The sequence below is a fragment of the Cydia amplana genome, chromosome 13 (assembly GCF_948474715.1).
Source record: "Cydia amplana chromosome 13, ilCydAmpl1.1, whole genome shotgun sequence".
NCBI classification, from domain to species: domain Eukaryota; kingdom Metazoa; phylum Arthropoda; class Insecta; order Lepidoptera; family Tortricidae; genus Cydia; species Cydia amplana.
In genome coordinates, this window is record NC_086081.1 from 2,352,315 (window position 1) to 2,496,493 (window position 144,179).

The 144,179-nt window shown below is 38.6% G+C and overlaps 6 protein-coding genes across 7 annotated transcripts; 3 read left to right on the top strand and 3 right to left on the bottom strand.

Annotated features, from left to right (window-relative positions):
- Nucleotides 1-9,741: 9,741 nt before the first annotated feature.
- LOC134653227 (ecdysteroid-regulated 16 kDa protein) lies at nt 9,742-19,841 on the top strand. The gene is made up of 4 exons (XM_063508554.1): nt 9,742-9,892; nt 15,155-15,268; nt 18,813-18,931; nt 19,516-19,841. The coding sequence occupies exons 1-4, from the start codon at nt 9,826-9,828 to the stop codon at nt 19,651-19,653; spliced, it is 438 nt and encodes a 145-aa protein (XP_063364624.1). The 5' UTR covers nt 9,742-9,825; the 3' UTR covers nt 19,654-19,841.
- An 8,891-nt stretch (nt 19,842-28,732) lies between these two features.
- LOC134653228 (uncharacterized) lies at nt 28,733-31,618 on the bottom strand. Its single transcript, XM_063508555.1, has 4 exons — nt 31,351-31,618; nt 30,923-31,198; nt 30,044-30,248; nt 28,733-29,584 (listed from the first exon to the last, which is right to left on the bottom strand). Exons 2-4 carry the CDS (start codon nt 31,194-31,196, stop codon nt 28,741-28,743), a joined length of 1,323 nt encoding a protein of 440 aa, XP_063364625.1. The 5' UTR covers nt 31,197-31,198; nt 31,351-31,618; the 3' UTR covers nt 28,733-28,740.
- A 1,406-nt stretch (nt 31,619-33,024) lies between these two features.
- LOC134653342 (mitochondrial 2-oxodicarboxylate carrier) lies at nt 33,025-45,511 on the bottom strand. The gene is made up of 4 exons (XM_063508675.1): nt 45,031-45,511; nt 44,069-44,341; nt 43,370-43,551; nt 33,025-33,183 (listed from the first exon to the last, which is right to left on the bottom strand). Exons 1-4 carry the CDS (start codon nt 45,370-45,372, stop codon nt 33,066-33,068), a joined length of 915 nt encoding a protein of 304 aa, XP_063364745.1. The 5' UTR covers nt 45,373-45,511; the 3' UTR covers nt 33,025-33,065.
- Nucleotides 45,512-45,628: 117 nt separating this feature from the next.
- On the top strand, nt 45,629-105,608 carry LOC134653690 (protein pecanex). Its single transcript, XM_063509082.1, has 27 exons — nt 45,629-46,137; nt 48,945-49,108; nt 49,867-49,973; nt 51,939-52,099; nt 55,721-59,938; nt 60,824-60,985; nt 61,228-61,372; nt 65,556-65,722; nt 66,957-67,113; nt 68,992-69,117; nt 69,578-69,694; nt 70,348-70,500; nt 79,129-79,331; nt 80,650-80,819; nt 82,804-82,977; nt 83,703-83,850; nt 83,934-84,085; nt 85,605-85,788; nt 88,010-88,179; nt 91,634-91,761; nt 93,422-93,535; nt 95,648-95,769; nt 97,814-97,906; nt 99,834-99,899; nt 101,584-101,714; nt 102,709-103,132; nt 105,461-105,608. Exons 1-27 carry the CDS (start codon nt 45,985-45,987, stop codon nt 105,599-105,601), a joined length of 8,250 nt encoding a protein of 2,749 aa, XP_063365152.1. The 5' UTR covers nt 45,629-45,984; the 3' UTR covers nt 105,602-105,608.
- Nucleotides 74,046-77,953, top strand: LOC134653624 (uncharacterized). Its single transcript, XM_063509019.1, has 4 exons — nt 74,046-74,631; nt 74,807-74,902; nt 75,725-76,048; nt 77,928-77,953. Exons 1-4 carry the CDS (start codon nt 74,046-74,048, stop codon nt 77,951-77,953), a joined length of 1,032 nt encoding a protein of 343 aa, XP_063365089.1.
- A 13,201-nt stretch (nt 105,609-118,809) lies between the features above and the next one.
- Nucleotides 118,810-125,139, bottom strand: LOC134653229 (thioredoxin, mitochondrial). Of its 2 annotated transcripts, none has more exons than XM_063508557.1 (4): nt 125,069-125,139; nt 122,589-122,719; nt 119,611-119,775; nt 118,810-118,978 (listed from the first exon to the last, which is right to left on the bottom strand). In XM_063508557.1, the coding sequence occupies exons 2-4, from the start codon at nt 122,712-122,714 to the stop codon at nt 118,847-118,849; spliced, it is 423 nt and encodes a 140-aa protein (XP_063364627.1). In that variant the 5' UTR covers nt 122,715-122,719; nt 125,069-125,139; the 3' UTR covers nt 118,810-118,846. The 2 variants fall into 2 exon arrangements, with proteins under 2 accessions (XP_063364627.1, XP_063364626.1); XM_063508556.1 differs by lacking the exon at nt 125,069-125,139 and adding an exon at nt 124,616-124,757.
- Nucleotides 125,140-144,179: the final 19,040 nt, after the last annotated feature.

Here is a 144,179-nt window from a genome sequence, read left to right on the forward strand (position 1 = left end):
CGTCGCCGACATATATATATATATATATATATGTAAGTAATTTTGTTATGTGAAACTTATATGTTGTGTTACGAGACTTACGAGTAGGTAACTTTAAACTTTAACAGCCTAACAGATCCCAATAAGGCCTAGTTTACCCTCTGGGTTGGAAGGTCAGATGGCAGTTGCTTTCGGAAAAACTAGTGCCTACGCCAATCCTTGAGATTAATTGTCAAGCGAACAATAGGTTCTCATGATCCGTGGCAAAATCGAGATAACGCGAGGAAGAATAACTTTGTCACAAGAATATTTGGCCAAATATAAATCCTTACTCTCGTGTATTTGACCTACCTACTCGTATTGAGTCGTATTTTGCCACCTAGTAGCCTCGAATTGGTTGTTATATGTGGCTTTCCATAAATTAAGGGTCCTTATGCTTCAATAAGGACGTTTTCATGGGGTCCCGTTGTTTCCCATAAAGTTTTCCTCCATGAACAGAAAGTTGAATTCTCATAATGTTGAATTATCGAAATGTTGGATTCTCAAAATGTTGAATAATATTTTCACGGATATCACTGATATCAGACTAAATCAATAGGTAGGTAGGTTAGATTCGTTAGGTAGCTTCAGATGCCCGAAGGGCAAATCGCCTAGAAATAGGAGCCACGCGAAGCGGGGCTCCCTAGTTAAGTTCAAGTCAAATTCAACATTTCAGGATTTCAACATTTTAGGAATTCAACTTTATGTTCCTGGACGAAAGTTTTAAGTCATAATGTATTGTTTGTCATATTATCATAACTCATAAAACTGAAACCGTTAACATTTCAAGATTTTAGTTAGGTTATCCTATAGATAGGTTAGGTTAGGTTAGATTTGTTTTATGGCAATCCTGAAAAGTGACGCGTTTCTGAACCAAATGAATTATGACTAACGAAAATTCGAGCAAACAATACATTATGGCTTAAAACTATCTGGGAAACAATAGAAACCCCGTTTTCATCTGAAGTTGCAATAGAAATTGAAAAAGCCACATTTTTTCAAGCTTTTACTTAGTTTCATCTGTCCCGTTGGTTGTCTGTCTGTTCCAATGTGGTTCCAATCAAATCATGCAAATTAAATCCCAACAAAAACATAAATGTGAAATGAGAGCCAAGTTCAATATTGAGAATACGTGTCGTTGTTGACTCGCCGACAAAAGAATTGAGATCTATATGGGTGCCAAGTTCTGTGCTGTGTAGAAAATCCTGAAAATATAAAGGATTTGTCTTGGCTAGTTTTTAACAACAAACCAAGTTTTTGAAAAACTAACAGAAAAATATATATTACCTATATGCCTATACGTAAAAACTAGCCAAGACAAATCCTTTATAATCTCAGGATTTTCTACACAGCACAGAACTTGGCACCCATATAGATCTCAATTCTTTTGTCGGCGAGTTAACAACGACACATATTCTCAATATTGAACTTGGCTCTCATTTCACATTTATGTTTTTGTTGGGATATCATTACTTTTTGTACAGAAATTACTATAGTATTCATCATGAAAGCAGTTTGCCTAAGCTGAAAAGGAGACCCTCGCTAACGCGCGGTTAATTGTCAAAAAGTTTCATTTTTTCTTTTGTATACGCCTTATAGTCTACTTTCATTCCAAATATCAAGTTTCTAAGTAATCTAGAAGTGGGCTAGGTTTTTGGTCTATAAGTATTTTTTTTTTCCATCGATATATCAATAATTTCCAGTTTTCAGATTTTTCCCTCTATATGCACCTAATAGTCTACCTTGATGCCAAATATCAAGTTTCTAAGTCATCTAGAAGTGGGTTAGGTTTTTGGTCTATAAGTATTAATTATTTTTTTTCCATCGAAATATCAATAATTTCCAGTTTTCACATTTTTCCTTCTATATGCACCTAATAGTCGACTTTGATGCCAAATATCAAGTTTCTAAGTGATCTAGAAGTGGGTTAGGTTTTTGGTCTATAAGTATTAATTATTTTTTTTTCCATCAAAATATCAATCATTTCCAATTTTCACATTTTTCCTTCTATATACACCTAATAGTCTACCTTGATGCCAAATTTCAAGTTTCTAGGTCACCTGGAAGTGGGTTAGGTTTTTGATCTATATGTCAGTCAGTCACAAAAATGCCGGTTTTTAAAGGTTAATTTATCAATAACTGTTTGAGCTATGTTTATGAAATAGTGTATTTTGAACAAGCTAAGGGACTTGAATACATGTGCCAAATTTCATGTGTGTAGGTTAAGTAGGTTTCAAGTTGTGAAGGGGTCAAAAGTAGCTCGAAATGGTTCGTGTAATATTACACACGGTTGCTGCGTCGCCAGTTCCTTTTTCTTTGAACTTGGCTGGACACGCTACCGCGTGTCTAGATTTGACCCACTTCTCGGGTGTTCAATGAAGCTGAAAATTTACATAAGTACATAATATGTAATATGGGTGACAATACAATATTTTTATGGTTACCATCGAGCTGATCTGATGGTGATGATACAGACAGTGGTCTTTTAAGTCTTTTTAACTTTGTGATAAAACAACGCAACTTAATTATATTTGAAAATATTTAAAGAAAAATACAGTCAGAAATTAGAAATTTTGTTATCTAACCTCTCTATCACTCTTGCATATTCGAGCGATAAAGAGGCAAATAGCTGAGTTTCGATTTTCGCACTTCCCGATAGGCCCCTTTGTAAACAAACCGCCTTGATGTGTCTATGTCAAATTTTTAATTGTCTGTGAAAACTTGTTAAAAAAAAGTTTAAAACAAAGGCGTAGGCAAAGAGTAGTATAATATGTATATAGCTGGTCAACCAAATCTTGTCAGTAAAAAAAGGCACGAAATTCAAATCTTCCATGGGACGATATCCCTTCGCGCCTACATTTTTCAAAATTGCCGCCTTTGTCTACTGTCAAGATCTGGTTGACCAAGTATACCTATATAGCGCTGGCGGTACACCGAGAAATTCAGTAAAATGCTGCAAATGATGTTAAAGGTATGAAAATCGATACGATTGATCTGTAGAACATTTGAAACAATTTGACCCGAAGCACCAACAAATAAAAAGAAAACGAGAGGAGTTATGACGTCATCTTTTTTTGTAAGGAATAAAAAAAATATTGTTTAAAAACCTATCGTGTTTGGTATTAAACGAAAGGGCTTTCTGAGCCGATTCCAAACATATATCACATCATTACATTTCAGTATTTTTTTTTTATTATAATATAAATAATTTTCAAAACATACCAATTAAGTTTGGGTTTCTCCAGATACAATACGGCAAATTTTTTTTTGTAAAATATACCTCTAATCTTATACCTAATATCCTCATATCTAACCCTAATAAAGCAATTTTGAAATTATATACATTTAGGTTTTTTTTTTATTTTTCAATTTTACATAGTGTGATCTATGAATCTCTCAATTAAATATTTAAAAAGAAAGCATAAAATTAATATATAACGGTTTTTTTCAGAAAGTCGCTTATATCTCGGAATCTATAAGTCGTAGTAAAAATTGTCTATGTAATAATTAAGAAAGAATTAACCGAAAAAACTCACCTTTAACGTCCCCCCTTTCCCGAGTTCTCCGCCCCCCACTCATCAGAACTTTTTCTTACTTAAAGCTTAGATATTACCAAAGGAACATGTAATAGTATTTTATGCAACTGTTGTTTAAGAGAGGTCAAAAAAGGCGAGTGGCGTGAGTAACAAAACAACAAACAACAACCGAAAATTGTTAATAAAGACGCCACTAGTATTTTTTGACTCAGTTAAACAACGTTGCATACAATACTTTTTCTACGATCAAGCACTTACTTTGAAATGCAATGAAATAATAATAAAAATGGATGATGATGATTGTTTCATGTCCTAATGTGATAGGTTGTTCAGTGCGTGGGATTCTTAAGGGGAACGAAAATTTTATTATTTTTGCGCTACGACGCACGGTTTAGGAGATACAGCCCTATAAATATTTTTCTTCCTCTTTTTCTTTTTTTTCTTTTTTTTTTCTTTTTTTGTGTTTTTTAAATCTTACTTAGGGGTTTCTTAAAGGGGAACGAAAATTTGATTATTTTTGCGCTACGACGCACGGTTTAGGAGATACAGCATTATAAAGTTTTTTTTTTGTGTTTTTTAATCTCTTTTTTGTGTTTTTTTTAAATATTAATTAGGGTTTCTTACAGAGGAATGAACATTTTAATATTTTTGCGCTACGACGCACGGTTTAGAAGATACAACCCTATAAAAAAAAATCTTTATTTTTTTGTTTTTTGTGTTTTCTAAATATTACTTAGGAGTTTCAAAGGGGAACGAAAATTTGATTATTTTTGTGCTACGACGCACGGTTTAGGAGATACAGCCCTATAAAGATGAAAATAATCGTACCATTAACCAAAACATGTATATGGTTTACTCATCTGTCAGAAATGACAATTAAAATTAGATTGGAAACAATGTATTCCATACAATATTTTTTAAGTGGTGATTACACGAAGTATCGTAAAAGTGCCAAAAAGATACTGCGTGTATGCACAAATATTTTTTTTGGGGAATAGACTAAAGACTTGTGTTGATAACTATAAGTTAGGGGTTTAAAGGTGTGTGCACGACCCTTTAAATGACAAATAAAAGTACGGGAGTAGAAAAAGCAAGTTTCAATACTCTTATTTTACCCGAATGACATTATTACTCGTATTGAGTAATTCGGCAGGGCTATTATTACACTTTGTAAAATTGAAAAATTAAAAAAAAAACCTAAATGTAAATAATTTCAAAATTGCTTTATTAGGGTTAGATATGAGGATATTAGGGATAATTTGAGGTATATTTTACAAAAAAAAAATTATGGTATTGTATCTGGAGAAGCCCAAACTTGGTATGTTTTGAAAACTATTTTTATTATAATTTAAACAAAATTACTGAAATGTAACTATGTGATATATTTTTAGCATTGGCTCAGAAAGCCCTTTCGTTTAATACCATACACGATAGGTTTCTAAACATTTTTTTTTATTTCATACAAAAAAACATGACGTCATAACTCCTCTCGTTTTTTTTATTTGTTGGCGCTTCGGGTCAAATTGTTTCAAATGTCCTAAAGATCAATCGTACCGATTTTCAGACCTTTAACACCATTTGCAGCATTTTACCGATTTTCGCGGTGTACCGCCAGCGCTAGAAGTGGGCAGCAAAGAGTAGTATAATATATAGAACAGTCGGCAGTCAACGTTTGTTCCTAATAAATATAACATTGATGAATCAAGGCGGTTTGTTTAAAGAGGGCCTGCCGCGATACCAATTTCGTTATCTGCCACCATTAAATTTCGCTCGTATATGCAAGAGTGATAGAGAGGCAGATAACGAAATTTCCCCCCACCCCCCTTTGGATGGTTCTTGTTTGAGTTATAATGTCACTGTATTGAGGACTCAACCTTTCCATTTTTAAAGTGTTTTTATATCGACATGACACTGGCTACTGTAGTAAATGCCAAAAAAGAAAAAAAAAACGCTGTCATAGTAATCGTCAATCGAAATAAACAACGTACAAATATCCAAGAAAAATTTGCAAAATAGTATATGATAAATATGTAAAACATCATTAATTATCGAATTAAGATTACATACAACTTTGTGTAAAAAAAATTGAGGCAATTATACAGCCCGATTATACGGGTTACATCTTGAAAAAGATGATTATCTTGGAAAGAAGAGTAAATATACATAGGTGAACATAATGGTGAACAAAGGTATAGTCAAATAGGTAGGGACATAATTCAGGGTTTGCTTGTCTGGTCCACGCATGCTGTACCTATCACGACCACGGCACGGCCGTCTCCTGCTAACTTTTCGCTATAATAGTAAAATCATAGGTCTAATACCTATGATTTTAATATTATAGCGAACAATATTTCATGTTCATGATCTCGAATTTAAGACTTTAGCTTAGATTTATGGCGTGCGGCCTAGCGCGCGTTGCCTCTATGAGGAGCTGTCAAAGCGCTTTATATCTGTATGCTTTTGATGATGCGGATCAGCATTCTTATCCAGCGGGGCAAGCGGGCAGCCTGCAGAAGGGCACCCTACCGCACTTGGTAGGTCACTACACTCACTACCAGGATTTAGGGCTAATAATTTATTTATAAGTTTTTAATACCTTTAAACGAGCAATTCTTGTAAATTTATTTAATTATTTATATGTATATATATTTCGGGGATCTCGGGAACGGCTCTAAACGGATTTAGATGAAATTTGCTATATGGAGGTTTACGGGGGCGCAAAATCGATCTAGCTAGGTTTTATCTCTGGGAAAACGCGCATTTTTGGGTTATTATATGTTTCCCGAGCAAAACTCGGTCTCCCAGACATTAAGTTTTTAATTTAAGTGTTTTTATCATGTTTCATATTTAAACTTACAGATGTGAATCACCAGCAGAGTTTTTGGAGAGGTGTGGTTTTCTTATTTCCTGTTACCAACCTGAAACACCATACCTACTTAAATATCAGAAAATAATAAAGTGAAGAAAATTAAATAAAGTTGAATGCTTAAAAACTTTAATGTTTTATTAAAATTAAACGAAAAAAAATGTGTAAACTGAAATAGATCTAATTTTTTTATTTGTAGTTGAATAACATATATGTATTTAATCTCCTTTAATTAAAAATCATCTCTGAGTAGATACATATTAAACAATAGGTACTTTTAGGTCTTGGTAGTAATGTTAGGTCTTATGACCTACTGTATTTGACTATATTACTTACCAAGACCGAAGCCTGACCTGTCAGTCACCAACTATTTTGATGCTCTTTGTAGGTAGCATCAAAATAGTTGGTGACTGACAAAGTTACCAAGTTACTAAGGTAGTAGGTACCTATATAGTAGGTAGCAGTAGCGCAATATTTAGTCAAAATATTTTGACTAATTTAGATTACTTTTATGCCAAAAAAGTAATACAAGCTATTCATGTTCCACTTAGTAATAAAATACGGACTTTTCTGAATATGTGGTTTACGAAATGTGTTAAGAGCCAACAGGAGTGGTCATTTCTCCATACAAACGTACTCGACTGTTTCCTCCGTGGGTTTTGAAGCTAGAGCAATGATTTTTTTAACACAGATTAATATTGTCAATAACGGTGTCGGACCGTTTTGCTTTTTTTGATATTTTTGTTTTTTAAGGCGCTAGAGCCCTTCAAAAATGGCCAAAATGGCCTAATTGACTATGCCGCAATGAGAGGCGTGGTATTCAAAACTGATATCAATTAGCCAAAAAAGCAAAACGGTCCGACACAGATAATTTCATAATCATTTAGATTTCCAAATTTGGTTACGATTGGTTAAGTTTTGGAGGAGGAAACAGTTAAAAGTAAACAGGAAACAGGAGGTTTCGTACTCGACCTCGATATTTGAGATTTTTACGCAGGATTTTTCACCTTGTCCTTATCGCATTAGTTTTAGGTGCCGCTTCCGTTAGCGAGACGGGTATATTTACCTAAAATATTTAAATCTCAGCTCCAACAGGAGGCTCTTAAGGTACAACTTGTGGTTTATTAACGTGGTTTAGAAATAGGCAGCTTGAGTTGAGAGAGGTGATGAGTAAATTGTTTCATTTTTTTACAATTTTGAGCGTTTATAGGAGAATGTGTGGAGCAAGCATTATTTGACGTGTAGGTGTGGGTTCAACAAAAAGATCGCTTGTCAATAAGGCATTCTTGCTGTTAAAATTCAATTATTAATAGCCTTTATCGACCATCAGCAATGTAGTCCCTTTTTGATTGATGGAAATTGTCACGTAAGTTCCACTACTCGCCGCCGCATCGCCTACAGCGCATTCGTTGGTCTATCGCTCACAAGATGTCATTAATTCATGTAAACTTACGTACTGAAAAAAAAAAGTTTTACTCTTTGCTATAAATTACCCTTTCGCACGTCAAAAACTCCAAGATGGTGCCGAAGGTCATAGAGAACCAAGTCTACCTTTGGAATCATTACTTGTCAAAATTTGACATTAGCAATCCACAGTTAGGTGACAACCAAACCAAACCATTATAAACCTTAAAGTAATAATAAAACAAAGTTGTTTTTTGTTAAATTATTGTTTGTACCAAATGAACTTCAGCACTTGATGAACTTCAAATGAACTTCAGCAGTTGAATTTCAAATGACGCGAAATCTGACAGTTGCACATGTCGAATAGGGGCCCAGTAGGTACATCAGACGCCATCAGATATATCGGAGCGGCCAAGGTGTTCAGAATATCTGCACACGCGCTCTAACGCCCTGACAATAGAGGCGAGTTCATGAAGATATTGTGAACACCTTGGTTGCTCCGTATATCTGACGGCGACTGCACCTACTCAGTCACGTACTCACCCAGTAAACCACTCATAAATCAATCATAATCGTAATTAAAAATGACTGTTATATACCCATCGCCATCAGAAAATGCGCATTTACATAATTTTGAGGTGACAAACGTTGTAATGAGTCAAGTTTGCTAATAAATGTCGCTCGTAAATATTTTCCCACATTTTTTTAAAACTTCGTTTTAAGAAGTAATAAATGGAATGCATAAAGATGACGACTAACGATGTCGCTAGCCCGATTTTTGACAATTGCGATAGTAATTAATGCAGCTGCGGTCGGAATCCGAACGGTCACCTTAATTACCGAATATTCTCTCAAGCGTGAGTCAAACAGCGTTTTTGGTCATTTAGATCTAAATGTCCCACTGATAGCCATCAACTACTATCAATGTACGATACAGACATGTACGTGATGTACGTGAGATGCGGTTCCGGTGGGGCAAAGAGTAAACGTAATAGACGCAGACTGGACATTTAGTACATGCTCCAAGAAAAACCCTCCACCCAACAACGGTTGAATGTACATGGGTAAAAATTTAGCAGTTAGATAATTTATAATTTGGAAAAGTCCTTAGGGATTAGCTAGTCTTAAGGATAACTCACGCTAGACCTGGCCGGGCCCGGGCTGAAGCGTCCGACATACTGTAATTTTCTATGACGGCTGATCGGTGATCTCGTGGTGCTTCCCATAGAAAATGAAGCGCCGGAAGCTTCGGCCCGACCCCGGCCCGGTCCAGCTTGAGTCATCCTTTACTCGTAGTTGTAGCATCTATCTATGTAAGTAGGTACATCATTTTATGTACCATGTTGCGCTCATAATTTAGGTCCTTTTTTAGACAATTTTATTTAGCACCACCATTATTTGTTTACACAATATTATTTAGCATCAATTTTATTTAGCGTATGTTTGTTTGTTTTCTGAGTAACTTTTACTATGGGACCATCGCCGAAATTGCGAATTAAAAATTAACTTTCCCATAGGAAATATCAACATTAGACCAGTCAAATATGAAACAAACAATGCCTCAAGGGCCTATTTTAGATTTAAGCTAGTTTTTAATTTCTTTTAGTAATACACTGTATATATCTTCTTTGTAAATAAATGATTATTCTTTAAACAAACAATTTTTTTCGGTATTTCGGGGTTGGTCCTATATCTAGTAAAAGTTACTCAGTATGGACTATATTCAAATCGTAAAATATTGCAGAATATTAAAAATCACTCTGCAATAAAATCTAAAACGCGGTTTAGACAAAAAAACAATCTAGAATTAACACGCAAAACAAAACATCCGATAAAGGGTCCATGAACCCTCTATCGGCTACTCTTTGACCTGCGTCTGAGCATTGTTATAAGCTGCATAAAGGTCGCACACACGGCACGCCAGCCAGTCCGTAACGACGCGCGAGTCGACCGCACGCTAGCGCGCGATTAAAAAACAAAATTAAAAATACAACCCCAGCCATGTTGTTTGTTGTATCTGTTGCGGTCTTGCTGGCCAGTGCTCAAGCCAAATTTTACTCGGATTGTGGTGAGTTTTGAAACAGTGTTTACTGTACAGTAATTGTCTGGAAGGAAATTAACGTTTAATGTGAGCGTGAATCCGATTGTGCCTTATGAGTTATGAGAAAGATGATCTCTATAGATGCATGTAAAAACTGCGTTTCTACAGCAGTTCAAAGAAGAATTAATAGCTCTACCTAATAAGTTACTAGAAAATTATGAAAAACCACAAAGAACACCATGTAACTCCATACGTAGTGTAGAAACGTTACTTGAATCATGCAGCTTTGTAATTCATAGTGCGAAGTCTAATACCTACATTTACAATTTGTAAATTGCGAACTCTACTAGTTTCATACCTCAAATAATTATTATTCTCGCTGCTGAGGTCAAAACTTGTAGGCCACCTAGATTCCTTCTTTTCCATCTCGTTTTACATTTGAATGCCTCACTACACTCTTATTTCCAAATTGGAATCACTCAGTACGCTCGTGATTCTTTTGCTTACTCGGCACTTCAAGTCAGCACTAGCAGTAAAAATCAACTGATTATGTTATTAACTGATGATGGAGACAGGAGGTGGCCGGTAGGTAACTCTGTGATAAAACAACGCAAACTTATTGTGTCTAGAATTGTCTCCAAGAGTATTACTTGCCTGTAGAAAGAAAAGTACAGTCAGCGATAAAAGATTGTACCAAAAAACTGTTTTTTTCCAAAAACTTCAGAGTTTAATTTATTAGAATTAGAGTATGGATGTAAATATTAAGTAACATAAATTTCCTTATCGCATTAGCTTTATCCTTGATAATGTACTTCCATTCAGTAGTAGGTGATGTAGTTTCAAATTTTCAACACATCCTTATTCCGGCAGCAATGTGTTCATGTACCTACATGTATAGGTACGTACATACCTCCTACTCTGTCAGAGTTTTGTGTCCATTTGTTACGGCTAACGTCCCAATGCTCGACATGATAATATAAAATAAATATTATATTACATATAGCTGGTCAACCAAATCTTGACAGTAAAAAAGGCGCGAAATTCAAATTTTCTATGGGACCATATCCCTTCGCGCCTACAATTTTCAAATTTGCTGCCTTTTTCTACTGTCAAGATCTGGTTGACCAAGTATAATTACACAAATTGACTAAGTCCTACAGTAAGCTCAATAAGGCTTATAAGTACATATATAATATAATTATCCTACGGCGCATGTGACTGAACTAAAACAAACAGCCAAAAAAATGCTAATCTTTTTTTATGTTTTTAAGCTTGAGTTTTTGGATAAAAATGTAGATCATTAAATAATGATCATGACTGCAGATAACATAACGAGCGCCGGAAAAGCTAAACTTGTTTGGCTATCTCATATGTTTATCTAAAAAAATACAATAACATCGTTATATCGCGATTACGGTACATTTTACAAAATATATTAAATCTATAAATGATGATGTAATGATATTATATTTACAGGATTAGATGTAAATACAGATGTAGTGAACAATTCTATGCCATCGTATTTTCTCGGAATTCGTATTTGACATGTCATGCTACTTCAGTCGACCTCCAAGGGATCGGTTTTAATATTAATGTAACACAGTAGAGACCTTGATTTTTCTCAAATATAATTTATTCATCATAAATAAGATATCTGCTTTTTTCTAACGTTGCTTCGGCTGTTTGCCACGGCTCGTAGAAGCCTGGGGACCGCTTGGCAACAAATCCCAAAGAATTAGTGTTTGCTCTAGTTGTTACAAAAGCGACCGCCATATTCTGTCTTCCAAGTCTTCCAACCAAAGGGGAAAACTAGGCCTAAGTAATTGAGATTAGTCCGGTTTCCTTACGATGTTTTTCTACACCGAACAGCGACTGGTAATATCAATTGATATTGATACCTACTCACTACTACAAATTTAATGATAATTGTGATACTTGTATGTTTTATATCACAATAAGAAAATTAGAATCTACGGCGTACAGGTGCCATCAGATATATTAGAGCGGCTAAGAAATCTCTCACAAATATCTGAACACGCCTCCATTGTCAGGGCGTGTACATATATTGTGAACACCTTGGCCGCTCCGATATATCTGATAGCGACTGCACAAAAACGACCTAGAGTTGGGCCATGCTAACTCTGCATGGCATTTACAATGACAAAGTGTGCGAATGTCACAATCAATGTCAGAATTTCAATGAAACTATGACGTATAATGACATCCCTCACTTTGTTCCGTTTAATTTTCTGCCCTTAATCCCAACTTCATTTGGGGTCGGGCCTTCTTGTGCGTTTGCGCCAAGCCGATCTGTCCTGGCGGCCTAGTCAAGGTGACAATCGCTATCGCTTCGCTTCGCTTCCATATTAGTGTGACATGACAGTGACAGTTGCGTTTCGTTCGCTACGGAGCGTTAGCGATTGGCATGTTGTCTACGGGGCCTGGGTTGTCAACAATGGGATATTTTGAGTTTTTAGGTCTCTTTCGACAGTGTAACCAAGTAGCGTGCCCTCCTCTAGCTCCGACCCTAGTTTGCGGTTAAAATAACCCTTTCTCGTTAGGTACTACCTATTTACAATCGGGCGGGTTCGACAGGATACCCATTGTCCAGTTAAATTCGATCACAATGAACGACGATCCATTCACTACGCACACGGTTTTACTTATACGGCGTAATGTGAATTCGATACAGCATGAACTAGGTACAGTCAAGTGTAAAAATATGGGTGCATATACTTAACTTACTCAAAAATATGTCCCATAGTTCTTAATTCGCTGACATTAAGAGCTATATGGGACATGTTTTTGAGTATGATGTGTGTATACCCATATTTTTACACTTGACTGTATCTGTAAGTTATAAGCAGAGATTGGACAAATTTGCGACATTGCTCGCAATAATGTGGACATGACTCCAAAATTGATTAAATAATTAATCATTTAATTATTTTTTTACCTGAGGTTTAATTTTGATTCCTAATCAATAAATAACACTAAATTTCTTATAATGTAAATTTATTTAAAAAAATAATAAGTATGTTTTCCAAATTTTCTGAAGGTACTCATTTTTTTTATATCAAAAATATATTTAAGTGCTATTTATTGACTAGGGAACAAAATTAAATCTCAGGTAAAAAATTAATTAAAATAATTTTATGATTAATTATTTAATCAAATTTGGAGTCATGTCCACATTATTGCGAGCAATAACGCCAATCTGTCCGATCTATGGTTATAAGTACAACACGGGACATCTGTAGTTTGTATAAGCTCAAGGATGACTCACGCTAGGCCCAGGTAGGCAAGGCAACCAACACTTAATTTTTTAGGGTTCCGTACCCAAAGGGTAAAAACGGGACCCTATTACTAAGACTCCGCTGTCCGTCCGTCCGTCCGTCCGTCCGTCTGTCACCAGGCTGTATCTCACGAACCGTGATAGCTAGACAGTTGAAATTTTCACATATGATGTATTTCTGTTGCGCTATAACAACAAATACTAAAAACAGAATAAAATAAAGATTTAAGTGGGGCTCCCATACAACAAACGTGATTTTTGACCGAAGTTAAGCAACGTCGGGCGCGGTCAGTACTTGGATGGGTGACCGTTTTTTTGCTTGTTTTTTTGCTTGTTTTGCTTTATTTTTTGTTGATGGTTCGGAACCCTCCGTGCGCGAGTCCGACTCGCACTTGGCCGGTTTTATGAGTGGCGACTGGAATTCTCGTGATGCTTTCTATAGAAAACGAAGTGCCGGATGCCTCGGCCCGGACCCGGGTCGTTCAAACGTGATTCATCCATAACTCTTCACCGACTTTGACGTCCGTGACGTGACAAAGTGTGAAGTCCACAATAAACGTCATTTTTTCATAGAAATTTGATGTATAAGGTGACATTTCCACACTTGGTCAAATGGTTAAGTCTGTGTAGACTGTAGAGCTATAGTTTGTACCGCATATACATTTTTAACCGTTTAAGTAGATGAACAATACATTTTTAATTCCGATTCTGTCCCTAGACGCAATATCTCACAAACATGACATATTTGGGACTTATTCAATGAATAAATAACATGTTTCAAACATGTCTGACCTTTCTCTGCTAACATTGAGCTGTCAATGGTCCCATAATCCCGCAGTGACCTTTGACAGTGCCCGGAATAGTAGGATATCTACACTGTCATAGGCTTTGTCGATAAGTGGCTTAGGCGTCCTAGTTTTCCTGACGGTAACTGAAGGCTATAGTGATATTTCTGCATCTTTTAACACATTCTAAGTATCGGGTAATATTTTATGATTTCGTTCCCAGACCGGACGACCCGATAGTCGGGATCGTGGTACTACAGCTTTATATAACGAACTTTTTGTGGTTTGGCGCGGAAATCTTGTTTGGCTGGGTGGCAATGAATGTGTTAATTGGGTCAAGTACCTACTTGTGGTTTCCCCTTTATTTAAGACTTACATATTTCTACGTTTGTCAGTGGCAGGGAGTTCATAGAACCACGATAGAACACAGCTCTCAGCATCTTGCCTAATTTGCACAGAATTGACATTTCTTACATCTCAAAAAAAAAAGAAAACCCTTCCGTCCTCTTGTAACTTGTGTTTTTAATGCCCGCCCCGTCATTGCGTATTGGACCGAGCACCACCGGCCTGTCTATTTTGAGATAGTTAAGGATAAGGAATTAAGGATATCATATAGATCTAGGAGAAAAGATGAGCCAAAAAATCTACGTACTGAGTAGGTAGGTACCTATACCTATTCTTATTCTATTATGTAGAGATTGTAGAGGGAAGGCTCGCGGTTTGGCTGAGCATATATAAATGCAGTATCCAGTACATAATCTTTGAAATTATAAAGCAGTAGGTACGAGTATGTGGCAGTATTTATGTAGGCACATTGAACAAACTACTAAGACGATGGTACGTTGTAAATAACTGTGGTTTGATAATGCCACATATTTGATAATACTTATTATTAAAACTACTGTCTATGTATACTGCCCATATATTAAGGTAGTGTGTACCTACATATGTTTGATACTTTGTCGGTATAGAATAGCGGTAGTATTCATACCTTAACTGTAAATTCGCCTACATTCTGTCAAAAATTATAATGTGTAAAACTGTCCAGTTTACCAAGAACACTCTAAAGGGTTCGAAACGTCGGGATCTGTATTTTGAATTCATTAACATCATATTTGTTTTACAAGTGTCCTACCTTACTTGCCGTAAGTTGTAAGTGTTGTAACTATATTTAGCAGGGAATTAACGAAATAATCGCTTTGTTTCCAGGATCGACGTTGGGGTCCGTGGCGAATGTTGGCGTGAGCGGGTGCGAAGACTCGGCGAAGGAGTGCGTCCTCAAACGAAACACCAACGCCACCATCTCTATAGATTTCACACCTTGTAAGTAGACAGCAGAGTGTTGTTGTTGTTTGTCCTAGGGATCCTTCCACGCCTTGATCTTGAGCAACCGTCTTGCGTTCCAGCTCAGTTCTAACGGCTCAAGCTCATTCTCTACGCTCCGCCTCCGGGTGTGTACGGTCCGGAAATTATTTGACAGTACCTTAATAGTTACTGTTACTAAGTTACGTAGCCCTTGGAGCTTGGAGGATATACGAGGGGCGGCTGAAAAGTTCGCGACCTTAAATTTTTTTTAAAGAGTATTACCGAAAGTAAATGTTAGTTATTCATCGTTAATAATCGTTAGTAACCTAGAATAGAAGATCGTTCGCAGACTGGTTATTGCAAAATGAAGTGAAAGCCACGCATGCGTAAAATGCGCGCCTATCACTAAGCTAAGACGATCGTCAGGATCGTATCAAAACCATAACAACTTGTAAAATCTGAATCGGGCTGAAGGACAAGAAAGGACTTATTTTGTCGCTCCTCACTTTATTCTATTCAAGGTGCAGTTAGCGTAGTAAGATGGATTCTAAAACATGGTCATTTTAGCGCAAACAAAGTATTGAACACTACACAACTGCCGGCTGAGTAGGTAATGCGCGGCGATGTTATATTACAGCTATTAGCATGAGCGGATGCCGTAATAAGACTAATAAGTAACCACGTAACGTCGCTCCACAGTGCGTGTGGCTCAATTTGAAGACAAGAACATTGCCAGTTCTCGTGAAACTGGAGTTTTCTTAGCCGAATGGAACTTATTTGTGTCATTTACTTTTTTCTAGTTGTGCTCTCACGTTCAATGTCAAACGTTAACGTTTTGTTACTCATACACAAGTTACACAACGGATATTTGTTTACGCATAACTATGACTAAAGTCAGAATTTAAAGTAGGTAAACATATAGTAGAAGAATTAAGGAAAACATCAACAACTGACATACCTATTTTCCTCCAACTAAATTTAAATGTAAATAAGTACTGAATTATGACAACACACGAAAGCAGACATTAAAAGTCACAAAGTACCCGTACCCGCCGCCAAAACGCCGCTTCCATAATATTTAGGTTGTAACGCTATCATTTAAAAAAATACCTGAAATTACATGGACATTTAATTAGGTAACATTATAATTTATAAGCATATTATATGTTTGGTATTAAACCAGAGATTAAATAACAAAATAAATAAATAAATCATAAATCTAACCCTAAAATAGCCTGAGGCATTGTTCCCATTGTTTGGTATTAGTTATTGTTGCTAAAAATTGCAATACAAATAAAATAAAACTTGTATAGTAACGGCACCAGTCATGGGACATTTAAGAGGAAATTTTGAGTATTTGTGATATTTCCGTGATACATGTAAAAGTTCTACCGCTTAGCTTGTTAAAAGATGAATATCCTATCCTTCTTTCATGTTTCAGGCGTGTTGTATCAAAGATACTGCAGTCAGTTTCCACATAATTAATAAATTAAAAGTATGTGTTTTTTCTCCAGTCATGGACACCAAAGCTCCAGTAATGGAACCCCGGTAATGGACGTGGATCCAGTAATGGGCCCCCTATAATGGGCATACCCTATCAGTATAAGATATTGGAATAGGGAATAAGTTTTTGGCAAAAAACGAGTTATTAGTCATTTTTGTCACCCGATTGCATTGTCATCCGATTTGCATACGTATCCAAAATTTCAACTCAATCGGAAATCCGAAAGTGGCTCAAATGCCATTTCCAAGATTTGAACCACACTAACTAATACAGGATGGATTTTCTTTTTGGGTCAGTGAGGGCAGCTACCACATCCCGTGCTGCTACGAGAAAACGGTCTTAGAAGACCTTCCCTCGATTTCAAATTAATGAAGATTGGCTTTTACAGATTTTGGAAAAAACATACAGGGTGCGAGGAAAAGGTAATTTTTGACAAACTTTTTTTTTTATGCCAATCGATCCCATTCCTATTGAGGATCAAAAGCTTGTATGGAACAAAAAATAATTTCCGGCTAGAAAAGCCACAAATCGAGGAAAACATTTCCCATACAATTTGTATGAAAATGAAAACTTATTTTTCACATGCTATTTTTGTATGCCAATCGATTCCATTCCTATCCAGTCTCAATAGTTTTTTTGGGGTCAAAATTAAATTTCTCATTTTCTCCATAGTAAATGTATGGAAAAAGTTTTTATTAATTTGTGGCTTTTTAGTACATTACCGTAAGTTGACCCCAAAGAAACTATTGATACTAGATAGGAATGGAATCAATTGGCATAGAAAAATAGCATGTGAAAAATAAAAGTTTTCATTTTCATACAAATTGTATGGGAAAAGTTTTCCTCGATTTGTGGCTTTTCTAGCCGGAATTTTTTTTTTAGTTCCATACAAGCTTTCGATCCTCAATAGGAATGGGATCGATTGGCATCAAAAAAAAGTTTGTCAAAAATTACCTTTTTCTCGCACCCTGTATGTTTTTTCCAAAATCTGTAAAAGCCAATCTTCATTAATTTGAAATCGAGGGAAGGTTTTCTAAGACCGTTTTCTCGTCGCAGCACAGGATCTGTTGGCTGCCCTCACTGACCCAAAAAGAAAATCCATCCTGTATAGAAACTAACAGGGCAAGTTAAATAAAATTTTGTAAAAACGATATTAATTTATCCGAAGTCCGAGGAGACCTCCTGACATAGTTCGTACGAGTAACTACATTATACTTCTGTATTGTTTAAACATGAAATTACGCCATGGCAAGCATCATTATGTAAATTATCCCATCATAGGAGGTATGCAGTTTTACAGCTCCTATAATGGGATTGGGCAAAATACCACTATTTTTTATACATCTCTAGAGTCATAACATAATGTGTTGTATACCTTATCTCATGGTAGATGCAATTAACAAAACACATTCTAGTTTACACCAAGTAATAATTAACTACAATTTAATATATGAACTCACCTCTCTTAGCGAAGTTGTTAAGAATTCTTACTGGTTATTTTTTCCAGTGACACGACAACTTTTGGGTTGGCGCCAATTTCTTAAAAAGTAACCGAAATTAATAAAAAGTCAAACTTAAACAGCTCTATGACTCTTATTTATGGTAAAATATTGCCAGTGTTTATAAACTACTTTTACATACTTATTTTAGAGGATTTGTGGTTTTATGTCCCATTACCGGTTCCACGTCCATTATAGGGTCCATTACGTTACTCATCTTTTCTTTGTTTCGTAACACGTAAATGCGTAATAAATACAAAGGTAGGTATGCGTATAGTCATTCAGTGATCACGCACGCCGCTGCGTGATGCAGTCGTGTGATTGATTCATTAACTATGTAACAATAATGTGTCTCGTCTGACCTTTGCTCTACATAAGGGTATAATTGGCAATAAGTATTTTTGTTTTAAAATCGCTTATAATTCATTACATTCGATTCGATTCCAAACGGCGAAATATGCGCAACATGTCGAAGGTCAGATGAAATCTTGTCAGTGTATGTCATTGATAATTAATTAATTATCATTCACGTAAGTGTGTACCTAATTTTCAATTCCAGCGGTAGCAGCGAAAGAGATAACCACAGAAGTTCACGGGGTCATCATGAACCTTCCCGTGCCGTTCCCACTGCCTCAGCCCGACGCCTGCAAGGGCAGCGGACTGATCTGCCCACTCAAGGTAACTAACACGTACCAGTGGGGAGACACTCCTGACTTCGTGCAAACTCGGCTCCGTTCGGCTCAGCATTGCTCCGAGCAATTGTTAGGGTTGACACAACTTGACGTCCCTTTGCGTGCACGACCACAGATAAGATAATCACTTGAATTTTGACAACCCTAAATAGCCGAAAGGGATTGTGCCATAAGTTAGAAAGGGATATCATGATTCGACCCTGAATCGCTGTCAAACTTTGGTTTTGTAGGAAGTGTCCTTTCTGTACGGTAATACTATTACTTATTCTGTGCTAACACAGTCACTGGATGGAAGAAATACCACAGAAGTGCACGGAGTCATCATGAACCTTACCGTGCCGTTCTCGACCGCAGCTAAATAAGGACGCTACGCACGAAAAATTTTGACCCACCTGTTCCTATCTCTGTCGCACGCGTGTAATTGTAAAATTGTCCCGCCTATGATGCCGGCGGTCAATGACACTGTGCGAGCAGTACAGCAATATACCTAATTATGCGCGTGCGATAGAGATAGGAACAGGCGGTTCAATGAACACAATTCGTCTTAACGTTAAGGACGTTTTTTTGCAGGCCGGTGAACTGGCCAAGTACGTGACGTCACTGCCAGTCCTCAAGTCATACCCGAAGGTCAAGGTCGACGTCAAGTGGGAGCTCAAGACGGACAGCGGAGACCTGGTCTGCATCATGATTCCCGCCAAGATCAATTAAATACGATAAAACGTCTTAAGCATGTGCCAGACGGCAGACAACCACAGTTTCTGCAAGATGACCTTGGTAGAAAAACAGTGGTTTTAAGCCATGTAGCAAGTGGTTGAAACCAAATTCTGCATGACCTTTAAACGCCCTTGGTAGACAGGCGTGCTCTGCCAACCATTGGCAGAAGCAGTGGTTGTAAACCATGTAGACAGCCGCGCTTCTACCAAGGTCATCTTGCAGAAACTGTGGTTGTCTGCCGTGTGGCACATGCTTTACTACGAAAGGAAGTTCTTTTGATTATATTATTCGTAAACAAAACGCGGGGTCATAGTTACTATGTCTTTCACTCATGCTACGACCAGTATAAAAAGTAACAGTGGCCCGACGCCTTTGATGTTTGCGTAAATGCCGACGCACAAGAACACAGTAGGGTTGTCACAGACTTTTACACAACTGCCCAAAAACGGACTGTCCAGTGTAATAAAAGAAATATTCCTATTTCTAACGAGGGAAATATTACAATTCGCGGAACTTCACTATTTGTTAGTAAGATGTAAAAGCAATTTAAGTCATTTAAAATAAGGGCTATATTTGATTGGCAGAGATAAATAATATCGTTTTAGAGAAAATATAAATTTGTTAAAACTCTTTTCGTATCGAACTACGTTTCGAATCCGAATACGAATTACGAGTCGAGTCGACATTTACGAAACTGTGAAAAATCTACTATTTTCCAAATTATACCTTGCTTTTATATCACAGACACCGAAATCACAGTTCAATTGTCAAAATTTGTCATTTTAGTAGGTAGGTACCAGTGAAAGCATATAACTGGAAACCGCCTTTGGGAACATTACCGTTCAAATTCTCGGGCCAAATTAGCACACATACACAATTACGCCTACATTTAAATAAGACGATACGTTTACAGAGCCTGTCTCTATTACACTAACGTACACAGCTAAGTGTAGATGAAATGCATATAATGTCAATAACTACCAATCAGCGACATTAATCCGCTAATAACCTTCTTGCTGTACGTACTGGCCGCTGAGAGTTCGCGGTTCATATTTGATTAGAATATGACTCGGACAGGGATAGGTTTATGCCATACATTGAAGAACCAGTCCAATAATTCACGTATAATAATTTAATGCAGATTAAAAGACAACTAGTTAAAATGTTGTTATGAAATTAAATGACAGACTAACTCAACCTAATTAAATTCATTGTTGTAGGTATAAATGTATTCCGCTATAATAAGTATTTTGTATATTTTATTATCAATCTGTATGGCAGTGCGAAGTCACGTTCAGAGCCTGTACCATGAGTCACTGACAGTGTCAAAACTGACATTTACGCTATCGAGAACGTAATTTACTGTCTATACATCTCGTTTGCACTAATATGCGAGTACGAGCGAGATGTATAGAAAGTAAATTACGTTCTCGACGGCGTTTATGTCAGTGCCAAACTGATGGTAGCCGTACTATGACCAACCGCTTATTATGACGCAATTACTGTGCGAAGTTTGGTTTTCATATGAAATTCTTTGTGACTAAGTCGGATAAGATGACTTCGCTTATAATAGTGATAAACCGCTTACTATGACCTATAAATACTATTTTTATGGAATTATGTCCGGTTATACTGACAAATTCGCTGGTTTTCGTGGCCGGCCCCACATATTTCCCTGCGAGGACGTCTGTGGCGTTTAAATTGTTTTAGTTTTTACTCTCAGTGAAAGTTGATAATTGGTATAAGGTTAATAAAACTCATCTCTCACAAAATAGTTTGAGATTAATTTGGAAAAAATAAAATAAAAAGCTTATCAACTATGCTTTATATGACATCCGCTTAGTATGACATGTTTGTTACTTCCCTTTAATGTCATTATAAGCGGATTCTACTGTATATAGAACATACCTAAACCAATCATAAGTTAATAAAATAGTCTACTTCATTTGTAGTGTCCGACCGAAACATGTTTTTTTGCCGAAACCGAAACCGAAACCGAATGTTCGGCTTTCGCTCTAGTTTCGGCCGAAACCGAAACCGAAACTTTTGTAGACTTGTTAAAATCGTTGAATAAATGTCATAAAACCGCTTCTACACACATATTATGGGGCTGTCAACACCCAATGTCCTTGAAATTGATGTTACTTAAGCAGTTTTTTATGAAAATTACTAGACCTAGATGTTAGACCAAGATAATTCTGCAACGATTTTGATAAGTTGATAACACACGCAGTGCAAGTATTATTTTAAACGTCAAAACTTTTATGAAATTATGACGTATAAATAACATTTGCACTAGTTGCACTGCATATGCTATCAAAATCATTGCAGAATTTTCTTGGTCTAACTCTATTCATTCACCAGTCAAGTTAACATGTAGACACAGGGTCAACCAAAAACGAAATTTTTTGTTAACAATATCGCAAGGCCGGGTACCGATCTTCACCTGGGCCGAAAAGTCCGAAGTGCCCCATTGAGGCGAACTTTCATGCGAAGTCAAAGCCGTGCTTAAGGCTTCAGGATAAGTAGTTGAGCACAGACTCCAACCAATGTCCATTGTATTCAAAAGCGAGACCGCAGGCCGAGCATGGCGCAGCGAGGCCAAAGGCTAAGCTGAAGTAGAGGACATGTGGAACACAAACCAATGGTAAATTGAGGTAAAAAGTGAGGCTAGTTTTCTTATTATTATCTTGCCCAGGGCCCAGTAACATGCGACAGTGCTATCTCATTCACTTATAGGTATTGACAGCCTCTTAAGACTGCGTCAACCGTCCAGTGGCGCCCTCATTAGTGGAATTGTGTTTTATAATAAACCAATTAATGTCTGTACCAGGGATGTTGCGGATGCAGATTTTTTGACATCCGCGGATGCGGATGCGGATGCAGATATTTAAAGGCTCACATCCGCGGATGCGGATGCGGATGCGGATGTCAATATTAGGTACTTAGAAAATGTCAAATATTACATTTTTAGTATTTTTTTATTTAAAAAAAACGAAACGTTTAGTATTTGAGAAATAATATAGGTGCGTTATATTTAATAAACAGTAACTTGGCCGACTTTTCTGGATCTAGACGATTTCGTTATAGTTAATGACGAAATCACCTAGCACTTACGCCGCCGCTAAGACGTTCATGTACCCACTTGTTCGACATCCGCATCCGCATAAGCTCCGCATCGATTTTATGCGGATGCGGATGCGGATGCGGATGTTGAAAATAATGCGGAAGTTCCGCGGTTGCGGATGCGGATGCGGATGTTCGCAACATCCCTGGTCTGTACCTAATATACATGAATCAGTATATGTAGGTATTAATATTGTTGTCCTACTTATTCCCCAACTTTTGGTCTTTGTCCGAAGTACCATTTCGTAAGTTTCGGCCCGGCCGAAAGGTTCGGCCGTTTTTTGGCCGAAACCGAAACTACAGCCGAAACATGATTTTTTGGCCGAAACTGGCCGAAACCGAAACCGAAACCGAACCTTCAGTCGGACACTATTCATTTGGCATAAAACCATCCCTATTATCCTCGCAATTTAAAAAGTCGTATGTTGTTATGAAAGTCGTATGCAGTTGTTACGTTTTAGCTTAGCACGGTAGTATTGAAAAAATGTCGTCATGTTTATTCCAAATTTTACTTAAGGCTCCGTTAACGATTTTAGAGCCAAAATGTATAATTGATAGATTTAGTCGTTGAAATTGTACTCCTTTTGTTACGTAATATCTAAATAACAAGTATTGGTTTCTATTAAAACGTCTTCTCATCTTGCCTTTTAATAATAAGGTCCCGAGCGTACGTCACCGGCAATATATGACGAGAAGGGGCAGTTTTTAAAAATTCATCAAAAAATTATAGTTATAAATTATAACAAATGATGTATAAGAACAGTTTCAGGAAATGTTGTAGATTGTTTAAGTATCAAAATTACGTTGAAATTAAGTCGATTTTCACGAAAAATGTTTACTTGTTTTGAAGTCATTTCTGGTGAAAATTGATTTCGTCTAACTTTCATTTACTCTTGTTCAATATAATATAACAAAAATGTAGTCTATGCAAGTTGGAGTACAGGATATGTGTAATAAAAAGTTACCATTTTTAGCAGTCCAAACTTTACGAAATTTACAAATAAGATCGACTAAATCAGTGCTTTACGCGCGTTTACCTAAACGTCCATCAGAAAAAAAATCATTACTAATTTAGTGAGCCAGTTTTCAAAAAAATGATCTGTACAAATGCAAGATAAGAAGACGTGCTAATAGATACCAGTACTTGTTATTTCTATTACGTAACAAAAGGTGTACAATTTCATCGACTAAATCTATCAATTTTACATTTTTGCGTCTAAAATCGATACCGGCCTCTTAAGTTATCTGTTTACTACAAGTGAAAAGTGATTCCACTGTCCTTGATATGAACTAAAACAACTTCTGCACCACTTCACGACACATGAAGACATTTTTAATTACAAAAAAACTTAGTTTTTATAAACCAATTTAGCTATCCGTCACTGACTGTCATCTCGGCCGAACTGAAGTTGCCAATCGAACAGTCTGTAAGCACCGCCCACAATCGAATACTTTACGTTGGGTCATAATTGAGCGGACAGAATACTTCCATGGTTTATATGCGTTCACTGGTAGGTACTAAAGTGTCATTCTATGGAACTTGCTAACTATGTAAACAAAAGTCAAGTGGTATCCAGCCAGCCTATTATGGATAGCTTTATCCGTATACTGTACGGATATGATGGTGGTTCTTGTCTACGTGACAGCGTGATAAAACGGTGTCCGTCACTTTCTATCCCACGGTGTTAAACAGTGACAGTTATTTTATCACGTGGATAAAGATGGATAAAGCTATCCATAATACGCCGGCAGATGAGACAATTTTTCGCCAATCTGATGAAATTCTCCGATCGAATCAGCAGGTGCGGACACATAAATGCCAATTTTCATAGTAGGTAATTATCTATGGAATGAATTTTCCTGATCAAATCAACTGATTTGATCAGTCATGTCTGGATACCACTTTACTTGTAATTTGACATTCAGTCAGAGACAATTTTAATATGGCGGTTTGTTTACATAGTAAGCAAGTTCCATAGAATGACACTTTAAATCAAGATGATTGTAGAAAATTACCAATTTAACTGTCATTTTAGGGGATATAGGGCATCCGCTAGCGTGGGCGGTTCAAGCACGCGGGTGCCATTATATGTTCTGTGATTGTAGGTAAAATCCGTCGCACGCGTCCGCGCCAGTTAGCAACGCTCATACTATTTTTCGACCGTTTCGGTGCGGATGGCACGACAGGCGTGTCATCAATGTCGTTTACGTGTGGTGTATATGACACGATAGGCGTGCCATCATATTCTACGACGTAAGGCACGCCTGTCGTGTCATTAAATAATTGTTCGCCGCCACAGCTAAAAAATATACTTGGTCAAGCAGATCTTGTCAGTAGAAAAAGGCAGCAAATTTGAAAAATGTAGGCGCGAAGCTTGCGCGAAGGGATATCGTCCCATAGAAAATTTGAATTTCGCGCCTTTTTCTACTGACAAGATTTGCTTCATCTATAAGTTAATAATATTTCAATCCAATGAAATCCCTTTTATTTGTCTGTATATTACCCTTTGCCCTCTGAGTAAGTTTTATTTATTTTTTAATACGTGGTTAATTTTATACGATAACTATTTTTTTTTATAATTTGCTTTTCAGTTGGTCACGAGTTATGTTAACTAACATAATTACATATGTGCTTTCAGATCTTGCCTGACATAGTTTAGGAAATGAATTTAAAGTAAAATAACTAACTATTCTTGTATACTTCATGCATTAACCAAAGTTTTTGTGATAATTATAATTACCTATGTACTAACATGTAGTTTCAATAATAGAATTTAACATTAGAATAGAAAAGCAACATCACAATTACTTTACTATTGAAACTACATAGTTAATGTGTAAAAGAACGAATAAAACTGATGATAATAAAATTGCGTTTTATTTAAAGCACTGACATATAAAAATAATTATCAAATCACTTCACAAATTAACATGTATTATGTTTTATATGGGGCATTATCTATGAAAAGGGACCTTATTGTCGATGGCGCTTACGCCGCACAGCGTCGCGCGGCATTGTATTTATATCGGAGCATCGTTAGTAATGGCGTGAGCGCCATCGACAATAAGGTCCCTTTTCATAGATAACGTCACAATTATCAAATCACTTCACAAATTAACATAATATATATTATGTTTTATATACTTAAAGACTTCGTCCATGCCAAGTCCCGCCAAGTATGGCGAAGCTAAAGTAAGGACCCTAAGCACGAATAATTTGGTACATTGACTGTCTGTTCCTATCTCTATCGCACGCGTGTAATATTGCTCTCCCGCCCTTTAATACCGTCGATGCCACTGTGCGAGCGGGACAGCAATATTATTACGCGCGTGCGATAGAGATAGGAACAGGCGGGTCAATGAACGAAATTCTTTGTGCTTAGCGTCCTTAGTTTATATGTAGGTACGTACTCACTACCAAGAGTACGAAGTCGGTAGTAACATACCGTGGCGGGGTCTATTTACCTACTATTGGCCGTGTAAGGCCTGAGTGGACGCTCGGGTTGGGCGTGCAGCGGGGCGGGGCGTGCGGCGTGCATGTCAAACAAATGCGCACGTATAGGTGCGGCCTTAGTGCACGCTGCTCACATCACGCGTGAGCCCACAGCCACGCTGCACGCCCCGCCGAACGCTCCGCTCCGAGCGTCCACTCAGGCCTTACACTTATTCATAAACGGTTGCTAACTTAATCAGTTGATGATCGTCGTTTGTCCCTATCTGTCGTTATGCCATAGAGAGGGACAAACGATGATCATCAACTGATTAACTTAGCAGACGTTTATGAATAAGGGAGTATATTTTTTTAGATTTTAAGGTGGATCCACCATTGAAATCACAACATTGATACAAACATGACTAAAATCTCGATTTAATCCTAACTAGCGACCCGCCCCGGCTTCGCACGGGTTACAGAAAACCTGAAAAAATTATACTCCTAAACCTTCCTCAAAAATTATTCTATTGATAGGAGAAAACCACATGAAAATCCGCTTAGTAATTAATCTTTGAGTTAACCGCAAACATACATACATGCATACAGACATGCAGACGCAGCGGGGGACTTTGTTTTATAAGGTGTAGTGATAAGGTGTTAATTTAGAACGCTACAAAATAAGGCCTCATTTAGACGACGCGAGATCGCATGCGAGTTTCATTACATTGCGGGTTTTGATCGGTCAGTTGAATTAGACGTAACCAAACAGTCCGCAATGTAACTAAAATCGCCGTCTAAATCAGCCCTAATGGTGGCGGCGGCATCACAACAACTGGAATGTATGAATTTTACTATTACGCACTTAGAGGATAAGTATAACCACGGAGTAGCCATTAACCTTTTGGACGCCAATGACCGATATATCCGCACCGTAGGTTCAACGCCAAAGACCGATTAATCGGTCACAGACCACAGAGCAACATAGACCTACGTGCATATGCATAAAGTTCAATTTCAGTATTGACACTTCGGTGACGTGGCGTCAGCGTGACAGCTTTTGTGTTTGACACGGCGTCGAAAAGGTTAACAGGCGTTCGCCTCTGTCGAAAATAGGTGGCCAATGGTCATACACAATGTAAGGACAGACGTTTATCTGACATGGCTATTTTTACGTTACGCATACATTTGACGTGCCCCTCCCCCGCAAAAATCGGCAGACTGTTTTGTACAGAAAATTACAGACAAGGCGACTCCGGTTGGTTATATCCTCTAAGATTATGCAGAGTTTGGTTGGTGAATATAATTTCATTCTGTATAAAAAAAAAATATCTGGGTGACCGAGCTTCGCTCGGAAAACTTATAAAAACTTGAAAATGCGCGTTTTCCCAGAGATAAGACCTAGCTAGATCGATTTTTCGCCCCCGAAAACCCCCATATAGCAAATTACATCGAAATCGTTAGAGCCGTTTCCGAGATCCCCGAAATATATATAAATAAATAAATAAATATATAAATAAACAAGAATTGCTCGTTTAAAGATATTAAAAAAAAATATAACGCGAAAGTATAGTTGTATCAATGTTGCAATTTAACAATATCTTTAACATTCCATCTTACATTATATTCAGTCATAATTTTGTTTTCGGTACGGTCACTACTACCGTAAAAATACATTAAAATTTATGCGCTTACAAATACATATAAAACTGGCAATCGTGGCGTGCTCTTCACACGATTCTAAAGTAACTTGCCAAATTGAACTTTATTGTAATACCTTTAGGTTTACTTTACAAAATCTGACAAAGGTGGTAAGAGTTAAATGCAAATATACCTTTAGTTTACATCTAGTATTTACAAAATTCTAGGTAGAAATTATCACATAGGAAGGACTCTATGAAACTAAATCTTGATCCGTAAGATTGCACCTGTCCAACTTCTTTGTCCAATGTGTATTTGTGTCTCACTTTTGGTTTATTGCGAGAGCGAGACGCAATGCACATTGGACCAAGAAATTGGACAGGTGGAATGAATACCAACCTAACCAACCTTAGAAGCTTGGCTTTCCTATATCCAAGATATACCCCGCACCAAACAGTTACTGATGTAGAAAAAGTGTAAGAAAAATTCTGGCATCGATTTTGACAACTAAAACAGATGGCAATGTATGGTCCCATACATTTATTGAAAACTCTTGATTCAGTTACCAAATTAACACATTCATTGCCACCCAGCCAAACAAGACATCCGCGCCAGGCCTCAAAAATTTCTTTATATAAAGGTGTAGTACCACAATCCCGACTATCGGGTCGGCTGGCCTGGGAACAAAATTATAAAATACCCGATAGTCGGGTTTTCTGCACTGAATGTGTTAAATACATGCGCAGCAAAGCGCCATCTACTTCAGCTGTCAAATTCGGAGCTCAATTTTTTCTTACCTAAAGAAGCCTTTGCCCAGCAGCAGGGTTCATGATGATGTTCATGACACCTCTTCTACAATGAATAACTCTTTGCCCTTACTATATCTAAGATTTCTTTTTCACCGGCCCTTTGCATCTACAACACAGCTGACCGTCTTTCGTCTTCTTAAAATGCAAATTGAACTCCTGTTTAAATATCTTCCTATACATAGACTCTTTCACAAACATCGCATTCCCTTTGCTACACTCATTAAAATACATTGTATACATCTGCTTTATACTCAAACTGGGATCTAGATACTGTTTTTTTCTAGAAAACTGCTTAATTTGCTTCCCGTCTAATGTGTTGAAAGATAAGATGTGGTTTCTTACCTTATCTTTTACTTCTTGAGGCACAGCATGCGCGCTGGCCTGGTTCAGGCCTCTACCGTCCGGCTTTGGAATGTTCATCTCAGATTTAGTTAAATGCACGTTGTAGACTGGCTTTTGGGATATAGCTAATGTTCCTAAATAGAAATTCTTACATACTGTGTATCTCACAGCTCTAACTAGGAAGAAATATTTAAAGGAATACTTTCTCTTGCGATCAGCGTCTAGTTTACTATGTTTCACATAGTTTCTTTCAGTCGTGTTAAGCAAAAAGTGTTTCTTTTCGTTAGCGTTTAAGGAATAGAATGCTTTGAAGATATGTTCTCTGTCTGTGTCGTCGATTCTCTCGTTGCATTTGTATTTGCACGTTTTGAGGCAGTCTTTGGTGTTTCTGACCCGTCTCTCGGGGACATATTTGCCCCGGCGACTGATGTAGGCTTCGCCTCGTTGGTGCTTCAGTTTTCTGACGTTGCAGGCCCATTGGTTCGGGTTGGGGACCAAACTTCTTGACTTTTTGGTTATGTTTTCAATCTCGATTTGTATTGAGTGATGTGTTATTTCCACTTGTTCTGGTTTGCATCTGGAAAGTTAGTATGACAAGGTTTTTGAAAAAATACTGAATATATGTAGCCAGAAGTACTTATTTTTTACATGTATTCCAAGATATTTATTTATTTAAACTTTATTTCACAAAATATAACATTTACAACGATGTATTAATGTATTAATGCCAAATGGCATTCTTTACCAGTCAACCATAGGGCCAGAGATACCTACAATTGGTGCAGTGCGATATGCTGGAAAACCTCTATTACTAATTAAGATTTATAGGAGAACCTACTCTATTTATCATTGATAGATTTGATAGCCGGCAAGCCTGGCTCAACTTTCGCCATATCCTTCTGAAACTCATCCTTCTGACAATCCTCGTAGCTATAATATTGCTGCTGAACGCTGTTCACCAGCATATACTGCTTAAACATGGCTCCTTGCAGCAGGATTACTTGAAAACTCTATTAAAAATAAAATTAAAACTTACTCTATCTGCTTATCATTCATAGCCGGCAAGCCTGGTTCAACTTTAGCCACACAATCGTCCTTCTGATAGGCCTCATAACTGTAATACTGCTGCTGCACGCTGTTCACCAGCATATGTTGTTTAAACATGGCCGCTTGTGGTAGGATCACGTGGGAAGTTATTTGTAACGGTGCCGATGGTTGCAGGACTTGTGAAGACATTTGTGCTGTAAGTGCAACATATACATTTTTTAATTTTATTTTTATTTTTGTTGGTCCGAAAGTGGAATATTGTGCGGATTTTAAGGCATGAGAGTTAAACAAAGAAACAAAATAATTTTCAAAATATTAACAACATTTTTATCGTAATTAATAAGCCCTTTGCATAAAGGGCCATCTACCAAGTGTCTTCTAAAAACTTAATTGCCCCTGGCTGATGGGGCAGACTAACAACAAGAAATTGTTGTACCACCCACTTCACAGTCGCCATCAGATATATCGGAGAGGTCAAGGTGTTCACAAATATCTGAACAAAGCCTCTATCAAGATGTTATACTAAATGTTCAGATATTTTTGAGTAGCTTACCAACTCCGATATATCTTATGGTGACTGTATTATACAGTCGCCATAAGATATATCGGAGTATTTGGATTACCAAATACTAAAATAACAGTTCAATTTTCCAATTTACTATACAATCAATTTTGCCCCAATTTTGTACTACATTACAGGTCCAAACGACAAATTGAGGCAGACATACTTTTCAAGTACTGGTTCCTGTTGACTGATTAATAGCACTTTAACATCCTATTCAGTATTAAGTATATTCATACAAAATAAAAGAACATCTTGTAATACCATAGTTGCAATAAACAATTATGATTATGATTGACTGCTTACCTTGCAACGGCAGGCTTTGCAAATGAGTCTGCTGACACGACATCACCAAGTTCTGTGTTGTCTGTATCTGACTAATCTCATGCGCAATATGCTGCGGAGGAATATGCAGGGGCTCCGACATGGGTTGCTGGTAAACATTGTTCTGTGAGGTGAGTGGCAGGTGAGACAGGTGTATTATCTGCCGGCTCTGTATCTTGGTGTCCGTTATAGTCGGTTGGTATACTTGCACGATGTGCGGAAGCACTTGACCGGTGGAAGTTTGCATTTGTTCCATTTCTGAAATTTGAATCCATTCCGAAACGGAAACTTTTACTGAGGACACTTATTAGAAGCTAGGGTAAATTACATCGCTACGTTAAATTGTTCAGTTATGTAGCAGTTTACGGCAAATTCACATGTTTTGTAAACGTTTATTAGGAAAAACTTACTTTTTGAAATGGTGATGTGGATCGAGTTTGTTTCAATATATTCCAAGAATGAAGTTACAATCCATGAATATCGATACCCATTGCTGTAGTTTATAATTTCGTTAAAAAAACAAGAATTGAAATAAAGTGCAAAACTAAAGTAATAGTTATTTTGCCACAGTTCTATCTGTTGTTAGGAAACAAAACAACAATGGATGATAATTTCTGTCTAGTTTACCTTGGCCTGAAATAATGTCTTTAGAACCATTTGATATCGTATAGTAAAAATCTACTTCAGTGCTCTATAAATAATTACTAAAATCGTATGAACAAGTTTAATAAAAGTTCGTTGTATTCGCACATTGACATTATCAAATTTGCATCATACCAAACGTAACAAGCATTCAGAAACCCGAAAAAAGTAGACGTACATAAACGACTTCATACATAAATTATTCAACACTGAACTTCATTTATCGGAATAAAAATATTATGTTCAATATAAATAAACATTTCAAAAATAACAGGAAAGTAATTACAGATGTTTTAAATAAAATGGATGAAAAGTTTTTAGATTATAATTAAAAAATTAATATTTTGAACGGATAGTCATTTCTAGTGTTGTACTTAAACCGATAAAATATTAACGATTAATTTTAATATGTTCAAGGAAGTCAAACAGGATCAAAGAACAAGATTCAATTTTCTTAATAATATGTACAGTCGACGTCAAAGAGATCTTTACGACTAACGTTACAAAAAATTATTTACACGACTTTATTGTCATAGCATTTAGGTCGTGTAAACATTTTTTTGTTACTTTGGCTGTAAATTTCTCTTTGACGTCGACTGTACATAAAGTTAAGGAATAAAATGTATATTCATAAAATTCATAAATATTTAATAAAATTAAGATCTTGTTCTAAAGATAGAGAGAGCATGCGTGAGAAAAAAAGAAATAGCCAGTGAGAGTGAGAGAGTTTACTTTAATTTATACCTATACTTGGTCAACCAGATCTTGACAGTAGAAAAAGGCGGCAAATTCGCTCCTTTTTCTACTGACAAGATTTGGTTGACCAGCTATATTTAACAGTTTGGCCAAAAAAAAGGTTTTTAATTTAAGTGGTATCCAGACATGACTGATCAAATCAGTTGATTTGATCTGGAAAATTCATTCCATAGATAATTACTATGAAAATTGGCATTTATGTGTCCGCACCTGCTGATTCGATCAAAGAATTTCATCAGATTGGCGAAAAATTGTCTCATCTGGATACCACTTTATGCTAAAACAGACGCTGTGGATACTTAATTTACTTTGGCATTATTTTATTTTATTTTATTTAAAACAATCATATTATATACATACCTACATGCCGTATTTCCGCATACACCAGTGTTTACATTATCGCTTTAACGATTGGCCAACCTCCGTCGCATTAAAAGGTGTGAAATTTTACAACTTTAGGTGTGAAAGGTTAACCCTTCATACTTTTTCTCAATTTGCTGCTTTTTTGTAGTAAGTACTTAATGGAATATGTTGGCCAACTTTTTACTAAGGATTATATTAAAAACACCATGAGCTTTAGCATTTTTATTTAACAATTAGGTATGTACAGTTATTCCAGTTGAAATGCTTAATAACGTATAACATTGTATATGCACAAATTTACGTTTTCATACAATAAAATGGTCACACAACGCGTCATATCATATACCTAAGCTACCTGTTACTGTTACTTAAACCTATTGTCTAAGTAATGATATACATAGTCGTAAACAACAAGCATGATAGCGCCACCAGGGCCTAGACGCATCACCTTCGGCAGCAGTCCTTTGTACAGGGCTCTGAATCTGTAACAAAACACAATATTTGAATGTATATTCACAGTGACGGATGTGCCCTGGCTCTAGTAGGCCCGGGCCTAGGGCGTCGGATATACGAGTATATAGAAAGATGCTAAGAAACGGGCGGCTAGTACTTAACAAAGGGCCTAGGGCGGCCGAGGCTGCAAATCCGCTATTAGCGCTAGCGGTTCGCCAAAAAATGCTGCAAATAGTGTTAAAGGTATGAGAATCGGTACGATTTATCTTTAGGACATTTGAAACAATTTGACCCGAAGCGCCAACAAATAAAAAAAAAAACGAGAGGAGTTATGGCGTCATCTTTTTTTTGTACCTATGGAATTTAAAAAAATATTGTTTAGTAACCTATCGTGTGTGGTATTAAACGAAAGGGCTTTCTGAGCCGATTCCAGAAATATATCATATCATTACATTACAGTCAATTTTTTTTTAATTATAATAAAAATAATTTTTAAACATACCATGTTTGGGCATCTTCAGATACAATAACGTAAATTTTTTTTTGTAAAATATACCTCAAATTAGTTAAAGGAGAGTATTTTCAGTTAATTCTTACATAGACAATTTTTACTACGACTTATAGATTCCGAGATATAAGCGACTTTCTGAAAAAACCGTACTTGCTTTGTGAAATGCTTTCTTTTTAAATATTTAATTGAGAGATTAGGTAGGATAGGTCACACTTTGTAAAATTGAAAATTAAAAAAACAATACTTAATGTAAATATTTTCAAAAAAGCTTTATTAGGGTTAGATATGAGGATATTAGGTATAATTTGAGGTATATTTTAGAAATAAATATTGAACGGTATTGTATCTGGAGAAGCTCAAACTTATTATGTTTTGAAAATTATTATTATTATTATTTAAAAAAAATACTGAAATGTAATAATGTGATATATTTTTGGAATCAGCTCAGAAAGCGCTTTCGTTTAATACCACACACGATAGGTTTCTAAACATTTTTTTTTATTCCATACAAAAAAAGATGACGTCATAACTCCTCTCGTTTTTTTTTATTTGTTGGTGCTTCGGGTCAAATTGTTTCAAATGTCCTAAAGATCAATCGTACCGATTTCCATAGGTACCTTTAACATCATTTGCAGCATTTTACTGAATTTTTCGGTGTACCGCCAGCGCTATATTGTTTTATTTCCATTCACTGGCTACTGTATTATTCATTACAAAAATATGATTAGGACACCGTCGACGATATAAATACATATAAGATAAAATTAGAGAATTTTATTACCTATGATTAATTTTTGAATAAACCTCAATCATGGTCATGGTATTATTAAGTAAAATAGATAATTCACCTCAACTCTCCTGCCAGATACCTATACTTACTTGCATGACTGCATGCAATGTAAAACTCTGTTGTTCACCTCTGACTTTATGTATTGTGTGTTACCTTGTAAATTTTATTTATTATTATCTATAAAGCAGGCAGGCAGTTGAAATAACTGATAATGCTTGTATCCAGAGTCATCAACAGAGTTTTCCGTGTTGAGTAGAATTTGCGTTGTGCTTATCTAATTTGTTCTTGAACTCATTGAAACTTTGGGCCGATACTACGTCTTCTGGGAGTTCGTTCCAAGCTTTGACCACTCTGTTGCTAAAGAAGTGTCTATGAGGATTATTGTAGAACCTGCGAGACACCAGCTTATACTGATGACCTCTCAGACGGTTGTTATTATTGCGTTCTAGCATCTTATGGAAGTCTTTGAGATCATAGTGTTGGGTTAGTATTTTATATGTATGTCTCGATCAGATCTCCACGCTCTCTACGCCTCTACGCTCCTTCAAGGTTGTGAGCTTTAGGAAGTGTAGTCTTTCTTCATAGGACATGTTTTTGACTTTCGTCGGTTTTTTGGTGAAACTACGTTGAACCTTCTCCACCATGTCAATATCCTTGATAAAATAAGGGATCCACACTTGAAATGCGTACTCCAAATTTATTTTGAGATTGTGCAAAACAGACAGTTTTTATCTATTTGTATAACGAATCTTGAATCCAAGCTATTTAGCTGTCGCTATTTAATGAACTATCTCCGTTCACTGCCTAGTTGAGCTATATTTAAATTGAAACCTATTTATCAGCGCACTAATTGGGTAATTAGAAGGCATATTAAATAGTTGTATGCAATAAGTAACCAACAATTATAATGTTTTTAAAATGTGAATATGCAAAAATAACAATAGGGTCATTAAACACTTGTTTAACTTCCACTTACATCAAAAGAAGTTCATGATTTTAAGTAGGTAAGTATATATTTTAATAAAAAATAGTGATATATACACTTTAGTAAAGTGTTTAAAAATAAAAGTGCCATAATTATGACGGCAGCTGCAATTGTTAAATTATTTACTGAGATGATATTATATTTATACATTGGTGTTTACTTCAGTCTGTGTTGCACATCTTTGTTACTATTTTGCGTAAATAACAGGCCACTTGGATGCAGTCCAAGAACATATGCACGGTGCGACTTCGGGCAATGCACTGAATCCGCTGAACTTTACGTGGACAATACATATTACGAAACTGCATGTGCAATTCTAGAAACCACATGCTGCTGTGCAATAACCTTTCTCATATTTCAGGACAATACGTAGGTATACTTACTTACTGTTAAATAACCTAAGTAACTCATATCTATGTTATTTATCATACTTATTATGTTATTATGATTCGCGTTGCTACAGGTTCGTAATTTACTAATAGATTGGTCATAATTAAACATCCGGTATAGATATGAGCGCCGCGCCGGCGCGCCGCCGCCGCCGACAAAATTTTCGCGCCGCCGCCGCCGACGCTGCGCTATCGGCGTGGCATCGGCGTGACCTTGGTAGTTACTACTACTTTCGGAATCAGATAATATATTTTTAATCGAGTTTAGATCATTAACGGCGCCACTTCGAATAGTTTATAGGCATTCAAAAGGTATTATAGGCCCATATAATTAAAAAATATCGAAGGCAAATGCAAACTTATATGTCTAGTAACCGCGCTAGTAGTCTTGGGGAAACGAAATTATTTAATATCAATTTTAACATCAATATGGTTGTAATAAACATACTGATTTCCTTCAATTTTTATTGTGGAACGTTCCACATTACAATTTATATTGTATATATACGAGTACACTAGACATATGTCAATCACAATGAAAAAAATAACTGTGATCAACTCTGGCTAACGTGAGACTCGAACCCACATCTTTGGATTACCGATCCAATGCATAACTAATTTTGCCAGCTAACCATCCGTCATTTACCGCGAATTTAACCATTGCAAGCATGGTTAAACGTCTTTAAAAGGTATTAAATGGGGTTAATTTTGAGATATTAAGCGTTTCCACGTCCAAATGTCCGGCCGTTGGCTTCGCACGGAAAGGCGTCGGAATCGGGTCTCAAATATACTTGGCCACTGTTCAAATTTCAAGCTTTGCTCTCTCGTAGCTCAATCTTTGGCCTTGCATCGTTCGCATGGAATTAAGCCACTATCTGAACCTGCAAGTTTTTGGCCCTGTTTGGAGCTCAACTTTCGGCCTGTTTTAAAACGCTTGAGCATTGGTCCTTATGCGATCTTAGCTCCATTGTAGCTCGGCCTTTGGCGTCGCACGAATGCGCCCGCAGGAAAGCTCCAGATCTTTAACACTATGGCTTCAGTCTTTATCGGCCTGCGCCCTCGCTCTGCTCTCTTGCAGCTCGGCCTCGCACAGAAGCGCGCCGCAATCAGCGCTCTAGGCGTTCGGCCGTCAGCCAAGCTTACACTTGGCGTTCGATTCTTAGCTGTATGCTTACCTGCAGCTCATCCTCTGGCCTCGCATTGGGAGGCGTCGAAATCAAGTCTTCGGTGTTACATGGAGCTCGGCGTTGGGCCTCACTTTTTGACATAAATTGGTTTTGATGAATCGATATTGGTTAATGACGGAGCTCGATTTTCTTTGGACTGTCGACAAGACGTTTCCCTGATACAGTCAATCTGCAATTTTTAACTTAGCACAAAAGATAAGGGCCTCGCTAAGATCTTCCGGCCAGAGCCTCGCCAAGATTAAGACCGCCTCTGATGCCGCGCGATACCGCTTATCCACAGTTTATACGATATCAATTTTTTTCGTACCATTATTCAATAAATTATCCTTGAAAATAAAAAATGCATTTATTTCATAACTTTCTTACAGCAAATACATGTTTTTTCGGTAAAATTTTGGTTTGAATTCTTTTTTCATTAATCGAAGGTGTTTCAAGGCCACGCCGCCGATTCGCCGCCGCCGCCGACCAATTTTGACCGGCGCGCCGCCGCCGGCTATATGCCTATCGGCGCTCATATCTAATCCGGTATAGTATAGTCTTCTTGAAATAAACCAGTTTTAATGAAGAACGGCATTTGCAAAACATTTGCCAACAACAAAACAAGATAATTTCAATACACCTAATTTTTTGACTAATTTTGGCATATTGCCAAATATAAGTAAGAAAATGTTGAACGCTAGCCTAGTTCTGTAGATTTGAATAATAAACATATTTATCTACTTTTTAAAACATTAAGTTTATCAACAAAGGAGGAGTATAGTGTCAATCAATATCACTCGATAATATCGAAACGTGACAGTATTTTTAGATCACTGAACTATGTACTAAGTAAACATCGCAACAGTCCAGTGATATCAAACGTGTTCATCAGACTTATCTGATACCTATGGTAAATAAAATGATAAAAGCCAACTACTCTACCTGGCATATTTAAAACATAGAAAAACCATAATACTCGTATAGTCTGGCAAAAGTGGCAAACCAATTTATATATATATATATAAATCATTTATTCCAGACAACAACGATCCATAGGTATGTGTACATTTGAGATAATATTAAAAATAAATAAAATTAGGTATAGGTATAACATAAAAATTCATGACTAGACATTAAAATTAAATTAAACATAGCATTTGATAACTGATAGGTAATAATTAAAATTCATTGATTATTAAAAGATTAAAATTTTAAAACTATAAAATAGAAATTAAAAATTAAGGTTAAACACTGTAAATATATGCGCAGTCCAATTCAATTAAAATGTCAAAACTTAAAACTAAAATCAGTAAAAATAGGTATATAATATAAAGATCCATGACTAGACATTAAAATAAACTAACTGAGCATTTGATAATTGATAAAAAATAAAATTGATAAGTAATAATAAGATAAAATAATAACATTTATTGATAAGATTTACTTTAAAAAACTATAAGCTAAAGTTTAAACGCTCTAAAGTTATGCGCAGTCAAGTTTAGTTAAATGTCAAGACCTAGAACTATTCTTAAGTTAGGATAATGTGGGAACATGGAGACTATCCCAGTGCCTTGCTATAGGACAATCTAGCCTATTAGCCACCAGACTTAGGATGCTGTTGGAGCTCTCACGTACGCGGCGCATAAGGGAGGCGGCTCTTTTTCGCATTATGGCATGAAAACCATCTACTCGCGTATCCGCAAACATACCCGAAGCGCTACAGAACTTAGGAAGACCCAACAGCATCCTAAATATGTTATTGTACTGAACGCACAAGGCGCTGACTGCCCTCTGAGTATAGTTGACCCACAGGCTGCAAGTGTAAAAGGATTGGCAATATGCCTTAAACAGAGTTATCTTAACTTCCCTTGTACACCGAGCAAACCTGCGAGCCACCATGTTACCCCGGACAGCCAACGCCCTGCGCTCCCTCTCAACGTCTAGATCATCCGAGAGGTCCTCCGTGACCCAATGACCCAGGTATTTGAACTTCTTGGTCCTATCCAGAGGTATTCCGTACAGCGAGATTTCCGGTACCCTATCCACCTTATGCTCACGCGGCTGGAAAACAACAACCTCACTTTTAGCCACATTGTACCTAAGTCCGTGAGTCACAGCATACTCCTCGCACTTAGTCAAAAGTTTTCTGATTGCACATACAGAGGGCCCCAGCAGCACCATGTCATCCGCGTAACTAATATTGTTAACCATTTCCCCGGCAATTGCACAACCAACTCTGGTACTGCTGAGATCCTCTATGAGCGCATTGATGTACAAGTTGAAGAGACGGGGCGAGGTTAACCCCCCCTGCCTCACCCCGCACCTCAACCTGTACTCATCAGAAAAGGCATTGCCCCACTTGACTACATTTGTTTGGTTGTTATACCAATAATCAAAAACCCCTATTACCTCATCCGGTACGTCTGTCTCTGTACGAAGCTTATGCCAAAGAAGGTCGTAAGACACCATATCAAAAGCTTTTGATAGGTCAAGAAAACAAGCGTAAACTGGTGTTTTCCTATCGGTGTAGTATCGGACAGTATGCTTGAGACAAAGAATTGCTGTTTCAGTCGATAGCCCTGCTCGGAAACCAAACTGGGCATCGTGCAGCTTAAGGTATTTACACAATTGTCGATCAAGCAAACTGTCCAACACCTTAGCTACCGTGGTCGCTAATGATATGGGTCTATAATTAGCCTTGTCAGACGGATCCCCTGTTTTGTTCTTGATTATTGGTACAACCACCGTTTTCATACACTCATCAGGCAAATACGAGTGACGCAGAGACAGGGTGTAAAACATCGCCAACACGCGCGGCAGGTGCACCCCGGCATGCTTAAAATGCTCCACACTAATACCGTCATGGCCAGGAGATTTACCTCTAGTCATATTTCGTATGACCGAAGCGACCTCCGACGCGTCAAACTTCATGGGTGCCCCTGCCCTACCAGCGACACTTGCCCTAGCCTGAGGAACATTAGAAACACAATTTAGAGGCTTAACTAAAAAACTGTCCCTAAACATATTAGCCACGTCAGTGGGCTCACTAAGACCATCGACATTGAGAGGGATACACGTTCTGGGGTTAAGTTTGTTGGTCTGTTTCCAAAAGTTTCGAAAGTCTTGCTTAGCATGGTGAGAGGCTAGAACATCCATCTTTATCCGATCAGCGTTGTCCTGGCACCACTTCAACCTGGACTTAAAAATGCGCTTGGTTTCCGCCATCCGCTCATATAAGTGCCCATTCGACGGCTTACCATGCGCGACCCATAGCTGAAAATGGAGCCTGGCCTCTTTGTGATAAGGATAAACATATTTGTTCCAACCTACTACGCACTTTCTTCTTCTTTTGTTGTTACTACCAGACCCACATACACTCTCTTCAGCCGCATACTTCAGCGCGTTAATAATGTCGTTATATAAACGATCTATAATTGCCCTATGATTACTTTTGCTACACAAACCATCACAACATTCAGTCAGTTCCTTCGGAAAGTCTATGTGTCTAAGTCTCTCATTACACAAATAATGGTACTGTTCAATTTGTGTAGCATCTCTATGTCTCCACAATACCCTATCATACACATAGTTAGACTGAGTATACACAGGTTTCAACACATTGATATCACAGCTAATTTCCAAGGCTAAATGATCAGACCAATTAGACCCGTAATGTACCTTTACATTTGCAACTGATTGCATCGCTGCCTCGGTAACCAAACAATGGTCGAGCCAGCGCGTGCAACCGTGTGCGTCACTCACGAACGTAAAGGTATCGGATGTTACGCCCAACTTAACGATATCCGCGCATAACCAAAACTGGTCCTCACAAAACTTTAATAGTTCCCTACCAAATAAACTGTCGGGATGCGCATTGAAATCCCCTAGAATATAAACTGAGGATATCTCGACACTTTCCACGATAGCACATACTTCACTCAGGCACTCTGTAAAATCGCTCAAGTTATCAGCATGGTTAACGGGCATGTAAACCGAAAACACCAAAAACGAACGATCACAAACTTGTATTTTAATTGCCGCGAGCCGATCACTAGCACAGTCAATCACGGACACTGAGTCGAACGCACTTTTCTTCCATAATAACGCTACACCACCATATGGCCTACCGCGTATTATACCTACAGTGTCATCGATACTAGACTTGCCCGTAAAACCAAAGCTATCATCAATGCTACCTAAGTATGCCAAGCTATGATTAAAAAGCCAATGCTCCTGCAAAGCTATTATGTGAGCATGTTTACATAAAGATCTAACATAGTCAACAGAGCGCGTAACTGATTTACAATTATAACTAACAATATTACATTTACTGATATTATTATTCATTTAAAAATATTATATATGATTTATTTAGCTAACCGAGTCTATCTGCCTGTTTTTAAAATGGATAAAACGCCTAAACGAAATATTCTCGGGCCAAAGCGCTTTATTCATAAAAATATCCAGACTTTGTCCGGGCACAAACATCTTGTAGGCATCATACTCCTTAACTTGCTTCATAGCTAATTTTACAAGTGTGACTTTAATGTTCGTTTTTTCCCGTATGTAATCAACAATATCCTCCGGCGACGTACTCCTGTCAACATTGTTTATAAACAACGGAATCCTCGACTCCGCTGCTCTAAACTTGCAATTAGTGCTTGTTGTTGCCGTTCCCTTATCGCCAATAAACCGGTTCTTGTAACGCTTGTTCTGCATAGTAACCCACTCAGAGTTCGTTTCCTCTCGCTTCCACTCCCCCGGGGCTTGAACTACATCTGCAAAAGACTTATCCTGCGCCTGAGAAACGTTGTTTGCCGATGATTCCCTACTCGGCTCGACTCGACTCGGCAACTCCCCGCTGGATTTTCGACCTAAGTGACTCGCGACAGTAGCATGGTGCGCAACGTTATTCGACTGCACAGGTGCTGCCGATGCAGAAAGCTCAGTATTGGCTGCGCGCTGCTCACGCTCCTCGGCCGATGAAGTAGATGCTACGGAGCTTGTACGTACGCGAGAGCGAGACGGCAACTTGTCGCAGCCGGAATCGCCCGCTCGGTGACTCACCTCGTCGTTATCTGTAACCGACCGAAATGACAAGTGCGGCGGTAGGCCAATCGGTCCGCTATTCAAATTTAAATGTACGTTATGCGCACCACGACGGTTATTTATATTGGATTTCTGCGAAAAGTTAAAATCCACTTCTTGGTGACTATCGTTTACCACAGTGTCGTTTCTGTTACACAATAACTCTTGTTTCATCTGATGTACGAGTATTTTGGTAGCATACGTATCCTTTATGCTTTCCAAATCATGTTTAAGAACCGTGATGTCCTTAAGAAGTCTTGATACGTCCAGGTGATCCCATGTTATCGGAGGAAGCTTGTTTAGGTCACAGGCCACGAACACGGGTAACTTTTCACTGTCCGTTACTTTGAAGACATTGATGATGTCAAACAAATCCTTGCTACTTTTCCCCTCCTTGCTCTTGGCCTTGCGTTTTATGTTGCGCAGGTCTGTCGAAATAGAGTGAAAAAGCAAAGATTTAGCCTTCTCAATGTCTTCTACACTGAAAGCTGAAGAGCAGATTTTCACTAAACTGTCGCTTTCCATAATCATGTGTTTATTTTGGATAAAACACAGCGTCTCGTTCACAACTAAATTGCAGTTAATGCACTTCACTAAATTAACAGTCGACATTTTTAAAACACGTAACAGGCAGAGCGCCTACCGACCGTTGCATGCGCGCATACACATCAAGCGCACGGCGCAGACTGTGAATTTAGTCCACTGCATAGTAATGCAGCGCGGAACCGCTATAACGTTATAAGCACCATACGGAAACATTTGCACCGGGAACGGCAAGGAGCGGTTGTTAGTACCTATACATTTTTACTTTTATTTTAACTTTTTACTATAATATCTCTAGAAAAACTGTAATTTAAATTTTAATAAATGACTACAATTAGGGATTAAAAGTCTTTCAATGTAACAAGCCTTTGATCATCGTTTGCCTGCATCTGTCAATCAATCAATATATTTTATTTGTTAAACATAGGTACATAGGTGTTACAATTAATTACTTAGTAGAGTCGGACCAAGAAAAGTCTGCAGCGGATTTGATAGCCCACGCAGTGCAAGTGTCATTTATGCGTCATAATTTCATAGAAGTTTGACGTTTAAAATAACACGTGCACTGCGTGGGCTATCAAATCCGCTGCAGACTTTTCATGGACTGACTCTATCACTATGTCTTACCAGCATCGCTCTGCCACTTTGATATTTAAGAATAATTTTATCAGAGGTATAAGTTATGGCCAAATTTTACGAATAAGAGCGTAACACGCAGAACCATAGTCATAATGATGACTTACCCTTCTTCTCGATACACCATTACAATTGCCCCTGTAGTAGACCTGTACTTGACGACCCCTGGGACCGGCTGCGGGCCCTGGATCCGACTCTTGGCCACGTCGAAGGGAATGTTCACACAAGACCCGAGCACGCCAGACGTGAACCCGATGGCAATCTTGCGACCGAATTCCAGAACAGGGTCCTGTGAAAAAGTTGATTAAGATAATAGCATGATTGAAAGTCCATTGTGATTAAAATTAAATAAATCTCACTTGATTGGCCTATGAACCCTTTATTATTATTTCCTTTATTCATTTTTCTTCTTAGGTTAGGATTTTTACATTATGCGTATCAAATTAAAATATTTCAAAAATATTACTATGATTATTATTTATTATATAAGTGTTATATCATTCTGCGTTCATCTAATTATCACTATCATAAGATTCACAAGTAATAATACGGTCAACAACAGATAAGAGTACCATCGCCCACACTTATATGTCCATTGTTGGACCTTATGCCTTTTGTAATAAGGTCCACCCACCGATGTACAGTTAAGACTGTTGCTGTTTGTACCAGTGGAATACATTATTAAATGAATATGTGAATACATTAACTGCCTAAGAACCATACAATATCGGACGATAATAAACCTTAAACTATAAAGACAAAGCACAATGTAGCTTAATCCACTCTGTGTGAATTTAAATACTCACTTCGTATTCAGGGACATAACCTTTGACGCTATGGTAGAATCCGAAATAAACCATATTGAATACGCCGTTTCTCATAATAGTTGCTGTTATGCCTTTGTTTAGTCCTTTGAATCCGAGCCCATTTTCTCGGACTATTTGCCTCGTTACAGACCAAGTGCTTGGGATTTGTGTGGCAAGAGACTTGTTAGATTGAAGGGTGACCTTGACAACTTCGAATGGGTTCACTAATATTCCTTCTGTGACGCCAGCGCTGAGGCCAGCTAAAGCAAAGGTCTGAAAAAAGACATTTTTTGAAATTAAATATTAAATAGAATAAGAATTACTTTTACAGATACGAATAAAGAGCTTATTGAGTAGTTAACTAAGGTATAATATTATTCTGATCATGAATTTAAAAAAATATATATATAATCTTTAACGGCTGTACTTAACTGTTTAATGTAAACTTTACGACATTTAGTAAGTAGATACCTAACTTTTTTCCCAGCGATTCTTTATCTGTTTTATCTGTATATGGTTACCAAAATAGAAGTGGTTATAATAACAAGTATTTCGCATGATATTATCTTATCAAAAACAAAGCAACTGTTTTAAAGCAAACATAATCTATACCTACTATAAGGAGAGCAATTATGTTAAAATATAGACACAGGTGACTCTAAATGATAATCTGTACAAAATATGTATGGTAATTAATAATAAAAATATCAAAAGCACAACAAGCACAAAAAAAAAGTGTAATATAATCACCATAAAATAGTCACCCTGTATAAAACATTGCTAGGATATTGGTTAAAACTAAATTTTAAAAGAATTATATGAATGCCTGCTTCTCCGTGAATAAACAAACAAAAAATATATGAGGAGAATCTAATATTATGATGAGACTTATAATTATTTTATTTTAAATGGTTCAAATACTAAAATCTAATTAAAACAATGTAACATAAAATAAATCTCACTAAAGGTGTAGGTGTGCTGGAACCAAACATGAAAAACCTTTTGGTTTGCTCAAATGTCACAAACTTTGTTGCACGCTTAGGAGTTTCAGCCAGGATTGGGGGCAGGATACCTTTCCAGAAAGAAGTCACTCCCTCATATTTGTACATCTTCTTTAAACAGTCGAATACACCTCTGTAGTAGTGAGGATCAGAGCTCTTTATAGCTGTAGTTGTTGCCTGTAGTTGCAGTCTCGTCTTAACAAGATCCAAAGGATGCATTATACAAACTTCTACAAATCCTGCACTTCCACCAGCCCCAATTTGCATTGCAGCTTGTTTTAAAAGTTTCTCTATATCTCCCATTATGAAAATAATTCAACACCACAGTATAAATCAGTGAATAACTATAGTGCACTGGTAATAAGTGTAAATAATTTTTACACTTAGTTTAAACAAAATAAACATTAGCGGCACCACTGCCTGTCACCGCACAGCTGACGGCATACACAATAATGGTGTTGCCACTTGCTTAGTTATAGTATCCCATAAATATTAACCGTAATTGTACCGATTCGTGGTTACGTCCTTAACTATGAGCTAAACATGGCAACACTGGTACTGTACTGTCACTCAGATGAAAAGTGTTGTTTCGCTCCTCCCAGCAGTTTTTAGTGTATTTGGCGTATTCCCTTTACTTTTTTGTTTACTATTCAATTAAGTCCTCTTCTTGCTATGAGTTATGTTAAGTTAATTTGACTAGACACGCGATATAATTATAAACAGCTCTGTAATTCATGTTCGCTCGATGTCAATAGGGACGATATTTGTTTGCTGTGTGTCATCCAAAATGGCAGGAAAGACGAATAATTTGCATTTAGACATTAGCTGATGTGAAATAATGATATTAAGTGCGTGTAGAAGAGTGTCGTGTGGGTGGACTGTGAATTAACGCGGGAATGTGGACATAGAAGTGAGATGGGGTCCCAGACTTTGGAAATTTTGCGGCAGGGTGTTTGGGCATCTCTGACTGGAGGCTGGTTTTACGATCCGCATCAGAATTTATTTTGCAACACTGTGCACCTGTACGTGTGGCTGTTCCTTCTATGCCTTCCGTTCTCCGTGTACCTGGTAAGGATTTAAGTACTAGTAAGTACTTGAGAGGTTAGAGATGATGATTTGAAAAAAGTGGGTCAGCTGTATTGAAGATGATTGTTGCCATTGTCCATTTAAGTGGCCAGTTGCTATGCTGTAGCCTTATAACTGGTGAGAACTGGGTGCAACATCTTGTATGAACTAAGTTAGTAAGTAAAATAGGTTTGTTTATTTTAACACATGGCTGCTTTTCCATTCATAACCACTTTGATTAACATTTTAGGTCATATGGTTATTATCATAGTGATTATGAAACAATGGTTAGGTATTATGCGTTGAAAGTTGTTTGTTGTTATTGTAACTTGAAACTGTTGTTATGACTTTTTAGACATTTATTACCTTTTAAACAAAATAAATCTCACTATTCATACTTTGTAAAGATTATTTTTAGAAATTTTTGTTAGTTCCAATGTAATAAAATGTCTTCTGTATATATTGATACCCTAGTTTCACTTATACTAAATTAAGCTGAAAATTTGGTTGTAATATGAACCTTTTGTTTGTGTACTATGGTACTAATTTACAACATAATTTTTGCCTACATAGTTATATAACTTTTTCTTTTCATACAAATGTCAAAAACTGTAATATTGTTATATTTATTATGTTTATATTTTAGTTTACTTTCACCTCTTTCTCTCTCATTTTCTCAAAGGTTAGCTGGAAGAGATCTCTATTAGAGATAAGTTTGCCTTTGTACATATACTTACATCATTTACTTTGTTATGTATATTTTATGTAAACTTTTTTATGTGCCATAAAGTGACATACATACATACATTATATACTAGAAACTTAAAGTGCAAAGAAAGTTATAGATTGATGGTAACTGGTAACTATTATTTATTTAAGGCTTTGTCACACAGGCGCGTTTTCCGGGCGGGATGTGAGTGGGACGCGCCGCTTTTACATATAAAACGCTCACGCCCCATCACGCCGCGCCCGGATAACGCGCTTTGTGACGAAGCCTTTATTGTATGGCTTGGTTACATGTCACTGGATGCAGAACTTAACTAACAAGTTAAAATTAAACTTAACTATGTACGAAGGAATTTACTTTACATTATCTAACTATGATTATAGTTGAGTTGTGCCGTTCGCGAGAACATTCCCCATACAAAAGAGAATGTCCTAGATAACGGCACAACTATAACTATGTTAAACATTGCCTTTTCAGTCTACATTTGGAGTTTCCTGGTGACTCATATACCTATCACATTTAAATGATATTTATGCTTGCTGATTTCTTATTTCCTTAATGACTCACTCCCCAATACTAGTTGTAATTGACATTTAATTAACAGTTATGTGCAAATAATCTGTCTGTGGATACAATAAACAGGGCAAAGTCCAATACTTTAGTATTGAATAATGATGAGCCGTAGGAATGTTACCAAAATAACAACATTTCCACACAGAAAAAAATTGGGATTTAGTACATTAGAGCAGGGATCGGAACCGGTTTTTGAAGTGAAAACTTCTTTAGCGGCACTGTGTACTTTTTGTGATGGGGAAAAAATGTTAAACTCGCGAGAGGTGTCACGTGACCGTAAGACGTAAGACGGGCACGTGACCTGATCGAAAAACTACCAATACCAAACGACCAATCGCGCGCGTGATGCGAACTCATCAACCAATCGCGTTGTAGTGGTGTTACACCGGTATACTGGCCCCATTCATGCCCCATTCTTATCCTGAAATATACCGCAATGGGCCAATTACTATGTAGTGGCCAATAGCAGTCACCCTACTATAGTCAATTTTAGGTATACTATTATTGTTAAAAAATAGAAGAGAATATAAGTCTAAAGCTCATTTAGAATTGATCTGTCACGTATGTGCTATCACAGCATGCATTATCAATTTACTATTTAAGTGTAGTATTAATAGGGTATTTGACTGTATTTAATAGTAGTTTATGCAACAGTGATATAATAAGGGTTCTTAAAATTCAAGGGTCGAAGTTACAAAACGAGACGTAGTCGAGTTTTGTAAAAAAAGACCCGAGAATTTTAAGAACCAATTATGAGCTGTTGCATACATTACTTTTTCTATGACAGCTGCAGCAAAAAAAAAAAAAAAGTTATTATTAAAAAAAAGTTATTATTTAAAAAAAATTGAGTTATTATTTAAAAAAAAAAAGAGTTATTATTGTAAATGAAAACATACCTCTTTCAATCAAGATGATCGGAACTTGTATCTTTAAAAAAAATAAAGCAGTTGTATTATACTCATAAGATGACTGCTAGCACTGATCTTATGAGCCTATAGACAAATCATTCAAATGACATTGCTTTAGATATCACTGTCAGTCATTTAATTGACACATTTAAGTGCTGGAGTAGAAAAAATAAATTATTTTACATCATATGCATGAAATAAAGCACCAGAAGATTAATAGAGAAACGTAGACAGCAGTTATTTTTAAGGGGCCCACTGATTACCAGTCCGCCGGACGATATCGGCCTGTCAGTTGTTCGGAACTGTCAACTTTTTGTTCTAACTGACAGGCCGATATCGTCCGGCGGACTGTTAATCAGTGGGCCCCTTTAGACACAATTTCTATTTCAAAACCCGTATCAAACTATAAAGAGTATACTGTAATTTGATTGTGACGTCACATGCTAGTGTTTCATATAAATTCCATAGTAGCAATCGTTTTGACAGCTCGAAAAAGAAACTGATTTGACTAGTAGTCAAATACCCTATTCAATTTAATTAAACTATATTGCTACTTTGAGAATAATAATCCGCGTCAAAAAGTTATCCCTTCTCCTCCGCAGTATTTCCCCCCGGCAAGTCTCGGGTGGATCATCTACTGCACGCTGGTGGCCCTTCTCTTCATGAGCCTGAAGCTGCTCAACCATGGGCTCCACCACATGTATGACACCAGCGAGTGCATTGTGATCCCGCCAAGCACCGATGGGACTTCCAATGACAATACTGCGTGAGTATTCATTCCACCACCATCCATCCATGTTACAGAAATCAACGTATTAACAGTTCCACAGCTATACACGAGGCACGTCTACACTGTCCGTTTTGTGCGTGAGGAAACTGCCTCGCGCGTATGCTCACTTTGTCTGGACCCGACTAATCTATATCCGAAACATGATTTTTATGCCGGAACTTGCCGAAACCGAAATTCTGAAACCTTGGTAGGACACTCATTTCAACTGTTTAATCTGGGATCTGGGTAGTTGCAGCAGTTGTACTATTAGTTGAGGGGAGTCTTTTAAAAACGGGTTATTTCTCTATAAACACCATACAAAAATAAGCCCTTTTGAAAAGACACTCCTCATTTAGTAGTAGGAATGATTTTTAAATTTAAAATATCATATACTCTGTCTTTTAGCGCTGGTGGCCTAGCGGTAAGAGCTTGCGACTTTCAATCCGGAGGTCGCGGGTTCAAACCCGGGCTCGTACCAATGAGTTTTTCGGAACTTATGTACGAAGTATCATTTGATATTTGCCAGTTGCTTTTCGGTGAAGGAGAACATCGCGAGGAAACCGGACTTATCCCAATAAGGCCTAGTTTCCCCTCTGGGTTTGAAGTTCAGATGGCAGTCGCTTAAACTAGAGCCTACGTCAATTCTTGGGATTAGTTGTCAAGCGGACCCCAGGGTCCCATGAGCCGTGGCAAAATGCCGGGATAACGCGAGGAAGAAGATATACTCTGTATTTTAACTTGAGTTTCTGTTCCAGCCGCGATGAAGGCATGGAGATGCAGATGCTCCGTCCGGCGGCCGCCAGCAGCGACAACGAGTCCATGGCGGGCGCCGACTACAACAAACCCAACAACAGCACCATAGGTATATCAATGTTAAACTTCCTCGAATTTAAACTGTTGTGAGACATGCTAACATTGAATAATTTTACGGTTTAGACTCACTTGTTTTAAGTCGAGTGACATGTTTCGGAGAGCCTAGGTCTCCTTTCTCAAGCACTAACAGTGCGAGCAGCGTTCACGACGGCCGTGTATCGCGTACTGCGGCACGCCGCGTCGCACGCTAATTTCAATCGGGATAGCGGCTGGGCCGTGCCGCCAGCATGGAAGCCTGTGATTCCTCAGCAGAATACCAGTGAGTGTTGTGACAGTGTTGTGGACATAGTGAGTTCGTGCTGTGTATCGCTACAAGTGTTAGGTGACCAAAGCCCAAACACACCACTATGCCCGCCTACAATGACAGCGGAAGACCTCCCCCAACCGGTTTTCTCGGCGCGCGCGCAGCGTGCGACGCGGCGTGCCGCAGTACGCGATACACGGCCGTCGTGAACGCTGCTCGCACTGTTAGTGCTTGAGAAAGGAGACCTAGGCTCTCCGAAACATGTCGCGCGAGTGACTTAAAACAAGTGAGTCTAAACCGTAAAATTATTCAATGTTAAACTTCCTGTTTATACGACAACGGTTTCACTCACTTGAATTTTTAGTCTCTATTGGCGACATGTTTCGTGCCCTTCGGGGGTCCTTCCTCAGGCTCGAGTGCTCGCGGCTCGTGCAACTCGTGCACTGATCGCGCCGCCCGCCTCGTCGCTCGTTGCGCGCGCGCTGACAGGGCGGGGGCAGGGGGGGGCGGTGATGGTTAATTTTCCTCTTGGCGGTCTAGCATGAGTTGCGTTCTCGCGCGCGACTCTATACATCTTGCGCGACTGACTTCAAGTATGGAGTCGCGCGCTAGAACGCAACTCGTGCTAGATCGCCTGGTTTGACGACAATGATCAATATGATAGCAATTTTTAAGCTTTTAACGATACAGGAAATTTGACAATACATTTTCATTTTATGGTCCTCATCAGCAGTTCTACTTCGCTAAATGTTGCTTTTCCAGTGGCAAGCTAAAATTCAGTCGCCATCGGATATATCGGAGCGGCCAAGGTGTTCACAAAATCTGAACACGCACTCTAACGCCTTGACAATAGAGGCGTGTTCAGATATTTGTGAGCGCTTTGGCCGCTCCGATATATCTGATGGCGTCTGTTAAAAAAAAATACACCAATCACTAATATCACTATACCTACATATATTAGATGTGTGTGAAGAAGAATTTCTTCAATTTCCCTAGAATCCCATCATCACATTGTAATCTGATAACAAATCATATTATCAGTATCTCGAGTCGTCATAATCTAGCATTTTAAAGGTTAAAGTTTGAGGGGTGGAGTTTTTTTTGTACAGCAAATATATGCAAGCTAATTTTTACGGATTTTTCTTTCCGTGCGCTTATTCATAATTCTATAAAAAATATGATTGCCCTTTATTTAAATTTGAAGCTTGGAGTTCTGTTCTAACCCGAAGTTGGGACCTTATATCATTGTCATATTTTCTCAAAACTGTAAAACTCAAAGTGTAAGGCCTGAGTGGACGCTCGCTCGGCGACGCGTGCAGCGTGGCTGTGTGCTCACGCGTGATGTGAGCAGCGTGCACTAAGGCCGCTCCTATACGTGCGCATTTGTTTAACATGCACGCCGCACGCCCCGCCCCGCTACACGCCCAATTCGAGCGTCCACTCAGGCCACAGACAATCCAACCTCTAGACATAGCATAGTCGCGCTACCCCCTCTGCCACACATACGGTAGCGTTACTCCATCTTCGAGTCAATCCCGTGCCGTGATTGGTCCGTGTCTTTGAACGGACCAATCACGGCACGGGATTCGCTCACCTCGTCCCCCCGCACCCCCGTATTTTTGGCAGCATCGGTTTCATGAAAGAATTGGCCTAAGCTCAGTCTAGAGGTTGGATTGTCAGTGACTCAGGCCTTGCACTAACTCGTTCTAGATTTGAAAGTGGACGTGCACAGGAAGAACAGCTCGGAGTCTAGCAACGAGGACAGCACGCTGTCGGTGAAGCTGGCGGACGTGGCGGCCGGGGCCGAGCTCGCGCCGCCCGGGCCCGGGCCCGGGCCCTCCGGGGCCAAGAGGCCGCAGCCGAGGCGGAAGGTATCTACAGTTAGGAATATTTCTTTTTCTCAAAAATGGACGGCAAAGTCGACGTTGCCGGTTAAAACATAGGTCGCGAAGTGCGTAGTTTATGGTCATTCAAAAAATTAAAAAGTTAAAAACATTGCAGTCTCGATTTCGGGACTGCAATGTCGCATACAAATTCCATTATTTAACGAGTTCCAAACTTTAAATGGCCATATCAAATGAAGGCATAGGTCCCTTAAACAGCCAAACAGATGAACAGCACTTATTATTATAAAGCCAATAACAGACTATCGCACCGCACCGCGACCTTGGAGCGTCGCACCCATAAGTGAGAGCGAGAAAGAGATATAGATATCTGTTTCTCGCTCTCACTTATGGGTCTACATGGGGATAGTCTGTTACAGGCTTAATGTTGGTACCGCGACTATTTAGGTGTCTCAAATAGGTTTTTTTTAAAGGCGGCAAGCAAATTTTTTTAATAGTTGTATTTTTTTCTGTGAAAATTAGAACGTTGCTTCTGTAAGTTCTGTAAAATATTTCTATTTCTTGCACCATTTTTGAGAAAAGCACTATATATGACTCGGCTGGAAGGCTACTTGCTGGCTTCGGATTCAATTAAACGGACTCCCAAGGTCGTCCGTTTAAAACGAATCCTCAGCCTGTAAGTAGCTACTTCCGAACCTCGACAATAATGTACTATTTCATCACACTCGCTCAGTAAATGTGGTATTGCACGCAGGCTTAGCAGGAGTAATAGAAAAAACGTTTTCCCTAGGGAGTAATGAAGTTTCTAGTACCATAATAAACAGTTTTTGTCTTTATACTTCATTTTTGTATCGCAAGTGTGATGAACAGGCATCGGAGTTTTTGTCGCATGGTAAGACTAATAGCAAGCTATGGAGTCGACATTTGCCATAAATGTAAACTCTTATTCATACTCATACTCATGATTAATTTTATTTAATATGAGAACAGATTACGTTATTATTTCGTTTGATGAAGAATACTGTTGATATATTTTAAAATACATGTATGTTTCAATTGGGTGAGTTGTACTTCACAACTCAAGCACACTATAGCAGATTTTTCATAGTCATATTGTAAATCGTTGTATGGCTCTATCCATGCCAAATTTGCAGCTATTTCTGGGTTAGGCATAATAATGAATTATGGAATATTCCACAACGTATTTACCACTTACAGATATAAATAACTACTACGTTTTAATCACCAGTGATTGACAATGACATGACAAATACTAATCAATTTTATCAGCGGTCAATACCTACATGACATTAGGTCTTTCGCAGCGATGTAGTTTGTATAGTTGTATGTTAATTAAAATAGTTGAAGTTATGAATTCATAATGTAATAGAAAAATATTTTTTTATATAATTCGACTAAGATAATATACACGACCGACCGCTCGAAAGGCATTTTAAGATAAATTAAATAAATGAGTATGAGTATGAATAAGAGTTTACATTTGTGGCAAATGTCGTCTCCATAGCTTGCTATTAGTCTTACCATGCGACAAAAACTCCGATGCCTGGACTGATGAAAAACATTGTGTGTAACTCGGGGCGTAATAATATTGCAAACTCGAGTCTATAAATCACTCCGGCAAGCCGTCGCGATTTAACTTACTCTTGTTTGCAATATTTAACTTACGCCCCATGTTGCACAATGTACTATTATCTACGACAGCTCATCATTCGGAAACCTGTGTCAAGTCAGTTATAGTTGGTCAAACAGGGTCGGATTTACAGTATTTGCCGCCCTAGGCCCCAAGCCGTAGCCGTAGTAAGCACTAGCCGCCCCTTTCTCAGTACCCATCATGTAGACTGCCGCCCCAATATCTGGCCGCCCTATTACCGGGCCTACTAGGCCTTAGGGCCAATCCGCCACTGTGGTCAAACCTTTTCTTTTGGGTGCTAGTACTAGTGTAAGACAAAGATAGAATAATTCTCTCTGTCTATGTTTGAAATGAGACAGTCTATATTATAACAACTTTATTATAAAAATTTAATATAAATAAATATTGTAGGAAATGTTTACACAAATTTACTAAGCCACACAGTAAGCTTAAGAAGGCTAGTGTTGTGGGTATTCAGACAACGATTTATATAATATACAAAATACAAATATGTACTTGAATACAATAGAAAACACCCATGACTTAGGAACAAATATCGGTGTTCATTACACAGCCAAATGCCCTTACTGGGATTGGAACCTAGGACCACCGGCTTCATAGGTAGGGTCACTACCAACTAGCTAGGCCAAACCGGTCGCCACAATTAAACCCACTTTCAATTTTTAATAATAATCAGGTGCCCCTATAGTTCACCTGGGCTCATTAGAGGGACAGACTCAGAAAATGGGAAACATCAACATGACCTCTGAACATCTACCTTTCTGAACAAACAGCTCCTGTGCTGCCCCAAGTCCTTACACGTTCATTATAAAGGGTGTCCCAAAAAGGACGCAAGATTTGAAATTGATGAACAACACTTTTTTTTTTCGTTATAATATATTTGTATATATAAAATCTTGAAATACATAAAATAGGGTTATTTGTGGAATAATACGTCAGGCAAATGTCCTCCTAGGCTTTGCTGGCACATACGCACTCTTTTGTCAAAATTTTCTATGACCATTTTGCATAGATGTGGCTGAATTTCTCCAATGCAGCGTCGAATTTGCTCTTTTAAAGCATGAGTGGTTGTGGGACCAGTGGAATGATCATCATGAATTGATCCACTCTCCCTGAATTTTCCAACCACTCCGCTCACGGTTAATGAAGTCAAGTCAATATTCTGACCATATTTTGCACGGAATTTTCGAACCGTACCCGCCAAACTTTCATTACTTTTGAAATATTGTTCAATAACAAAAACGCGTTGATCTTTCGTATAACCCGCGATTTTTACAAACCCTAAATATTCAGCTATCAAATAGTTTTTTTTAGGGTTGCCAGCACTAAAATACAAAAATGGCGGCAAATTGAAATCTTGCATGCTTTTTGGGACACCCTTTACAAAGCGTACGTTCAAGGAACTTTATTTCAGCGTACCTTGTCACAGTGACAATAATTTGGGCCTTTGACATTGATACGACAACCTAGACACAGCGTAACATATTTTTTCTACTTCCGTACTTTTATTTGTCATTTAAAGGGCACACACCTTTAAACCCCTATCTTATAGTTGTCAAGACAAGTCTTTAGTCTATTCCCCAAAAAAGAATTTGTGCATACACGCAGTATCTTTTTGACGATTTTACGATACTTCGTGTAACACTTAAAAAATATTGAATGAAATACAGTGTTGCCAACCTTATTTTAAATGTCATCTCTGACAAATAAGTGAACCATAGACATGTCTTTCTTTAATTTCATTCATTCATTCATTCTTTTCCCGCCCGTACCCTCCATTTTTGCTACTTCTTGAATTCAAAGTAAGTGCTTGGTCGTAGAAAAAGTATTGTATGCAACGTTGTTTAACTGAGTCAAAAATACTCGTGGCGTCTTTGTTAACAATTTTCGGCTTCGCCTCAAATTGTTACTCACGCCACTCGCCTTTTTTGACCCCTCTTAAACAACGGTTGCATAAAATACTATTAATTTTCCAGCCCAAACGCGACCCCCGGGCCAAGCGGCGCGCCAACCGCATCGACGAGCTTATCGTGGAGGAGGTGTATCGCTCGGGCCGCGACGCCCCGCCCCACGACGGCGGGCCTTTCGCCAAGGTCTCCCGCCGCTACCACGACTGCTCCCATCGCCGCTCCAATAGAGACTTCTTCAAAGAGTGGCTGTACCTCGATGGCAACGAAGCCATCGGGGAACCTTACCAATCCAAATTCGCCCGACAACTCAGCTCCGACTCCAGGGACAACTCCGAACCGAGCGTCGGACCGCCTTCCCCGAAGAAAAGATCACACCGGAGAAGATACACTAACTACCCCGAAGAAAACTGCACTAAATCCGCTATAGCACTAACTACTCAAGAACTAAACAGGAACATGAGATGCAAATCGAACTCGACCATGTCCACTATACAGCTGCCGTTGCTGAATTCAACCGCTCAACTGGTTTCACATATGCGGAGACACTCGAATAATACAGATACGGGTTTTTTCGCGAGTGTTGAGCTCGGGGAGTATATGATGGTCAAAGCGGAGGCTCCGGCTGGTGACGCTGATAAAAATAAAGGCATAAGCCCGGGAGTTAGGAGGATTAAGAGTGCCGCGTTAGAGATAGGATGCCCGCCGCCCAGTGTATCGAATTTATCCCCACATCCTAATAGCGTAGAGACTATAGGCGGGCAAGTCTTGAAAAACCCTAAGAATGCCGTTATACCGCCGCCAAGCAAATGCTTGACTAGAGGGCCGCATTTCAATCTGTTTCCGCGCAGCGAACCGGACGAAGGCAGAGGCAGCTACCCCTACTTAACGTACGGTTCCGAAATAGTATACCCCATAGCTGAAATATCTGATGAAATGCAGACATCACAGAAAGAGACTGATTTAGATTCGAGCGGTGAAAGTTACAGTGATTACGAAGACGATAAGCAGTTCCGAGGCTTCGATTGGGACGCGGAGCAATCCCCAGTGGTGAGATCCAGTGATTCTGATTATGAGAACAACGGTTCAAGATCTCCTTTGCTAGACAGAGCGACTGATGTCCGAGTGGTAAGGACAAAGAACCAAGATTGCAAGAAACATTGCTGTGAACGACACTCGAAGCAGAATCTAGAGTGCGCTCATACCAAATCTAAACCTGTAAGACTGAAGAAGCTTACGAAACAAGATGAGGCGAAGTGTGTTGATCGACCGAGTGGTTCGTGTGAGTGTAAATATCCCGCTGACTATTATGATAAAGCCAGCGCTAGTTCTAAAGACTTGCTAATAGAGAAGTCGAGCTTAGAATCCAATGAGAATGAGAAGAAAGACGATAAGCCAGTTGAGAAGAAACTGTGGGACCATGATATTTCTAACTCTAGCAGTAGTAGTGAAACCAATTTTGATAGACCACCGGAGAAAGCGAAAGATGATGAAAAAGTCTTCCAAGAGACTGAGGAATCACAGGTCACTGATAGTAAAAGCGCGGATGAGAGAAGTGTTTATAGTATAGATTGGTTATTTGAAGAATCGGCTATAGAAGAATCCCCACCCTCCTGTCCGGTTGTCTGTCACGAAAATTGTGCTACAGAAGAAATTATATGCCAAAAACTTGCCAACGCCTTAGGCGAATCCTCGTTCAATGTCCCAAAAAATTTAGGAGCCATTCCGAAGCAGATTAAAAACTTGGCGCGTTCGAGAGCCTCATCTCAGAAGGAAAATCAGAAAAAAGATTCAAAAAAAGAGAATGAGACTGAAGATAGAACGCTTATGGATGCTGTGGAAGCTCAGGCTGCTTTAGTACAGGGCCTAGAATGTCTGTTTGCAGCTACGAATGCAAATACGGTTGTTATGCCACCTCAGAGAGAGGAACGACCGAGAAGTCACAGGCAAAGCATTAGAGGTGAAAGGGAAAACTCACACAAAACCAGGAAAAGATCAATAGAAGAGGTCGCACAAACATCCACAAACACACTACTCCCAACTTCCATGCCTCTACTAGCGGCTTTCCTAAACTCCAGAGTAGATTTAATGCCCTGCTGCTTACCCGAAAATGCCCCTCCTGAGCTAGTCCAATACGCCGAAGAAGGCCAAAGACTTAGACCTCTAATGGACAGAAACCACAGGAACAGAGTGCGGAAAATAAAACGATCTACCAGACAAAGAAATAATCCGTCCAATCCGAACACAGATAAAAAAGACAAAACCCCTAACCCGGATAACCCTAACACTTCCAACAGTGTTCATTTCGCGACGTCTTTCGATGACACGACAGACGGAGCGATACATTGCTTCATGGATGAATACGGCAATTGGATGTCATATACGTTTGATAAGAACAGTTCGGGAAGGGCTCAGGCTCAACCCATTCCTCTCCCAGACAAAGAGGAAAGATGTAATAGAGTAAAGCCATTAGAAGCTCCAGATTCACAGGAAACCGGTGAAGGTAGCTGCGGATCGTTGGAATCAGAAGCGGGGAATAGCGAAAGCATAGCGAAACCTAAAAGGGAAAACAGCATCGACCAAACCTCTTCTAATCAGGGCAGCAACAACCCATTATTGTCGAGTAACAACAATGTCTCCGCTGTTGTTCCGATCAATACAAACAATGCGAATAAAAGGTTTTATGTTTTTGATGGAGGAACCGGATCGCGCACGGATCAACCACGGTCCCCTGTGGCGTATGCCACCGATAGCTTATTAGAGCAAATCGAGGCTGAAAGACAGTCTAGAATGGGCTTCCCAAGCATGCATATAAACTTCCTAATGAGCCAGCAAAGAGCGCAACGGGAACAGGCTCAGCAATCCGTTGAAACTGTCTCTAACAATATACCTAGTCTAATGCCTTCGTCTATTGGCGATGCGAGCCTAGAAATCAACATAAGGAGTAAATTATCAAAGTTCATGGACGAAATAGAGAAAGCCAATCAGCCGAAACCAAAGAGCTACTACAAGTTTAATCTATGGAAGTGTTTCGAAGTGAAAGTGACGATGGACAGATTGAAATTGATGGCGTTGTTTGACAGGAATTTAACGTTCAAAGAGACTTTCATATCGATCTTACTAGCGATCTCGGTGGCGGTTTTAGGCTCAATGGTGTTAAATCTAGGATTCTACAGGGATATATACGCGTTCTGGTTCTGTTTCATTATGGCTGGAAGCCAGTATTCTTTATTGAAAAGCGTCCAACCAGATTCGGCGTCACCCGTTCACGGTTTCAACAAAATGGTCGTGTTTTCTCGACCGGTATACTTCTGTTTATGTACGGCAATACTATGCCTAGTACATGGGCAGTTACAGCAGATGCCTGAAGAACATTCTAGAAGTAAACGAAGCCTGGACGAGAAACCTCTAACCATATACGGATTCGAAATGAACGAGAGAGATTTTTTACTAGTAATCCAAGAAGTACTAGCGAAATTCCTTCTCTTCTTCCCTTTAGCGTTCAGCTTAGGATTATTCCCTCAAGTAAATACATTTCTCATGTATCTTCTAGAACAAATCGACATGCATATATTTGGTGGTAACGCTACCAGCAGTTTGAGCGCGGCGGTATATTGCGTAGTAAGATCTTTAGCTGCTATAGGAGTCCTATACGGCTTCGCTTACAGCGGACTCGTTGAAGGAAAGAAATCGCAGCATCAAAAACACAATATACTCTTTTCCATCTTCTGTGCTTTGCTAGTACCTATAGCATATCACTTAAGTAGAAGCGCAAGCGATTACACATTAATATGGAATTTAATTAAAAAGCATTTACTACCACCCGAGTTATACGTGATACAGACTCTGCCGGAAGCTACACCGGAAGCGGAAAAAGCTGAAAACACACTGACAGACGACAAGAAAAACAATTCAGAAAGCAACATCTCGAAACAGAACTCCATAGGTTCATCGGCATCTAAAATCAACTTCAGCTCTGAGACTAACATAGCTAAAACTCAAAAGCGATCGCAGACATCAAGCGTTAGCTCTTTAAAAATGGATCCCAGGGGTGATACTATGTCTACTTCGTCTTTGAAGGAACCGAATGAGACGGATGATAAAGGTCAGAAAGAGCCAGAGAAGGTGGATGAGGATATGGAAGACCCTTTGCCCAAGAAATTGCAGGCAACGGTGAATGCCAGGTTGAAGAACGATGTGATTGTGTGCACGTTTCTGGGCCTGTTCGTGTTTGGCCTGCATTGTACTACGGTGTTTACGTCGCTTACTAAACTTCAGTTGAACAAGGTTAGTATATCGCCTTTTTTGTGCAAATTAAATTATATTACGAATACGACTTTGTATGATTCCATGTACATATGTATATTTTCTAAATCAAATTTCTATTACACCTTATGTGTATAATTGCATGAATTCTATAGTAATTTAAATTGTATTTTTTTTCCCTTATTTTCTCGTAATGCATGTTAATTATAAGATGTAATTATTTTTGAAAAGATGTGTCCCGCCGAGTTTGTTGCCGGTCCCATAATGGGATACCCTCCTCCAATTGAGGGGGGATTTAAATCTTCTCGGGGCAGAGGTGTAGGGTTGGAGCCGGTTAGCTTTATTTGACGTTCATAAGCGCATTGTAATTATGCCTACTTGAATAAACTATCTTTTATCTTTATCTTTATTCAATTTAGCGTCTTATGTTACAAAAATAAGACGTTTTCAACCGAAAGGTGCCGTATTTTATACGGACGATTCTTAAGTGTGCATTAGTAGCCATTAGGGCATGATATTAGCTAAGTTATTTCAGACAATATGTCTTAAAATTGTGTATGTATAAATACATGACAGCTAAATGTCTAAAATTATTTCGGAGATACTTAAAATATTGACAAACGGCAATATGTTAATTACCTTTTGTTTGAGAACTGCGCATATTTTAGCGAAAATCTGCTATACAAATACGAGATACAAGTAGAGTTAAGGCGGGATTCCACCAGTGCGCGGCACAAGCATTTTTGTACTAAATATGCCGCATACTGGTGGAATCCCGCCTTTAGATTAGGATCGATTGAAGTAATTTTGAACTTCTCGTCCGCTTAGCAACTTCTGCTGCTGACTGTACATAGTAGATACTGAAAATTAGGTTATAGCTTATTCTAACTTTATGGCATTTCGCAGGTGGTATGGATAATCTGCGCAGTGGGCTGGGTCCTACACTACGTAACCCCTCAACTGCGCAAACAGCAACCTTGGCTCTGTTTAGCAGGGCCAGTGTTAAAACCACACGAACACGCGCAGTTCGAGGTCACTGAACCGGCGAAACTTATGTATTTCGAAAAGGTAAGTCGTGCTAAACGCGACCATAATATTATTATCTATATAAGGTTCTGTATATAACTTAAATTTGGCACTTAATCCTCAGCAGTACAACCAACCTGGATACTTTAATACGAGTTTTTTTTTATAGTAAATAAGGGTTCCAAGTTCAAAACCAAACTGCTTCTGGGTCTCGGGAGGGTTCAAACGATTAAAAAGTATCTGTTGTTTTTTTGTAGATGTCATAACAGAAGCTTCTTCCGCAGATATTCGTATACCTCTGTTTTCTGGAGCGCAACGTGCTGTACCCGGGCGTGGTGGTGGCCGCTACGACACAAGACGCGCCGCTAATAGCCGCTAAATACGGAGACGCGCTGGCGGCGCTGTTTGTGTGCGTGGCCGCGCTCAAGTGTGAGTATAATAGTGTATATATTCGTGTACCTCTGTTTTCTGGAGCGCAATGTTCTCTACCCGGGCGTGGTGGTGGCCGCTACAACACAAGACGCGCCGCTAATAGCCGCTAAATACGGAGACGCGCTGGCGGCGCTGTTTGTGTGCGTGGCCGCGCTCAAGTGTGAGTATAATAGTGTATATATTCGTGTACCTCTGTTTTCTGGAGCGCAATGTTCTCTACCCGGGCGTGGTGGTGGCCGCTACAACACAAGACGCGCCGCTAATAGCCGCTAAATACGGAGACGCGCTGGCGGCGCTGTTTGTGTGCGTGGCCGCGCTCAAGTGTGAGTATAATAGTGTATATATTCGTGTACCTCTGTTTTCTGGAGCGCAATGTTCTCTACCCGGGCGTGGTGGTGGCCGCTACAACACAAGACGCGCCGCTAATAGCCGCTAAATACGGAGACGCGCTGGCGGCGCTGTTTGTGTGCGTGGCCGCGCTCAAGTGTGAGTATAATAGTGTATATATTCGTGTACCTCTGTTTTCTGGAGCGCAATGTTCTCTACCCGGGCGTGGTGGTGGCCGCTACAACACAAGACGCGCCGCTAATAGCCGCTAAATACGGAGACGCGCTGGCGGCGCTGTTTGTGTGCGTGGCCGCGCTCAAGTGTGAGTATAATAGTGTATATATTCGTGTACCTCTGTTTTCTGGAGCGCAACGTGCTGTACCCGGGCGTGGTGGTGGCCGCTACGACACAAGACGCGCCGCTAATAGTCGCTAAATACGGAGACGCGCTGGCGGCGCTGTTTGTGTGCGTGGCCGCGCTCAAGTGTGAGTATAATAGTGTATATATTCGTGTACCTCTGTTTTCTGGAGCGCAATGTTCTCTACCCGGGCGTGGTGGTGGCCGCTACAACACAAGACGCGCCGCTAATAGCCGCTAAATACGGAGACGCGCTGGCGGCGCTGTTTGTGTGCGTGGCCGCGCTCAAGTGTGAGTATAATAGTGTATATATTCGTGTACCTCTGTTTTCTGGAGCGCAATGTTCTCTACCCGGGCGTGGTGGTGGCCGCTACAACACAAGACGCGCCGCTAATAGCCGCTAAATACGGAGACGCGCTGGCGGCGCTGTTTGTGTGCGTGGCCGCGCTCAAGTGTGAGTATAATAGTGTATATATTCGTGTACCTCTGTTTTCTGGAGCGCAATGTTCTCTACCCGGGCGTGGTGGTGGCCGCTACAACACAAGACGCGCCGCTATAGCCGCTAAATACGGAGACGCGCTGGCGGCGCTGTTTGTGTGCGTGGCCGCGCTCAAGTGTGAGTATAATAGTGTATATATTCGTGTACCTCTGTTTTCCGGAGCGCAATGTTCTCTACCCGGGCGTGGTGGTGGCCGCTACGACACAAGACGCGCCGCTAATAGCCGCTAAATACGGAGACGCGCTGGCGGCGCTGTTTGTGTGCGTGGCCGCGCTCAAGTGTGAGTATAATAGTTTAATAGTGTATATATTCGTGTACCTCTGTTTTCTGGAGCGCAACGTTCTGTATCCGGGCGTGGTGGTGGCCGCTACAACACAAGACGTGCCGCTAATAGCTGCTAAATATGGAGACGCGCTGGCGCCGCTGTTTGTGTGCGTGGCCGCGCTCAAGTGTGAGTATAATAGTTTAATAGTGTATATATTCGTGTACCTCTGTTTTCTGGAGCGCAACGTTCTGTATCCGGGCGTGGTGGTGGCCGCTACGACACAAGACGCGCCGCTAATAGCCGCTAAATACGGAGACGCGCTGGCGGCGCTGTTTGTGTGCGTGGCCGCGCTCAAGTGTGAGTATAATAGTTTAATAGTGTATATATTCGTGTACCTCTGTTTTCTGGAGCGCAACGTTCTGTATCCGGGCGTGGTGGTGGCCGCTACAACACAAGACGTGCCGCTAATAGCTGCTAAATATGGAGACGCGCTGGCGGCGCTGTTTGTGTGCGTGGCCGCGCTCAAGTGTGAGTATAATAGTTTAATAGTGTATATATTCGTGTACCTCTGTTTTCTGGAGCGCAACGTTCTGTATCCGGGCGTGGTGGTGGCCGCTACAACACAAGACGTGCCGCTAATAGCTGCTAAATATGGAGACGCGCTGGCGGCGCTGTTTGTGTGCGTGGCCGCGCTCAAGTGTGAGTATAATAGTTTAATAGTGTATATATTCGTGTACCTCTGTTTTCTGGAGCGCAACGTTCTGTATCCGGGCGTGGTGGTGGCCGCTACGACACAAGACGCGCCGCTAATAGCTGCTAAATATGGAGACGCGCTGGCGGCGCTGTTTGTGTGCGTGGCCGCGCTCAAGTGTGAGTATAATAGTTTAATAGTGTATATATTCGTGTACCTCTGTTTTCTGGAGCGCAACGTTCTGTATCCGGGCGTGGTGGTGGCCGCTACGACACAAGACGCGCCGCTAATAGCCGCTAAATACGGAGACGCGCTGGCGGCGCTGTTTGTGTGCGTGGCCGCGCTCAAGTGTGAGTATAATCAAAGAGAATAGAGTGAATAGAGAGTTACTGTCATGGTAAATAGTGTAGCCCTAGTACATTCACTGCCATCTTTTGACAAAAGATTAAAACTGTTAGAACGCCATTTGAATTTGACCCTTATTCTTTCACTGATATACTGTGTTAATTTGTTAAATATTTAAAATAACGCCATCTACCCGAGTGTAGGCCAAAGGTTATGACGCCATCGCTCAAAAAGACCATACCTTTGGCCTACTCTCGGGTAGATGGCGTTAATTTCAATATTTAACAAATTAACACATATCAGTGAAAGAATAAGGGTCAAAGTCAAATGGCATTCTAACAGTGTTAATCTTTTGTCAAAAGATGGCAGTGAATTTACTGTGGCTACATCATTAACTTTGACAATCCGCCTCTATTTCAAATTCTCTTTGGTATAATAAGAACGTGGGAATAGTCATGGGGGAGACCAATTTATCATTGGGGGGTTATCAATTTTATCATTTATTAAAGGCTTCGTCACACAGGCGCGTTTTCCGGGCGCGGCGTGAGCGGGGCGTGAGCATTTTATATGTAAATGCGGCGCGCCCCGCTCACGCGCCGCCCGCATAATGCGCCTGTGTGACGAAGCCTTTAGAACCATTTAAGACCGCTCACTCCTCATACTAATGTGACAATAAGAATAAGAATAAGAATAATTTATTAAGAAAACCTTATTGCTAATGTTACATTATGCGTGAATTTTTACATATTACGTACATTGTTACGTGCGCCTGAACTAGGAATATAATCCTGTATCTGAGGCAAAGAGATAATATACTTTAATGATCAATATAGCAAATTAAAATCATGAACAAGAGACATAAATAGGTATTGAGATATCTTACACTTTGTAACCAAGTATTGCTGTGTCAGTGACAATGTGACGTCACAAAAGATAAAACTTTATAATAGTACATTATTGTCGAGGTTCGGAAGTAGCTACTTGCAGGCTGAGGATTCGTTTTAAACGGACGACCTTGGGAGTCCGTTTAATTGAATCCGAAGCCAGCAAGTAGCCTTCCAGCCGAGTCATATATAGTGCTTTTCTCAAAAATGGTGCAAGAAATAGAAATATTTTACAGAACTTACAGACGCAACGTTCTAATTTTCCATTAATTTTCACAGAAAAAAATACAACCATTAAAAAAATTAGCTTGCCGCCTTTAAAAAAAATAAGAAGTGTATTTTTCTGCTGAAAATACGCCAACCTATTTGAGACACCTAAACAGTCGCGGTACCAACATTAAGCCTGTAACAGACTATCGCACCGCACCGCGACCTTGGAGCGTCGCACCCATAAGTGAGAGCGAGAAAGAGATATCTGTTTCTCGTTCTCACTTATGGGTGCGACGCTCCAAGGTCGCGGTGCGGTGCGATAGTCTGTTATAGGCTTTATAATAATAAGTGCTGATCATCTGTTTGGCTGTTTAAGGGACCTATGCCTTCATTTGATATGGCCATTTGAAGTTTTAAAAAGTTTGGAACTCGTTAAATAATGGAATTTGTATGCGACATTGCAGTCCCGAAATCGAGACTGCAATGTTTTTAACTTTTTAATTTTTTGAATGACCATAAACTACGCACTTCGCGACCTATTTTTTAACCGGCAACGTCGACTTTGCCGTCCATTTTTGAGAAAAAGTATTTTTCGTCCCCAGGCCTCCGGAACGCGTACTCTGAACCGGAGACGCAGTACCTGGTACTGGTGTTCGCGTACCTGCTGTTCCAGTGGGACCTGAACAGTCAGGACATCTCGGAACAGTTCCTCGTTGATTACTTCGTCACCGCCATTATATTCAGCAAGGTGTACGAGTTTCTGCTAAAAGTAAGTGTTAAACATTAATGTGCCTTATTAAATTGTACAACGGGACTTAATCGCGTATCTAAGTTTTAAGATTTACCTCCGACGTTTCGAGGACGGCGTTGTCCCCGTGGTCTCGGAGAAGACTCAAACGTCGAAACGTCGGAGGTAAATCTTAAAACTTAGATACGCGATTAAGACCCGTTGTACAATTTAATAATGTGTAAAAATCGTGAAAGTTTAAATCACGCCCCGCCCGGAAAACGCGCCTGTGTGACGGAACCTTTATGTATGTTTGTACATGTAAAATCTTGCAAATAAATTTAACCCACTTCCCGGTTTCCGATGAAGCTGAAAATTTGCATACGTGTGTAAGTCGGGTGACAATGCAATATTATGGTACCATGGAGCTGATCTGATGATGTAGACAGGAGGTGGCCATAGGAACTCTAATAAAACAACGCAATCTTATTGAGTTTTGGGTTTTTAGAATTGTCTCGATGAGTATTAGTTGTCTGTGAAAAGAAAAGTATAGTCAGCGATAAAAGCTTGTACCAAAAATTATTTTTTTGCCAAAAACTTATTTCTCTTATGTTTGATTCTACTCTTAGGATAATGCAACCCACCCTTAGAACTGAATGATATAATAAAGATGCCAAAATAAAATTGCTGTTAGAGTCTGTTCGGAAAGAGAAGAGTCGTGGAATGTATTAAGATAAGATAATATTTATTCATTTAAAACTTATGCTAATTTGATTGATACAATGGTAATTATCCAATTTATGCTTAAATACTAGTACATTCATAGATTCAACTTAAAATAAGCAAAGGTCATGTTAAGAACTATAAATACCGGACAAATGTGTATTTTCTGTCGCTAATGGAAATTTGATAACAATATCTAAACTAAGTAAACATTTACTTGTGTCTTAGGTATGCACTTTTTGTAGGTCAATGTGTAAGTGGGGAAGTGCTTACCAACAAAAAGATTATTTACATAATAATAACAATAACTAATATACTATGACTATCTTCTACTCTTTAGAACACTAAGTGGTGGCATAGGTACTTAACAATTTTTTTTATTTTTGTACATATAAATATTTCCTATTTTTCTTAACTTCTAAGTAACTATTTCTAGTAGCCTTTCTGTATTGGGCTCCATACGTTCCACGACTCTTCTCTTTCCGCGCAGACTAGTTATTTATTATGATTTAGGTTTAAAGATCAGATAATAAATTATTTTCATTAATTACAGATTCAGTTTGTAGTGACCTATATCGCGCCCTGGCAGATAACCTGGGGCAGCGCTTTCCACGCGTTCGCCCAGCCGTTCAGCGTGCCGCATTCCGCCATGTTGTTTCTGCAGTGTGCTGTCTCGGCGCTATTATCGTCCCCTCTCACTCCCGCTTTGGGTAAGTTATACCCGTGTATTTGACGACCGGTCTGGCCTAGTGGGTAATGACCCTGCCTGTGAAGCCGCGGTCCTGGGTTCGAATCCCAGTAAGGGCATTTATTTGTGTGATGAGCACAGATATTTGTTCCTGAGTCATGGTTGTTTTCTATGTATATAAGTATTTGTTTATTATACAATATATCGTTGTCTAAGTACCCACAACACAAGCTTTCTTGAGCTTACCGTGGGGCTTAGTCAATCTGTGTAATAATGTCCTATAATATTTATTTATTTATTTATACCACACAAGACTACATGAATGATTTAACAACGTGGGATTGGTTGTTATTCGAAATGATTATTTTTTTAGGTATATTTGATTAATGATGAGGAAATTGATATTCCGATGTACATACTTCTTTTGTGTTTTTATTTATTTATTTGACATTTAGATTTTATTCTAGAAGCATTCTAGACTAGTATTTTTTATACAATTTTTTTTTTCATGTTTGACGATCCTTTTATGAAATTCTTAATTTAATTTAATTTGTGTTAAATTTGATTTGTATAATAATATTAATAATCCAATATTCTTATGGAATAATAACATCAATAAATTGCTCTGATAATTAGCTTAAGATAATTTATAAGTATGTTACGATTCATAAGTGCTTGTTGCTAGGCCTACATGAATAAAGTATATTTTGACTTTAAGTCAAGAAGCCTTCCTGCTACGCAAAGCGAAAGACCATTTTAACACTTTCGGTGCCGGGCGTCCCGTTTCCAGTACAAAATGAACCAAGGGCGTAGCCAGCCAGTGAACTAGGGGGTGGCGAATTCATAGGCCTGGGGGGGGGGAGCAGAGGCCACAGAGGCGCATGCATTGTATGTAAAATTTGAGGTCGGGGGGGCAGCTAAATACTACTAAAATATTCCCTTTTGCTTGTTTTGTCAAAAAAAAACACCTTTTAAGACCGTTGACTGAGCGTGGTCCGACATGCTCAAGGCAGGTTTCTTACTTGACAAATAAATTACTGATGTAGTGCATAATTATTGAAGTGAAAACTTCTTTATCGGCGCTGTGCACTTTTTGAGGTGGGGGAAAAATGTTAAACTCGCGACAGGTCACGTGACCGACAGATTCGACAGATTGAGAATTCGTAAGACGGACACGTGACCTGATCGAAACACTGTTACAATGTCATTGAGTTTTCACTTCTGCCGGCACTCCCGGCGTGCAACCCGTTGTTTTTTTTTTAGGGTTCCGTACCCAAAGGGTAAAAACGGGACCCTATTACTAAGACTCCGCTGTCCGTCCATCCGTCCGTCCGTCCGTCCGTCCGTCCGTCTGTCACCAGGCTGTATCTCACGAACCGTGATAGCTAGACAGTTGAAATTTTCACAGATGATGTATTTCTGTTGCCGCTATAACAACAAATACTAAAAACAGAATAAAATAAAGATTTCAGTGGGGCTCCCATACAACAAACGTGATTTTTGACCGAAGTTAAGCAACGTCGGGCGGGGTCAGTACTTGGATGGGTGACCGTTTTTTGATTGTTTTTTGTTGATGGTGCGGAACCCTCCGTGCGCGAGTCCGACTCGCACTTGGCCGGTTTTTTTTTCCATCGTTTTTTTGCGGAAACGTACGAACTTGCCTTCCTATTTCAGCCAGTCTCGGTACAAAAAGTACTGAGGTTGACTGAAGTAGCATGACAAATACCAACGTTTCCGAGAGAATAAGTTGAAAAACAATTATGCACTACATCAGGGGCCCGTTTCTCAAAAGCTTGTAACTTGTAATACAAGCGGATGTCACTTTTTGACTGCTTTTGTTAGAAAGGGACTTCCACTTGCATTACAAGAGACGGACTCCTGTACTCACGATCATTTGCAGGTAGTGCAATATTCATGACATCGTACGTGCGGCCCGTGAAGTTTTGGGAGCGCGACTACAACACCAAAAGAGTAGACCAGAGTAACACGAGGCTATCGTCGCAGTTGGAACGGAATCTGGGGGCTGGTGAGCTATTTTTTATGTCTTCTAAATCTATTTCGATTGCGTCAAGAATTGATCGATGGTAGAGGATCGATGCCTTAAGCCTTAAGGCGTTAAGTCCGATTTGTACTTTTTTTGTAAAATTGTGCATTAAAGTTTAATAAATGAATAAATAATCCGCTGCAAAAAATAGGAGTTCTTTCCTCTGTAAGATTAAAAATATCGCGAGCGAGTAAAAAAAAAATTATAGTTACAGATTACAAAAGCTAGAGAGTAAGATATGTAGACATTTTTTAATGTTATTGACTCATGAAGTTAAGTTAAAAAACACTACTATACAATTTGTAACTAGTTTAGGCCCTAGTACTTTACTATCCACCAAATATAATATCAAAATCATATGTACCTTTAATAAGCTTATCTTTTTATTAAAGTTCCGTACAAAACTTTGTTCGCGGTACACTTATGGGATTTTTTTTTTCAGATGACAACAATCTCAACTCGATATTCTACGAACACTTAACTCGCTCGTTGCAACACTACCTGTGCGGGGATCTCATGCTTGGCAGATGGGGGCAGGTCCAACAAGGAGATTGTTTCGGTAAGTCGTAGTATCTTGTTGCTTTGTCGATTTTAATCAAACAAGTGTAATTAATAACAAACTAAACATAATGTTAATAAGAAAATTTCTGTCAAACATATTAATTCCCATCAGCCCTGGGCATTAGAAGCTATGGTCACTTTTTCTTTAATTTATGACAACTTTTTCACTTTATAATTTATATAGCAGTAAGACTGTTAAAAACACAAATCAAAGTAATAATTTGTTCTGTAACGTAATTGCAAAGAAAGAGGTTCTATGAGTTGAAATAAGTGCCTTATTTCGTCGTTAAACGTAACGTTTGACGCACCTAATTTAAGCTTGAAATTTACTATACTTTTTTAGAAAATTAACGCTGTGTATGTATTTATAGTTGGTCAAACCAATTAGTAAATAATACAAAAAAAAAGTATACTCATCCTTTGCTTTTGGGTGCTAGTACTAGTGTAAGGCAAACATAGTATGATTTTCTCTGTCTATGTTTGAAATGAGACAGTCCTTTGACAAACTATAAACTGTTAGTATCTATATAGTTTGTTATTGTGTCGTTTAAGTATTTGTGTATGTATTGTGTGATTTGTCTCTTGTGTTTTATGGGTGAAAAGCCTGAAATAAATGATATTTTTTTTTAATAAAAATTACTTTTAATACAGTGTTAGCATCAGACTACCTGAACTGCCTCGTCCATATAGTGGAGATGGGCAACGGATTGGTCTCGTTTCAACTGCGAGGCCTCGAGTTTAGAGGCACATACTGCCAGCAACGTGAGGTCGAGGCCATTTCGGAAGGCCCAGAGGAGAGTGGTGGTAAGTTTTATTAATATAATTCCATTTTTGTCATCTTCCTAGGTTGTCTAATATTTATTCCAGGGGTTTTCAAACTATTTAACCGAGGACCACAGCCAGGCCATCGCTTTCTTTTCGCGACTCGGACTTTATGGATTGGGTAATTTCAATATTCAATGCAAAAAATATAGGGAAAACAAACCCTACTGCTACTAATAACAAGGTTACAATCTGTTTGAGGTTGTACCTAGTGGGTAGGGACACTGCCTGTGAAGCCGCGGTCCTGGGTTCGAATCCCGGTAAGGGCATTTATTTGTGTGATGAGCACAGATATTTGTTCCGTGTCTTGGGTGTTTTCTATGTATTTATGTATTTGTATTATTATATAACGTCAGGTGACAAGCAAAAGTCACTAATTACCATTGATATAGAATAAAGAACTGGATACCCAATCAGCCGCAAAAAATGGCCCCACAAAAGTAACGTTGAAACAGATCACGCGTTACTTTTTCGTTTAGTCTTGTTTGAAACGCTCAAATGTGAAGTTGTCAACAATTACGAAATGTGCCGTTAAAATATGTAAAAATAACAATGATAAAACAAGGAAAAAGGATGGAATGTATTTCTTTCGGTTAGTTCTTTGGATAGCATTACATAATTTATGTAATTTGGTGGTAATTTTATGGTTTTGAATAAATTAATTTGTTAGTACCAAAGAAGGGATGTCAAGGAACAAAAATCTAATGAGTCGATGTGAGGTCAATATTTATTTTTATTTTTATATGGAATTCGTAAGGAATAATATTATGTTTAAATTCAAGATTTCCAAGAAAACCTATGCGACGTGCAAAGTGGACTGCTATTTAATTATAGCAAGAGATAGGGGTGATGCAGTTTTAAACAAAGCAAAACGGCACTTGTGTGATCGGCCCATTTCCCTGTTTCCGACAACCAATAAGGGCTTATATCGACTAACTGTAAATGCTAAAGCTGTCTGAACACAGTGACAACCACAGGATTTTTTTGGGTTATTTCCACCAACTCGCTTTGGTGGTAACTAATAGTGGGAATTATTTTTCCCAGTAATTACCAGTGGTAAAAGGTGGGAAAAAAATCCTAGTAGTTACCACTGATATCAACTTGGTGGTAACTAGTGGGAACAACCCGATTTTTTTAATAAAGTATGGACTTTATAAAAAAAATCCAATCAGTACCTAAATGCATGTGCACCCGTGCGATGAGTAAATGTAGATCTAAAATACACAGTTATTTTATTTAATAAGTTGAATTTATTTCAAGGAAATTAGTATTTAAAGACGTATACTTACTTACTAAAAATTTAATTTGTTTGAATTTGAACCACGAATTAATTTTATTTAAACTCCCGATTAAATTAAATTTGTTTTATTTATTACTTCAATTGGTTTTTCTGTACAGTAATACCTATTCAAGTGTACCAAAGTGACTCCATTCGTTCATTATTCTCGTTTGACGTTGCTTGACGTAAATACGTTACGTTTAGTGCCATCGGACTAAATTTTTTAACAGTGTTGGTACTTATGTATGCAAATTTGACACTTAATGCTTACGACATTAAGCTCTTTTCTGTACGAAACATTTATCTTGACTCAAAATTTACGTAAGCGTTTTTATCATCAATGCAAATGGTGCGAAACGTCATTGAGATCCACATTTCTTGACGTTTTTGTTCTGCTTTGTGTGTCTATTTATTTTATATTAAGTCAGTGCTAATTACTATAAAATATTTAAACAAAAATCAACCTTCTTTTCGTACTAATATGGTTCACTATGGCTATGAACTTGTGGTGGTACTTAGTGACTTTCGCCTGTCACCTGACGATAATATCGTTAACTCACATTTAGAGACGGGTCTAACGCGAAATTTATTCAATTACCTTTATTTACCCGTCTATAAATGTGAGTTAATATGTGTTCAAAACGCGAAGGTTTTAAATATTATATTGATAATATCGTTGTCTGAGTACCCACAACACAAGCCTCTTGAGCTTACTGTGGGACTTAGTCAATCTGTGTAAGAATATTTATTTATTTTAGAGATGCAACGGATAGTAGTTTGGCCGGATACCGGATATCCGGCCTGGACACTGGCCGAATATCCGGTATCCGGCCGCCAGATATTCGGCCGGCGGAACTATACCTATATTTTGAGTTTTGCAGGTAGTGAACGTTCGCGCGGACACATTTCTAGGATCGTAACGAGTTTTAAGTTTTATCATGTCATTACGTAGTAAGTTCGTTTATAGTTACAAGTGCGCGCGCGTATTTTTGTGTAAACAAATAAGTGTATTGTGTGACATTGGTTACGTATTCATTTATATCTACTGTACTATATGCCCAAGTCAACATATTAACAGTAACTATACGTTACTGCCTGCGACATAAATATGCGACGCACGTAATTGTATAAATAGCATGTAAGCAATAATAGCCTATAAATATGTGTTATGTTTAGATTTACTCCCTCTCTATACTTGGATACCGAGAATACAACACAACTTCGGTAATGTTTGGTTTTACTTAAACTCCATTTCGACCCTCCGACTACCAAGTCATCTCATGGCGACCCATACCAGAAGAGAACCAGGAAAGTGAAGAATACCACGGCGCACCGCATACGAGAATGAAGATAGAAGTCAAGGCAAGAAGATCACCCTAATGAAGATTCAAGTTGAAGAACCTATTTTTCAAGAAAGAAACTTCCTGCGCATTTTCAAGAAAGAACCTTCCTATTAGAACAGAACCCTCCCACGCATTTTGAAAACGAAAGAGAAGAAAGAAAACGATGACCAAGAAACAAAACTCAAATTAAGAAGAGACGAAGAAGGAAGAAAGAAGAGCGGTGTCCAGGGTTATCCCGGCCCACATCAAGAGGTGTCCAGGGTTATCCCGGCCCACATCAAGAGGTGTCCAGGGTTATCCCGGCCCATGCTCGAGGGAGTCCAGGGTTAGCCCGGCCCGTCATCGTCGTCGGAGCAGAGGCAGCCACATGCAGCGTCAGCGAGTGCCACATGGAGGTGCCAGCTCGCCAGCAGCGTCACGCGACCGCCCGCCCGTGCCAGCGCGGAATGCAGCATCGACATAACCTACTTACGGGAGTACATTGCCCGCTACTAATGTAAGTTAGATATAACTTTATTATTATGTTTTATTATTTCGTCACGATATTTAGCGAATGATAGACATCCTAATTTTAGCCATTGTATGTAATTAATTGTAGCCGCGAATTTATTATGCTAGCCGAATTACAGTCCATACGCGACAGATTAAATAAATTAAGAGAAGATATTGTAAAGTTAGGTCCAGAGAGGCGACGGAAAGAAATAGGTAGGAAGAAATTAGACGAATCGAACGAACTGCATAACCGTGCGGCGGATATTGTGTCTCAGTTACAGGAGCAAAAGGCAAACTTTGTGCCTTCGGAAATAGAGTTAGCTAATAAGCATATAAACGATATTATCGAGACTTACAGTAGGATAAAAATAGCATTACAATTTTTCGATACGGAATCTCAAACAGAGGTAAAAATGGCTAAGCCCAGTTTTGATGTCAAGACGGCCATCGCCTTGTTGCCCGTCATGACGGGGCAGGAGGATACCACTAAGCAGTTGATAGACGGCATTATAATGTACAGTTCCATTATTAATAGCGAAACTCAACAGGTTTTAATAGAGTTCGTCCTGAAAACAAGACTCTCGTCTAGCGCTAAGCTCAGATTAAAGACGTCATATACTAGCGTAGAATTACTTATCGCGGATATGCGTACATTCTTACTACCTAAAAAATCGTCCGTATCGATTCAGGCTCAACTGTACAGAGCTAGGCAAGGTAGGAGAACTATAGAGGCATTCGGAGCCGAGATCGAGGATCTTTTTGTCAATCTGACCATATCCCAGGCCGACGGTAACGATAGCAGGTACGATATACTTCGTCCACTGAACGAGAAATCAGCCATTAAGCGTTTTGCAGACGGTTTAGCAGATCCCAAGTTAAGTACCATAATATCATCTAGGCAATTTACGTCACTGCCCGAAGCGATCAGGACGGCCATCGACGAGCACAGCTCATCACCACAGCAGGAGCAGGTCCTACATTACGGGCGCAACCATTATCGTAATAATTACGGGAACCGGAACGCCCACTCCGCACGTTATAATAGGGGTCAACCTTTTAACATGCAAAGAAATACATTCGGGACACGATATTATTCTAGCAATAACCGTAGCGTAGGTATTTCGCAACACGTCCCGACAAATAGAGTTAAACGACCTGACAATTTCGCTGACAGTGCAGCTACAGTTCGCCGACCTGCGCGCGCGCCTGCTCGCCCGAATACGCGTGCGCAGCACATACAACCGTCACACGATGATGAAAAACCTATCAGGCAGTTTTTTCGTGACTAATATGAATAGCGCAATATTTAGTTATAATAAAGATAATTATAGCACAGTAACTTGTAGTGTAGGTAATGGATATAAGTTAAAGCTCCTGGCCGACAGCGGAGCAGCCCTGTGTGCTATTAGATACGAATATTTACAAAACAAACCCGAACTTTTTAAACAAATACAAGGATATAGCATTACCATTAATGGAGTATGTGGAGATTTAACTTCAGAGGGATATATATATTTAGAATTAGACTTTAACGGATTCATTTGCGAAGAAAAGTTTCATGTTTTTAAGAATTTGCAATGCTCAGCCCAAGCAATTTTAGGAGAAGAATTTTTCAAACGTTATGATGCAGACATAAGTTATAAACGCAATGCATTAATTTTAGAGGACCGAGGTCAGTCCGTATCGATACCTATGCAAGTACATTCAAAGAATACGTATGTCCATAATATACCTCCGCGATGCGAAGTTATGACTCATATTACGTCACAACTAGACGATGATTGCGTAGTACTAGCCGAGGAAATGCAAGAAGGCGTTTTTGTAGCAGGTGTTATTTCAAGACCAGACAAAGGTCAAATACCCGTACGGATATTGAATACGACTGATAAGCCAGTTACTTTAGATTTATCAAAGTTAAAAGTAAACAGATTATGTAATTTTGATATTTGCAATTTTGACTCAAGGAAAATTAGCGTCAATAGAGTAAAAACCTTATTAGATCTTTTAAATTTACACACTTATTTAAACACAGAGGAACAGTTAAGTATAGAACAAATTTGCGCAAAATACGCAGATGTTTTCCATCTGCCAGGCGACAAGCTTACTACAACAAACTTGCTGGAGCACAAAATTAACTTAAAAGAAAATGCCAGCCCAGTATACGTAAAACCTTACAGGATACCACATGCCTTACGCAAAGAACTCCAAACTCAGATCCAAGATATGCTAGACAACGACATAATTGAAGAGACTACTTCCGAGTGGTCCAGTCCAGTTTTGCTTGTTCCCAAAAAGAGTGATAAGTTAGGAGAAAAGAAATGGAGATTGGTTGTCGACTATAGGCAACTAAATAATAAAATACAGGATGATAAATTCCCATTGCCCAACATAACAGAAATATTAGATTCCCTAGCAGGTAGCATATATTTTTCAAAGCTCGATCTTTCCCAAGGTTATTACCAACTAGCTTTAGACAAGGAATCTCGGAAATACACCGCGTTTACGACCGATAAAATGTATTCAATGAAGAGATGTCCCATGGGGCTCCGAACAAGCGGTAGTGTTTTCTCAAGGCTTATGACCATAGCCATGTCCGGATTAAATTACAAACAATGTTTTATATACTTAGACGATTGTATTGTCATAGGAAAATCCATGACGTCACATAACCATAACCTTACTCAAGTTTTAGAACGTTTGAGGAGCGCGAATCTTAAACTAAATCCATTAAAATGCCAATTTTTACGTAAAGAGATAATGTATTTAGGACACAAAATAACTTCAAAAGGAGTAGAGCCCGACCCAGCGAAAATAGATGCATTAACCAAATACCCAAGACCAACGAATACAGACGAGGTCAAAAGATTCGTAGCATTTGCCAATTACTATAGACGGTTTATTCCAAATTTCGCGAACATAGCTTATCCCTTAAATCAACTTTCCAAGAAAAACGCAGTTTTTAATTGGTCTACACAGTGTGAAGCAGCATTTTTAAAATTAAAAAATATTCTTACTAGTCCACAAGTCTTAGATTATCCAGATTTTTCGGAAAATAACACATTTACGTTACATACAGATGCATCAAAAATAGGATTAGGGGCAGTATTATCGAATGCTAGCGGGAAGGTAGTCGCGTACGCAAGTCGAAATCTTAAGCCAGCCGAAACGCGATACCCAATCATAGATTTGGAATTACTTGCCATAGTTTGGTCGACAAGACATTTTAGACCCTATCTCTTCGGGAAAAAGTTTAAAATTGTCACCGACCATAAACCATTGATCTATCTTTTTGGAATGACTGATCCTTCGAGTAGATTAACCAAATTTAGGTTGTATTTAGAAGAATTTAATTTTGATATTGAGTACATTCCGGGGCGAAACAATGCAGCTGCAGACGCATTGAGTCGCTTACCGATGAATAGTGAAGATTTAAAAAATATTAGAACAAACGTTGTATCAGTCATGACCAGAGCCCAATCACGGAAACAGCGCGCGCAACAAACTTGCGATCAAGGTAACCTAGCGACAGATGTACCCGCAAACGATAGGCTTGATCAACCTAGAGTTGTGGAAATCATCAAAGCACCAAAAAATTGTATCGAACTCATATTAAGTTCCAATTATAAGTTAAGTAAGACATGTCAAAATAAAATAATGAGTAGTAAAGGAAATTTTGTGTACGTACCAAGCAAATCATGCATATATCTAACATCCCGATCGTTATCTACCGTAGGCGTGTTAGCGAGGGAATTAGAAGAATTTTGCAAGAAGCAATGCATAAATGAAGTTATAATAATAAAAGATAAACGAAATGCGCAAGAAATAAATGATTTTTTAGCTAGCTACAAATGTGATATTCCTAGGATCCTTGTAACAAAAGGTGTTACGAAAGTATACGATAAAGAGGAAATAAGAGTTATTTTGAACGATTTCCATCTATTACCCACGAGTGGCCACGCGGGGGTTAATAGAATGTTAAACAATATAAGACGTCATTACTTCTGGCCAAGAATGAGCCACGATGTATACGAATACGTAAAGAAATGTGCACATTGTCAACATAACAAACACACTAATAAATACACTAAGGAACCAATGATGATAACTACAACACCAAGTTCATCCTTTGAAAGAGTTTCTTTAGATATTCTAGGACCTTTAGAAGTAGATAATTATAACTATAAGTACGTATTAACAATTCAGTGTGAACTGACTAAGTTCGTCGAAGCATACCCTTTAGAGAGGAAAGACACCGAGTCTGTAAGCAAAGCATTTGTAAATAATTTTATTTTAAGATATGGCGTACCAAGCGACATCATAACGGATCAAGGTACCGAATTTATGTCCAGTGTATTTAGCGATATTTGTAGATTATTAGGTATCAATAAACTACACTCGACTGCTTACCACCACGAAACTATAGGAGCACTCGAGAACACGCACAAGAACCTAGGAGCTTACCTTAGGATACAATGTAGTAATAACCGCACAGACTGGAGTACCTGGTTAAGCTATTGGTGTTTTTCGTATAATACCACCGTACATACCGAGACGCAATATACGCCATTCGAATTAGTTTTCGGCAAACACTGTCGTTTACCGAATAATTTAATTTCTTCTGTCGACCCTCTCTATAATTATGATAGTTATACTAAAGAATTTAAGTATAGGTTACAAAGAGCTCAGTCAGAAGCTAGAAATAATTTAATGTCTAGTAAAGTAAATAGAAAATTAATGTATGATAAGAAAATGAATTCTGTACAATATAAACCAGGAGACTTAATACTTTTAAAAAATCAAGTAGGCGATAAATTAGACTCCATTTATAATGGACCTTACAAGGTCATAGAAGATATGTCACCGAACGTTAAGATATTAAAAAATAATCAGGGTTATATAACTCATAAAAATAACACTAAGATGTATTTTGAAACTAAGTAATAACTAGTTTATTATTATATTCAATTATAATTAAAAAAAAATGTAAATGCAACTGCGTGTGTCACATTTTTTTTTTTCTTCTCCTTTGTGGGGGTGAAGAGTAACTTTCCAGGGAGGTGTACTATATGCCCAAGTCAACATATTAACAGTAACTATACGTTACTGCCTGCGACATAAATATGCGACGCACGTAATTGTATAAATAGCATGTAAGCAATAATAGCCTATAAATATGTGTTATGTTTAGATTTACTCCCTCTCTATACTTGGATACCGAGAATACAACACAACTTCGGTAATGTTTGGTTTTACTTAAACTCCATTTCGACCCTCCGACTACCAAGTCATCTCACTACTGTGTCGTTAGCATTATGACCGTGACTGTTTTTTAGATTCCATTTTTTACCCCAATGTGTTAATTTTACTATCCGGTATCCGGCCGGATAGTAAATTACTATCCGGTATCCGGCCGGATACTAAAATAACGGCCGGATACCGGATAGTAACCGGATATCCGTTGCATCTCTCATTTATTTACTATTTTTCTGTCCATAGAAGGCGTATGTGGCGTGTGGGCCTGCGGGCTCGGCGGGGCTCGCTTCCTGGCCCCGGGCGCCGCTTGGGCGCTCCGCTGGCTCGCGTGGCAGCTCGCCGCCGCGCGCTACGTGCTGGAGGGCTACAGCGTGGCCGACAACAGCGCCGTCTCCATGCTGCAGCTCTTCGACTTCAGGAAGGTGCTGCTCACCTATTATGTCAAGGTCAGTCCTCACATGGCGACCCTGCCGGAAGAATGTTTGAGATTACTCTAGTCCGACTTGGTGGCAGCTCGCCGCCGCGCGCTACGTGCTGGAGGGCTACAGCGTGGCCGACAACAGCGCCGTCTCCATGCTGCAGCTCTTCGACTTCAGGAAGGTGCTGCTCACCTATTATGTCAAGGTCAGTCCTCACATGGCGACCCTGCCGGAAGAATGTTTGAGATTACTCTAGTCCGACTTGGTGGCAGCTCGCCGCCGCGCGCTACGTGCTGGAGGGCTACAGCGTGGCCGACAACAGCGCCGTCTCCATGCTGCAGCTCTTCGACTTCAGGAAGGTGCTGCTCACCTATTATGTCAAGGTCAGTCCTCACATGGCGACCCTGCCGGAAGAATGTTTGAGATTACTCTAGTCCGACTTGGTGGCAGCTCGCCGCCGCGCGCTACGTGCTGGAGGGCTACAGCGTGGCCGACAACAGCGCCGTCTCCATGCTGCAGCTCTTCGACTTCAGGAAGGTGCTGCTCACCTATTATGTCAAGGTCAGTCCTCACATGGCGACCCTGCCGGAAGAATGTTTGAGATTACTCTAGTCCGACTTGGTGGCAGCTCGCCGCCGCGCGCTACGTGCTGGAGGGCTACAGCGTGGCCGACAACAGCGCCGTCTCCATGCTGCAGCTCTTCGACTTCAGGAAGGTGCTGCTCACCTATTATGTCAAGGTCAGTCCTCACATGGCGACCCTGCCGGAAGAATGTTTGAGATTACTCTAGTCCAACTTTTTTTTTTTTTTTACATACATTTTATAAATTACATAAAACTCGCCAAACTGTGGAGTTTGATGGCGAGGTACACTCTTTTTTTATGCTAATAACTTAACCTATTTGGGTCAAACCCGTTTTATAGTATGCTTGCCATGAGTCTTGAGCGCCACCATAAACGTCAAATTATATGAAGATTTATTTTCTCTGCTTCACTAGAGTCAGACCAAGATAACTCTGCAGAGATTTCGATGTTATGTATCATCAGCTGTGCTTACGAACTATCGTTGTTTTATCATCAAAAATATCTATAAGACTGAGCTTTGCTCGGAAAACATAAAAACTCAAAAATTCGCGATTACCCAGAGATAAGACCTAGATCGATTTATCGCCCCCGGAAACCACCATATAGCATACCTCGTCGTTAGAGCCGTGTCCGAAATCCCTGAAATATATAAATATAGATACAAGAATTGCTCGTTTAAAAGTATAAGAACTATAAGATACTTCAATAAGTAAGGGTTGCTAAATATTTTCACAATCATCAAATTATACATTTTTACACAGAGCATAATCTACTACACCATGCAGTCAGCAAAGTTAGAAGAATGGCTGTCATCGCCAGTATTAACGGAAGCTTTGAAACCTATGGGGGAGCGCTCGTTTGTCGACCTCGACCCCATCTTTAATGTCAATCTGGACGAAGACTACGACTTTAGAGCGTCAGGAATCACCAGGTAAGTTAGAAAGGAATGACGTGTCATTGTCTTTGATAGCGACCCGCCCCGGCTATGCACGGGTTAAAAAATTACACATAAACCTTCCTTTAGAAGCACTGTATGTATTAAAAAAAACCGCATCAAAATCCGTTGCGTAGCTTTAAAGATCTAAGCATACATAGGGACAGACAGCGGGTAGCGACTTTGTTTTATACTGTGTAGTGGTATTCCATAATGGCACATCCCCCCATACAGTTGTATCCTAGTGTAGCCGGGGGTACGTTTGGTAACATTCTGAAAAATAGGTTCGGTTCAGTTCAGTCAGTGGTTTTTTCGAAAGCAACTTGCTTTCTTGCTATATACACCGTGTTTTTATTCAATTCCGTTAACTTCGGGGTATGGTTAAGTACGTTTAAGAGAACTAAATGGCATAGTTGGACGTAGTTTAGCGTAAAAGATCCATCCTCTAAAATTTGTCATTTAAATGAACGACTTTTCCGTTTGACAGAAAGTTTAAATTTGACTAACAGATTTTTGTGGATTGGATCTTTTACCCTAAACTACGTCCAGTTAATTTTGAAAAAAAATATTTTTTTTTGCTTTTTTTTACAAAAAATAATAAGTTTGAAAAGTAATTAAATGTAGCATATAGCGTTGTTGTAACACGGGCATTACATTTAACTCGACCAAACAATTGAAATCTGTGACATATCAATGTCATTTCGAACATCGATCGACCGAGATTGTACTTAAGTTTAGTAGCAAATGTATGAACTCATCCTAAACACTAATCAATATGTAAACCGGCCCTAAGGCAAGTGTACACGCTTGTAAAGGCCTTATAGGAAAAATAGTTATTTGTACAACAAGAGATCAAAGTTTGATATTTCTTCGAGTGCTTATTTTGAGTCCCGTGCAAGCGAAAGATTCTATAATAGATTCACGAGCGTAGCGAGTGAATCTAATTTAGAATCTTGAGCGTAGTAAGGGACTCAAAAGCGCACGAGATGTAAATAACTTTGATCTCGTGTAGTTCACAAAACTTTTCACCTCAGCAGTGAGAACATATTAGAGAACCCGAAAAATGTATTCCTTCTTCATCACTTACTTCTATTCACTCATGTTTTCTTAAGATATGCCAACAATTAAATTTTCACCTCAGCATCTCTAACAAGGGTACTTTGCTACTTATAAACAGTGAGCAAAATCGAATTTTGCTCACTGAGTGAGCAAAATTGCATTTTGCTCATTTTGTCTCACTCAGTGAGCAAAATGCGATTTTGCTCACTGTTTTTAAGTAGCAAAGTACCCTTGTTCGAGCTGCTGAGGTGAAAAATAAATTATTGATTATCTCCGAAATGGAGTTAATTAGAATATCGGTGTCTTTGAGAAAGTTACTTAATTTAATGCACCCTTGAAATTAACGGAAATAAAAAAAAACACGGTGTATACTGCTTCAACCTAGAGAAACTATACTATATAAGTTCAATTTCCTCAGTGTTTTAATGCATTTGTATGCATTATTGAAATAATGATTACAAATGTCTTCGAAACGGATTGATTTGCGGTTTTCTGTCAAGGATTTTGATGGTTTTTGGTAGATTTTAAATAAACAAACGGCGCAGTTATAATTTCTAAAACTATTTAATAAGGCGTAAACTGAAGTCTCACTTATTACTAAGAATAGCTACGTTTTTAATTTGTATGTGTTTTATGGTACTCGCTTGAACCGTTTGCTAATATTCTCATTGATTAAGCACTAAGGAGTAGACCTTTGTTAGCACCTGGTTAGCACACGTTTCTCTCGAAAGCTTTATCTTGTAACTAGCGACCTTCGGCTTCGCACGGGTTAAAAAATTACACATAAACCTCCCTTTTGAATCTATTCAAAAAATCCGCATCAAAATCCGTTGCGTAGTTTTAAAGATCTAAGCATACGTACAGACAGACAGCGGGAAGCGACTTTGTTTTATACTATGTAGTGACAAGTCCATTATCGCAGGTCGCGGTTCTGCGCCGTGTATCAAGAGTGGATCGTGCACTGCGGGTCGCGGCGAGGCGCCGGTTGGAGGCGGCGCGCGGCCGCGCGGGACTCGCCGCTAGTGACGCTCTGCTTCGCGCTCAGCGTGGTCGGCCGCCGCGCTTTAGCACACGCACAGCATCTGTCTGCCTCCAGGTAACTCATTGAAATGAAATGAAATGAAATCGTTTATTCACAATGAACATATGGTATTATAAGATCTTAAATTACAAGCATTGCGTCCCATGATATATTCAGTCTAGGTAGACGTGTGAAAACAGTTGTCAGTGATTAGGTAGATCACTCTGTCATTTAAAGTTCATTATATTAGGTATATTTACAAGATTAATTATAATTTAGCATCAACTAACAATATTTAAAACATGAAAATACTGAAATGAAAATTAATTAATTCTTAAGTGTAAGGCCTGAGTGGACGTTCTTGTTGTGCGTGCAGCGGGGCGGGGCGTGCGGCGTGCATGTTAAACAAATGCGCACGTATAGGAGCGGCCTTAGTGCACGCTGCTCACATCACAAGTGAGCCCACAGCCACGCCGCACGCGTCGTCCCTTACACAAAACAGTAATAAGTTTTAGGCAAAAATGTCTCTTTTGGTCAGGTAGCTTTTATCGCTGACTGTACTTTTCTTTCCACAGACAACTAATACTCATCGAGACAATTTCAAAGACGAGTTGTATAACTTCTTGTATATTAAATATATGCTATCGAATGTCAAAGACCTAGAAACGAATAAAAAAAATGTGTGTTTAATTTCATAGAAACACTAATTGTCAATATATTTAATTTCTTTATTTATGTATTTAGAAACTTAAATTAGGCAACATATTACAAAAAAAACTACAAATTTTATGTTTTTTCAGTGTGGAATTCTTCCTATACGGCCTGCACTCGCTGTTCAAGGGCGATTTCCGCATCACGTGCGCTCGCGACGAGTGGGTGTTCACCGACATGACACTGCTACACTCTGTGCTAGCGCCTGCCATCAGGATGGCTCTGAAACTGCACCAGGTTAGTCTTCAAGATATAAGACTAATTTTTTTACTGACAAGATTTGGTTGACCAGCTATATTTACCACGTGTTTTCACTGCAGGACCACTTCATGTTTCCCGAAGAGTATTGCAGTAGTTCAGCTCTGTTCTCCGCCATCGCGTGCCATTCCGCCCGACTGGTCATCTGTCACGAAGCGGCCCCGGCCTGGCGGCACAACGTACTACGTGGGGCCCCGCACCTACTTGCCCTAAGGTACCATCTTGCTCTACCTCCCCGAAAACCCTATGGCAGCGAAAGTGGTAGTTTGGTCAGACTCGTCATTTGCCATATATGGCAAATATGGGGCCATATATGGGGTTTTGTTATCGGCTACTTTTTTGGCTACCCCCCTCCCTCCCCCACATAACCACATGTGTATTTTTTTGAATTTTTTCATTCGACCTTATTTATGAGTTCCGCGCTCCAAAATTTCATAAAATAAGATAATAGCGAGCTATTTTGAAGTGCGGAGTGAGATTTATGTTTAACGAAACCGAGAAAAAGTATCTACTCATGATACTGTGGTCGGTATTTATCTTAGTTTCGTTCACTGCGAAATGCGAAAAAGTGTGTTTTGTCTGGCGAGCAAGATCTTTAACAAAATTCCTATAGCTCTAAGAATGAAATCATTGCACTTGTTTAAAAATGACCTGAATAATTTATTAATTTCTAAGTGCTATTATTCGTTGCCAGAGTTACTTGGTGACACTTTAAATTAGCTTGTAAGTAATTGCTGAATGGAAGTATTGTATATATGCATGACTTTTTGACATAAAAATATGAATAGATTTTAATAAATAATTATGAATTTGTAATACGCGCAATTATGATTAAGTTATTGTATAATTGATTAATTTCTTTAGTTAATTATATTTGCTTGTAATAATGTAATTTAATTGGTATGTGTATACCTAATTTCAAATTTGTATGCCGGCCGGCGAAACATAGCGTTCTCAAATACTTTTTGTACCTATCCAACACTGTTACCTATGTTTACAAATAAATAATTTGTCTTGTCTTGTCTTGTCTCACTATAGAAAAATAAACGTGAGGTCTCCTTATACCAAAAGACTCCCCCCTCCCCCAACGTGATCCGTACGGCTACCATCAGTTTGGCACTGACATAAACGCCATCGAGAACGTAATTTACGTTCTATACATCTCGCTCGTACTCGCATATTAGTGCGACCGAGATGTATAGAAAGTAAATTACGTTCTCGATGGCGTTTGTGTCAGTTTTGACACTGTCAGTGACTCATGGTACGGGCTCAGGAGTGATTTTTAGGGTTCCGTACCCAAAGGGCAAAAACAGGACCCTATTACTAAGCCTCCGATGTCCGTCCGTCCGTCTGTCACCAGGCTGTATCTCACGAACCGTGATAGCTAAACAGTTGAAATTTTCACAGATGATGTATTTCTGTTGCCGCTATAACAACAAATACTAAAAACAGAATAAAATAAAGATTTAAGTGGGGCTCCCATACAACAAACGTGATTTTTGACCGAAGTTAAGCAACGTCGGGCGGGGTCAGTACTTGGATGGGTGACCGTTTTTTTGCTTGTTTTGCTCTATTTTTTGTTGGTGGTGCGGAACCCTCCATGCGCGAGTCCGACTCGCACTTGGCCGGTTTTTCGTGACGTGTGCGAAGGGTAATCGTCCCATAGAAAAATCCCGTTTTCTACTGACAAATTTGTTCGACCGGCTATAATTACAATTTTTTTTCCATTCCAGACACGTAATGGATGAAGGCAACGACGACTACAAAATAATAATGCTGAACAAGCGCCATCTAGGTTTCCGCGTGATCAAGTTGAACCGCGAGTGCGTCCGCGGACTCTGGGCCGGCCAGCAACAAGAACTTGTGTACCTGAGGAACAGGAACCCAGAACGAGGGTCCATACAGAACGCTAAACAGGTAAATGAAACATTAATTTTTAGGGTTCCGTAGCCAAATGGCAAAAAACGGAACCCTTATAGATTCGTCATGTCTGTCTGTCTGTCCGTCTGTCTGTCCGTCCGTATGTCACAGCCACTTTTCTCCGAAACTATAAGAACTATACTGTTGAAACTTGGTTAGTAGATGTATTCTGTGAACCGCATTAAGATTTTCACACAAAAATAGAAAAAAAACAATAAATTTTTGGGGTTCCCCATACTTCGAACTGAAACTCAAAAATTTATTTTTCATCAAACCCATACGTGTGGGGTGTCTATGGATAGGTCTTCAAAAATGATATTGAGGTTTCTAATATCATTTTTTTCTAAACTGAATAGTTTGCGCGAGAGACACTTCCAAAGTGGTAAAATGTGTGTCCCCCCCCCCCCCCTGTAACTTCTAAAATAAGAGAATGATAAAACTAAAAAAGATATATGATGTACATTACCATGTAAACTTCCACCGAAAATTGGTTTGAACGAGATCTAGTAAGTAGTTTTTTTTTATACGTCATAAATCGCCTAAATACGGAACCCTTCATGGGCGAGTCCGACTCGCACTTGGCCGCTTTTTTTTCACACCTATTCAGAAAAGAGCTTTTTCTTCCCTGCTAGGAGGGAACAAAGTGGCACTTTTCCTCCCTGCTAGGAGGGATCAAAGTAACACTTTTCTGTTCTAGCACACTAAAAAAATATGCAAAAAATGTAAAAATACATTTTTTGCATATTTTTTTAGCTTAAATAATCTCTTTAAGCATCAGAGTGTGTCAACACTAAGATTTTTTCTTTTCCTCATAGTTGATGTGAAAAGCAGTATGTGTCACACGGTATCAAAATTATTTCGTCTTGGGCGTTAACACTTGAATCCCTCATTACGCTCAGGATTCTACGTTCGGGGTTCTATTGTAGAATCCATCGCTTCATTCAGGATTCAATGTACGCCCTTGACGGAAATATATCATTTTGATCCCTTGTAACACAAACTACTATTCTAAACTTACAATATTGCTCGCTTCACTCGTTGCCGCACGGTAAAAATAGAGAGAAAGGGTTCATACAGAACGCTAAATAACCAGGTAAATAAAATATAAGTTTTCTGAATTTACAATATCGCTCGCTTCGCTCGTCGTCGCACGTTGAGTCCCTTAAATCGTTTGACGCACTGTTACACAGTCCTTGTTCTTTTATCGCAGTAATAGGGTTCTTTTCTGGTAATGGAATAATAGAAGAGACTGCGCCATCTAGGTTCCCGTGATTAAATTAAACCGTGAATGTGTTCGAGGACTATGATCTAGATTCTAGACAACAACAAGAACTTGTCTATCTGAGGAACCGAAACCCAGATCGAAGGTCTGGGGGTCTATTCAGAACGCTAAACAGGTAAATATACCATAAGCGTTGTAAACACAACGGTGCTCGCTTCACTCGTCGTCGCAACATGACTCACGTAGGCCGATCGACGCACTGTTTCACAGCCCTGTTACTTTTATCGCAGTAATAGGGGTTTTCTCGTAACAAACACAACACTGCTTGCTTCGCTCGTCGTCGCACGGTAAACGTCGAACTTTGCACTGTCACTTAATTATGTTCGGTCAAAAACTCCGTTGTCTGATAATATAATATTATATCGCAGTAGTAGGGCTTGTTGACTTGATAGTTATATTAGTTATACTGTAGCGAGTGGGCTTTATTTAAGTTATAAGGGAAGCGACAAATAATGGGACACTAAGCGATAAGCCACTGAATTTATTTATAGATCCCGAATTCCGAGCAAAAGTTATGTATTTCGCTTCGAAAATGCGAGAAAAAATAGCTGCCAGTTTTTATATTTTGCTAGTTTAAAATCCTAGTTTTATTTCGTCAGGTGACAAGCAAAAGTCACTAAGTACCACCACAAGTTCATAGCCATAGTGAACCACATTAGTACGAAAAAAAGGTTGATTTTTGTTTAAATATTTTATAGTAATTAGTAACTTTTGCTTGTCACCTAACGATTTATCCATCCTCTTATCAATTACTTAGAAGGCAAATTGATTGATTGATTTATTTATTGGTAAAATTGGTTGTTTTACAAGTCAAGATTTCTACATATTTACATAATGAGATTAAAATACTAATATTTACACATTTTTACATTTACAACTAAAATCAATGTTATATCGTTATTTTGCAATGCTTAGTGTTAATTTACATTTTTGCAGGCACTACGCAACATAATAAACTCGTCGTGCGACCAGCCCATCGGTTACCCGATCTACGTGTCACCGTTGACCACGTCATATGCTGACACATCACCACCGCTATGCTCGCTATTAGGCGGGCCTGTTACTGTAAAAGCTATTAGGACCCGAGTGGCAGCGCTATGTAAAAGGTCAGTTATTTCATGTATTTCTACTAGTTATTTGCGTTATTAGATCAATGATCTGGATCTGGTTGGTATACCTAAGCATCTACGTGTCACCGTTAACCACGTCATATGCTGACACATCACCACCGCTATGCTCGCTATTAGGCGGGCCAGTTACTGTAAAAGCCATTAGGACCCGAGTGGCTGCGCTATGTAAAAGGTCAGTTATTTCGTGTATTTCTACTAGTTATTTGCGTTATTAGATCAATGATCTGGATCTGGTTGGTATACCTAAGCCATCGGTTACTCGTATCTACGTGTCACCGTTAACCACGTCATATGCTGACACATCACCACCGCTATGCTCGCTATTAGGCGGGCCAGTTACTGTAAAAGCCATTAGGACCCGAGTGGCTGCGCTATGTAAAAGGTCAGTTATTTCGTGTATTTCTACTAGTTATTTGCGTTATTAGATCAATGATCTGGATCTGGTTGGTATACCTAAGCCATCGGTTACTCGTATCTACGTGTCACCGTTAACCACGTCATATGCTGACACATCACCACCGCTATGCTCGCTATTAGGCGGGCCAGTTACTGTAAAAGCCATTAGGACCCGAGTGGCTGCGCTATGTAAAAGGTCAGTTATTTCGTGTATTTCTACTAGTTATTTGCGTTATTAGATCAATGATCTGGATCTGGTTGGTATACCTAAGCCATCGGTTACTCGTATCTACGTGTCACCGTTAACCACGTCATATGCTGACACATCACCACCGCTATGCTCGCTATTAGGCGGGCCAGTTACTGTAAAAGCCATTAGGACCCGAGTGGCAGCGCTATGTAAAAGGTCAGTTATTTCATGTATTTCTACTAGTTATTTGCGTTATTAGATCAATGATCTGGATCTGGTTGGTATACCTAAGCATCTACGTGTCACCGTTAACCACGTCATATGCTGACACATCACCACCGCTATGCTCGCTATTAGGCGGGCCAGTTACTGTAAAAGCCATTAGGACCCGAGTGGCTGCGCTATGTAAAAGGTCAGTTATTTCGTGTATTTCTACTAGTTATTTGCGTTATTAGATCAATGATCTGGATCTGGTTGGTATACCTAAGCCATCGGTTACTCGTATCTACGTGTCACCGTTAACCACGTCATATGCTGACACATCACCACCGCTATGCTCGCTATTAGGCGGGCCAGTTACTGTAAAAGCCATTAGGACCCGAGTGGCTGCGCTATGTAAAAGGTCAGTTATTTCGTGTATTTCTACTAGTTATTTGCGTTATTAGATCAATGATCTGGATCTGGTTGGTATACCTAAGCCATCGGTTACTCGTATCTACGTGTCACCGTTAACCACGTCATATGCTGACACATCACCACCGCTATGCTCGCTATTAGGCGGGCCAGTTACTGTAAAAGCCATTAGGACCCGAGTGGCAGCGCTATGTAAAAGGTCAGTTATTTCATGTATTTCTACTAGTTATTTGCGTTATTAGATCAATTAAATAACAGGACCTGGTTGGTATACCTAAGCCATCGGTTACTCTATCTACGTGTCACCGTTAACCACGTCATATGCTGACACATCACCACCGCTATGCTCGCTATTAGGCGGGCCAGTTACTGTAAAAGCCATTAGGACCCGAGTGGCAGCGCTATGTAAAAGGTCAGTTATTTCGTGTATTTCTACTAGTTATTTGCGTTATTAGATCAATGATCTGGATCTGGTTGGTATACCTAAGCATCTACGTGTCACCGTTAACCACGTCATATGCTGACACATCACCACCGCTATGCTCGCTATTAGGCGGGCCAGTTACTGTAAAAGCCATTAGGACCCGAGTGGCAGCGCTATGTAAAAGGTCAGTTATTTCGTGTATTTCTACTAGTTATTTGCGTTATTAGATCAATGATCTGGATCTGGTTGGTATACCTAAGCATCTACGTGTCACCGTTAACCACGTCATATGCTGACACATCACCACCGCTATGCTCGCTATTAGGCGGGCCAGTTACTGTAAAAGCCATTAGGACCCGAGTGGCTGCGCTATGTAAAAGGTCAGTTATTTCGTGTATTTCTACTAGTTATTTGCGTTATTAGATCAATGATCTGGATCTGGTTGGTATACCTAAGCCATCGGTTACTCGTATCTACGTGTCACCGTTAACCACGTCATATGCTGACACATCACCACCGCTATGCTCGCTATTAGGCGGGCCAGTTACTGTAAAAGCCATTAGGACCCGAGTGGCAGCGCTATGTAAAAGGTCAGTTATTTCATGTATTTCTACTAGTTATTTGCGTTATTAGATCAATTAAATAACAGGACCTGGTTGGTATACCTAAGCCATCGGTTACTCTATCTACGTGTCACCGTTAACCACGTCATATGCTGACACATCACCACCGCTATGCTCGCTATTAGGCGGGCCAGTTACTGTAAAAGCCATTAGGACCCGAGTGGCAGCGCTATGTAAAAGGTCAGTTATTTCGTGTATTTCTACTAGTTATTTGCGTTATTAGATCAATGATCTGGATCTGGTTGGTATACCTAAGCATCTACGTGTCACCGTTAACCACGTCATATGCTGACACATCACCACCGCTATGCTCGCTATTAGGCGGGCCAGTTACTGTAAAAGCCATTAGGACCCGAGGGGCTGCGCTATGTAAAAGGTCAGTTATTTCGTGTATTTCTACTAGTTATTTGCGTTATTAGATCAATGATCTGGATCTGGTTGGTATACCTAAGCCATCGGTTACTCGTATCTACGTGTCACCGTTAACCACGTCATATGCTGACACATCACCACCGCTATGCTCGCTATTAGGCGGGCCTGTTACTGTAAAAGCTGTTAGGACCCGAGTGGCTGCGCTATGTAAAAGGTCAGTTAGTTCATGTATTTCTACTAGTTATTTGCGTTATTAGATCAATGATCTGGATCTGGTTGGTATACCTAAGCATCTACGTGTCACCGTTAACCACGTCATATGCTGACACATCACCACCGCTATGCTCGCTATTAGGCGGGCCTGTTACTGTAAAAGCTATTAGGACTCGAGTGGCAGCGCTCTGTAAAAGGTTAGTTTATGTTATTTCCTGTATTTCTATTATTTTTAGGGTTCCGTGCCTCAAAAGGAAAAAACGGAACCCTTATAGGATCACTCGTCTGTCTGTCTGTCCATATGTAAGTTTGTAACCCAAAGACGGACAGTATGTAACGTAAACAAATTAATTTTAAATATGGAGGCCATTTTAGGGGGGTAAATGAGAAACTATATCGTGTTACAATATTAAATGAAAGAGCTCATTGTAAGAATTTTTATAGTTTTTGAATAAATAGTTTAGGAGTTATTCAAGAAAATAGGCAAAAATGACTGTAAAAGAGGACGAGGGTCGTTGATCTCTTGGCATCACTGAGGTGTAAAAATGGGTCACAAATGAATGGTTACCTTGTATACAGGATTCGCCGGCGCTGTGGCGAGGGCTGCTCTAGTGGCGGCGTGGACGCGGCCGCGGCTGAGGCCGGCGCGGCGCGAGCCGTCAGCACGCCGAGGCACAACACCCTACATCTGTCCAGAAGCTCGCTAGGTATACATATATATATTGAGTATTTATTTATTATTTATTTAATAAATCTTACAGCTATCTTAACAGTTTCCCAATGCGATAGTGTAGGCAGGCTATTAACATTAAGAGCTAATTACTTATAATTATTTATATATGTACGCTTTATTTTTATTTATTTAAGTATTTCTATTTATGTTTATATATATTATTTGTAACAATGTGTATTCAAAACTTGCATTTCATTAACTTTAGTGATTGTACACTATTGTTTTGTTTGTCATTCATCGTTACTTCTGTTTTGTTTTATTCGTTTCCTCAAAGGTTAACTGGAAGAGATCCCATACAGGGATAAGTTCGCCTTTGTTGTATTTAATTTATTCTGTAACTATGTTTCTCGTGTTTTTATTTCTATGTGCAATAAAGTATATACATACATACATACATACATATTAGTAGATTGTGCAACAAGGGCATAAAGTGACCCATTTCTACCCGAGGCAATTTTTTGGTGCCCTTGTTGTACACTCTGTTTTTGACTTCGATTGCGAGGAAAATATACATACAAAAATATCCAATATTTTAGGTTATTTTCCCGTGTTTATTCAAGACTAAAGAAAATTTTATTCGGGCCGGTCGGGGGCGCGGGCGCGCCGGCAAGGCTGGCAGTTCGTATGGCAGATTTTGGACTTTATTGCTAGGTCAATAAGGGTCGCAATAGATGATTTTACTTTATGCTCTAGAACATAATAAGCAACTTTATGTCGTCTACGCACGACATAAAGGTGCACTTTTTGAGCATGAGAAGTGAAAACAATATTACGGGTCTCTATTGTTTCCCAAATAGTTTTAAGCCATAATGTATTGTTTGCCCGCATTTTTGTTAGTCATAATTCAGTTGGTTCAGAAACGCGTCACTTTTAAGGATTGCCATAAAACAAACCTTTTTTTTTAAGAGGGGAAATGCTTTACGCATACCACCCGGCGCGGGGACGGGCCGGGATGGTTATGTGGGATTCCCTGTTGTGGGCTAATGAGACCCAGTTTTACCCACTAAAACCCCCCCTTTGCCGCCTCGCTGCTATACGGCGAGGTCCCAGGAACGCCGAAGTACTCTTCCGCAACCCATAAAACAAACTAAACCTAACCTAACCTATCTATAGGATAACCTTACGAAAAGTTAACGGTGTCAGTTTTATGACTAATGATTATTTGACAAACAATACATACGTTTATGGGAAACAAAGGGACCCCACAATATTACACATAAGAAAGTATATAATAGGGTATTTGACTACTAGTCAAATCAGTTTCTTTTTCCGAACTATCAAAACGATTTCGCTACAATGGAATTTATTTGAAACACTAGCATGTGACGTCACAATCAAATTACATACTCTTTATAGTTCTTGGAGGATACAACTAAACGGAGTAGCCATTAACAGGCTTTCCCCTCTGTCGAAAATAGGCGGCCAACGGTCATACACAATGTAAGGACAGACGTTTATCTGACATGGCTATTTTTACGTTACGCATACATTTGACGTTCCCCTCCTCCGCAAAAATCGGCAGACTGTTTTGTACAGAAAATTACAGACAAGGCGTCTCCGTTTGATTATATCCTCTAAGTTATAGTTATATACGGGTTTTAAAATAGAAATTGTGTGTGTTGTTTGTTTTCCAGCGGGTACACGAGGCAGCTTAGCTAGCGCGGGCAAGCCGGGCGCAACATTGGCGTCATTAGCGGGCTTACTACGGGAACATTCGCATGAACGGACGCAAGAGGAGGTCGCAAACGGTAAGTTTCCATCCTTTTTAGGGTTCCGTACCTCAAAAGGAAAAAAGCGGCCAAGTGCGAGTCGGACTCGCCCATGAAGGTATTAAAAATGAGATGTATTAAAAAAAAAAACTACTTACTAGATCTCGTTCAAACCAATTTTCGGTGGAAGTTTACATGGTAATGTACATCATATATTTTTTTTAGTTTTATCATTCTCTTATTTTAGAAGTTACAGGGGGGGGGGGACACACACATTTTACCACTTTGGAAGTGTCTCTCGCGTAAACTATTCAGTTTAGAAAAAAATGATATTAGAAACCTCAATATCATTTTTGGAGACCTATCCATAGATACCCCACACGTATGGGTTTGATGAAAAAAAAATTTTTGAGTTTCAGTTCAAAGTATGGGGAACCCCAAAAATTTATTGTTTTTTTTCTATTTTTGTGTGAAAATCTTAATGCGGTTTACAAAATACATCTACTTACCAAGTTTCAACAGTATAGTTCTTATAGTTTCGGAGAAAAGTGGCTGTGACATACGGACGGACAGACAGACGGACAGATAGACAGACAGACATGACGAATCTATAAGGGTTCCGTTTTTTGCCATTTGGCTACGGAACCCTAAAAACGGAACCCTTATAGCAGTGCTTCCTAACCTGGGGGTAATTACCCCCGTGGGGGTAAAACTGGTATTTTACGGGGGTAATAAGCTAACCTAATATAACAGTACAACAAACGTACACGTTTTATTTTTTATTACCATTGGGGTAGAATCAGGTTCCCGAGTTAGTCATAGGGGTGACCGGACTGAAAAGGTTAGGAACCACTGCCTTATAGGATTACTCGTACGTCTGTCCGGCTGTTACAGCCTATTTTCTCGGAAACTACTGGACCAATTAAGTTGAAATTTGGCACACATATGTAAATTAGTGACCCAAATGACCATGTAACGTAAACAAATGAATTTTAAATATGGAGGCGACTTTTGGGGGGTAAATGAACAAATTCAAAAATAAAGTTTTGCAGACTATATCGTGTTATATGTATATCAAATGAAAGAGCTCATTTTGAGAATTTCAAATACATTTTTTTTTATAATTTTAGGATAAACAGTTTAGCAGTTATTCAAGAAAATAGGCAAAAAATTACTTTATTTTTATCGTGACGTTCTTTTAGAATAGAATATTATTTATTTCAGCATAGGTACATAGTTATACAATACATACACAGGAAGAAAGAAAAAACTTATAACTAACTTGTACACTGTCACTACACTGAAAAAGGTGAACACTCGGCATGATGCCGGGTCCTACTCGAGTAGTACCTGACGCTAGTCTTCCGTGAACACCTGTAGGGGGCGTAGTTGCGCGCAGCTACCAGCTAAATACAGTAGAGTTACTAAGATAACTATATTAATTGTATTAATTGTATTTGCACAGCCTGTTATTCTTAATGGCATGACTCTAGCATATGTGGACAAGTTTAAATATCTTGGTCATATTATCAGCAATGATCTCAAGGATGACCAGGATATTGAACAAGAACGCAGGGCATTGGCAGTTCGGGGAAATATGTTGCTCCAGTAATGTCAAGGTAACGCTCTTTAGAGCCTATTGCCAATCCTTTTACTCGAGCGGCCTGTGGGTTAACTATACGAAACGAGCCTACAATGCATTAAAAGTGCAGTACAACAATGCATTCAGAATGCTGTTGGGCTTACCTAGTAGATGTAGTGCATCTGGCGTGTTTTGCGAAGCTAGAACAGACGGTTTTCCGGCAATCATGCGCAAGAAAATAGTATCTCTGCTAGGTCGAGTTAGAAGCAGTCCCAACAGTATTCTGAATGTTATTGCTGACAAATATGATAGCCCAATTCTCGCCTATCGGATTGGGCAAATTAAAGGGGTAGCAACTAGCCCTTATTAAATATTAAATGTGTATGTACCTACTTATAACTAATACTAACCCTTAGCTTTAAGTTTAATTTATTTATTTTAATTTTACTGTTTGTTACTAACAACTATGAAGTCTGTTCTTCGAAATAAAGATATTTTATTTTATTTTTTTATTTATTAATTACAAAGTAACTAGTTTTTTTTACTATATTAATTGTTTTCATTTCCAGCCTACGGTAATACACAAGACACAACGGATAGTCGCCGGCGCAGCGAGGAGCGCGCGCCGGGGACGGCGCGGCGGGAAAGAAACATGAGAGCAAGAAGTCATGGCAAAGAGCCTTCTAGACAGGTACTAATATTCGCGAAATTAAGTCTTCTGGAAATTATACACCGTGTTTTTATTGAATTCCGTTAACTTCGGGGTATGGTTAAGTACGTTTAAGGGCCACTTGCACCATTAACTAACCCGGGGTTAACCGGTTAAACCATGGAGTTAACATGGTTACCAGTACAATTTGACACTGGATTAAGGATTTAACCGGTTAACCCCAGGTTAGTGGACTGGTGCAAGTGGCGCTAAGAGAACTAAACGGCATAGTTAATTTAAAAAAAAATTTTTTTGCTATTTTTACAAAAAAAAATAAGTTTAAAAACTTGATTATCTCCGAAATGGAGTTAATTAGAATATCGGTGTCTTTGAGAAAGTTACTTGATTTAAGCACAGGAATGCACCCTTGAAATTAACGGAAATAAAAAAAAAACACGGTATATATTTTAATTTGAACATTTTTGATGATATTTCACTGACGATCATGTATACGTTATTTCGATCTTAATAGGAGAAAAATAGTACATTATTGTCGTGGCTCGGAAGTAGCTACTTGCTGGCCGAGGATTCGTTTTAAACGGACGACCTTGGAAGTCCGTTTAATTGAATCCGAAGCCAGCTTTTCTCAAAAATGGTGCAAGAAATAAAAATATTTTACAGAATCAATGTTCTAATTTTCACAGAAAAAAGTGAAACCATTAAAAAGCTTTGCTTTGCCGCCTTTAAAAAAAAGTGTATTTTTCTGCTGAAAATACGCCAACCTATTTGAGACACCTAAATAGCTGCGGTACCAACATTATAATAATAAGTACTGATTATCTGTTTGGCTGTTTATGGACCTATGCCTTCATTTGATTGGCCATTTCAACTTTTAAAAAGTTTGGAACTCTACAAATAATGGAATTCGTATGCAACATTGCGGTCCCGAAATCGAGACAGCAATGTTTTTAACTTTTTCATTTTTGACTGACCATAAACTACGCACTTCGCGACCTATTTTTCAACCGGCAACGTCAACTTTGCCGTTCATTTTTGAAAAAAGTGTAATTAAAGCCGAAGCCAACATCCCCGAGGTCCTTTAAGGGCCAACAGGAGCTAAGATTTAAATATTTTAGGTAAATATACCCGTCTCGCTAACGGAAGCGGCTCCTAAAACTAGTGCGATAAGGACAAGGCGAAAAATCCTGCGTAAAAATATCAAAAATCGAGGTTTCATACTCGACTGTTTTCTCCTCCAAAACTTAACGAATCGTAACCAAATTTGGAAATCTAAATGATTATGACATTATCTGTGTTGGACCGTTTTGGTTTTTTGACTAATTGATGTCGGTTTTGAATAGCACGCCTCTCATTGCGGCATAGTCAATTAGGCCATTTTGGCCATTTTTGAAGGGCTCTAGCGCCTTAAAAAACAAAAATACCAAAAAAAAGCAAAACGGTCCGAAACAGATATTGACAATATTAATCTGTGTTGAAAAAATCATTGCTCTAGCTTCAAAACCCACGGAGGAAACAGTCGAGAACGTTTGTATGGAGAAATGACCACTCCTGTTGGCTCTTAAGTCTTCTGGAAATAGGCTACATGACTAATTTTTTTTGATGGTATCAATCGATCGGGTTTGTTTTTAGGATCAAATGTCTATATGAGACCCATTGCATTAAAGTAACACAAAAGTCAGAAATTGTAGTCAAAGTCCGACAGTCGCACTTCACTCGCGAAACGCCTTATACAAAACGGCCAGAGGCCGTGACGTCATCGCCCATCTTGTAGTATGGACAAAACAAGAAAATTGCATTTTTGTCGGTGAAATATTGCGTTTAAGTATATAGTTGCTATACAATATTTTTTTTTGTAAAATGTAAGGAATCGAATGGTACCCTTACTTTTATCGTTTTTGGAAGTTAAAAAAAACTTAAATTTTGAAACTTTCAGGTCCTGTATTTTTGTAATTTTTCAATATATTGTTTTATTATCCACATTATTGTGATAAATTGCTCGTTTGCTATCTATTTTACTAGATTTTGTTGTAAAATTCAACATGTGTCATCATCCCTATTGTCGCAGGCGGGGCTGCGCCGGCCGCGGCGGCCGGGCGCTCGGCCCGCGTCCTTCCGCCTCGACCGCCCCGACCCGGACGCCCGACACGACGACCCGCAGGTACGAGTATAGTTTGTAGCTTTCTAATAGACCCCGAAGGCTAATCCTATTGTCTATTGTTAAGAAAAACCGCTCGTGCCACGTGCCACAACCACCTGCATAAAAAATCGGTACTTCGGTTACTGAGTGCCGGCGAGTCGAACGCTACAGAACCAGTCTAAAATGTGTCATCGAGATGCGTAACAGAGGCGCGTTATCGGAGAGCGCACCTACACTGGTTTTTTGAGCGTTGGACTAGCCCGCGCTCAGGTGCCAAATAGAATAATTAGGACCCTTTTTTGCAGGTAAGTAGCACGTGCGGTTTTACTGAACAATAGACAATAGGATAAGCCTTCGGGGTCTACTAGAAAGCTACAAACTATACGAGTATTTACCATATTTATTTGTTATTATTTTAACAATATACTCTGACACACCCACTTTATCAGTAGAAAAAGGCGACAGATTAAAAAAAATAGGCGTGAAGGGTTAACCTCCCAGTCCACCCGTAGAAAATTTGAATTTCGCGCCTTTTTCTACTGACAAAATGGGTATGCCAGAGCCATAGAGAAAAAAATACATAGATTGCTCACTCCATACATCAGTTTTAGTACCAAAAAGACTATTAGCATCTACCATCGAGTAGCGGAACTATCAGTACTGCTACTTGACAATAGATGTAGCACCGACCGGAAAGTAATGACGCATACATCCTATTTAATTAATATTTTCTATTATTTAGTATAATGAATTTTGCAATGTATTCTCAAATTATGTTATGACAAGTTTAGTATTATTTGTAAATAGTCACCGTTAATTAGTATTTAGTAGTACCATGTACCGACTTTATAATGTTGTAATACCATCCTATGTAAACATGAACATGGACGCAATAAAGATATTATGAATGAGTCTTATCTCAACAGCATAAGACTTTCCGGTCGGTGCTACATCTATTGTCAAGTAGCAGTACTGATAGTTCCGCTACTCGATGCTAGATGTAGTCGATGTAGACACTGAAATTAATAGTCTAACTGATGTATGGAGTGAGCACTCTTGTTTTACTATATTTCTCTATGACTTGATATTTTGACTACATGTAATAGAAATAAGTTATACCTAATTACTGTTAATCTTCTTGATAATTAAATTTTTTTTTTTAAATTAGATAGACATTAATAATTAAAAATAGATTATAATTTGCTTGATGCTTAATTTGAATTTGTTGTAATGGAAATAATGTATTGACATGTAAAATACTTCTATTTTATCAATAAAAGTTTGATTGATTGATTGATTGATATGGCCAGAGCATAAAAAGCAATTGATTTGCGAAAACTTTGCTCCACTATTTGCTAATAAGGGCTCATTCGACGGTTGGTTGGTGACGGTGCGAGTATCATTGCATTGCATCATTCGATCGGTCGACTGAATTGATGTCACCTCAATGATCCGGAATGTAACTAAAATTGTCTACGAGTTCGCGCGCCGTCTTAATGAACCCTAACTCATGTTGTTCGGTTTTGTATTGTGCACTTGACATACGAGGTGACAGAAGACTTCAGAAAGTAATGTTTTGAAGAAGGAATACTGAAACGATTTTTTGAGTTGATTATTATTCATACCGACCTAACCATATGTACGACCTATTGTTACATACTAAAGTTTTGGTTTTTATTGTGAATTTCATAATTTAAAAAATATTTAATCTTAATACCATTCCAATTACCTGACCAAGGGCGGGTTTAAATTCAGCAAGCTGTACCCGCACCTTTTTCATTACTTACACAATTTGTTGCACAATGTTTAGATAAATACTGTACTTACTTCATGTACCTAAGATGGACTAATTACCTACCTAACCCTTATATTATACCTAAGAACTGATGTAAAAAGTAATGAAATAAATGTATTTGTATTTGTATTTTGTATATGAATAATGTTGAAGGGCTCCACGGGAAGCGGATGGGAAGGCGCCTGGCGAGACCAACCGAGGCGTTCCGCCAGTTCTAAGGTAATAAACCTCAAACGGTGAATTAAAACTAATAAAATTTTGGTCATTTATCAAATTTTTGAGCATTTATTTTGTCCTGAATCCTGATGAAATGCCAGGTCATTGGTCAAGAGCAGGGATGTTGCGGATGCAGATTTTTTGACATCCGCGGATGCGGATGCGGATATTTAAAGGCTCACATCCGCGGATGCGGATGCGGATGTCAAGATTAGGTACTTAGAAAACGTCAAATATTACATTATTAGTATTTTTTTATTTAAAAAAAACGAAACGTTTAGTATTTGAGCAAGAATATAGGTGCGTTATATTTAATAAACAGTAACTTGGCCGACTTTTCTGGATCTAGGCGATTTCGTTATAGGTACTGACGAAATTACCTAGCACTTACGCCGCCGCCGCTAAGACGTTCCTGTACCCACTTGTTTGACATCCGCATCCGCATAAGCTCCGCATCGATTTAATGCGGATGCGGATGCAGATGCGGATGTTGAAAATAATGCGGAAGTTCCGCGGTTGCGGATGCGGATGCGGATGTTCGCAACATCCCTGGTCAAGAGCACCGTAAACCGGTGAGCATGTATGAGGAATGTTATGAAAGTAACGGAAACGAAAGAGGTATGTCAGGATCGTAGCAAGTGGAAATCCGTGGTCTCTGCCTACCCCTCCGGGAAATAGGCGTGATTATATGTATGTATGTTATTCTGTCAATGTTTTGGGAATCTACCAATCTTAGGGCCTCTTGCACCATTCACTAACCCGGAGTTAGCCGGTTAAACCTGGAGTTACCACGGTTACCAGTACAATTTGTCACTGGCTTAACGGTTTAACCGCTTAACTTCAGATTAGTGGGATGGTTCAAGTCGCCCTTAGTCTGATAATCATAGCAAGAGATACAACTGCATGTTGTTTACTTCTACTCGTAATCATATTTTACATATTGTATTCCGTATTTATCGATATACATATGTATAATCGGAAGTCGATAAACGAGAAGTCCTTATGACTGCTCAAAAATGCTACGAGAATAGGGATGTTGACAATTTTTTGGAACTGGTTTCATTTTGTAGATAGACACGTAATAATTACAGATAAAAATATTAAAAAAATATATTCATTAATTTTGAATAAAAAAACATGTATGATAAGTTTCGTGTTTAAATTTCGCGCCTAAACGCTCCAAACTGTCACGTGACCTTGATGACGTAACGGCGTTTTAAACAAACTGCTGTCAGTAATTTTTTTAAATTCTTTATATGGCAACTGACTATTTTTTTTAAGCGTTAACACACTACCGCATCGGACAGCGACCTTCTTTTTCGCTCTAACTTATAGCTGCGTCCTTAACGCACCACCTTACACACTATCGATTCGTGCGTCGCACCGCACCAAGATCGCGTTTCGGTACGATAATCTGTAGACACTTAGGCAGGTTTTATAACTTGTATTTGGTGATTCCACTGTGATTACGTCACGCGCTCCGATTGGCGTTTGCAGTCACGTGATACTGGGCATTATTTTAAATACTTTTGATTATTTTTAATTAATTTATTACACTTGCAAAATATGATTTTCCGCGTTCTAATATTCCCTGCTATGGTAAAAACATAACATGTTATATATTCGCGATTCATGTCAACATCCCTATTCCGGGCTCTGATGTTGACCTAAGAACGTTCCTCCCCAGACGGCCGGCCCGCGGCGGTCTGAAGAGTCCTCGCTGGAGGAGTTGGCCCCGCACGGCCTCTCCGACGTGTCGCTACCAGACTGCAAGATACTCGCCAACAGGCACGCCAGGCAAGACAGAGACTTACAAAGGTAGACATACTACACACACACACACACACACACACGCCGCATACATTACCTACGCACCCACGCCTTGGAGGATATAACCAAACGGAGTAGCCATTAACAGGCGTTCCCCTCTGTCGAAACTCTATGACCATGGTCATACACAATGTATGGACTGACGTTTATCTGACATAGCTAGTTTTACTCGTACGTTACGTATACATTTGACGTGCCCCTCCCCCGCAAAAATCGGCAGACTGTTTTGTGCAGAAAATTACAGACAAGGCGTCTCCGTTTGGTTATATCCTCCAAAACCCACGCACATACAGACATAGAATGTAATAAGGTCAATATGGATAAGTTCGGCTGCGGGATAAGTGTGGCTGGACTTCACATTGGTGCCTGTGGAATTGATAAGTGTTTAGTGCGAGTTCATATATTTGCCACTAAACACAAGTAACACTATGTTTAAATAAATATTTCGTCATCTCTTTTTTTAGGGTTTCGTAGTCACCTAACAAACCCATAGTTGCGCCATGTCCTTCTGTCTGTCTGTCCGAAGCTTTGCTCCGTGATCGTTAGTGTTAGAAAGCTGCAATTTGGCATGGATACATAAATCATGCATTGCACTCTGTCGCAATAATAAAAAATATATAAAACAAAATGTACTCCCTTGTGCTGGTAATGTACAATGTACACTTACTAATAGCCCCCGTTTGGCCTATATGTTAACTACGAAACCCTACACTGAGCAAGGACATGCTCTTGGCCATTTTCTTTTAGTTTAGCATGATCATTTTGCTGTTTTAAATACAAAAAAAAAACCTAGAGGTGAAACTAGACCTTATTAATACGATTTTTTTAAATGTTAATAATAGCAGTTAACATTTTGTAATAAGCCGATTTTACGATTCCGACATCTCAAAAAATCTGTAACCTATGTTATTAGTTATTATTACGACGCGCTTATAAAATGGTAGTAATGCCAATAATTTCCATTTTAATTTTTTCCTTCCAGATACTTCCTAAACGAAGGCACGTCCAAAGACCTCTCAAAACTCAGCAAAGAAATCCGCCACGAGCGAGAAAGCTACCGCGAACTAACCGGTCGCTACATAGAGAAACCCGAAGTCATACCGCTCAAAGACACCCACTACTCCGACCTGTCCAACAAAGAGTCCATACTTAAGAAAGAAGGGAAAAAGGACTCTAAGAATAAAGATATTAAGACGAAAATCAAACGATCAGATTCTGGTAGAAGCGAGTTAAAGTTGAACGTCAGTGTTGGCAGTAAAGTGTTGATAGTTGAGCCGCTTGGGGTGTACGATTGTATCAATTTGGGGAGGAGGATAGATGTGCAGTGGCCTTCGGAGGCGCAGCGCGAGAGGGGGGGGAGGAACTTCTGGGGGGGCTGGGTGCCGATGCCGGGGATGGACGGACTGGTGAGTACTGTGTGAAGCTTTGGATTCCTTCGAAAACGGTGCCGTCATATGACGGCCGTCATATAGCGGCAGCAAAAGACGGCCGTCTTTACGGTGGCGACATGTGGAAAGTACCACGGCGTCATAACACACCGTCAGCCACCAAGGTCAAAGCGGCAAATTTGAAAAATGTAGGCGCGATGGGATAACGTCCCATAGAAAATTTGAATTTCGCGCCTTTTCCTACTGACAAGATTTGCTTGATCATCTATAATTTACTTGGAGGATGAAATATCATCAGAAGAGGAAAATAATCGTAGTACGGAATCATTTATTCAAATCTCGTGTCATTTATTCAAAATGGCGTCACCGCTATCTAATAAAACGTTCACGAAACTATCGACACCGTCATGACGGCCGTCATCTTACGTTACGTTGACAATCAACGTAACGTAACGCCGTCTAGGAAACCGCGCCATCTTGTTTACATAGACAACGTTCTAGTGACGTCAGTCAACGCTATATAGCGGCCGTAATATGACGGTACCGTTTTCAGAGGAATCCAAAGCTTTAGGGCAGTGTTTTTCAAACTTTATGGTGTCACGGCCCTTTATGACCACAAAAATTTTTTCGCGACCCCCAAACCCCGTTTCTAAGTTTTTTTTTATACCTATAACAAATTTGGAACCACAGACCAGTGTTTGGAACGCACCTTTCTATCATTCACTCAGTTACATATGCGTTTTGGAACGCACCTTTCTATCATTCATTCAGTTATATATGCGTTTTGGCTGAATATCCCCATCTAGCAAAAGAAGCCCTTAACGTTTTGATCCCATTTGCTACTTCATATTTATGTGAGCTGACGTTTTCATCAATGGTCAATATGAAAATAAAAAAAAGAATAAATTGAATTTGGAAAATGATTTAATCGTCTGCGTGTCGCGGCAGGAACCGCGGTTTGACAAATTAGTCAAAATGAAACAAGCTCATTCTTCACACTGAAAACAGTTAAACCTTTACTTTTAAAATACAGTTTACCTATCTACTAATGATTTGTTTTATTAATATGTAGGTACATTAACGACCTTTAAAATTTAAACTGTTGAATTATTTTTAAGTTTAAAAAATTAAATTACTTTCCATAAGTTTCTCTCAAAGATATTATGAACTTCGCGACCCCCTTGGACAAGTGCCGCGACCCCCCTAGGGGTCGGACCCACACTTTGAAAAACACTGTGTTAGGGTATTCCACCTGTCCAAGTTCTTTGTACAATGTCATTGTGTCTCACTCTCTCATTAAGCAAAATGTGAAACGCAATACACATTGGACAAAGATATTGGACAGATGTAATACCACCAGATCAAAGTGTAGATGATTGAGCAAATATATATGGGTTAATCAACTTTTTCTTGTCACACGTTGCTATGGTTACGGTCTCCTGAGTCACTCCTAAAATTCTAGGTTTTTCGTATTTAAATGAACCAAACTTGCATTTTTTATAAGACCTTTCCATAATGGGACATCTACTGAGCATGTTAGTAGAACATGGCACGGCAGTTCTTCTAACAATCTATGCTACTATTGTCTCCTCGCTGATGGGACAGAATAACAACTAGAAATAGTTGATTGACCCATATATAACTCTGTAGAAGATAAAATATAGTCTAAAGAGGCCCACTGATTACCAGTCCGCCGGACGGTATCGGCCTGTCAGTTGTTCGGGACTGTCAACTTTTTGTTCTAACTGACAGGCCGATATCGTCCGGCGGACGGGTAATGAGTGGGCCCCTTAATAAAAAAACGTGCCTCCAAAAATCAAGAAAATTTATGTTCGAAAAGATTGCGCCATACTTTTCGCCTATATTCGTGTAGATGGCGACACCGTTTGATATTTAACAATTTTGACACATATCAGTGAAAGAACAAGGATCAAAGTCAAATGGCGTTCTAAAAGTTTTAATCATGAGTCGAAAGATGGCAGTAAATTTACTTTGACAATACGCCTCTATACTAAGTTCTCTTTGGCTTGAGTAATTCTGCTGATGTAACAACATATATATACTTACCCCCTTATAAAACTTTACAAACCTCAATTGGTTAATTTATATTTTATCCCTTTCTTACAAATACATAAGTCAAAATGACAGATAAAGACAAACGATTAATAGCTAATTGAGGCTAGTAGCGCGTTTATGAATAACGGTCTTGTGATTTGAGAATTTTTATTGTAACTTGGAGAGCATCATTTGGTGAAGTAGAACTACAGATGAAAACTAAAATGGTGGAATTTTTCACTGTTTTTCGAAGTCAGTTTTTTTTTATTAAGTGTTATTTTTTATTCCCAGGTGGTGCACAAATGGACCCCGAACCACCGGGACCCTAAACTACGGTCCCACGTCGACAAGAGCATCCTTCTCATACAGATAGAAGACAAATTCGTGCCCATCGCCGAGAACTGTGTTCAGGACCTCGGCGACGAGGTCTGAGGTGAAATAGACCAGGGATGTTGCGGATGCCGATCTTTTGACATCCGCGGATGCGGATGCGGATTTTTAAAGGCTCACATCCGCGGATGCGGATGTCAAGATAGTACCATAAAAAACGTCAAATATTACATTTTAGTAATTTTTATTTCAAAAAACCGGCCAAGTGCGAGTCGGACTCGCGTTCTAAGAGTTCCGTGCATTAAGTCCCACTCACGCTTGACTGCTCATTTCTAATAGGTTTTTTGGTTAATGACTAAATTACCTAGCAGTCTAGCACTTACGCCAATGCTAAGACGTTCCTGTACCGACCTGTTCCACATCCGCATCCGCATTAAATCCGCATCGATTTTATGTGGATGCGGATGCGGATATTGAAAATCATGCGGAAGTTCCGCGGTTGCGGATGCGGATATTCGCAACATCCCTGAAATAGACCTTAACACATGGATATAAGACTCAATGTCGATGACCAATTTTTGACAAATTGGTGTAACGTGAATCATACAGGTGTAAGGGTGGTATGCCTCCTATACAATAGCTTGGTCCAATGTGTATTTTGTCTCACATTTTTCTTAAATGAGAGAGTGAGACGCAATGACATTGGACAGGTCGAATACCATCCTAAGATTCAAAATTGAAATAATGCTTTCGTATGGCCTGTAAGTACTTTGCTGCGCTCAGAGACTACCGCGAATACCTAAGATCGCAAATTGCGGACATATTTCTCTTTTACTCCAATTAAGGCGTAATTAGAGTGACAGAGAAAGATGCCCGCAAGATATGCCCTCTAAAACCCACTGAGGGGTAATTCCGTACAAGCCTCTAGACTTGAAATTTCGGCCGAAGCTTAAAACACTTCGTTCTGTAGTCGACGGTCGAAATAATACATTCGTGTACAGAATACCATTGTTTGTGCGCGAGCAAGTGTAAGCCATTTCGAACTCGAAATCGTATAAATAAGCTTCAAGATCGCGATCTCATGTTACTAACTACCGTCATGTATTATGTACAGACATCGGGGTTTTTGGCGCGGGTATGATTTAAATAACTTTGTTGTGAAATAATTGGGTTAATCAACATTTTCTTGTCACACGTTGCTATGGTTACGGGCTCCTGAGTCACTTAAAATTCTAGGTTTATCGTATTTAAATGAACCAAACTTGCATTTTATGGTAGTTATAAGACCTTTCCATAATGGGACATCTACTGAGCATGTTAGTAGAACATGGTACAGCAGTTCTTCTGACAATCTATGCTACTATTGTCTCCTCGCTGATGGGACAGAATAACAACAAGAAATAGTTGATTGACCCAATTAACAAAATATGATTTAAAAATTGGTACTAATAGTAACCTCCAAAAAAGTTTAGAAATGTTGAAATAGTAGGTAGGTACAGATGTAGTGCATAAATGTTTGCCATCATATTTTCTCGCAAACGTTCATTTTGGCTTTTTTTGTCAACCTTAGTACTTATTGTACTGAGACTGACTGAAATAGCATAACACGTTCGTGCTTTTCCGTGAAAATACGAAGGCAAACAATTATGCACTACATCTGTATCGGTTTTTACCTATTTTTTGGCTAGTATAAAAGATTATCGAACCAAAAACCCCTTTGTATGATTATGTATCGTATTTCGTACGATTAATACTCAAATCTTATGATTGTTCAAGTCTTTATACAACATTATGGCAATGAAATTTCGTACGCTTAAAAGTGGTAACACACTATCGCACCGCACCGCCACCTTAGTGCGGTGCGATAGTGTGTTATCACTTTTAGGCTTAAATCTGATCTTATGAACTGTAAAGCGCTCACGGTAAAATAGTTATTATTCCTTCCATTATTATTCCACTATCTACGTGTTCAAAATGATCCATGCACAATTTCTTGATGAGAACAATAGCGTGTGTGGATAATTTTGATCGCTTCGCCCGCTTTGCAACTTTTGCGACTGGCTGTATAATATGATTAATTATTTTGTGGGTTAAATGTATTGAAATTAGTTTTCTGCATTTATTTGTCACAAAGTGTGAAGTATGAATAGCACAAATTATCAAAAAGACGTATATTTTCATATCCTATTAAATAATAGTGGCAATATAGTTGTCAATAATTCGAGCAATTTTGCTGCTTATGAGTTATGATGTCATTTTAACACCTAGACTAGAATCACAGATAAAAACCGTATGAAACAGGACAGCGATTTATAGATATTGGCTGATTTAATAAAAATATAGAACAACTATATAGACTAATAGCTAAAACGATCGGTCTTACTGCAATCTAAGTATTCGAAACTTTAAATGTATAAAACAATTTGCTTACCTTGTATATGGAGTTAATACGTCAAATGGTTTAAGATTTGATTATAAATAGTGAAATATTCTGTAAACTGTAAAAATAGTATGTCAATAAATTGTATAACATTATATACTGTTGTACTTTCGCGATTCTATTAGGTAATGTATATAATAATAAGTTTCGTGTGTGCTTCACATTGAACGTTAATGTAAATACACTGTACATTATGTAAAATATATGTAAACAACTGTATATTAATCGCTTTAATATATAAAAATACCCGTACACTTTATTTTGTAAGTAGATTTTTTATTTTTGTTATTTTTTTTTAACTTCGCTCCCATTGAAATTTCCTTTGACGCCAAATATGTTGTGTGTTGTATTTATGTCATTTACATGTATTTATTGGGTAGGGTTCCGTGTAAAATTCGTGCACGTGGTTATAAGTTCAATAACTGTATACAAATATAATATAAATGTGTCTGCGAGTCGTCTTATATTTGCATTTCGGCATTCTATTTTAAATTTTGTGTGTTTGCCAACCGGCAGCCCTCTTAACTAAGAATTAAACATCTTATAATTCCTTATGGTCTTTCGGCCAATGAGATGATAGCACAGATTATAAATGCTAGTATAATGGCTGGTGACTTTTGTTTACTTTCAAATTTTTACCTTTTTTAAACATAATGGCGACTCGTTTTTGTAAACGCTAGTGCCGCTGTTGTTTGTTGTCAATGATTGTGATGTATATTTGTATATCTATGTATTGTTTATAGAGTAAGTGGCGCGTTGAGTTTTACGAATTTAAGGGAGAATAAATTATTGAAGTTAAAAACGTAAGTATCTTGTTTGTCTTTCTTTCTATTATAGGCTCGGATTGACGCTGATTTGATTCGTCCATTATTTTTTTTTTACTACGATACATTTTTTTTATATTAAAGGATAAATAGAAAATTGATTCGCTTCTGGTAAGCATCGGTAGCTCAGTTGGTTAAAAGCGACCGGTTCGGTGTCCCCAAAGGTTCAGTTAGTATCTTGCCCAAAGATTTTTAATTTATTTTGTCGTAAACATGTGATTTTTTTATCTTATTGTTATGCCAGGAGCAATACTTAAAAATATGAAATAAATATAGGTTTCTTCTTACCTATATTGAGCATAATAGTAAACATTTTTGCTAGTATTGTACAATGGATGTTTTAAATCAGATTGTCAAAATACCGTGCTTTGCGTGGCACCGCTGTGTCAAAAGTCCGTTTGGGATTACTAAACTTTGAACTGTCTAGAAACTCTAAAATATTAAATTTGAGTTAAATTACTCAAGTTTATTTTAACCTGTTTTCATTGTTATCACGACCCCTAAGTGTAAGGCCTGAGTGGACGCTCGAGTTGGGCGTGCAGCGGGGCGGGCCGTGCGGCGTGCATGTTAAACAAATGCAAGCGTATAGTAGCGGCCTTAGGGCCAGTTGCACCAACCACATTTGACAGACTGATCAACGTCAGCCGGCGCGCCCCGGCGCTTTACTATGAAACTTTCCATAAATAAAAATTTAAAGAACTCTTTAACAATACGAACAGTTTGGTGCAACCGACCCTTAGTGCACGCTGCTCAAATTACTTGTGAGCCCGACGCCACGCTGCACGCCCCGCCGAACGCTCCGCTTCGAGCGTCCACTCAGGCCTTACACTAAGACAAATAAAAATCCGAGAAATCGTTACATTGTAGAAAAAACACTTAAAAATTGACCTGTCATAAAAAGTTTTTCAGTTTCCTTACTGGGAATACTGCAGTCATACTGGAAGGTCTCTTACTTTAGATAGAGTATGTGCGGAAAGAGAGTCGTGGAATGTATGGGGACTTATGAATCGCCTATGTCTAGTTTGAAGGCAAAAAAATACGTTAGTATGCTATAGTCACATTAAAATTAAATTTCATTGCTTGCTTTACTCCATTCTAGACTAAGTATTAATAGTATTCTCGAACGGACTACGCATATATTATATATTCTCAAGTTGCCTTAATATATTTTAGACTGATTTTTTATATTCGTGAGTGAAATATGAGTAACTAGATAATGTAAATCGCTCTGATTATTAATATTAAGAATATCAGTGTACTTACGTCGGAATTAAGGCGGTTTCACATAGTTCTGTTCCATTTCAATATTCAAGTTTATATGTGTAGCTACCCTTATTTGTTAGGTGTCTTCTTACTAGAAAATTATAAAAGAATAAACAAGAAAAATCAGAAACTATAAGGGACGTTTTTAATCTATATGTATTTGTCCATCTTGTTTTAATAAATTGAATAATTTTATACAGTTCACAGCAAATGAAAATAATATTTCGGTCGATTTTAATTATTTGTTTAAAAAAAAAACAAATTCGTGAAGACTTTTTCAAGTTCTATTTGTCGACTTATTTAAACGAACATAAATAAGTTTGCTGTAAACACCTATAAATAAATACCTACTATCTTCATCCTTTACGTTTTTTAGCTATTAAAATTAGAAATAGATTCGTTCAAACCTCTCTCTTTAAAATATGTACCTATTTAAGGTTGACTCTCAATTTATAAATAATTCCGATTAAATTATTACAAACATTGTTATAGCTCTTGTCTCTTTTAAAGTTTTAATTAAATATAATTAGTATTACTTTGCACAAACTTCTGTCAAACATTTACCTATTTGTAAAAAAGTATGACAAATTTTGTTATACATTTTAAATTATATCTGAAGTAATGGCTCATTTTCATTAAACTATTTGTGATCCTGGATATCGCTGTAGGTACAGTCAGCAGCAATAGTTGCTAAGCGGGCGAGGTGTTCAAAATTATCTTGACGCGACTTTATTGTTAAGAGAACAAGAGCGCGTCAAGGTTATTTTGAACACCTCGCCCGCTTAGCAACTTCTGCTGCTGACTGTACCTCGGACCAATTAAAATGAGCCCATACTTAAATTACACCTTTAAATTGATAGACTTTATGTAGATATCACATTCCGTCCACACAAATGTTTTCCCTTATGTTCAATTTCACCACCTTGACATGTCTTTTGACACTTGACGGTTATTCGTAGATTTCTATGTAGATAGGTAAAGGCACATACACATCAGTTGCCTAACCATCATGTCTCTGGCTCCCTGCGTAAGCGCTGGGAGCCATGCTGGCGTAGTTCGACCTTAATTATGATACATAGTGAGTTAACACATTCATGACCACCCAGCCAAACAAGACATCCGCGCTAGGCTACAAAAATTTCGTCATATAAAGCTGTAGTACCACGATCCCGACTATCGGGTCGTCCGGCCTGGGAACGAAATCATAAAATACCCGATAGACGGGTTTTCGGCACTGAATGTGTTAAACATTAACCCAAAACAGTTAATTTCCAGTGTCAAAAGGCTAAATGTGATCGAATAATTTAGTCTATCAGTATCACCTACTTTACTACTGTTCAAAGTTCAGATGTGAAAGTATATAACTTCAGTTTCATGGTAGTCCTAGCGTGAACCGCCGATAGTACTGTTGATTGTGTTATACTATGGATATCAAAATAAAATCCTTCAAATGGTAAAAGTCGTTTTATTTCTGCCAAAGATTATATTGATAACATTATCATACATACATAACAAATACCATAGGTACTCAAAACATCTTGAGAGGTGTCTGAGGTTCATGAGGTAGGTACCTTTCTGCAACATCGTATTTTTTGTGGTATGTGAATTAAAAAGGAACCCATAAACCTAATACCTATTCTGAAAAACGAAATAAATACAACGGGACTTAATAATGTGTAAAAATCGTGAAAGTTTAAATCAGTGTTACGAAATAAATAGGCAAGAAAGGTCAAAATAAGATATAAAATTTAAATTTTACTTATGAACTCTACATGATGAAAACTAGCTACAAGCTCGACTATTCGCTAGAGCCCGTTTCTTATATGAAAGCTTGTAATAGGTAGTTGTAATTCTTATAATAGGTACCTATGTGTTTTTTTTTAAACTCATGTTATAAAACAACTGAAAATAGGCTTTCGCCCGTCTAACTGACAAACTTTCGTCGTAAGGAGGCTGATGGAGGTAATTGTTTTAAGTACTTTTTCTACTCCCGTACTTATAATTTGTCATTTAAAGGGTCGTGCACACACCTTTAAACCCCTATCTTATAGTTGTCAAGACAAGTCTATTCCCCAAAAAAGTATTTGTGCATACACGCAGTATCTTTTTGGCACTTTTACGATACTTCGTGTAATCACCACTTAAAAAATATTGTATGAAATACATTGTTGCCAACCTAATTTTAACTGTCATCTCTGACAGATGAGTGAACCATAGACATGTTTTTTTTATTTCATTCATTCTTTTCCCGCCCGTACCCTCCATTCTTTGTTACTTCTTGAATGAAAAATATTTGTTAAATTTACAATTTTATTCCGAAGTATGTGCTTGGTCGTAGAAAAAGTATTGTATGCAACGTTGTTTAACTGAGTCAAAAAATACTCGTGGCGTCTTTATTAACAATTTTCGGCTTCGCCTCAAATTGTTACTCACGCCACTCGCCTTTTTTGACCTCTCTTAAACAACGGTTGCATAAAATACTATAATCGTATTTTGGATTTTGGTATAATTGTTATTGTATTGTCGTGGCACAGTATTAAAGAAAAACTCAAGTTGAAGAAAATATTCTTATTTATTCTAAAAACACTTCATAAACTGTTAACTATTAAACAAATTTACAGACAAGACCAAATCGCTGAGGAATCCAAAATTTCTAATGATGTTAACTACGGTGGACCTGAATATAATATCCATGATTTTTTTTCCATTTAATTCCATATTTAATATATATTTACAATCCATGAATTTGGACATGTCAATATTTCTACATACTTATTTATGGTTTTTCAGTCAACAGCAGATACCATTTTCGTAAGTTAAGAAAATTACGTTTTATTTATAATTTTTTATCTATTCTTTGGACGAAAATGGGCGTCAGTATTAAGTTATTGTCTTCAATGTCTTCATACCAAATCATAATGCAATTACAGTAATGTAAAAATTCAAAAGGGCTTAATTTATGGCTATATCAAATTGTTAGTAATTTTGTGTGATTTTATCACAGAGTTGATCGAAAAGTAGAGCCGTTTGGCAAAACTGGAACTTAACACCAAACACCAATTAACACGCAAATTTCTCGGTCGATACGCACACATTCACAACTCGATGACTAAGCGATGAATGGCTCAAACCCGATGTGTGTGTGCGAAATGGGCTGGTCATGAAGTCACAGTTTTGTTTTAGCTACCTCTATGAAATCTATAGATTTTATAAGCCTTTCTCGCGATAAAATCTGCTGTTGACTGTACCTACGTTGAACAAATAGGGTACGAAGGACTATTGTCCAGTAAAATGGACCCGATAGTGGTCTAAATGTATTACTACCTGTATTACTACTAATGTATGACATTTCAAGCTCAGCGCATAAGATCTAAACCACAAGCTTTCGGACTGAATAAGTGACATGAAGTATCATTTAACACATTCATTGCCACCCAGCCAAACGAGACATCGGCGCCAAAGCCACAAAAATTTCGTCATATAAAGCTGTAGTACCACGATCCCGACTACCACGGTCCGGCCTGGGAACGAAATCATAAAATACCCGATAGTCGAGTTTTCGGCAATGAATGTGTTAAAGTTGTCATCAACAGCAATCTTGTCAACGACTAGTTTTTACCTGTAGTACGTCGATGGTAGAAACTATGGGTTGATATCATTTTGTTAAGCAATATAGTTTTGTACTAAAATTGTTTACCAATGACAGGGAACCAACTGAAATTTATATCAACTATTCAGTCCGCTTCGAGCTATACTTATCTAACTTACCATCGGCCTAGCCATATCTCTAGTCTTTTGTTCACAAACCATTTCCTACTATTAGGTACGTTGAGCCGAGTTAAAAATGGCTGGCAGAACTACAAGAAAAAAGTTTCCAATGTGTAGGTAATAATACAAACAAACGCTTGGGCGCCAAACAGTGTAATCCCATTTGTCCACGCCGGGCACAGATGGGAATAGGCGCTGCATATAAATCATTCCCATTTGTCCACGCCTCATGTATGACGGCAGACACGTGGGGCGTGGACAAATGGGAATATTGGGAATATAGGTAACCAAAACTCTTGACGGCGTTGTGAGATTCAGTTCATAGAGCCAAGAACACTTAAGCGATCAAAAAAAACTTAAAGCTTAAGTAAGGTTTATAACTTAACACTTACTTGTACAGTAGCCATCAGATATTTCGGAGCGGCCAAGGCGCTCACAAATATCTGAACACGCCTTTATTGTCAAGGCGTTAGAGTGCGTATTCAGATATTGTGAACACCTTGGCCGCTCCGATATATCTGATGGCGACTGTATGTACATACAGCAAGTTCACCAACTTAAGTATCCACGTCGCCATACTAACTATACAGAAAAGTGGATACTTAATTACTTATGTTAGGACACCGACTGTACTAATGATTTTGGCGTGTACCTACGTGACCTTTTTTATATGACAAATTAGAAAATAGTCCCACCAACCATTCCTACTCTATGGCTTACCAAATGTTCTACTACATAAATGTGAATTTACTACAATTACACTAGGGTCTATATCTATTCGATGAATAGCAACAAAATGCACTGATTTTATTATATTGCACAGTCAACTATATTTACAAGTATGAAAAACTCCAAAACTTCCAAATGATCACACATGCAAATGACTATGAATTGCTCTTGATTTTTTTCTCTTTTGACAGAGAAAATTACAGATACTCATATTTTAGAGTTTTTTATTCTTGTAAGTAAATTTAACTGTAGGTACCTACTAAATTAATAAATTCGCTTCACCTATGCAAAATAATGTAAAATGTATAATTGTGGGATGGACACAATAGCACCTCAAAAACTGTAAAATATTCACAACTTATTGTTTTATTAGTGTTTTATATGCCTATTAATCGGTACAAAGTTGTAATAATTTGAGTCTATATACGTCCCACTGTTGGGCACAGGCCTCCTCTCATGCGCGAGAGGGCTTGGGCTATAGTCCCCACGAAATTATAAAACTGTAGTATACTATACATAAAGGTATACAAAAAGCAGCGTTAATAATCAGGCTTCGGCACAAATAGCATTATATTATAAGTTTTATAAGGCATAAGCAATAATTTTGTATACAATTACGTATAAAGACGTCTCGAAGGATGACGATAGCGACGTTGATAAACGTCAAGGTATCGTATTTTATACTACTTTATATTGTACTATTACCTGCGACAAAGTTAAAATCCCTGTATTAGAGATAGCACAGTTAAGGGAGATCTAACTACTGCTAACAAATCATTACATGCCGCGATACTACTAGAGTTTAACGATCATTGTTATTTGAACTTTGTGGCATCTGTTCAACAATTTTTGCGTATTTATGCATTACATACAGGACCCTATAGTGCTTGCACACCGTGTAGGTAAAAGTGCGACTTGCAAGAGTTACGTGCTCCGTATGCAAGTACATTTACTATAATTTTTAACTGTGGCAACTACATCTATTATAGTATTCAGGGAAAGTCTAGCTAGTTTGAAGGCCAGCGAAGCTGAGATATGTCCAGTGCGGTACAGTATACAGATACTTACATTTTTATTTAACTAAGGTCAACCGAGGTAAATGCGTCTCTTGTGATAAATGCGTCATTTGAAGATTATCTTCGAAACGCAACATATTATAACTATTATAGCCTAGCGATGTGACGAGTCCACTTTTTTCAATTCGAATCGATTCGGCCGCTGATTCGAGTTGAAACTCGAGTGATTCGTCTCGACGGTTCGCGTGGTTCGCGACAAGGTCACCGGGCACAGGCGCGGAGCAGAGTCGAGCGGCAGTTGTTGTAAAAAGAACCTTCAGGGCACGGAATTAAGGTTTATTTTTGAATGGCCATACTAGCAGTGAACTCGAGTTGAGATGACGAATCACGCGGCAGTTGTAAAAAGAACCTTCGGGCCACGGAATTAAGGTTAATTTTTGAATGGCCTTAGTAGCAGTGTGATAGCGTTGACTCGGCTCGGAGAGTTCGAGTTAGCGAATCGGATACCAACCTACTGCCGATTTGATTCGGTAGTCCGAGAGGTAGAGTTGATTCGAATTGCCAATAGTCTTGATTCGAATGAACTCTTCTCGACTCGCCCATCGCTATTATAGCCATCTGCATTAAAAGTTCAGTGACCACACTTCAAACAGAGAGGGTTGCAATAGTTCTAAAATGTTCCGTTTAGAAGAAATCTTTAAATGACGCATTTACCTCGGTTGCATTTACCTATTAATATTTTTGAAAACGTCATAGTCAGGGCAAAGATTAAACAGTGAAACTATTTCAAATGTTTAACCCTGCGGCTGTTTATTGATTAACCCTTTTCCAGGCATAGTACAATTTATCGACCACATACGCGCCAATAGAATTGCAACCCTAGCAATCCGATTTAAGGTTCAAATTAGATTGGATTTTCGGGAAATGTGACTTGGTTTCAAATGAATCGTCAAAGCTGGATTAATGGAAATATATTTGGATTTTTTGGGAAAACTTTGTAGATTGCTGCGGCTCGGAAAAGGGTTATACAGCTATCATAGTTTGTCCTATGATCTCTATTATACATTAAATTCTAGGCTTTTAACAGGAATATTGACATTCCTGGCGGCCCAGCCAAGGTGACAATCGCTTGCGCTTCGCCATCGAATCGCTTTGTGTATCTCTATCACTCTTCCATATTAGTGTGACAGTGACAGCTGCGTTTCGTTCGCTACGTAGCGTTAGCGATTGGCATGTTGTCTACGGGGCCTGTTCTACGCTCCTACTACTACATAAACGACATAATAATAGTGGCCTTAGAATGTACCAGAAATGTTTAAAATATATAGTAAAATATACTTAGATGTATAGTTTATGAAAATTATGAATATAAAACAGTCTTACATAGACTAGGCTTTGATTAGATAGTGTTTTTTATGACAGTCCATTTTTTTTATATAATTCAATATATACATTATTGTACTGAGTTATTTCATATTATTTAGTATTAGAATATTTAGAATACACAAAAAGATGTTATATTATAGTTTGTCACAGGCCTGTCTCATATCAAACATAGACAGAGAGAATCATACTATCTTTGTCTTACACTATTACTAGCACCCAAAAGAAAAGGATGAGTATAGTTTTTTTGGTCTTATTTGCTGACAAATTTACAAACTGTTAGTTATTATCTGTCTTAAATCAAGTTTACTAAATTTTCTAAGCTCCATTTTTATATTCCAGATACGAAATTGACAGTAAAATTGGCCAATTGGTTCTCATCGCGCACACTGCTGGAGTTGCAGGCGTCCATAGGCTACGGTGACTGCTTACCATAGGACGGTTCCCGATGTGGCAAACAAAATTGGAACATATACAAAAAAAACATCTAATTTTACTGATTTTGTACTAATTTTACTATCATTTTTGTGTAAGAGAAAAAAAAACAAGGGCCAGATTTGTATTGACTATATCTTATTGGGCACATGAACACAAACAATATAACAATAAATCTATATACTTATATCACGAAAATTGCGAGATAACTTATATTTAAACAATAAAATTATTGCTTCAACAAATTAATTGCTACCTACACAAAAACAAATAGAAAAATATGACAACACGTAACTTATTTACAAACGGGTATTGGCATAGATCAGGGCTCTCCAAACCCCGGCCCGCGGGCCAAATGCGGCCCGCGACGCGTTCCAACCAACACCGACACCCACAGTTTGGATAATGGCCATATTTCATACCACGGTGCCTAAAATAGTTATTTTCGATACAAGTGCGAAAAAGAGGAAATTACCTATTCGCACGTGTATCGAACAACGTTTTACAGTACAATATGGCACTTTAAACTTTCGACATACGCACGAAAAGTGCTATTTTACGCACTAGTGTGGAAAAGTAGCCCCATATGTACTGTAAAAACTTTTTTCTCGGTATTTATACAATCACATTATTTAAGCCATCGGGAAGTAAAAATTGAATCTTGACTATTACAATAAATATGAAGTGTGAGAAGTGAAACATTAAAAAAAAACGGGGTACTCCTGGTTGCCCTCTGTAGTTAGGGTAATAAGGTTGACGTTTTTTTTTTCCATTATGTGATACAATAAGCAGTTTCTTCTGGCTACCTTTACTATTTATCTACTCTGTAAAAACCTCTAGCGGCCCACCATACAAGAAAAATAGGCTGTCAAATTTGAATTAAAGGTTAAAAATAGAGTAGAATTTGTTTTATTTTTAAATCGAAGAAAATAAAACAAAGACAACTCTGTTCCATTTAATAAATTTATATTACAGTACATATGGGGCCTATTTCTCAAACGGTATTAGTCTAATATTATTAGTGTTTTGCCATAGTAACCCATGCGATTTGACACTTCGTGGACTAATAATATTAGTCTAATACCGTTCGAGAAATAGGCCCATGGTCCTATTTTCCCGCACTAGTGCGTAAAATCATCTTTACTTAATCACTTTTCGTGCGAATGTCAAATTTTAAAGGGCCATATGTACTGTAAAACGTTGTACGATACACGTGCGTAAATGACTATTTCATTGTAGGTAATTAGTATAGTGTGTCAAAGGACATGCTCATTTCAAACATAGACAGAGAGAATCATACTATCTTTTTCTTTATCTTACACTAGTACTAGCACCCAAAAGAAAGGATGAGTATAGTTATTTTTGTTCCTATTTACTGACAAATTGGTTTGACCAACTATACTAGTATTATCACGGGGGGATGCTACAGGATAAAATAACGGACTGAGTTTCCCTCCCACACTCCATATGTACTTAACTGAGCGGGTATTTACGCGCCATCTTTCTTTTTGCCGGACATCCGCTCGATGAGATTGGTGATCATGTCGGCTTCCACAAGGCCGATGAATTTGTCCACTATCAGGCCGTTTTTGATCGCTATCACTGCTGGGACTGCTTTTACCTGTCAAAAAATAATCCCTATACATAAAACGAATGGAAAAGTAACTATGTCTGATACCTCTTCACGCTTAAACCGCTAAACCTTTTAGATGAAATGGTGATAGTTTGAGGCCCGGGAAAAGACAGGATATAACAGGACGCAGACGAAGTTGTGGGCAGAAGCTATAGTAATAAACAGGTTTAATATATATTAAATGATCTATGTAGGATCTGCCTTGGACGGGACGAATTTTGGGACTGTGTTGAAAAATGTAACTTTATTTGCATGAAATCATTCACACTTAAATATAAAAGGCAAAGTCAAGCTATTCGACAGACATCTCAAATGTGTGCACCAGCTCAGCATTATCTTCAACGTCAACCACAGCCAAGTCCAGGTTGCCTAGTGGCTCGATCAGCTTTCGAAGCTTCGGGGTGAGAATCTTGCACGGTTTGGTTGCATGACACGTTTGTCGTTGCTCATGTTGTGTTGTTAAAGTTGTTTAGTAGATTCACCAAAGGAGCGGCAGCTGACGTTCACGAGGTATTATTACACGCCTCCCTTAATAATTTTGCGATTTATCGCTTGGGACGCGATGTTTGGCGAAATTTTCGCCTGGCTAATATAGTCTAATGTGAAATGACTAGACTAACCTCAAATGTGTGCACCAGCTCAGCGTTATCTTCAACGTCAACCACAGCCAAGTCCAGGTTGCCTAGTGGCTCGATCAACTCTCGAAGCTTCGGGGTGAGGATTTTGCACGGCTCACACCATTCCGCGTGGAAATTCACTATGACTGGTTTGTCGTTGTTCATCACCTGGAAAATAAATGATTGGAATTAACTCATTCAGTGCCGAAAACCCGACTATCGGGTATTTTATTTTGGCTGATTTTAGTGTCACGCGGACCGTCCGTGGGGATTGCCAAATTGTATGAGAAAGCTGTATGCGCGGACGGTCGTCCAGGCGGACCACTCTAAAACGCTCCCTGAACTTAATACATAATGGTCCGGTGCGGAGCGATCCGCACGGACGGTCCGTGTGACGCTAAAACCAGCCTTTATGATTTCGTTCCCAGGCCGGACGACCCAATAGTCGGGATCGTGGTACTACAGCTTTATATGACGAAATTTTTGTAGCCTGACGCGGATGTCTTGTTTGGCTGGGTGGCAATGAATGTGTTAACCGCTCGACAGTGATAATTCTGTATGGAGTACTATTATTTACTAATCTTGTCTTGAGGGTACCTACTTATAAGAGAATTTGAACATAAGCCACATTTATCATATCATCAAAGGAAACTGTACTTTATCTCTTCCCGTATTTCGTCGGGGTTGCCCTTAAATATTCTTTCTTAAGTCTTAGTTTATGAAACAAACATTAGAATATAGCTACCATTCAATGTTGGTGGCCCTAATCACCAAAGGTCATTCAAGCCATTAAAACTTTATTATCTCAGCTTATCATCGTATTAATTAATGTTACATTGACACGAAAACTCTTTGCCAAATATAACTTGAATATCACCAAGAACACGCGTTGTACGATAAATATTTTACCAATTCTAGTCTCAAAATGTTTTTGCAAATTTAAACCTTATTTATCAACACCGAAGTTTGAAAGTTCAGAGAAATGCGTTTAGAGTCAGATCATGTCATAATTTTTGAAGTATGACGTTTAATATAACACTTGCACAGTCTGTGCTATCAAAATGAAGATTTAGTTTGGTCTGACTCTACCTAGACCTCGCGTTGTACAGTCGCCATCAGATACATCGGAGCGGTCAAGGCGCTCACAAATATCTGAACAAACATCTATTTCCAAGGCGTTAAGAGTGAGTGTTCAGATATTTTAGAGCACCTTGGCCGCCCCGATATATCTGATGGCGACTGTAAGTCGACGTCAATTATTATTTTAATAAATGTTTGACGTCGATTAAAAATGTTTACGTAAAATTTAAGCCTTATCTATGAAGGCCGAAGGTTGAAAGTTCAGTGAAATATGCAATGTCATTGCACTTGGCACGTTTGCTAAAATTTGACGCATGACTTCTGTATATTTGGGTTTCTCCTGTGCTTTGCTAATAGGCTAGATGACAAATTATCATTTATGGTATCAATCAATCAGGTTTGTTTTTAGGATCAAATGTATGTATGGGACCCACCCATTGCATTAAAGTAATAAAAAAGTCAGAAATGATAGTCAAAGTCCGACAGTCGTTCTCTCGTTCTTCACTCGCGAAACGCCCCTAACAAATCGGTATGTGAACGTCGCATTTTGAAGTATGAACTGAGATCGCATCTTGAAGTATGAACAAAACAAGAAAATTGCATTTTTTTCGATGCAATATTGCGTTTATGTATATAGTTGCTATACAATCTTTTTTTGGATAAAATGTGAGGAATCGAATGGTATCCTTACTTATTTCGTTTTTGAAAGTAAAAAAAAAACTTAAATTTTGAAACTTTCAGGTGCTGTGTTTTTGTATTATTTCCATATATTTTTTTAATATCCACAATATTGTGATAAATTGCTTATTTGCTATCTATTTTACTAGATTTTGTTATAAAATTCAACATGTGTCATCATCCCTATTACGCGGGAGCATACAATGAGAAAGATAACTGTGTCAATACAAAGTTTGCTGGCGATCGGCCATGAATTACAGTAGCGTAGCGTATTTCTATATATGTCTATGATGTATGCGACTCGACATTCATTCTTCTCGGCAATCAAATAACCATTATGCCTTTATAAGGCAGAGGGAATATATTTGCCACCTTATTTTGAACTTTATATCCATACCTATTTTTTACCCTAGAAGGGCATTGTGGCAACATGCGAGTTATTTTACACGATAAATGCTTACTTATATGTGCGTAATGCTAAAGAAATATTTAAATTGCAGTACTTAACTTAAACCTTATTATGTAGAAGAATTTATAAGATGAAGTTTGTTGAGAATCCATCCACAAAACATATAGCACCGTACAGCGCCGTCTACTTCAGCAGTCATTTAAAGCTGCTTATAGTATGGACATGAAATGTCATTTCATACTATTAACTGTCATTTCAGTCTACCGAATAAAAAAATAGACTTTAGAATCTACATCTCTTCTACAGTTAATACTTATAACTTATTTTAACTTCTAAGCCCCGAGTTCCTTTTAAAAGGACAAATTCAAATCAAATTTTCAACAATAACTAAATACGTAGTATAAAACAAAGTCGCTTCCCGCTGTCTGTCCCTATGTATGCTTAGATCTTTAAAACTACGCAACGGATTTTGATGCGGTTTTTTTAATAGATAGAGTGATTCAAGAGGACGGTTTATGTATAATGTGTTGCCCGTGCGGAGCCGGGGCGGGTCGCTAGTAATGGAATAAAAGAAGGTTCCAAATTTAATACTGCAAATCTGACTCTGCGTCTTAGGAGGCTAAAGGCAGGCAGGGTGTGATCCAGTGGCGTAGCGTGAAATATTCTAGCCGTGGGCAAAATCGCATCTGCGAGGCCCATTTCTTTCACTGTGACCGAAGGGGCCTCGCGCGAGGCCCCTCTAGGGGCGCGAGGCCGGCCGTGGGCGACGGCCCACTTCGCCCAGGCCTAGCTACGCCACTGGCTGTGATCCTACCTTGTTGACAAACTCCTCATTGTTCTTGACGAGTATGGTCTCGTTGTGTACAATGGACGTGGAAATAGAGCGACGCGCCGCTTGACGCAGCGGCGAGCAGATCCCGCGGCTCAGCGCGGACGACATGGTATCTGGAACACAGACAAAAGTATTGTAATTATTTTAGTTTTAAAACAAAATGCCATCATCAGTTAGTTTCATTTAAGAGAGCTTTGTCTCCTAGGCGTACAATCAAAGCAAACCTAATACATTTGTGATTTATCCTAATAAGTGTAAAATAAATCGTAAAGGTAATGTTTACATTGTGCTGTATGTTAAACTTGTGTTATGTTAAAGTCTATTTTTTTATTCGGTAGACTAAAATGACATTTCATAGTATGAAATGACAGATGATGTTCATACTATGAAATGTCATTTCAGTCTATCGAATAAAAAAATAGACTTTAGTAATGTATCACAGTTTTTCATAGTATAGTAACTGTATTAAAATGTAATTATTTTAGGTAATAATAGTATCATTCATAACTTTGCAAATATGCATTTAGCAAGACAAGACAAGAGCATACTCATTAAAATTATGGCAAACCATATTACAACTAATTTGCATTAGCAATAAAAAACACTTCCTATTAGTGAAGGTCATGTATCATTATTCATTATTGAGCTATTTATACAGACATGATAACATTGTTTGACTACTTTTGTATTTAGCAAGTCAATTCTGCACAAACATTGCTATGAGAAAGCATGCAAGTGTCAGAAAAAACATCAAATTTATATGAAATTGATTATGCCAAATCCGAATCAAATGTAGTTGTCATGTTAAAGTTGGCGCAGCATAAGCTTGGTCTGTCTACATCGATTTAGTATTTCGGGATGACTTTGTTAATTTCGGTACACGGCGGGAAGAAGTTGATAACTCGCGGGAAAAAATGGAAAAAATTTGAACCTTATGTAATTTAATTTAAAGTACTAATTTCTTCAACAAAATATCTCGAGTTATCAGCTTCTTCCCGCCGTGTACAGATTTATTCCCTTTATCTTTAACTTCATTCCTAAACTACATGGATATTGAAATAAATAATATTTAATATGAGTTCATTTATAATTATGTATGGGGCCTTAACTTTTTGTTAAAAATGCATGCATTTATTTATTGTCTACCCGAGCTCTGAGCCTTTATCATAACTATTTTGAATCAGTGATTTTAAACTAATCTTGGGCTCCGAAATGAGAGTGCCACCTGTTCTGATCCTGCGCAATTTCCTGCTAGTTACTGATGCCGCCTTACCATGTAACATGTAAAAATAACTTTCAGCCAAATCTGTTTTTTATTAAATCCAGCCACAACTATATGAGATTACAAGTATTTTCACAATTTAAACGAATTACTACAGAAAAGCTATAAATAAACAGTAAATATCACAAGCTCATTAAATTCTTCATGTATCTCACCATGACATAATAAGTAATATAAGTATTTTTAAACAATTAATAAGATAACATAAGAATTGTGAATGTTATCTATTTCATTGTGATGATAAGACAATACAGTCAGTCTCTTCAGAATACTTATAATATTTGTTTATAGTCGGTTCTTTCAGATAACATCTATTAGATAACTAACATAAATATAGTAGTTTATCTAGCTGATTATTTTAATTTGTCAAATTTAGCTGACTAGCTTATGTAGACTTATGTGAAATTAAAATTAAGCAGCTAACAATCTGAAATGGAGATGGAAAATGTAGTTAAGAAGATGAAATAGCAGGATGTTCATATGGCACATCCTTTCTAATATAAATCATTAATCATGCAAAGTTTGCTTTACAAGAGTGACTTCATCAGCTGTAAGATATGTATGATATCAGTCAGAAACATGTATGCACATATTGAACCTTATTTCAAGTCAATAAGGCAAAAGATCGTATACCTGTTTATGATCATAACTCAAGTTTTACCAAAGACGTGCACGCCAAAAATAGGCTTATATAATGAGCAAAGCCAGCAAGGGTTTAAGCACTTACCTTTCTTAGTTAACAGAGCCCAAACGCCTTATTTTAGTAGTTTCAAGAGGAGTCAAACACACATGAGCGACGCAGTACGCGCAACCAACAACAACACTGGCCAGCAAGAACGACAGAACAGCGAATCTAAACACGAACAGTCTATCGTAAAAATTGGCAGAACTATTGCCCTCCCCTTTTGGCAAAGCTAATAACACAACGGTTATCACTGCCGACACTGGCAGCGCGATCTTCCCGACGTAGTGACCCGTACGCACCGACACCCAACACAGCATAAACGTTACAAACCAAATCACCGCCAAACAATACACCCCTACGCCAAAACTAGACATCTCTTACTATATTACACATCACAATAGTTAGTCCAGCATGCGATAGATGTAGTAATAGGTCAGTAGATAATGATTTTTACAATGCGGTTAGTACTAGTTTTCTTGTTTTAGCGATAAAAACCTTGAATAGACGAATTCACAACAAAAAATCCGTGCGTCACGTTCACTTCACACACAAATTTGACAGATGACTGAGAAGTTTAGTGAGAAGAGTCAGAAGAGTGAGAAGTGAAGTGAATGACATGACGGTGATGAAGCGACGTGAAGTTGACGTGAAGCGAGCTTTGACAGTCGGAAATTGACTTGTCAAAACTTTGCGCATAGACAATAAAGAGAAGAAGATAAAGATTTTAAAGTGTCATTCAATTGAACTTGCTAACTATAGCTGGTCAACCAAATCTTGTCAGTAAAAAAAGGCGCGAAATTCAAATTTTCTATGGGACGATATCCCTTCGCGCCTACATTTTTCAAATTTGCCGCCTTTTTCTACTGTCAAGATCTGGGTGACCAAGTATATGTAAACAAAAGTAACTAGTAAATTGACATTTAGTGTCAATTTTAGTATGGCGGTTTGTTTACATATACTGGGTCAACCAAATCTTGTCAGTAAATAGGAACAAAAAAAACTATACTCATCCTTTTCTTTTGGATGCTAGTACTAGTGTTAGACAAAGATAGTATGATTCTCTCTGTCTATGTTTGAAATCAAACAGACCTTTGACACACTATAGTTAGCAAGTTCTATTGAATGACATTTTTTAAGAATATCTAAACCAGTGTTAATTTTCAGATTATTGTAAGGTTTTAGTAAACAAGTCTAAAATTTGCTGGGGGTATTGTATTGATAAAATCTTCATAGACAATTTTAAACATTTTGGCGTTTAGTTATGTGGTTAGAACTGGGTTCCACGATTCTTCACGTGCCATGGCTACACAACTGAGAGTTTGTGCAGGTTTACCGCTGCCGTGTGTGTGCTCCAGCGGTTTGGGCTGGGCGTTGATTTAAGTCAGTCAGTCAGGTCTTTCACGTTTATATATATAGATTTGAATTTCGCGCCTTTTTTTACTGACATTATTTGCTTGATCAGCTATATTAAACAAACTGCAGTGATTGAATGAATGAATGATTCATTCAATCATTCAAATGTTGAGTCGCTTTTTTGACTTTGTCACATCCCTTAAGACCGATTCGTTCCCGTACCACTGTATTCATGTTTACATTTTTCTGTCGTTTATGTATCGCAACGGTTTTTTCTTTAAATGGAGATTGTACTTCAATATACATTTAATAGTTAGTATAAATACTTATTTATGATAGGAAACGCAATATTGTTGCGAATTTGAGCTATCAGATCACCTTTTACACGATAATACTGAACAAGTCACCATTTTTTAAAAGAAACGTCTCGCGACACGGAACGATGCAAAATGGCGGTGAAGCGACTTCAAGTAGTTTTATATAACGTGTTTGAACAGTTGACCAATGTACTTTGCCGGAGGGGGTCGCCCTAGGGTTGCCAGATCGAAAGGCGCTATTATCGGGAAAAAATATAATTTTTTCGGGATTTTGGACCTTAAGTCGGGAAAAAATAGCATTCAAATTAAATTAATTTTATTAAAAACAACGATATTTTACATTATTGGCACTACGTCAGCTGCTCTGCCCAATCTTGCCACGCGCGCCGGGGCGCGCGCGCTGACGGGCTCGACGCGGTTCGCTCGCTCGCTCGACGACAGTTCGGAACTTGAAATTACTGTTTTATAACGTGAAGCTGTTTTTCGGAACAATTTTCACTTTGTCGGGAATCGGGAACACATAGGTCGCCCGTGTATCACATCTCCTTAGGCTATATACTCAAAGGCTCCACCCAGCTAGGGTTTACCTATGCAGTTTAACTGTACAGGTAAAACTGTGCAGGCATACCCTAGTGTGTATGGCCAACTTAACTCAAATAATCTATAGATGGTCAACCAAATCTTGTCAGTAGAAAAAGGTGGCAAATTTAAAAAATGTAGGCGCGAAGGGATACCGTCCCATAGAAAATTTGAATTTCGCGCCTTTTTTTCTGACAAGATTTGGTTGACCATCTATAAACGAAACGCAATCAAGTTGGCATCTTGACAGAAGAGAGATTGTCCATGGATTGTCCTGTCTTGTCTTGTCTGTTTATTAAGTTTATTTCTGTAAGTTGTCATACTTGTCAACTGTGAATTTTCTAGTGCTGTGTGTTGCTGTCAATTTATAGAAAGGTGAGTTATTTTATTAGATTTTCTTTAGAATATGCTTTATTTATAACCTATTACGTTGCCTAAATACTTGTACATTTAGGTTTCAGTGTATTTCAGATGCATACTGGCGTCAAACGTTTTTTATAACCGTAAATTTCTAACGCCATTTTCCGCTCCGTGCTCGAGTTATCACAAAGTATTTTTTACTTTTATCGAGCCGAGACAGGTTGTGTAAACTTGCACAAGTGTCGAAAATGTCTAATAAGCGACTAGGTAATAGTAATGTAATTTCTTGTCTATTATATTCGCGTGGTTTTGTTGCAAAATATTTGATGACTAATCCTGCAAGTGAACAAGGCCTATTAATTACTCTCGCGGGCGGAATGAAAGGCCAGAGCGTATACTTGGTTGCAGCTAAGTCAGTGACCTAGTGTAGACATCGATTGGAGGTAAATGGCAGGTGCTTGAAAGGGCACGGACATGCCCTTTATGATGGGACTTATCTATGAAGTTTATAGTACTGGGACAAAGTTTCAAGGTTGCGCATAGAGGATTGTTTATTTATTCAGATGGTACAGATGAATGGCTTGTTAAAAGATTCCCCGGGAATTTTGTATGTTTAAAATTATTTCCTGATGGATGATATTATGTTAATTGTTTTGTTCTGTATGTGATTTACCTCCTATTATCAACAAAATGATGTTTGTTGCACAATATAACTATTTATTCGTTAACTCATGTTCATAACTTAAGAAAATTGATTTTCTATCAATTTTTTGTGCCATGGTAATCTAGCATATATCTCAATGCAATTATATACAAACAAATGTTCTATTAGCTAGTCAGTTCAACCCTCTCAAGTTGTATATTAGTGAACCACTTGTATATAAAATACTTGTCTTGTATAGATCGTCACTAAACACTGATCTTTAAACCATGATGTCATACAGGGAGTGGACATTGTATCACAAACATTAACAAGGCTATTGGCCTGTTTTGATGTTTGATTCATTTAAACTATATTATTAAAAAAAATGCATCTGCACTTTAAATTTGACAAGCAGATCTTGTTTAATATTTCCTACAGTTCAATGTTACAATTCATGGTTGTCTGTCATATACTTGTATCAAGATTATCAAGAATAACAAGACGCATTCTTCCTTTTCTTAATGACTACTGGTTGGCCTAGTTTTCGGACAAGGCAGTAGCGAGCACTAATTTGAAGAAAAAAGAAAGCGCAACATGGTATGTCTGGTCTGACTTGAGCCGTGACCTGTCTTTCTGATTGAACAGTGATACTAAAAAATTCTGCAAAATTTTGTAAAAAAAACATTGTAAATAGAACATGGCATGGTAATCTCTCCATACATACAATCAGCTGCAGAGAGAGGTGATCCCCCTGCATACAATCAGCCTATGCAGGGGGGGTTACCTCTCTCTGCAGCTGACTGTACATATTTGAGCCCAATTGTAGCGTTAGGAATTGAATGTCACAGTTGCGTGGCCATTTGTGCCCTGTGTGATTTGTGTGATACCTGTTGTAAACTTAACAACCTTACGTTTAGCATGCCATACAATACAATACAAATACTCTTCATTGCACTTTAATACAGAAAATTAAGAAGAGGTAAAACTGTTGTTTGCGTTGGCGGCCTTATCGGTAAAAAGCGATCTCTTCCAGACAACCTTTAGATAGCGGAATTACAACTTCTTGCAGAGTTCAATATTCATTAATCATAAGATAAGATAAGATAAGATAATCGTTTATTTGATAAAACACGAGTTATACATAAGATGTCAATATATACAAATTCAGTTCTTTACATGTCTGGCTGGAATTTCAGCATTCAAATATTTATTACAAAATTAAATTACAAATATTAAATAAGCAGTATAGAATCATGTTGAAGAGAAAAAAAATGACAATGTGTACCAATGTCAAATTACTGAACTAAATTATCTCAATATTGTTAATTATAAATAGTTGTATTAAATTTAAATCATTAATGTCATTATCAATTTTTCGACACTAAACTGTATAGTTATTCACATGTCCGGCTGAACTTTCAGCATTCATAGTATTATGTATAAATTAAATTTCCAATAAAAGAAAATTTACGGAAAAAAACAAATGTTAATGTGTATCAATATCAAATTCCTACTTAACTAAATCCTATCTAAAATTATTAATTTTAAAATGTTGTATTATATCATTTAAGTTATAAAAACAATGTTCCAATAGTAAACTATACAAATTTTTCCGAAAAGCCTTTCCTTCTAGTGTCCTTATAGCAACAGGAATAAAATTATACAAATTTACAGCCATACAATAGCAGTTATTTTGGAGCAGCTTAAGCCTTTGATGCGTCGGTATCTCTAGGTCGTATTTGTGCCGTTTATCGTTGCCCTTTTTTTTAAACAAACCTATATTATTTTTAACAAATTTACACATTTCGAACACGTACAAGGATGGTAAAGGCAGAATTTTTTTTCTTTTAAATAATGGCTTGCAGCTATCTAAGTAGTGGGCCCCGCATAATGATCTCACACATCTTTTTTGCGCTTTGAAAACTCTATCGGCCTCGGTAGAGTTGCCCCATATTATTAACCCGTATCGAATACATCATACATCCATTGTAGATTAGAAATCCACTACGTCTTACTTATGAATCCAGAAATTCTCATTAACCAGTGCACTGTTATTTGTCATTTAATCTCATGAGAAACTTAATTTGAATAAAACCAAAGTTATACAATTTAAACCTGTACAAAAAAAACCTTTAGAATTAAATTTGGAAAGTAATTCGTGTAAAATAGAGGAAGTTACAGAATTTAACCTATTGGGCATAACAATAGACTCTGGAATAAATTGGAAAGGACATGTCCAAAAAATTAAAACAAAAATGTCGAAATTTCTATATGCGCTTAATGTATTAAAAACTAATACCACTTTTAAATGTGCGTTATCTGCTTACTACGCATATGCGTACGCATGGCTCCGCTACGCCGTGGTACTGTGGGGGGACAGCACCGTAGCCGACCAGCTGTTTGTGATGCAAAAGAAGTGTGTCCGTATCCTAGCTAATGTGCGTATCCCAAACAGTTGCCGCCCATACTTTATTCAATATAGGTTGTTAACCTTACCTTGTATTTATATATTACAGGCTGCTCTTTTTGTTCGGGAAAATCCATATTTATTTACTGTAAAACAAGACAAGGAAAACACTAGAACACAGTATAGAAATAAATTACTATTACCAAAGACTAACCTAGAGATGTGTAAAAATAGTCCCCAATATAAATGTATTTTAATCACAAATAAAATTCCCAATTATATTAAGCTAGAAACTCGAAACACAATATTTAAAAACAAGTTAGTAAATTTATTAATCGATAAATGTTATTATTCGGTTAAGGATTTTCTTAATGACGATAGTTTATAACATCTATTTTTTGTAATACTTATATTAATAATTGTTATTTATAAATGAATCCAAACTTTAGGTTATTTAGTTTTTAAGTTAATGTTGTGTGCCCTTACAGGGTGTCATGGTCTGACTTGTATTTTATTGTATAACATCTGGATTTACTTATGTACATGACTTTACAACAAAATAAATGAAATGAAATGAAATGAAATGAAACGAACACTGTAACCTAAGTTCCGCGCGAGCTCATTGAAGCATGCGATGCATAGCCCTTGCGCCGAGGTCACGGCCGCGCATGCGCACACAGGTACCACCGGCGCAGTGCCCATTGTTTTTCATAACCTGTGAACACTGAATACAGACAACTAAAATTTCACTTAAAGGCAGTCGGCCGACCGTACTCCTAGCGAGGACCGATTGACCCTCATCTAATTCTATACCTATGTATAAAAAAAGATCAGTCGATCACACAGTATATATAGCTAGCTCACTGTAGCTAAATATGGGTATCCCATATTTAAATATACGTACATAAAATAAAAGACAGTTTAATATTCAGCACACAATCGCACATACTTCATTAACATCGTTTAACTTGCATCTGTCCGTATTAATAGTTCGCACATTCACTTGGTTTTCTTTTTCTGCACTCGTTGGCTGCTGCTACTGTCTAGCAACCTTGAGTTTTTTTTTTACAAACCTGAAGCTCGTTATATTATTGACTGGTCTATATGCGGATTGCATTGCCATATAATTGGTAATTTATACTTGGTTGGAGGGGCAGGACAAACCTCGATAGCACGTAGACCGCCGACTCCAAGTTTTGAGTTCGTATTTCGGCACAAACACGACACTTCGATGAATTCACAATGCACAGGGTTACACGTGACGTCACTGATCTTATTAGAGTACTTTCTTACTTGATTTTGAGATTAATTGGAGGAATGCAAACTTTTTGGACGCGCCCGCGGTGAGGTTTTATTTTGCACTGGCGGTTGCAGGTGAGGGGAGTGGGGGGTTAGGAAAGGATATTGCCAGGTATGAAATATATAAAAGGTGCGTTCGAGTAGTATGTATGATATATATTAAAAAATAAGTTTAAAATTAAATATAAAATGTATGAAATAATCACAATGGCGTAGCCAACTTCGGGGCGCCTAGAGGTTTCCTCTACATTGCGTTAAAAGTGAATATTATTATAGAAGCTAATACTAAGTTTTTTTTTTTTTTAATACTAAATTTGTACTATATTAAATTTAATTATTGCGTGGGTAACGGGCAGAGCCGAGTTACAGGACGGACATAAGTTCCTGAAGAAGTAGTTACTTTTGCGACGCGAATGACATTGTCCTTTCCTGGGAAGACCTCTGAGACAACGGCGAGAGGCCAGAACATAGGATGAGCATTATCATCTTTAATGACAACAACTGTTCCCACACTCACAGGTTTGGAAGGTGAATTCCATTTATCGCGTTGTTGAAGGGAAGTGAGATATTCCATGCTGAAACGGTTCCAATAACTCTGTACAATTTTATTTAGAAGCTGATAGCGAGTTAACATATGATTTGGAATATTAATATTAACTTTCTCCGCGGGTAAAAACTTAAGTGGAGTGATATTTAAGAAATGACTTGGAGATAACGCGGTCGGATCAGAAGGGTCCGATGATAGGACGCAAATCGGACGACTGTTAAGTAGCCCTTCAATTTGGACCAAAACTGAATTAAACTCTTCATAGGTTAAAATTTGATTACCTATAACTTTATATAAGTGAGTTTTGACTGACTTGACATTAGTTTCGCTCAAACCGTTAAAGTTAGGACCATAAGGTGGACTGTGTTGAAACTGAATCTTGTGTTGCGCAAGATAATTACTCAAATAGTTATTATAATCAGTGGACTGTATAAGTGGGTAAATTTCGTTTAATTTGTGTTTCGCACCAATGAAATTTGTACCTCCGTCACTATATAAAATTGAAACCGGACCTCTGCGTGAAATGAAACGTTTAAAAGCGGCGAGAAATAAGTCCGTGCTCAGATCGGAGACCAATTCTAAATGGATGGCTTTTGTTGTTAAACAAACAAACAGACAGATATAAGCCTTATGGCTTTTAACTCCGCGACGGCGTATATGAGTAATATAAAACGGTCCGCCATAATCGACAGCCGTGTGTACAAATGCCTTTACTTGAGAGACGCGGATGGCGGGGAGGTCACCCATCGGCGGTTGTGTAGACAACGGTTTAAGTTTGAAACAGGAGTTGCATTTGTGTACTCTTTGACGAATTAAATTTCGAGCGGATAAAATCCAATATTTTTGTCTAATTAGTGCTAGTACTAAGGCGGGACCAGTATGCAGGTTCGACGAGTGATAATAATCTACTAAAAGCGATACTATTCTACTTTTTGCGGACAACAGTATTTGATGTTTTTGATCGAAACCTAATTGAGAATGAGTGAGTCTACCTCCTACTCTTAGGAGCCCTTGGTCGTCAATAAATGGGTGCAGTTTTAGAACTGATTTACTGGGAATTAATTTGTTATTTTTAATAGCGTCAAGCTCGCGAGAGAAATGTGTTTCTTGTTCGTAGCGTAGTACGCGGTATTCTGCATATTCTAAGTCAAATGGAGTTATGGAACCTTGAGAGTGAAGTAATTTTGAAAAACGGAATGCGTATACGAGTGAGCGAATGAATTTAGTCCACGTCGAACATCTTACAGCGAGGTCATGAATTGGGTGAGTGGGTTCATCCGTAGCAAAGTCCGTAGATACAGTTTGCGCGGGAAGCGATGTAATTTTAATTTCTTGTAAATCTTCATGTTTGTTATTATTTATTTTAAATTCTTTTACAGGCCAAGTATTAATCGGATCGGACAGCCATTGCGGGCCGTGGAACCAGAGTGAGTTATTTACTAATCCTATTGGCGTTACAGGCCGCGAAACAATATCTGCCGGGTTCTCTACACCACGGACGTGGTACCAGTGGGAAGCGGGTAAGTACTCATTTATTTGAGCGATTCTATTAGCTACGAATGTGTGAAACTTATAAGCGGGTGAATGAATCCATGTGAGTGTTACAGTAGCGTCTGAAAAAGCGTATATTCTATTTATAGTGCATCGTTTACTTAGGACGTCGCGAACGGAATTTATCAATTTTGCGAGTAATACAGCGGCGCAGAGTTCTAAGCGAGCGAGGGTTTTATTCGGATTGGAAACTTTGGATTTAGCGGTGAGTAATTCTACTGAATGCGCGGTTGAGTTTTCATCTGAGTCTACGCGTACATAGATCGCAGCTCCATAACACTGCTGGCTAGCGTCGGCGAATCCGATTAGGGTTATTCTGTTTATTGACGTGATGCCAATGTGGCGCGGGATTTTAATTTCCGATAAGTGTGGAAGTTCCTGATGGAATTGTTTCCATTTGGAGACAATGAAGTTGGGCACTTCATCATCCCAATCGAGTTGAAGTTTAAAACATTCTTGAATGAGTAATTTCATATAAGCTACGACCGGGCTAATTAGACCTAGCGGGTCGAACAAGCGCGCGGTGACAGATAGAATCGAGCGTTTGGTGCAAGTTTCTGGAAAATCAATGTTTGTTTTAAAGTGAAATTGATCGTCAGTAGGCTGCCATTGCATACCTACGATTTTAGTATCAGCGTTGGGGTCGTCATCAAATTTGACTACGAGAGGGTTTTTTTGCGAGGATGGGACGCGTGACATGAGGCGAGTATCATTTGAAATCCATTTGACTAAGTTGAAACCTCCCGATTTGAACATAGCGGTCATTTCCTTATATATTTTTTCTGCTGTATCAACGTTATCAACGGAGCTAACATAATCGTCAACGTACATATGGTTTTCGGCTTCATAAGCGGCGAGCGGGTATGAATCGCGGCTATCTGCGGCAAGTTGTCGCACGACACGCAAAGCTAAGTATGGTGAACTGGAAACACCAAAACAAACTCTATTAATTTGATATATTTCGATCGGTGAATTAGCGTCAAACCTGAATAAAATTCTTTGGAATGAGTGATGATCAGGAGAAAGTTTCACTTGAAAATACATTTTTTCGATATCTGCGGATATTGCGATTGAAAACATGCGGAGATTTAAAAGCAGTTCGAAAATATTATTTTGTAGAACTGGGCCTACATATAGTAAATCATTAAGGGATTTTCCAGAGGTGGTTTTACAACCAGCGTTCAGTACGATACGCGTCTTTGAAGTTTCTTTGTCGGGACGATAAACGGCTCTATGCGGTATGTAATAAGAATCAGTGCTTTGAAAGTCATTTGGGACCTTTGTTAAATAACCTTGATCTATGTAAGTTTGAATAGTTGCGTTATAATCTGACCGTAATTCAGTTGAGTCGAGTTTCTTTTCTAAGTTTAATAAGCGGTGCTTCGCTGCGGAATAAGAGGATCCTAATTCGGCAGGCGAGTGTTTGAAAGGAAGAGCAACGGTGTAGGTACCGTCGTCGTCGCGCGTGTAAGTTGACTGAAAATGTTTTTCACATGCTTCGTCATCTGGGCTAAAATGGGTTTTATCTGGGACATTTTCAATTTCCCAAAAGCGTTGCGTTAATTGATCTAGACCGAAATCTTCAGTTTGGCAAAAGAAAGTCTTTTCCAAGTTGCGAGAATTTAATGCGCGGGTTTCATTTTCGAGCGAATTAGGAAAACAGTGCGCCCTTCCTCCGGCGATGTATCCGAGCGTAGTTTCGATACCTACAACCGAGGAGGTCGGTGAGGTCACCTTACCTGGTCCGAGTAACGTGGGGAATAATTCATTACCTATCAAACAATCTATTTCACCCGGTAAGTAATATTCGTCATCGGCCATCGGCAAACCTTGAAGATGATCTAATTGCGTGGTTTCTAGCTCGGCGCTAGGTAAAATGTCCGTAATTTCATTCATAACGCGGCAGCAAACGGTATAGGAACAGCGTGAGTCGAATCGAGAGTGTATTGTAAGTTGCGTTATTCCAAACGTGCGGTCTTTGATTTTTCCTATGCCATTAATAATAGCAGGTGCGGGAATAATTTTTAAATTTAAGCGTTCACAGCAAGCCCTCGTTATGAAATTAGTAGCCGCTCCAGTATCCAAAAATACGCGGAGGCGATGTGTTTGATTGTTACTATAAACGTTGACAGACGCGGTCGGGCATAAAACTAACGTGTCACTGTTTGAGTTTCGAGCGGGAATGGTAACTGATAACGCGATGTTGTCGTTATTCACCTGAGCGCTTGTCTGGCCGCCGTGCGTGCGAGCGGCACTCGCCGTAGGCGAGCGCGGCCGACGCGGCGGGTGAGACAGAGACGGAAGATTCGCGGTGCTAGTGCTTGGAAGCGGCGCTGTTGAAGCGCGCGCGCCAGCTGAGCTGTTGTTATTATTATCATTTGCTGAATCAGCTGATCGCGGGGAATGCGTTGTATTCGAATGGGTCTCGTAGTGTAACAGAGAGTGATGTTTCTTATTGCAAATCGAACACCTATTTGTTGATTTACATGTATTGATATGATGAAAACCTAAACAGTTTATGCAAAATGTGTGTTGACGAACTATGTCGTTGCGCGTTTGAGTGTTTTGTTTTAAGAAATATTCGCATTTAAATAGCGGGTGAGAGAATTGAGAGTTACACACTTTGCATGGGCGAGATTGAGTGACAGTGTCAGAGCTGTTAGACTTGCTGGAAGTTTGAGGTTGCGGAACTGTAACTTGAGTACAGAATGTTTTAATTTTATTAATTTGCGGTGCGGTTTTGTTAGTGATCTGAGTGCGAGTATTATTATTATAAGTTTGAGTTTGAGAGCGAGACGGCGTGTGGAGTACTTGGAGTTTACTCTGTTCAGTTAGAAATTTCTTCAAATCACTAAATTTAGGAATGTCAATGTGTCTATGAGCCTGTTCGAACAGGTCGATCATAGTTTTGTCCAATTTGCTTAAGGCAATATGAGTTATCATAAAATCTGATAAGTTATCAATTTTCAAGCGCTGCAATGCTGCTTCAGCGGAACAAAAGTTATCAAGTATATTATCGACTGACTGTCCAGTCTTTTGTTGTAACATCTGGTCTAGATAGACAGAAGCCTGTACCCTAGTATCTTGGTATTTTGCTAGAAGAGCTTGCCATATGATGTCATAGTTTTCAGAGGTAGCGGTTATTCCAGAACAAACATTAAGTGCTTTGCCGGAGAGACATCCTATTAGGTACTGGACCTTTTCAGCATTGGTTAAGCGAGTATTAGTGTGTATGACACTGCGGAAATTTTCATAGAATACTGGCCACTTAGTAGGAGTACCATCAAAACCTATGAGTTGAAGCGGGGGCAACTTAGTGTTAAAGTTATTATTTTTCTTTTGGTCCTCAAGCTCTTGCCTCAGTGTAGTTTCCTTTTGTTTAATGTAACAATATAACTCGTCAAATGTATTTAAAATACTATAACTCGGCAGAGCCTCAGGATTTTCTTTGAGTTGTTCAATCATAAGTTTATCAACTGTTTCAATATAATCTGAACGCGTTTTATCAGCGGATTGAGCCCTAGCTAAGAATTGAGTGCGTGTGACATCGTCGGAAACCTTTAAGCTCAAGTTATAGACTTCTTGAATTATTTGAAACAGAAATTGTTTTTTATGTTCCAGAAAAGTAATCATGACATCATCTTCGCTTGAACCATCTTTCGATTTATTGCCTCCCCCCATATTGGTAATAAGTCAATGAGTAATAAGTTAGGTATGCGTAATTTGCGTAAAATTATAAAATGAGAGTAGCAAAATCAAAAACACGAAAGCGACGAACTGTGCGCGGCGCGTATTAAAATGTAAGATGGCGGGTAGGTACGTATAGATGGTGCAAGCGGCGAACAAATTTTTACAATTGACTATATGAAATATGCGTGATTTACCAAAAATATGCTTTAAATCTTATAGAATGAGTTAAATAACTTGTATTTATTGATAACTAGTTGCGAAATAAGATGAAACAAGCGTGATGCGAACTAATTAAAGTACGATGGGTTGATGGCACGTTGTGTGATTTTAAGAAATATACGTATAAATTATATTTTTGAGTGTATGAGTAATTTAAATATGTGTGAAATATTGAAATATATATAGGTAGGATCAGGATCGATAAGGACCAACACTGGAGGGGCAGGACAAACCTCGATAGCACGTAGACCGCCGACTCCAAGTTTTGAGTTCGTATTTCGGCACAAACACGACACTTCGATGAATTCACAATGCACAGGGTTACACGTGACGTCACTGATCTTATTAGAGTACTTTCTTACTTGATTTTGAGATTAATTGGAGGAATGCAAACTTTTTGGACGCGCCCGCGGTGAGGTTTTATTTTGCACTGGCGGTTGCAGGTGAGGGGAGTGGGGGGTTAGGAAAGGATATTGCCAGGTATGAAATATATAAAAGGTGCGTTCGAGTAGTATGTATGATATATATTAAAAAATAAGTTTAAAATTAAATATAAAATGTATGAAATAATCACAATGGCGTAGCCACTTGGTCAACCAGATCTTGACAGTAGAAAAAGGCGGCAAATTTGAAAAATGTAAGCGCGAAGGGATATCGTCCCATAGAAAATTTGAATTTCGCGCCTTTTTTTACTGACAAGATTTGGTTGACCAGCTATAGTCAACTTTTTTTTATAACACGTAGAGGTTGTATGTGGTAGGTATATTATAGTGACTCTATGAGCTGTAGACCTAGCGATAAGCTTAAACAATGTAGAAAAAATCTTTCTGCCGATAGTGCCATAGAAACTACTAGCGCTTAAGTCCCTTAGGCTAATTTCCGCCATTTTGAAGAGTTTATTCCTTTCAAGTTCACCCAATTGCCCAACCAAACTGTAATATAGTGGAGGATGTAGTACACGTACTGACGGAATGTGTCCGGAGCGCTGCTCAGCAGCGGCGCGGTCGTGTCAGTAGTAATACATAGTAACGTAGGATAGTGTAACAGTGCTTTGGCCTCACCATCATCTGATGATGCCAAGGAACTGCTTCATATTTATTTTTCCTCATTGTTAAATAACATTTAACAAGTACCTTTAAGTAACCTTAAATATATAGTTAAATTGATGTAGTTATATACATGTATATTTTGTATTACGGGGGTGGCTAAGCGCATTGCTAAAACTCCCAAGATAAATAAATGAAAAAAATAGTCTTTCAACATCTCAATCAAAACGTTTCATACATAATTTTAAAACTTTCCAATGGATAAATTAGGTTCGTCTCGGTCTTAAAGCATAATTAATTAATTAACTGAAAATGTCCGCCCACGGACATTTATTACTAATTAAGGCGGTCCATTACAAACGTCCATTACTGCTAATAGTCTTTCGGAAGTGGAACAAAAGCGTGATTTCCATCTAGATTTATATTTATTGCCAATATAACCCTCCAACCGTTAAAAGTTGGTCAAGGTCTAAAGAGATTTGCTGACATTTTCTAAATCTAAAGAAAAAAAAGGAAAAAGAAAGGAAGATGACAGGACGACTTCGACGTACAGTACATACGAAAGAAGTACAGTACATACACACGACGGGGTCGACTGGAAGAAACGAGGGGAGGCCTTTGCTCAGCAGTGAGACAATCAATTAGGCTAATAAAACAAAAACAAAATTATGGTTTTCAAAGTTATCTTGGCACATGAGTCGAGCGGACCGCAATTGAAATTAGTCCAACGTCTCTCCTAGTCATCAATTTGAGTTAAAAATTGTATTCTTGAATTCCCCGTTAGTTCACTGCATAAAAAGCTATCATTATTACACTTTAAACAACGTTAATTGGCCAAAAAATAAACAAATGCCCTTGAGACGATTTTGCCAATTTAAAGTTCAACCGGAAATCCAGAAACTTATCATAATTTTGTCATAAAAGTTTTGTCACGACTAGTCCAAAAATTTCCTTAAAAGTATAACCTAATACTTGCTACTTATTCTCACAGAGCAGTAGAAAGGCGGAGTCCAATTTCTCGTTGGCTTCTAATTCAATTACTACAGTATTGAGGCCATCTTGATATTTGCGATATTGCGTTTACCCTGTGGGATAATTGCTCCAACACAATTGGGTCGGGTCGATGCTTTGAACGTAATCCACTTTCTAGTTTTTTGAGTTGGTTGGTTCTGTGCTTTTGTGATTATGAAATTCGCTTTGACAAAGATTAATTGACTTGAGTTAATTCTAGAACATGATTAAAAAACACAATCATTTATTTCATGTAAAGTAGGTTACAGTTATGTAATTTGTAACATAAGTGTCATCTCATATTTATTCTATTCTATAATAATTTCTTCGCACATATGTAAGACTATAGAAATCGGCAATAATCCTTCCTTCCTTTTCTTCCTTTTCCTTTTCTTTCGTTTTTCATCTTTTTGTCCTGTGTATGTGTGTTTTATCAAATAAATGACTTTTCTTTCTTTCTTATAATGGGGCTGCCGTAGTTGTTAGGTATAGTTAGACCGTTTAACGTGACGTGATCTAAGGGCGTCTGCTAGCTCGGAACGGATTTTAGGTAAAAACTGTCGCACGCGTGCGCGTCAGTTAGCGTTGCTCATACCTACTATTTTTTTCGTTAACCGCTCCGTGCAACCGCGCCAGCTAGCGTACAGTTGCAATCAGATATATCGGAGCGGCCAAGCTGCTCACAAATATCTGAACACGCCGCTATTTTCAAGGCGCTTGAGTGCATGTTCAGATATTTTTGAGCACGTTGGCCGCTTCGATATATCTGATGGCGACTGTGCACCCTCACAAGTATTACCTGCGCGGACGAAGTCGTCGACGCCAGCTAGTTTAAAAATAATGCCGAGAATAATTATTATAGATCAGCGGTCGGCAAACCGCGGCCCGCGGGCCGCATGCGGCCCGTGAACCTGTCACTTGCGGCCCGCGAGCCTCCCTGGCTATTTTGTATGTAATATTAACAAACGACAATGTCTGATAAAGTCATAAATATTAACAAAGTGCGGCCCGCGTCAACTTCGTTAACTACTATGTGGCCCTTGGCTGCTAAAAGGTTGCCGACCGCTGTTATAGATAATTAATTACTACCCATTCACTGTTTGCCCAAACACAATCGACCTATAAATGTCAGAACTAATTATCAAAATAAACAAATGTATAGATATCAAAGCGATTTGCGAGCGAGGCGACCGCGCAACGATCTCGCCGCGAGCGCGTAACGATTTCGCCGCGAGCGCGTAACGTATTTTCAAAGAATCCCAGTATCTCGGCACGCTCGCGGCGAGATCGTTGCGCGCTCGCCTCGTTTTCAACTCGCTCGCAAATCGCCAGTGTGATAGGCTGATAGGGCCCTAAGTTCATTACACTGTCTGTACTAATGATTCTAATGATTGCAATTGCTGCTAATCTTGATTAGTTTCACTTTTCCTTTTTTGATATGAGTCTTGCTCGAAAGCGGTTTCCCTTTCGATCGCAACGAAGTCCTACCTTTAGATCGATTATACGGCTAATTGTTAGTTATTAATTCTGCTCTATGATTAATTCGATTTTAAACTGTAAGTTTCGCATGGGAACTTTTTTAAAGTAATCGTTTTGTAATTTTCCGAACCCTATATCTGTTAGGATGAAAGAAGCTCCTGGCGTCCGTTAGCTCGTTGGGTGGAGTGGTGGACGACATCCGGAAGATTGCGGGTCACTTATGGATGAGATTAGCCTAGGACCGGGACAAGTGGCGTATTAAAAGAGAGGCCTATGCTCAGCAGTGGGCGATAAAGGGCTGATATGATGATGATGATATCTGTTAGAAACTTACGATTATTTTTAGGAATGCTTAGATGTGTTAGTGTTAAGGCTCTCTATTCATTTATTAACATCGGTGACAATGATGCCTTACTTAATAGACTTTTGTGCGTTAAGTCTTATAGCTAGTTTTTAAAATAGGTACTAGTTTGCAAAATAGGTTTTTACACACAACTTTCTTTAGTACATTTCAGGTAGAGTTAGACAGAAGAAAAATGGTGAGGGTGAATGATTGTAGTGCAATATTTAAAGCTCGTGTGATGCTTTATGAAACTCGTTTTTAGCTCGTTTCATAAACCCACACTTTTAATAACTTTCATTATGTAGCAGTCAAATAGTACTATTGTAGACAGCATAACCTTAAATAAAAAATACATACTGCGCTTAATTACGCAAAAAAAAGATAAGTTAATCATGAAATGCCATAAGTCAACGGCGCTTCACAGATTACATACATTCACCTCGCGTAATTACATACAATTTGATTTATGGACTTTCTTTAGCTACTTTTACTCTAATTTAATATTAGTTACGGTTACAATGTGACTTAATGATTACTCTTCTTAATTGTGAATAGGGGGTCTAGCCAAGATGACAATTGTTTGCAGAAAACGAAACTAAACGCAATTGTTTCTCTATATCACTCTTCCATATTATTGCGATAGAGATAGAGACAGATAGCGTTTCATTTCGTTTCTCTGCGAACGATTGTCATTTTGGCTATAGGCCCCCGTATTTGGATCCCGTATTTGGTATTTGGATCAGATGGACCAGTCGTGCTGAAGACGCTGGTTCCAACTTCAAATTATACAACCCATGGCGTATAATACATTTACGTTTTATCCCCCTTAGCCCCTTAATGACACGTCGCTCGTAGACACCCGGATAGCTAAGAAAAGCTGATGGTAGTTGGTAAGGTCGAAGGGGACAGATGACTTGGGTGGTCAGACTTGATCAAAACCAACACCGGCTGCCAATACCTGAAGCTATTATGACCGCCGGGGACAGGAACACTTGGAATGGTACATCGCGCAGGAAACTCTTCAAACTAGACACAACCTTCAGCAATGAAGACGCCGACTAAGAAGCATCTTTTTTTTTTTTTTATTAAAAATGGGCTTACTCATGGCCACAGACTAGCCGAGGCGAAGACGTGGCCTACGATGGAGCGAGTCTGCCCAGAAGGTGCCTGTTCACCCTTGATTTAAATGGAAAGCATTTTTTAGGCTTTAAATCTAACTTCCAACAATCCCTTTACCAAACCACTCAAAATGATTGATATCAAGAAAGATGGCGGCCATTTTTTGCGCCTCGAAAGTCCATTACGCAACTTTCCGCATACGTTCAGGACGTTGGGTAATTTATAGACGCGATAAAATTCTTCGGGTTGTTACTTCTAACTCTAATTTGTAACTTTGTAAACACATCTACATAACTACGTTATATACTTGCTGCAAATTGCTTTTCAACGGTTTAGTGTATGTTGCTAATTTTGCAAGCTTTTTCCCTTGCAAGTCTAATTCATCCTAGGCCGGCCACTCTTCTGAGATGACCTTGCCAACGTTCTCATTGACCAAATGACCAACCTGCCGGCCTAGCCAAAGTGGCTTCGCCAACGAATCGCTTTGCGTCTCTCTGTCACTCTTCCATATTAGTGTGACATCACTGTCACACTAATTCGTTGCGTTTCGTTCGCTACGAATGGCATGTTGTCTACGGGGCCTGGTTCCTTTCACAGCCAATTGGCTACCATTCTGTTTGTTGTAATTTGTCTAATCAAATTAGCAAGGCCGATCGATTAGTTAATCGTTCCCAAAGGCTTCCTACACTTATATGCCTTGATTGGCTTTCGCTAAAAAAAATCTTAATCCAATTGTCTTCAGCTTATGTAAACATACAATTTATTCTGAAGTCCAGTTACAGAAGACCGTACATGAACTGCCTTTCCCTTCAGTAAGTTAACCTTTATATTTATTTCACCCTTCTTTAAGGGAGTGAATTTCAGTATAAAACCTTTATCCTTATTCTAGGTACCAAATTATACCACACATTACAATCTGGCCAGCCGTTACCGAAAGGCCGAAATCCGGTCCTTAGTGTAGTCATCATTCAACTCCAATCGAGCAAAATTGGATACATTAAACTGACCGTCTATGCCCAAGAAACGCCAGTATTGGTTCCTATTACACACTTTTTGTAAACTGTTACGTCAAACTTTCTTTTGCCGTCTTATATAAATCACTTAATCTAGCCGTCTGACGTCTAACTTCACATAAAAATGGTGTATTTTCAATGGAAATTCACGTCTCTTATGGCGTTTTGAGTATAGAACCTTAGTCGTAACTAGCCAGGACTGGATAAACTACATGTCCTAGACTTCTGGAAAGAACCAAAGAGTCATATCTCTGTGAGATAAGTGTAATTTTCAGAAAATGGGTCTTTATTATGGTAGACTTACTCGTAGACGTTTACGTCGCGAAAGGTTAATAATGGCGTAAGTGCCTGCCGTATTCTGTTGTTGTATAAAACTTGAACCGGTGGCATTTTTTCTTTGTAAGTATGTTAGAGCCGAGTTAGCTTAGACGGACTCGTCCATACTAAAATGATGAGTGGCCATGACCGTTGCCCGGAACCACGATGAGTCACACCGTCTCTTTCTTGCACTTGCCACGAGTAGTCAAAATACTTTTTTACATAAAAGAACAGGTGTGGTGACTAATAGTCTATTTTATTCGGTCTAGCGATCTAAGCTATCCAACTTAAAGTTCATGGTGAATTGACCGT

Excerpts from the sequence above, each read along its gene's own strand:
- LOC134653624 (XM_063509019.1), top strand. The coding sequence starts at position 74,046 with ATGGCTAAGCCCAGTTTTGATGTCAAGACGGCCATCGCCTTGTTGCCC. Across the intron at positions 74,632-74,806 it reads TTACGGGCGCAACCATTATC|TGCAGCTACAGTTCGCCGAC; the intron begins GTAATAATTACG and ends TTTCGCTGACAG. Across the intron at positions 76,049-77,927 it reads AATATTAGATTCCCTAGCAG|ATATGGCGTACCAAGCGACA; the intron begins GTAGCATATATT and ends TTTTATTTTAAG.
- LOC134653229 (XM_063508557.1), bottom strand. The coding sequence starts at position 122,714 with ATGTCGTCCGCGCTGAGCCGCGGGATCTGCTCGCCGCTGCGTCAAGCG. Across the intron at positions 119,776-122,588 it reads ATGAGGAGTTTGTCAACAAG|GTGATGAACAACGACAAACC; the intron begins GTAGGATCACAG and ends TTTATTTTCCAG. Across the intron at positions 118,979-119,610 it reads AGCTGGTGCACACATTTGAG|GTAAAAGCAGTCCCAGCAGT; the intron begins GTTAGTCTAGTC and ends ATTTTTTGACAG.
- LOC134653227 (XM_063508554.1), top strand. The coding sequence starts at position 9,826 with ATGTTGTTTGTTGTATCTGTTGCGGTCTTGCTGGCCAGTGCTCAAGCC. Across the intron at positions 9,893-15,154 it reads CAAATTTTACTCGGATTGTG|GATCGACGTTGGGGTCCGTG; the intron begins GTGAGTTTTGAA and ends CTTTGTTTCCAG. Across the intron at positions 18,932-19,515 it reads GACTGATCTGCCCACTCAAG|GCCGGTGAACTGGCCAAGTA; the intron begins GTAACTAACACG and ends GTTTTTTTGCAG.
- LOC134653342 (XM_063508675.1), bottom strand. The coding sequence starts at position 45,372 with ATGGGAGATATAGAGAAACTTTTAAAACAAGCTGCAATGCAAATTGGG. Across the intron at positions 44,342-45,030 it reads CCAGCACACCTACACCTTTA|ACCTTTGCTTTAGCTGGCCT; the intron begins GTGAGATTTATT and ends GTCTTTTTTCAG. Across the intron at positions 43,552-44,068 it reads GTTATGTCCCTGAATACGAA|GACCCTGTTCTGGAATTCGG; the intron begins GTGAGTATTTAA and ends ACTTTTTCACAG.
- LOC134653690 (XM_063509082.1), top strand. The coding sequence starts at position 45,985 with ATGGGGTCCCAGACTTTGGAAATTTTGCGGCAGGGTGTTTGGGCATCT. Across the intron at positions 83,851-83,933 it reads TGGCTCTGAAACTGCACCAG|GACCACTTCATGTTTCCCGA; the intron begins GTTAGTCTTCAA and ends TTTTCACTGCAG. Across the intron at positions 91,762-93,421 it reads TCTGTCCAGAAGCTCGCTAG|CGGGTACACGAGGCAGCTTA; the intron begins GTATACATATAT and ends TTTGTTTTCCAG.
- LOC134653228 (XM_063508555.1), bottom strand. The coding sequence starts at position 31,196 with ATGGAACAAATGCAAACTTCCACCGGTCAAGTGCTTCCGCACATCGTG. Across the intron at positions 30,249-30,922 it reads GCAAAGCCTGCCGTTGCAAG|CACAAATGTCTTCACAAGTC; the intron begins GTAAGCAGTCAA and ends TTGCACTTACAG. Across the intron at positions 29,585-30,043 it reads ATGAATGATAAGCAGATAGA|ATGCAAACCAGAACAAGTGG; the intron begins GTAAGTTTTAAT and ends CTAACTTTCCAG.